The 144179-nt window shown below is 42.9% G+C and overlaps 2 protein-coding genes and 1 pseudogene across 3 annotated transcripts; 1 reads left to right on the top strand and 2 right to left on the bottom strand.

The window, feature by feature from the left end:
• Positions 1-737: 737 nt before the first annotated feature.
• On the bottom strand, positions 738-33725 carry EDEM1 (ER degradation enhancing alpha-mannosidase like protein 1). Of its 2 annotated transcripts, XM_055259448.2 has the most exons (13): positions 33040-33375; positions 28423-28483; positions 25493-25565; positions 20963-21066; positions 18736-18907; positions 17512-17695; positions 15432-15606; positions 13373-13493; positions 12383-12553; positions 10426-10499; positions 9453-9549; positions 7177-7380; positions 738-4874 (listed from the first exon to the last, which is right to left on the bottom strand). In XM_055259448.2, the coding sequence occupies exons 1-13, from the start codon at positions 33242-33244 to the stop codon at positions 4785-4787; spliced, it is 1731 nt and encodes a 576-aa protein (XP_055115423.1). In that variant the 5' UTR covers positions 33245-33375; the 3' UTR covers positions 738-4784. The 2 variants fall into 2 exon arrangements, with proteins under 2 accessions (XP_055115423.1, XP_055115422.1); XM_055259447.2 differs by lacking the exon at positions 28423-28483 and having other exon boundaries at positions 33040-33725.
• A 6697-nt stretch (positions 33726-40422) lies between these two features.
• On the bottom strand, positions 40423-100677 carry ARL8B (ADP ribosylation factor like GTPase 8B). The gene is given in 8 exon segments (XM_055259311.2): positions 40423-42685; positions 47087-47157; positions 47416-47483; positions 48769-48862; positions 49291-49364; positions 50941-51021; positions 100347-100505; positions 100507-100677. Coding segments are annotated over 8 exon segments (732 nt in total). The 5' UTR covers positions 100642-100677; the 3' UTR covers positions 40423-42635.
• Positions 100678-136339: 35662 nt separating this feature from the next.
• LOC129471218 (nucleolar transcription factor 1-like) lies at positions 136340-143398 on the top strand (annotated as a pseudogene).
• Positions 143399-144179: the final 781 nt, after the last annotated feature.

Genomic DNA, 144179 nt, shown 5'->3' on the forward strand with positions numbered 1-144179 from the left:
CTAGCCGCGCATGCTGCAATGTGCCTGTAGTCCCAGCTACTCAGGGAGGCTGAGGCAGGAGAATCAGTTGAACCCAGGAGGCAGAGGTTGCAGTGAGTCGAGATCGTGCCACTGCACTGCAGCCTGGGTGACAGAGTGAGACTCTGTCTCAAAAAAAAAAAAAAAAAAAAACCCCATCAGAATTGTCTGTGACCAAAGCTAGGACACAGATGTCACAGAGCAGGAGCAGGTCTCTTCCTCAAGATCCCACCATGGTCCCCGGTGGCAACACAGGGAGGGAGGCCAGCCCTCCAGAACCCTCCACCCACACGCTTCCCATGGGCCACTACACCCACACAGATCGTGAAGTGCCACTGCTCTCAGAGGTGAGGAGAAATGAAGCGCCTTGCTTAGATAACACAGAGAACTGGTTTTAGATCCCAGATACACTCAGCTAATTGGCAGTAAGAATAGACAATGAACTCAGTGGCCGAGAGAAAGGAGGCTGATGCAGAGGGGAAGGCCAGGGCTGGGACAAAAGTCATGAAAAGCAGTTCTGACCCGCATGTGAGGGGCATTTAATGGAAGAGTGTGACATACAAAAATGTAGTGGAATTCCATGAGGGAGGTATTACTTAGGGCTTAGCTACAAAAAGCAAGGTTTTATATTCATCTAGATGGGCACTTCCTTTAGAGATTTTTCTCCCATTTGTCTTGCATGTAATGTGTCTACATAAGAATGTAAAAGAGAAACAAGATGATAGCTCAAAAAAATATTTTAATAAAAATTACTCATAAAAATCCTAATAAATTTTAAAGAGCAAGATATTCCTTATTACATTTATAAAAGAACATTTGGTCCTTTTACAAAAAGATCCCTTTTAATTTAAATACATTTCTTATTTACAGATTAAACATAAAATATCATCTACAGTTGCAAAGCATATTGCACATTACAGAGAGAGAAGCATTTGTGTATTTCCGTAAGTTTTCCCAGTTCCCAACTCTATACTTTTTTTGTAAAAAGATTTGCCTTTCTTATGCAAAATAAATAAAAATGCAGCTTGTGTTTTGCTATTTAAAATTAAAACAAAATAACCTTTAAAAATACTATTCCTCTGCCTTGCAGAAAGAAGGAAGAGGGTATAGAATCAGGGAGTTCCACAGGTACTTGACATTTTTACCAGATTCACATCCAGATTCAAGCGGGAGCATAACCCTGAGCCCTGTGAATCCTGGGACACAGCCCAGCCCGTCCCACCTCCTCGCTTTCCCAAGGGGTCCCTGCCCTGCAGGGAAGAGGCACTAGAATAGGAGCTGGATGCTGGGAATGGACAGGAAAGCTCAGGATTTTCTTCTAAAGTTCCTGCTCAGCCACCCTGTGGCTAAGGTAATCACTCAGCCCTACCTTTTTCACCAGCACTAAATTTGAAAAAAGATTTCTGTTTTTGTCAACAGACAAAAAAAATTTATCAAAGAGAAAGGCCTCTGGTGCCCTCCAGAAAGCAGAAAGGAATGTCTCATTTTGAGTCTACACAATCCAAAGAGGAATTGCAGGCGGTAATCATTCAGTAAACTGAACTAAGAAATCATTAAGAGGGATATTTTTCTTTGGTGGGGAGAAGGGGGAAGGGGAGGAGGAAACAAGGCCCTCAGATTGCACAACTGCACTGACCAAACCAGGTACTTCCTACAGACGCTCCTCTAATAGTCATGTGCACAGACACCATCCTGGTGCATTTTTCTTTAAATACATAGAAAATTATTTAAGTGTCACGTGCACAGTCCATGATCTAAAACAAGAAAAGCCCTGAGGATTCAGTTACAATGATTAAGTTCCGGCACAAGCGCTGCAAAAAAAAATTTTTTTTAAATGAAGAGAAGATTTGGATACAGAAGCTGGTTTTTCACAATGGCCAGTGCAAATGGAGAGCTAGCAAACCCTTCCTTGCCACCTGTTCTTCTAGAAGGGATTCCCCGGTCACATCAACTAAAGTAGCTAAGCGTCCCCTGTAATGATCTGAAAGTTTGTTATGAGAGAATTACACTTCGTCAAGCCATCTATAAGGCAGCTTTCTACAACAGTTCTGCACAATGTTTCCACCACGTTGAGCAAAGCTGACACTAGACACTAGCTACACGTGGGAATAGGAAGATGGGCCAGGCTCAGAGCTGCCGCAAAGGATGAAGTCCACTCAGATTTGAGGCAATCCTGGGGCAAAGCACTGAGCAAAGCAACTTCTCTGGTAATCTCCTCCTCAGCCATTCTCTATCCAGTATTTCAGAACACAGAACAGAAGAAACTGCAAAAGCCCTGCAGGATATATCACAGTTGTTAACATTCTGACTTTCAAAGAAAAAAAAAAAAAGTAACCTTTGCAACTGGCTCAAAGAACCTTCTGGCATCCAGCCCCACAAACCACTGACTACACAGCATCAAACTTTGGACTGGGTAGTCTGGAAGCTCAACAACCGGGATTAATATGTACTAACTCACTTACCCTCAGTCTCACCCACTGGTATTAATTTCAGTACCCAGAAGTCAAGTGGGTTTGTGACTTAACATAAAACACGTTTCCTGACAGCCTTTGGCCCTGGGAAGCATCTGCAGCATTCTGTAGTCTGCAAGCATGAGATACCTATTCCCTATTCCAGGAGCATGAGGAGGAAGGAACACCCAGGCTTGCTCAAGTGACAGGCAAAGCGCCTCATTAAGAGAACACTGGAGTGCTTACCCACCACTGCCGCCACAGAAGCCAGAGCAGGAGAGGAGGGGAGCACCAAGAGAAATCACAGGCACGAAGAACTCACCTCCTTCTCTGAGATGCTCTATTTTCCCAAATGGGTCACTAACAGTCCCACCTGTTTGCCCAGAGACAAAGGTACAAGTATGGTCGTGTGTGTGCATGCATGCATGTGTGTGTGTATTTAACATTTTTAATGAATCAGTGAAAACATTTGAAATATATATATTATTCTCAAAGTTTTCTATTCAGTAGATGGGACACTGTTAATAAACAGAATAATGCTTCTGAAATGAAAAAAGGTAAAATAGAAGCATTTTATTTTTTCTATTTTAAAACAATTGGTGTAACAAATGTTTAAGAGATAGAGATGGCACGTTTATTACCGAAAATACTCTTTTCAAAAATCTCAAAAGAACTGAACTACACATTTTTAAAACCATAACACTTAAAATTTTCAAGAAGGAATAAGATTTCTCCCTTTTGACTAAAAATGCAACATAAACTTAGACAGTGTTTATTTCTAGCTTTGAAAAGATGTACATGAAATCCTTAGAGGTGGGAAAACAGTGATAGGTGAGAACCATGGTACGTGAGGCTGGAAGTTTTAGGGACTTCCTACCCTTTTTACTAGAATGCGTTTCCACCCATGACGCTTCATGGAAGCCAGACTAAGAGTCAACCCTGCTGCACTGTGTAAGAGTAGCAGGTGTGTATCCGTGTGAGTTCAAAGAGAGATGTTCTGGCTAAGAAAATAATAACAAAAAAAGAAAGAAGGCATTTTAGCACAACTTCCTCCTTCTACATGCTTACTTTTACAGGTTGAAAGGCAAAGACCGGCCAAGCAATTTCCATCCCCCTTTCACCACGGTCTCACCATGTGGCTAAACAGGCCTCCTCAAACCATAGCAGTAGCTGCGACATCCAGTGGCCCAAACCAAAACCAATATAAGGCACTAATCTAAACCCTGTATTACAGAGAAATGGCTCAAGGATGCTAAAAGTCACGTGATCATTTCTTTCTCCCTGATTTAGCTAATTGGCACTAGACACAGGAAACAAAAACAAAACAGAACTCTAACCCAGATATGGTCAGAACTGAGAATCCTTGCTTAGGAAATACGAGAAAGATGGAAGCTCAGACAATCTTAGGCATTGTTCTCTCCCTAAAAGTCACCTGATCCTGGAACTATGGGAGTTCCTCAGGTAAGTTCATATTCAAAATGCAAAATACCATCCAAAAGATCTGTCAGTTAACCTCTTAGACCATAACATAATAAGAGACTATCTGTTAAGAATTCTGGTTAAAACCATTATTCTTAAGCAAATAACTTGTAACACTGTAAAGATTACTTGAGGCAAACATGAAAAACTGGATGTTTTTTTCTCCCATGTGATCCAAAATCATGGTCGGATATCAGGGGAAGAGCCCAATTATCTAACAACAGAAAGGATGACATTTTCAATGCAATTAAGTAGGGATACCAAATGAACCACAAGCCCTTTTGCAGAAATTTCATTCTCAATCCTCTAACAAAGAAGTAGCTAGCCAGGTACAGTGGTGCCCACCTGTAATCCCAGCTACGCGGGAGGCTGAGGCAGAAGGATCACTTGAGCCCAGGTAACCCTGTCTCAAAAAAATATCAAGACCCTGTCTCAAAAAAATAAAATATAATAAAAAAATTTTTTTAAAGACATAGCAATATTCCAGTATAGCAGGTGCCAGCAAAGTGAAGAGACTTAGGTTCTAAAGTATAAAGCTGTGAACAACAATCCAAAGATGCCCCATGTATTGTGCTTATAACATCAACATGTCATAAGAGGCCAATTTCCATGTATCTTCTCTCTTCAAATTATATCCTTAACAGGGCATTTTATTGAACAGGAGAGAAACACTGAAGTGTGCAAGGATTAACCAGATGTGGTGAGGTGCTGCACAGAAATTCCTACACCATCAGGGACAGCAAGACTTCTGTCCCCTTCCATTTCAGACTGGATTTTGGCATGGTCTGGCTTCGGTTGTTAAGGTCTGGTTCAAGATGAGGCCTCACAGAGAGCAGATCAAATCAAACCAACCATCTGGTCAATCTGTCGCATGTAGATGCTCTTTAAGGGCAGGGAGTACCTCCTCTCATCAGGTACACGATTGCACTAGAAAGACAAAAACGAGGGAAAATTAAAAACTCATATGTTGCTCTCTCAGGAAATGTGACTGGATGACTTAAGCCAGGGTTTCTCAGCCTGTGAACTACTGACGTTTGGAAGTAAGTAACTGTTGTGGAAGCTGCCTGTACACTGTAGGGCGGTCAGCAGCACCCCTTGCCTCTCCTACTAGGTGCCAGTGGCAACTCCTATGCCTCAGTTGTGAAAATCAAAAACGTCTCCAGACACTGTTCCAATGTTCCCTGAGAGCAAAATCACCCTCAGGTGAAGACCACTGACATAATTTAATATCCTCACTCACTTTATAAAGAAATGGCAGATCCAGGGAGGCTAAAAGGCATCACAGCAACTGCTTAGTGGCCAGGACTGAAAGCCACATCCCTGGGGTCCTTAGTCCACCCAGAATTTCAGAAAACATTTCTGCTATTTGAAAATACTTTGTTTTTCTGAGCTATGTTTTTCTCATTCACAACTAAACGCTAAATGCTTAAGACTACTATTTTTTTTTAATTAAAACCCCCCCACCCCCACCACTTTTTTTCCTCAAAGGAGATGCACATCTTGAGAACTAACCAACTGTGACATCCCTGGAAGCAGTTGTCTAAATACATTCATTATCCACTTCATCTCCAAAGAAACATTTTCCCCATGCCCTATAGTTGAACTTACTATGCCCTGCTCCTCATCCCCGGCAAGATCAAGACTGGCAGGTCCTTCCATTGGTCCCAACTGCCCCCGCACAGCCCACATCTCTATGCTTCTGCAGGTGCTACTGCTTCTGCCTGAACATCCTTTCTGGGATACCCCTTTTCATCCTTCAAGGATCTCCAGCAAGTGACCTCCTCAGGGAATCCTGCCTTGATTTTCTCTGGAGATTACTCCCTACCCTCTGTGTTTCAACAGCACTACAGACAAATGCCTAGGATGGAAGTGGATTCCCCACTAGGCCATGCCCCTATCCAGAACTGGAAGCCCTTCTGAAGGCCTGAATCCCTGGTGCCTGGAATCATGGGATCAGATCTATTAGTGAATGTGGCAGGTCAGAGATGTCTCCTTCCTAAAAGAGATGACACTGCCTGGGTCCAAATCCTGGCTCCACCGTGGGACCTGAACCTCTCTGTGCCTCCCTTTCTTCATCTGTGAAATGGAGATGTTAAAAGTACCCACCCCTCACAGGGCTGTTGTTAGAAGTAAACGGATTAATGTATGTAAGCGTTTAGAGTGGTGCAAAGGTTAACCCTGGTATGTGTTTGCAAGTGCTGGCTGTTACTAACTCTTCCCCCTCTCACTCTCCTTCCCCTTCCTCCCGATTATGCTTTGACCACTCAATCAGTGCTCCATGACTGACGGAAATGGGGATGGGGGTGGTTATCTACACTCTGGCCTATCGATTTACTTCATAGACTGATGGTGAAGAGCTTCACTGGGGATTCATGGAAAAGCACTGAAGCACAGTCTGCGATGAAAGGGTGCCCCTAACGCCAAGGCAACCCATCTGTGGGGAGGCTGCCGAATTCCTGACCACCAAGGCCCTGGCGGATAACAAGATTTGAAATTTTGACTGATCTGCATTTCCCTATCCTCACTTCCAAATCATCCTATGTGATTCAAATCAACACAACTACCTGATACTTTCACTAGGGATGCAAGGACTTCCATTTCCAAATTTTTCCTGCCACTTCTCAGGACAATCTAGGCATGTGGAGTAAAGCCCTACTTTAAATGAATGTGGGTGTTTGCTGCACTTCGAAGAGCATCTTCATTGGGACCATCGTGACTACCACCGCTTTTTTTCCCTTCTGCTGCTGGTAAATGATTATGCTGAATGTCTTCCATTTGCCCCTCCAGGTCCACTGATGGATCATATCAACAGGCTCCCTCGGCCTCCAGCTTCTACCCAGGCAGCCAAGATGCTCCAGCAGGCAACTAGGGGAGCGGGGAGGGGTCACATGTTGACTCTGCCGGCTCCCTCCAGACAAGGCCACGCAAGTCAGATCTGAGCGGTGGCTCCTGCTGAGTGGTCGTTCCTCCCACAAGACTCCCCTCTTCTAGGATCCTGTAGCCACTCTCTCCACTGGCACCTGCAGCCAGCAGGGATGATGCCGCCGCTGATCCTGTGGTTTCCCTACACCCTGACAACATCTATGTAAATGGTGTCTTCAGGAGGTGTTTTCAAATCTCCCAATCTGTGTACACCATCAATTTTCTGTCAGGAAGTCTGAACAACTAAGGAATTCATAGTATTTTCTCTTCCTCTATATGCAAATCACCCCTGGAAAAAGCAACTCACGTTGGAGCTGGAGTTGATGACTTTTAACTCGTGAGGTCTCAGCCTGTGCACAGACTTTCCCCCTGGGTCCTGCCCTCCCTCTTCAGAGAAGAATTCCTTCCATGGCAATTCCCGAAGATGCTCATCCACAGATACAATGTGTCCCTCTGTTGTGAACATGTATCTGGTTCCAGACTTGTGTACTGGATTGTCTTCATCAAACAGCTAGAGGGAATGGAGAAAAAGATACAACCAATAATTGTAGCACACTTGGAACTGAATCATAGGGGCGTGTCCCAGCTACTCAGGGAGTAGAATTTGCTTGGGCCTCATGCTTCTCAGTGACAACTGGGTGAAAAGGAATTGACTGACAACTGTGGTGCCCAACCCAGGCTGCAAGGCAGAATCACCTGCTTCATCTAAACTCAGATACCTAGACCTGCCTCTACCCTACACATATCCTGCCCATACACAGAGACTCAGAAATTCCAAGGCTAAGGCCCAAGCACAGGTAGTCTACACAAGTTCGCTGGATGATTCCCATGTGCTACCTAAGAGTTCTCCTGCTGGAATTCTAGAACTACACTCAACTTCACACACACCTAGACCCTGAACTGTAACAGCTGACACGGAGGGACCAAGTTTTATCCACTGCCATATCCCCTGGGCCTAGCACATAGCCCAACACATCTGCCAACATTCACTTCACTTCTTGCACAACAAGGGTTGGGCTCTGAAGACGCAATGGTCACAAGGCACAATCCTTTCCCTCAATGGTGCATGTGACATGGAACGAAAAAGCATCTAGAAAGAACATCTAACCCAATATGGGATGCAACAGTGCAGGAGAAGGCAAGTGTTCTGTGAATGTTGAATGAATGAATACCTAGAAACTCTTTGAAACTTTATTGGTCACCTAAACTATTTCAAGATGAGGAAAAATGAGATTCAGTGCAGCTTGTCAATGTTTACACAGTAACAAGAGAAGAACACGGCAGACCACAGGTTTTCCTCTCCCCAGACTCTAGGTTCTTTCACCTAGCACACCCTACAGGGTCATCTTCCTTTTACTCTAAAACTCGCCCTGTTAACGTCCTTCTGACACCATTGGCTGCTGGATGGAAATATGCAGCTAGGCTCTGACCAGCCTGATTTAGCAGAACTGAGCCACCTGCACGGAGAGCAAGAACCACTGCACACACAGGAATCGACAGCAGGACAGCTGTCTTCCCCCCTGGACAGACCACATAGGCTGCTGGTGGACATACCTCTGCAGTCATCTGTGAAAAGACACCAGACACAGAAGAGTATCGTCTTAACGGATTAGACCAGCAGCTCCAAAACCTGGCTCATGTGAAACCACTGGAGGCACTTGTCAAAATGACAGATTTCTGAGCCCGCTTATTCTAAAGATTCTGACTCAACATGGCTGTCATCTTAGCAAGGGCCCCAGGGTGATTTGGACCCAACTAGCCCCAGGCGTAGGAACCACGGAACTAGATAAACACAATTTATCACAGCTGCTTCTATCTCTGACCCTCTGCCCAAGTTCTCAGTTGCCATGCTATCTTCTAACCTGGAAATCCTGCCCTCTGTTTCTATGTGGCCATACTGAGAAAAGTGGCAGGGGGCATGAGAGCGGCTGAGTGCACGAGGCAGAGCGGTGAGGTGGAAAGAGCACCAGACAGGGAGTCAGGACACCGTTCACACTTCACCTCTGCCACAGCCACTGCCATACTTCAAGCAAGTCGCCTGACCTCTGTGTAGGCTGTAGTTCTCGTGAGGGAAATAATGAACATATGAACATTAGGTAATACCAAAGGTTTCATCCAGGTCCAGAAATTCTCTCTCTACACACACACACACACACACACACACACACTCATGTGCCTGAGGATGTCTGTATGGACAGAGACAAGGCTGAGCTGCAGGTCTTGGCCAAGATCACATACATCAAGAGAAGTGAGAAGCCATTATGAACACACCTCTCTTCCTCAGAGGCGTCTCCCGCGACCACTGCACTAACGCTGGTTCTGTATCAATCGTTACCAGCATTTCCCACAGTTTGTAATCATAAGTTCAGTTCTTGGTTTACTTGACAAAAGACTTTTCAACAAAGTTGGAAACCATGAAAGAAGATAGTAATACCCTTTGGTTCTGACAGCATTTGCATCCTGGGGATGCACAATGTCCAGTATGTAGCTGTGCCCAGTAAGTATCTGTCAGATGGAAGACTATGCGAATGCTTGCTCTAAGCAATACTAAATATTCCTGGGTTCATCTTGCAACACACATACCAGATACAAGTATTTACAGGTCTCACTGAGAAAGAAGCTCTCCATCCGGTCTTCTGTGGACTTGTCAATGACGTGATGCAGCGTGGCGTACCCACACCTACAAAACAATCATCCGGTCAGTCCTGCCTCTCTTCCTTCCCACCTGCTGATTCACTTAAAAAGCAGAAACATTCTCTTATCAGAATAATCAACCAGTCATCCAGCACCATTTGAAACTATGTTTACATTGAAGAGCTCTCCTTTTTTATAGCCTGGGTTGTTTGAAAATTTACTTAGCAAGTGCTTTTGGCTGCTAAATTATCAGGTGAGTTACAGGGTGTGGGCGTGGTGGCAGGGTGCTGGCCAGAAGCGTAACATGGCACCAAGAAAATGACTGGCAACAAATTTAAAAGGACTAATTTAAATTTCTAGTCCTAATACTCGTAGAATTGACTTATTATTGAGAATTGACTTATTATTTGAGTACTGACTTATTATTTAAGATAGTACTTTAAAAAAAACATGATATAGTAGGTAAAAAAAAAAAGCATGTCACAAAATTGAAATATAGAGTATGTTTCTTATATATACATATATACACACATCATATATAAAATATATTTAAAAGATTATAAGTACATACATTTCAATACTGAGTACAGTTTTCTCTGTATGTGGAGATTACAGTGATAATATTCTACTGCTTTATATTTTCTGTACTCCCTAAACATTTTAGCGTATATGCTATTATATAACTAGAGGAAAGAAGTCAGAATGAACACCCATAATCTGCTAGAACCTCACAGAAAAAAAAGGGCAGTTCTCACTACAATGGAAAGGTTCTACTAGACCAAAAGGTAAGCAATTTCCCTGTAAATGTAACATTAATGACCTGGTTCTATAAATTAAAATGCAAACTAGGATATCTCCCCAAAACAATTTGAAATAAATTAAAAGTGGCTGACAGAAAAAGGTAGGAACTTAGAAAACTGACTTGACTTTTGTGTACTTTTCCAGACTCTGCAGAATATCCATTCCTACATGGAGGTAGAAGGGATTCTTGGTTGCCTAGAGAGAACACGAGAGAATGTGATCCAGCACGGGCTTGGAAGACATGCCATCGACAAACATCATGGTGACTGCGGGGCTTCCCCATGGAGGCGAGTCGCCAGCCAAAGGAAGAAACAGGGCCCAGGTCATTTATCTTGCAGGGTCACAACGGTTAGAGGACTAAGGTATTCCGTCAGTTCACATCAAAGCGTACCTGTGACTTGTTTAACTTTAGCCAGGGGTAAGACCATCTGTTCCAGGGTAGAACAATAATCTACTTTGGTTGCCATCATGATTAGAAATAAAACAATGCCCACCCTGACGGCACCATTATCTGAGAACAAATCCAATTTCTATCTTGCCTCAGAACTCTCCAGAAACTTAAGACACAGGCACAGGAAAGAGGACCTTGCCACCATTCCAGTTATGGCACCATGAGGAAAGGCTGATGGGAACACGACTTTCCAAAGTGTAAAAGGAGGCCGCCACCCTTTCCTCTCTAATCACCCTGAGAAATCAGTCCTCAGTTGCCTACTCTTCTCACACATGCTCTTAGACGGTTTTACTAGAGAAAAAAACTTCTCTGGGAAGATAAGCCTTTATCCAACAAACAGTTTAAAAGTTGGAGATCTTTAATTCATGCCTAGTGCCAGATTGCAGCAACAAAGAAAACAAGGTTAGCAGTCTCCAGATTAAAAGTGCACAGGGTGTGGCTTCGGAGGGTAAAGCTGTAGAGTGCAAGACATCTCTGTCAACGTGAAGGAGAAGCTGAAAACATGAAAGAAGCAGTGACAGAAACAAAGAGGAGTAAGCTCACAGGCCACAGGACTAAGCTTAAGAGGAGAAATCAGCCAGTAACCGGCACGCTATCCTCCGTGTACAGCCTTCCTACCGGGCTCAGAAAGGCCAAACAGGTGGCTATTACCTTTTCCCTCTTTCAAGAGGTTACCTAAAACTCATGAGGTCCCTTTTTAGGCATGAGGACTACTACCGGTTTCACAGGATTTCTTTCCCGTTTTTTCATCTGAAGCAAATGGCAAGGATTTGGTATAAAAAAATTGTTGAATAAATAAATTCAAATCTTAGTGTTAGCTCCACTACCAGAGTTTCTAAAACTCCCCACTATCAGAGTTTCTAAAACTCAGGCTCTGCTTGCTAGGGCTGGCCGACGGTGGGCATCTGTTACAGGCCTACTGAATTTCACCAAGGCCAGTTTCTTGGTGAATTAACCACTCGTGCTGCTGTGCATGTGAATGGAGGAGGACTCTCAGTGTGTATATGTGTATGGCATGCACAGAACTATAAATATCTGGCTTCAACCGTCAGGAAGAAGACATTTCACAGTTAAAGTCACATTCCCTCTGCCACTGAAGTAATTTCACAAAGGATGAATACTATTACGTATCTATATACACAAACATTAAAGAATAACAGGCATCCAGATGAATCCCAGATGATTTCCTTTAAAACCAAGAAAATGAATGTTCTTTTTGTCTGAATAGTTGTTACACAGACCGGGGCTCCACAGTACACTGATGCAGAATTGCATCCTAAAAACGAGTCTTCTGGTCAAATACATTTGGAAAACACCTTAGTACAAAATCTTCCTCATGAATACTTAAAGATGTGAGATATAAGTCCTATGGTAAAAACATGATTCAGCTTTGTAGAATATGAGGTTAAAAACATATTTGACTGCAGATGCCTTCTCTGTCCTGTGAAGTCACGAATGACACTGAACACTAACAAGATTACAGATAGGGGGTAACTTGATCAGAGTCACTATGAAACAACATAACCCTAAATCACTCAGCAAATGTTCATTAAGAACAAACTGCTGGGGTCAGAGGAGGCAGTGAAAGGAAAAAAAAAAAAACAAAAAAAAAACACAACTCTAGTACCTGGTAGAGGAGATATGTAGATTCCACTAACTCTGGTCTCAGTGGGTAGAAGAGAACGTCAGGGGCCTGCAGCTGCCAGTTATACCTCTCAGGGAGGGCACCATATCGTTTCCATATGGCATAATAGAAGGCATGAAGGCAGATGGCATCTTCCACATCTCCTATCAGCACCTAAGGAGAGGACACAGGTCATCAGGCTGAGATACCATTCCTAGAGTGACAAGACATGGTACAAAGGGCCTGCCTGGGCTCTCCTCTGCACCCGAGTTCTTACTTGACCTACACATACGGTTAAAGACAAAACCAACCCAAAAGTGACAACCCAGACAAATAAATGCCCTCCCTATCTGGCCACTAATGCCAAATTGATGTGAAATGCACACAGAAAAAGAGATTACGTGTACTAATGAACAAGGAATAAACAACTGAGTGATGGATTATCCAAAAATCACACACAGCCCAGCACAGTGCCTCATGCCAGTAATCCCAGCACTTTGGGAGGCTGAGGTGGGCGGATTACCTAAGGCCTGGAGTTCAAGACCAGCCTGGACAACATGGTGAAACCCCGTCTCTACTAAAAGTACAAAAAATTAGCCAGGTGTGGTGGCAGGCACCTGTAATCCCAGCTACTCTGGAGGCTGAGGCAGGAGAATCTCTTGAACCTGGGAGGCGGAGGTTGCAGTGAGCCAAGATGGCACCACTGCACTCCAGACTGCGCAACAGAGCAAGACTTCATCTCAAAACAAAAACAAACAAAAACAAAAATCACACACAGTCACTTCTCAAGCATGGTTTTGCACTTGTGTGGAATGGCTCTGTTCAATATTCTGGAGACTAATTTCACTAACAGAGAGATGAAGACATACAGTGTTAGTGACCTCCCAAATCCAAAGGAGACAGAGAACGCTCAGGGTATTAAAAAAGAAAGAAAAGGAGGGAGAAGCCCTTTTTGGTGATTGGTTATTCTTAGGAAATCTGATGGCAAAATACCTGCAGTCCAGGGAAAAAGGCCTGCAGAGAGTCAATCCAGGTGTTCATCAGCTGCCCACTGAACATGTTCACGTTGACATAGAGTGGCGGGTCTCCTTCTCCTTCGTTGCAGGCTTCCCGCCTGCAAACCCAAACAGCACATTCAATGGTGAAAAGAAAGCTCACTGACAGACCTCTACCTCTCCAGCAGCCGCTGGTAGTTTCATTTAAATGGAATTAACATTAATTTTTTCTCCTAACTCATTCCTTAAACCTTTGGAGACAGACTGCCTTTAACTATCTACATTAGACTCTAGCAGAAGATAATATTTACCACAGGATCAAAGTTCCTAATGCAGCCATTGTAATATGTCAGGATTTCACAGTATTCTGCAGAAAGCACTTTGAGCTTTGGGTTTAAGAGCCCTGCCACATAAGAGAATTCAGTATACCGTATGGGCCTATGCTGGATTTCACCTGAGCAGAAAAGCTTGGTTCTTTTGGTACAAAGAGTCTCTTCTCTATTAATGTCCTACAGCATGGGCCTGGAGAAATGCATCAGAGCAAGACCCTTGGGGAATACTGCTCAATTTAGTTTGTGGCTTTGAAAAGCAAAAATAAATAAATTCCACCCAAAAGGCCCCTTACTTAAACACAGCACATATAAGTGGTTCCTACAAAAGCAATGTAGAAATGGACCCAAGAAAATCCAAGCAGGAAGCTCAGCAGCTGTAACTTGCACTGAAACTGGACACTTAACATAGAAATACATACAAAGAAAGATATGGGGGCCAGGTGTGGTGGTTCACGCCTGTAATCCCAGCACTTTGGGAGGCCGAGGCGGGAGGATCACGAGGTCAGGAGTTTGAGACCAGCCTGACCAACATGGTGAAACCTCATCTCTACTAAAAATACAAAAATCAGCCAGGCAAGGTGGCATGCAGCTGTAATCCCAGCTACTCAGGAGGCTGAGGCAGGAGAATCACTTGAACCCAGGAGGCAGAGATGAATCGCTTGAACCCAGGAGGCAGAGGTTGCAGTGAGCCAAGATCGTACCACTGCACTCCAGCCTGGGCAACAGAGCAAGACTCTGACTCAAAAAAAAGAGAAAGATCTGGGAAAGAGAGTGACACTACATAGAAGCCACTGTAGCTTCAAATGGCTCTCTCTCTCCTGTCATCCTGGAGGCACAACAGAAAATGGTGAATAACGTTTTAAACAAACTTGGAGAGAAAAAAAAAATGTGGTAACTGTCTTTTCTATCACCAAGTATAAAGACCAATCCTAACAATTCTTTGGAAAGTAACAGAACCAAAACATTGTCCTGCATTGCAGATCTATCTGCAATTAAAGCCACAGTTAAACACTGGGATGTGTCAGCCCCTGTAGTAGCAGCAAGTCTCTAAGACGGCCCCCGAGAACCTCTATTCCTGCGAGTCACACCCTTGCATAGCCCCCTCCCACACTGAATGTATCATTTTGATCTGGGTGACTAATGGTCTGGCAGAAGTATTGGTATATCATTCCCAGATTAGCCATGAAAGCACTGTGGCTGCCATTTTGGCCTCTTTCTCTCTTTTTCTCTCAAATCACTCACTCTGGGGGAAGCCAGTGGCCATGAGCTACCTACAGAGAGGCACTCTGGCAAAGAACTGAGCCCTCCAGCCAACAGCCAATGAGGAACTGAAGCCTGCCAGCAACAGAAGTGAGCCTGGAAGGGGATCTCCCAGCACCATCGGGCCTTGGCATGGCTGTGGCCCTGGCCACCAACTTGACAAGAACCTCAGGAGAGATCCTGGGCCAGAGTGACTGGCTCAGCTGCTCCTGGATTACTGTCCCTAAGAAACTTCATGAGATGATGCTTGTTGTTTTAAGCCACTAGGTTCTGGGGTACTATGCTATGCAACGACAGAAAACTAACAGCTCTTGGTGCCCCCAGATGACTGACAAACTAGGAGAGGTGGTAAGATGAGGGCAGAGACAAACAGACCCTGTGATTATATGTTAAAAAAATACAAATACTTCAGAATGCATTCTATTTGCTTTACAAGGCAACAGAGGAGATGTTAGGGAGACATACCCTCTTCTTAAGTAGTTCTGAATACTCTGATATGCAGCATTAAACATTTCTAGGTCTTCTTTTTCTCCAAAGAGAATGTAAGACTTCAAGAGGTATTCATAGAAGGAGTCCAGCCCAGCACCCAGGCCACTCTGCTTTCCAACCCAATGGCCCGTCTGAATGTTCACGACATTGCCTGCAAAAATAAACAAGGCTCTTGAGGTCCCAACTGTCTCATCAGAGAGGACATGGATGGAGACAGGCCACCTACTCCAACCACACTGCTCCTCAGCACCTTTATCCTTGGCATACAGGAGAAGGAGTGGCTGCTTGGACCTAACATTTTTATCAGTCTTATCACTAACTTGGCCTAGACATCTTTCTAAATATATAACGTTTACTGACACAAACACGGGGATAAACATTTAATGCAAAATAAAAATAGGTTTGTCATTTTGCTTTTCCAGATTGACGATGCATTTCAAAACCCAAGGGTTTTCCACAGACTTTAAACCCAGTACTGCCATTCTTGGGAATTTATCCAAAAAAAGATGATTTTAAAAAGAAAAACTGGCCAGGCATGATGGCTCACACTTACAATCCCAGCACTTTGGGAAGCTGAGGCAGGTGGATCGCTTGAGCTCAGGAGTTCAAGACCAGCCTGGGCAACATGGTGAAACTCTGTCTCTACCAAAAATACAAAAAATTTGCTGGGTGCAATGGCAGGTGCCTGTAGTGCCAGCTACTCAGGAGGCTGAGATGGGGGGTTCACTTGATCCCAGGGATCACTTGAGCCTGGGAGGCAGAGGTTGCAGTGGGCAGAGATTGTGCCACCGCCATCCAGCCTGGGTGACAGAGACCGACCCTGTCTCAAAAGACAAAAAAAAAAGAAAAGGGAAAAGATAATTTTTTTAATAATAAAAACAACAACAAAAGTGGTTATTATGAATGCAAGGCAACAACTTGGAAACAACTGATCTGCCAACTGTCAGGCAGAATCAAAATATTTGTTTATATTATAATGAAAAATATATAAAAGTTACACAGGCCAGGCTGAAAGGGTCTATGGAAACCTAAAAAGTTGACAATCTGAAGTGACACTGGTCAACTATTTGGTGATAGGCTGACAATTTGAGTGACTTCTTTATTTCTATTGCTGTTGTTAAATACAACAAATGTATACATAAATTTCAGAACTTAAGACAGTTACATGAGTTAAAATAACACCTAGGCCGGGCACAGTGGCTTACACCTGTAATTCCAGTACTTTGTGAGGCCAAGGTGGGAGAATTGCTTGCGCTCAGGAGTTTGAGACTAGTCAGGCAACATAGTGAGACCCTGTCTCTACATAAAATAAACAAAAGTAGCTGGACATGGTGGCACATGCCGGTTGTCTCAGCTACTTGGGAGGCTGAGGCAGGAGGATCATTGAGCCCAGCAGGTGGAGGCTGCAGTGAGCCAAGATCACACCACTGAACTCCAGCCTGGGTGACACAGTGAGACCCTATCTCAAAATAAATAAATAAAATACCTTGAGTTAGCAAAATACTCATAATTAGTGAAGATAAATGATGAGTATACATGGGTCATTATTCATCATACTTTCTACTACGTTCTGAAATTTTCCATAATAATTTTTAAGTAACATCTTGACCAAACATTCTCAATGGAAAAAAACCCCACCTCATACAGGTTTAATCTGGACTTTCAATCTACTACCACAGGCCCAGATTTTTTAAAAGGAAAAAGCTGCTCCATCAGTAACTCTAAATTCCTATATTTAGAACCTTATATTGAAGCAATAAAATCTGCCTCAGAGGCAGTTCTTTTTATGGTATTTTCATTAACAATAATTTTCAAGTGGAATATGCCAGGGAATCCAAATCAGAAGGGAGCCCTCAAACACAAAAGCTTTATTCTTTTCCATCAGACCATGCAGCCTCTCTGCAAAGGGTCACATAAAGAAATTAGATACAGCTGACACAATTCTTGCTGAGTTGTCAATTGAGTTGAAGAGTGAAAAGGGTGCAGAGCCCAGAGAAGATGAAAGGAAAGGGGACCAAGCAGTGTGCAGTCCCAGTGGCAAGTAAAAGTGCCACACCTAGTAATCCTGTATCGTTGCTCCGGAGGTTCCAAAGGGCTTTCACTGCTCGTCTGGCCACCCATTCAAATGTGGAGTCCCCCAGGAGTCGACTCAGAATCCCGAATTCCACCAGGAGGGAACCAGCTCCCGCTGTGCATGTCTCATTATTGGTGTCAGGAGGAACTCCTGTCTTTAGATTCACCTGGGGATGGGAAGAGATAAAGACTGTGACAAAACTCAAGGAATCGACAAGGCTGAAAAGCCGGGTCTCAGAGACTACACTCAGCTGATAAACCAAGCTTACTACGGTGAGAGTCAGCCCTCTGCCTTCCAAGATACATCTGAGGTGAATACGGGAATTAAATTTAAAACACACAAACAAGACAGTAAGAACAGCAGAGCCTTGCTTTATTAATAAAAGCAAGTCTTCAGGGAATGGCTACACACTTCACTAAACTTTCTCTTTCCAGCAGGTTTTCTTCATGGTAACACAGGCACCAGGCTTTAGGGTTAGAGACAAAGGCAAACTATAGAATTTCTTCTAAATTTTAAATGAACCACTATGAACTCACTCCTGCTCAGCACCTAAACAAACCTCAAACTGGGAGAGAAAGGAGGCACTACCAGAATATGACAGCCAGTTTCATCATGAAGACTCTGTGCTCTGGCAGTTCTCAGCCAGTTACCTAAAAGGCTGACTCAATTCCCAGAGGAGTTCTGGGCTTGGCACATCAGATGTCACAAATATATAATCTAATTCCAGATCCTGGCATTTAAATCAGCAGCTAACTTGCTGGTCTGTGTTGCCTTTATTTGAAAGATCCACGTGAAGCATTGAAAAGAACACTCACTGAGTTCCCACAATACCCATGTGAGGATCTCTGGGAAAACAGACCCAAGTCAGAGATGAAGACAAACTCCCCACACTGCTTTGTAGCAGAGAATGTAAATCACACATGTAAATGGACTTAAGAATACTGAACTTCACAGAACATCAACTCTTTAAGGGGAAGGAACAAGTCAGATATATCACTGTTTGCCTTTCATACAGTGGATGCTCAGTAAAGGCTGAATAAATTTTAAAGTATTTACATCATATTTAAGGCCAAATTCTTCTAAGGACACTGCTTTTCTCGTCTACCTCCATCCCATTCCTTCTCCCAAATAAATTAATAAACAAAGAATTTTAATTCAGGAAGATAGTGAATTGTCAAACACAAAGGGTCAAACCAGTCTACCCACCCGAGGATATGGAATCCCTGTCTTGGTGTTTTCAAAAGCAGGGAGGAGCCGCACCGCCAGGTCATGGGCCATGTATAACAACTCATTATCATAGTCTTTAATTGTCATGTCACCAAAGGGCTGCTTGGAGTCAGTTATTATTCTGTGAGCAGAAAGGAGGCTTCCCAGGACCCTAATAACAGGAAGAACAAAAAGATAATACAATCATGTTGCTTGTAAATGCACATAATCCAATTCAGAAAGATAGAAGTATGTTCATATCCACATAGACTCAGAACTGCCTGACATCAGAGAGACCTGACTTAATGGCCTCTTGAATTCCTTTCTAACTCTAATAATACACGATTGATTTTTGTTAACCATATTACTAAAAGAGAGAAAGGGAATAATTTATCCGAGACTACCAAAAACAATACTATTTAAAATATTAACAGTTTTGGTAATCTAAATCTTAGGGCATTAAGAAAAGGGAGTTGGCTGGGTGCGGTGGCTCATGCCTGTAGTCCCAGCACTTTGCTAAGGGAGATGCATCTCTCGAGGCCAAGAGTTCAAGACTAGCCTGGGCAACAAAGCAAGACCCTGTCTCTATTAAAAATAAAAAAAAACTAGCCAGATGTAGTGGCACACACCAGTAGTCCCAGCTACTTGGGAGGCTGAGGCAGGATGATCTCTTGAACCTAGAAATTGAAGGCTGCTATGATCATGCCACTATACTTTATCCTGGGTAACAGAGCAGTACCCTATCTCTTAAAAAAAAAAAAAAAAAAAAAAGAGTGTACTAATTGCTCTCAGAATAAATATTACCTATTAGTATTATTAAATTACTCTTGATTTATTTCACTTAGGGAAAACACTCATAAAAAAAACAGAAGCTGGGCATGATGACATTTGCCTGTAGTCCCAGCTATTTGGGAGGCTGAGGTAGGAGGATTGCTTGAGCCCAGGAGTTCAAGGCTGCAGTGAGCCGTGATAGCACCACTGCACTTCAGCCTGGGCAACAGAGCAAGACCCTGCTCTAAAATGAAAAAAAATTTTTAATTTAATTCAAATTAAAAAAAAAAAAAGAGAAAGGTAAGACAACAAATACTAAGTAATTTTTGTTGTTTTGGCTGCCAAGCAACTTCCTTAACACCGTAACATCTGGTAAAGAGGCAAGGTGAAGAGGAGGAGGAAAAAATGACCTACTAAGAGGCAGCAGGCTACCAGCTTACACCTACGTCCTTGTAGACCCATAAAGTCCCATTCTAAAGATCTGAAGTAGACTGTGACATATGTCAGAACAAAGGTTTTCACCAATTTAATTTTAAATAAGTATTACATCTGTGAACTGGAATGCTATGCAGTTAATACAATTTTCAAAAGATGTAAACAGGAAAATTACCACAATATATCAAAGAAAGCAATACACAATATACTAGGTATGCAGCACGATCCCAATCCATTAAACAGAGAGAGAAAAAGAGAGAGAGAGAGAGTGAAATAGAAGTGAGAGATACACCTAACAAAGAAATATACTAAAATGGTAAGCAGTGATTTTCCGTGGGTGGTAAGATGGGAAACTCATTTCCTTCAGAAATATGTAGGGGTTGTCCTAGGACATGGTGAAAGAAGGAAATGAAATCAGACTATAAAGGGAAACCATGAAATTCTGTACTAGACAGACACCTATTTTACACCCCCGTTAAAACATAAATGTGCCCAGGCATGGTGGCTCACACCTGTTATCCCAACACTTTGGGAGGCCAAGGCAGGCGGATCACTTGAGGTCAGGAGTTCAAGACCAGCCTGGCCAACATGGTGAAATCTCATCTCTACTAAAAATACAAAACTTAGGTGTGGTGGTGAGTGCCTGTAATCCCAGCTACTCAGGGGGCTGAGACATGAGAATGCCTTGAACCTGGGAGGTGGAGATTGCAGTGAGCCAAGATTGCACCACTGCCCTCCAGCCTAGGTGGCAGAGACTCCATTTAAAAAAAAAAAAAGAGTTTAATCTATAAAAACAAAACAAAATGCAAACGTGTCTTTCCCTTCAGTCTGGAATGTGATTACTTTGAAATAATTGTTCCAGTTTAGATAGATATGAACATGAAAAATGCACACTGCACCCATAAAGCCCATATGGACTCCCTGCCTGGATCTTGTGGCAAAAAGACCCTCACAGGTATTTTTTTCTTTAAACACATAAAAAGAAGTCTCCAATTCATTATATGAATATTCAGTATTTTACCTTATCGTGGCCTCAAAGACTTGGACGGTGGAATCTTTGTCAAATGAAACTGTGTTGATCACTAACTTGACTGCTTTCTGGAACTCGGATGAATTTCCCATTATCTTTAAAAAGAGGAACACAGGTCATTACAGCAACTTGAAATGAAACTGAGGCTATATCATCACAGCAGCCCAGTCACGTCACCTAAATGTCTGTATGTGGTTTTGTTACCATAGGAGTAGAAACACAAGAGATAGAAAAGCAGTTATTTCTTAGAATATATTCCCAGCACATGGCAGGCCCATTTCCTCCAACTCAAGAGTCCTATCTCCAAAGGACAAAACTGTGAAAGTAATTCCTTGTAAAATCATTGGCACTCCTCATCTTCCCAACTCCACTCTCCAGCAAACTTCACTATGATCTTATTTAACATGCCAGGCATTGTGGGTTCTAAAACTTCTGGCAGATATACAAATAAATCAGAAAACTGAAGAAACGAAACTATGTCTTTCTCTCTGCTCCTCAAATAAAGCAGCGGCTTGGGTGCTTGGCTCCCAGGAGACCAAAACATGTGGAAAATTGAATGAACTTGTTGCTTGTTATCCAGATGTCTAAACCCTTCGAGAAATAGTGGTAATATCTTTTGGAGCACAGGATAAAACCAGTGACTGATTTAAAGGAAACAAAACATATGAATAATGAGCTCTATGTCCTTTTTAAAAAGTGATCTAGAATTATGATTCCTATTTTGGGTATGTAGGTATGATGTCACACTAAGCTACTCTCTCCTATGTGAAGCACAGTTGGGCATCAAACTTTATAGATTAACCTGAATCAAAATTATTTCACTCCACTCAAAATTTTATGACAACCCTGAGACTATAATGACATCATAAAGACACACTGTGAAAGAAAAGTAAATTTCTGGGACCCCAAAATCACTAAACCAAAGGGAAAAGTCAAGCTGGGAACTGCATCAGGCAAACCTGCCTCCCATTTTATTCCTAAATAAGATAGCTACATAGATTTAAAAAAAAAAAAAAGCTATATATGTTCCTTACAATTTACCTACAAGGAAATTCCCTGTGGGCCTCAAGATCTTCCCCTCAAAACAATTCTGCTGAATTTCACCCTGGCAATGTAAATTGACAGTTTATCTTCACAGGTATGAACAAAGGACAGAACTCAGTCATCCCTCTGCTCACCCCAGAAAGATGCATATCTGATTGCTTCCTCTGCCCTAGTGTTTATGCAAAACTGCAGATTCACTAAGCCAGACAAAGGCATAAGTGACTATTCCTCTTCCTTTGTCACAGGTAAATTGTATATTCAGTGAAAGGCTAATCAGAGAGTCAACCAGCTGGACACGGTGGCTCAGGTCTGTAAGCCCATACTTAGGGATGCCAAGGCGAGCGGATCACTTGAGGCCAAGAGTTCAAAACCAGCCTGGCCAACATGGCAAAACCTAGTCTCTACTAAAAATATAAAAAATTAGCCAGGCGTTGTGGCACACGCTTGTAATCCCAGCTACTTGGGAGGCTGAGGTACAACAACTGCTTGAACCCCTGGGAAGGTGGAGGGTGCAGTGAGCCGAGATCTCACCACTGCACTCTAGCCTGGGCAACAGAGCAAGACTCTGTCTCAAAAAAACAAGAAAAAATAAATGTAACCATTTGTCTTTTATCTGCCTATGACTTAGAAGTGCCCCCTCACCCCACCCCCACCACTTCAAGTTGTCCCACTTTTCTGGACTGAACCAATGTACATCTTACACATACTGATTGATGTCTCATGTCTCCCTAAAATGTATAAAACCAAGCTGTGCCTAACTACCTTGGGCGATTTCATCAGGACCTCCTGAGGCTGTGTGATGGGTGTGTCCTTAACCTTGGCAAAATAAACTTTCTAAATTAACTGAGACACTACTTCTTTCTTCATCAGACATTACTACTTTCAAGTATGTCTTATTTCCTAATATTTATTCGTCTGTTACATTTTTTCCACCTTGTTATTTTGCTGTAACCTACAGAGTAAGTACAGACATTTCTAGCTTTCAGTTCTTTCTTTTTAGAAGATGATGCAATAATGCTGCAAGTTGCATCCAATGGTCAGGGGACTGCTATCTTCACAATGTTTCCCTAGCACATCTGTTAAAGCCTATTTAAATGTTAGCAAAAGAAAAGGAAAACTTCAACAGAAGTTAACACCTGAAAAATAAGCCTGAAGCACTAAAGGCCGGATATTCTACAATGAAAACCACAGAGATGGGTCTGTTTCCTAACAGATGTTTACCAGCAACAATATCTGGTAAAGCTGCAGGTGCTGACATGAACTCAAATCAAGTGAGGATGGTGAAGGAAGTCAATAACTCTTACTTATTGTAGTTTATCATTATGGTCAGATAGCTACAGAACCCTGAGTAACTATGTTCTGAAATCACACACTCATGTTTGAAAATGGCTGAATGGGACAGGGGAGCTAAATGGGTTTGTTTGTTTGACTGTAGGACTTCTCAGAGTCTTTAAAATGCTGATGAGCACTGTGGCTCTCTAATAGTGGGACCAGACATACAGAATTTCTCAAGTTCATTTAGAAATAGAACTCTTCTTTCAGGGAGTAAGTATCTTTGGAATCTGTGTTGGGAAATGCTTCATTAGTCAGAATTCATTTTTTGAACACACATTTGCACTGCTACTATGCACCAGACACCATTAAGTGTGGGGGAAAGTATGATGAACAACAGAATAGCAGGCAAGGTAGAGGGATAAAAAAACAAAATGGGGCAAAAAAAAAAAAAAAAAAAGCTAGCTACTCGGGAGGCTGAGGCAGGCGAATCACTTGAACCCAGGAGGTGAAGGTTGAAGTGAGCCAAGATCACGCCACTGCACTCCAGCCTGGTGACAGAGCGAGACTCTCTCAAAAAAAAAAAGAAGAAGAAGAAGACAAAGCTCTCAGGAAGAAGGAGTAAGCTTTCATGAGCTATACATGAGTCTTAGCACGTTTCCTTTAAGCAACACTTGTAGGCTGAGTCAGCCTCTGGTATCATCAACAAATTAGCTCTAAGGTCGAACATACTTGTCTGGGCACATTTTGATCAGTGATGGTAAATGACTAAAACAGAGCAGCAATAACTTCAGAAGGAGATATGGGGAAACTAAGTTGCTTTGTAATTTAAATTATACTAAATCAGTACCCCAGATTTCCTATTAGACCAAGGGCCTAGTCCTATTTCTACCACTTATTTATAAAATGAGGATGTTGAATGATCTCTCAAGCTCTTTTCAAGTTCTAGTAATTCTACTACTAGCAAGATACTAGACAATCATAATGCAAACTTGGCTAGCACATTACCCAATTCTTTTGTGTGTGTGTGTGTCTCCAGAGATAGAGTCTCACTTGTTGCCCAGGCTGGAGTGCAGTGGCGCAATCTCAGCTCACTGCAACCTCTGCCTCCTGGGTTCAGGCATTTCTTCTGCCTCAGCCTCTTGAATAGCTGGGACTACAGGCGCCCGCCACCATGCCCAGCTGGTTTTTGTACTTTTGGTAGAGAAGGGGTTTCACCATGTTGGTCAGGCTGGTCTCAAACTCCTGACCTCAGGTGATCCTCCCACCTCAACCGCCCTAAGTGCTGGGATTACAGGCGTGAGCCACTGCGCCCGCCCCCAATTCTAACTCCTAACAGACGGCCTTAAACTCTTCTATGGCATGTTAAAAGAAACAAGAATAAATAAAAGTACAACATTTGGGCTAGACTGCAATAAGAAATTTCGCATGGTAAAGACTTGCTGGACAATGAAGGAAAGCAAAGAGGTTGTAAAATCACCTTTACTAAGATTTTAAAACAACACTATGCTGGAATACAGTCCCCTGGAAACTGCTTTAATGGCAAAAGGTGAAGCAGATGAAGCACACAGACACGGCACCATGTACCGAGTGCCATACTGCCTTCAAGGTGCTTCTGCATATCTGCTGAAAGGTCTCTAGTTCTCCAGAGTCAATGAGCAAAACCACAGGACGAGGCGGTAATGCCAGCACCCAAGTTCGCAGCTCAGACATGGAGTGTCCACAAAACAGGAAGTAGCAAATCAAAGAGAAGAGTTTCTAGGGAGCCCCACATAAGGACTGGCGCTAGGGCTCCAACTTGCTCTTGGGGGAGCCAGTGGCTAGATGATATTTCAGGGTACCTGCCAACCCTGAGATCTCTCTTTTACTCCTGGAATACCAACTACTGTAATTATCAATATTAATGAGCTTCTCTATGGGTTCTTTTAGGGAATAAGATAGAAACTGGTTAAAAAAAAATAGGTTCCCTAAAATCAATCATATATTTCTTCTCCTTTTTCTAATGGAATCACATTTCCCCTCATTTAACCTTCAACACTTTTCTTGTTCTCCCCATTAAGGTCATTAAAATAAATAACAGTTATCAAAGCTAACGATACATTTTGACTTATCAGGCTCCCTGGAATTCCCACTGCTGGAGGGAACTAGGGATAATCAAGTCCAAAACACCTTAATTAATTTTTTTTAAAAAAGGTGAACACTTACTGCAAGTGTATCCAATGCATCAACAAGAGTCAATGAGTAGTTCCCTAGTACATCATTGATGTTCAGATTTGAACTGAAAAAGAAAATTAAAATTAAACAAAAAGATTTTATTTCAAAAGAGAAGACAATAAAACTAAACACCCATCAGAAACTATAATTGCCAGCAACTCTTATTTATTCAGGAACTAATTATGGGTGAATTAATATGACAAAGGTCTTTCTACCCCCAAAGCAACACTTTCTATGGTGTCCATAAGTAGAATCGAGTCACAGAACTGTGGAGACACACTTGTACCAGAACGGAAAGAATGCTCATAGGAAGTCAGGAGGCGGTGAGTCATCTCCTCTCTGAGATTCAGGTTTATCACCATAGACAATCTCTTTGGCCCTGTCCAACTTTAAAAAGCTCTGATTTCACAATCATTAGGAACTAAAGGAGAGCCCTTGTCATATGACCCACCTGTAATACTTTAATACAGAAATTAGACACCACAGCCTATATTACACACAAAAAGAAGTAAATAATTGACAGTGTCAATATTACCATCTGCCCTATGGTTGGGGGTATAAATTAACTTCTTTACACCATTTCTTCATTAATAACTCATCCAAAGGGTCTCCATTATTTCCATTAATTCTGAGATATCATTTAACACGAACCAAGGCAGGAATTAAGGCCTTTCTCCCTTCTTAACTGGAGGTATATAAACGTTTCTGCCACACACCTCTCACCCTCATAATCTACACCAATTTTCCATTCTGAAACAACCTTAAGAAACCAACTTCAGGATGACGAGGGTGAAGTTCCTCAGGCACTGTGGTATTTCTTTGTAAAAAAAAAAAGTCAACAACAAAAACACTAATACATCTGGGAGAATAGGGATGAAGAACTAGTAAAATAAAGGACAGTTTGAGAAATTCTGGGAATTTCATTTATTTATTTGTCCCATTCCCAAAAATCCAGAAAATAAGGGCAGAAGCTTGGAAAAAATGATAGTAAGAGAAGACATAAGACAACCGTTTAAAGATTTTATTAGCAACCAAAGCAAAAAAGCTCCAGTTTTATTTCCAGCAAGATTTATTGATATTTGCAGTCTTCCATCATATCCCAAAGCACTTTATCTGCTCCTTGGATCACCCGAATGGGTCCTTATCTCACTTTCCAGTGAGAGAAGCTTCTGGTGCACAGAACCTCTCGTGTTGTGATGGCCTGCTGTGCTCTCTGAAAGGCCTGTGCCTCAACTGGGGGAAATGGGGCTTACGTGAAAGAGGCATAACAGCTCCAATGTCTGATTTTATTTGAACCCTCCAGTTGCCTTGTTTTATGCTGTTATGCCACCTAATCTAAAGCAAAGAATTTATAGTAAAATTTTAGGCTGGGCACGGTGGCTCACACCTGTAATCCCAGCACTTTGGGAGGTGGAGGTGGGTGGATCATCCAAGGTCAGGAATTCAAGACCAGCCTGGCCAACATGGCAAGACCCTGTCTCTACTAAAAATACAAAAATTAGGTGGGCATGGTGGCAGGCACCTGTAATCCCAGCTACTAGGGAGGCTGAGGCAGGACAATTACTTGAACTCAGGAGGCGGAAGGTTGCGGTGAGCCGAGATCATGCCATTGCACTCCAGCCTGGGTGACAAGAGCGAAACTCCGTCTCAAAAAAAAGAATTTTTTTAAATACTTTTTTTGAAACAAGATATACATGGGGGCTATAGTCTAGGAACTAGGGCTATCTCATTTCCTATAAGCTGGGAAGTCAGAAAACTGCTTGGCTGGAAAATTGTACCTGTTTCTTCTATTTGTTGATTTTCTGGAAATAAACTTACACGATAGCAAAAGGTCCCCTCAAAGCGAGAGCTATGGATTCAAATATGCCTCTCAAGCGCAAGTGACAGCCAAAAAGGATACAAAAAGCGCAAGGGTTGCAGGAGGGTCTCAAAGGAGACAGGGAGATCCTTACTCCCAATTCTGCCAACTCAAGAATGTTCTGCTGTGTGTAAATATTTCACTATGTTGCTCTGCTGCTTAGAAACAGAATGGGCTTTAACAGCCCACCTCATAAGAAAATAGCTCCCTCATCATGGAGCATCGAAGCTAGATGGTAACCAGGAGAACCACATGTAACTCCCCTCTCCTGAGTCACACCCAGATCTGCGGCATGTGTCACTCTCTCCACCTGCACAGGCCCATGGAAGGAAGGTACTCACTGTGAGCACTGAACTCCTTTCCATGTTTTATTGTGCTTTGCCTTCTAATCTATAACTAAAATAGACCCAGTTTTAAAATGTTCCTTTTACAATGCCCAGTCACTAAAAATTAATGAGCTGCCACAGTAAAAAAAAGAAAAAAAATTACTTGCAGTAACTGTGGGGTTCCTTCTCTCCACTCTAGTCAGACAAATCTCTCCAAGATCTGGGGTATTCATTAGAACACTTTTAATTCTTTCTTACCAAATAATTGTTACATCCTCTTTCAAAATGTGCCAAAATAAGAGGGAAGTGGGAGTGAGGATGAAGGAAAAAAAATAAACACCATAAAACTCTCCTGGCCTAATAGCACGAAATTATTATGACTCCATTTATGCCAGCCCACTATGCAGGTAAGACTCTGGATTTGTTCTTTGTAGATATTCTTGCCCATGTCCAGCCTAACCTGATACCGTTAAGTACATCAAGCCAAGAACTCAATACCTTTCCCTGTAACCAGCTGGCTGAACCGCATGACTAAATGCTCCACTTACTTCACCAGGTACAAATGTTCATGGCATTCACCCCACTGTAAATTTTTAAGGTTCACCTCAAAACAGAAAAGATGGAGAAAACCATGGCCTTTGATAGAAAATTTTTGATTATGTAGCTAACAAAATCAAACATGTGTTTTTAAAAATTCCCACATATACTTAACCTGTAACAGCTGTTCAGAAATCTACCTGGTGTGGTGTAGGCACAGAGATAACATAAGAAAGTCCCTGCGTTCAAGGGATTGGTAATCTGGAGAGACAAGACAAAGGGAAATGCAGATGAATACACAACAGTACTCCATTCTCAAATACGGTTAAAATGTGGAATCGCAGCTCAAAGGAAAGGAATCAAAAGGAGAACTGAGCAAATAAAGGAAAATCATCTTCAAACAGTTAGATGGCGTCACGGAAACAAGACGAGCCTGACTCTGAAAGAGGGCAGGACTTTCCAAAGAAAGAGGAATGCAGAGGAGGCCATCTTGAGCTAGGAGTACCTAAGCATTTGAGGGGCCGATATTTGTTTGGCTTAATTTGAGATTTGCTTTGTTATTTTAATAGTAATACAGCTGAGAAGAAACTGAGAATAGTCACATGCCCAAAAGCCAGAACTATAGTTAACCTTTCACAGGATTACAAAAATATAATATCCACATTTACTCAAAGAAACTTTAAATTTGGATCCTCCAACCCAAATTGAGGATGTGAGAAGAACTGACTTTGCAGTTATCTGTAGACAGAAAGATCTGCTCTTTTTAGAGTGTTCAGGTTTTATTCACTTCATGTTAACTCCTTACCTGACATCTCCCCAAGAACAAGTCACATGTACTTGAGGCAAGATAAGTTTGGAGCACATATGACTACAGAGAAACGGTAAGAGTGTTTTGCACCGATATTTTCTATGTGTACTTTTTATATAATACTCTAATGGCAAATTCACTCTTGTTAAATGAATCATTAGAATACATTCAGCTTTTTAAAATCTGAAAGATTTTTGGCTGGGCTTGGTGGCTCACACCTATAATCTCAGCACTTTGGGAGGCCAAGGCGGGAAGACTGCTTGAGGCCAGGGGTTTGAGACCATCCTGGGCAACAAAGTGAGACCCCACTTCTACAGAAAAATTTGTTTAAAAAAATTAGCCAAGCATGGTGGGGCACACCTCTAGTCCCAGCTATTCAGGAAGCTGAAGCAGGAGAACTGCTTGAGCCCAGGAGTTCAAGGCTGCAGTGAGCTATGATTATGCCACTACACTCCAGTCTGGGTGACAGAACAAGACCCTGTCAATTAAACAAACAAAAAATACGAAAGATTTTTATTACAGATTATTTAGTTTGGGGATGTGAAGTACCCTCCTGTTTCAAAGCCAGCATGACAATACTCTGGTTCTAAACTTTCCTCAAGGCCTAGTATTCGACAGCATAACAGGAGGACTACAGTCAATGATAATTTAATTGTACATTTTAAAATAACTAAAAGAGTATAATTGGATTGTTTGTAACACAAAAGAAAAATGCTTGAGGGGTTGGATACCCAATTTTCCATGATGTGATTATTACAAATTGCATGCCTGTGCCAAAATATCTCATGTACCCTATAAATATATACACCCACTATGTACCCACAAAAATTAAAAATAAATTTTTAAAAAAATATTTTAAAAAAAATAGCAAAGACTGGGAGGAGTTAAATTGAAGGAGAGTACAAAAAATTAACTTTTCCAGTCTTTGTAAGTGGCAAGTGTGAGGCGTCTATGCAAGGCTTCTTTGGCCTCCTCAAAGACAACAAAGGTTTACCAACCAACAGGCCTACCCAGCTCAGGGCACAACCCTTCCCTAATGCCATCCCCACCTCCTCAATGCTTCTAACACCCTCTTTCCAATAACATATCTGACTCAAAGCAACCTGACCTTAACTTATGCATAACCAAACCAATGCACAACCAAACCAAAACACTCATCAGCAGCCTTCATCCTGAAATAAAGGCCAACGGCATACCATACCACGAAGACCAGCAAGTTAAATCAACCACCACCTTACTTTGCTGGGAGAAGGGATTCTTAAGGTTCTCCAGAAGCACTTTTAAGGTTCATTAAGAAAAACATTAAAATATCATGGGGCCGGGCGCGGTGGCTCACGCTTGTAATCCCAGCACTTTGGGAGGCCAAGGCGGGCGAATCACGAGGTCTGGAGATCGAGACCACGGTGAAACCCCGTCTCTACTAAAAATATAAAAAGTTAGCCGGGCGTGGTGGCGGGCGCCTGTAGTCCCAGCTACTCGGAGAGGCTGAGGCAGGAGAATGGCGTGAACCCGGGAGGTGGAGCTTGCAGTGAGCCGAGATTGCGCCACTGAACTCCAGCCTGGGCGACAGAGCGAGACTCCGTCTCAAAAAAAAAAAAGAAAAACATTAAAATATCATCAACTCACTCTCCAAACCATCATATTCTCAAATGAAAGTGTTATCACAATTCCCCGTTAAACTGTTTTCAACTTCAGTCCACCTGATAAAAGGTAATCTGAGAAACAGTCTGTAAGCAAGAATAAAGGCATTTATTGAAAGTGCTCTCTCCCTTCTTGTACTACCAAGAGCACTAGTGGAAAAGCACAAATTAAGATCCAAAATATGTACACATACTATGATTGCAACTATGTAAAACATGCATAGACATATGAGCAGGAACTAGTGGCAAAGATAAATTTAAAATCACTGGTGAGATTTTATGATTTTTTTCAAACTTTAATGATGTTGATTTAAAAAGAGAAAACACCAAAGCATGATGTAGGCTGACAACAAAAAAAGACCACAATTTAATGGTTTATTCCCCCCGCCAAAAAAAAACTGAGATAGAAAATACATTTATAGGTATAAAGTCCCCTCTAGTTAAGTGATCCAAATAATTCATTCATTTCTTAAAATCTGGAAAGGCCATGGCCGGGAGGGGTGGCTCACGCCTGTAATGCCCGCACTTTGGGAGGCCCAGTCGGGTGGATCACGAGGTCAGAAGATGAGACCATCCTGGCTAATATGGTGAAACCCCATCTCTACTAAAAATACAAAAAATTAGCCGGGCGTGGTGGCACGAGCCTGTAGTCCCAGCTACTTGGGAGGCTGAGGTAGGAGAATCACTTTAACCCGGGAGGCAGAGGTTGCAGTGAGCGGAGATCGCTCCACTGCACTCCAGCCTGGGCAACAGAGCAAGACTCCGTCTCAAAAAAACAAAAAAATCTGGAAAGGCCAAATCCTTTTTTTTCAAAATGTAGTATTTTTTCTCAAAAAAACTGGGATAGAAAATACACATACGTATAAATGCTATGGTTAAGCAAGAAAAACTCAGTTTCCTAGAATTTTGAAAAAGCTCAGTCCTTTGAATTTAGCCTGGGATGTCCCCTTGCTTAGGTAGAAATCATGCTCTCAAACTGCAATTTAAAACATAAATGTGGGCCGGGCGCGGTGGCTCAAGCCTGTAATCCCAGCACTTTGGGAGGCCGAGGCGGGCGGATCACGAGGTCAGGAGATCGAGACCATCCTGGCTAACACAGTGAAACCCCATCTCTACTAAAAATACAAAAAATTAGCCGGACGTGTTGGCAGGCGCCTGTAGTCCCAGCTACTCGGGAGGCTGAGGCAGGAGAATGGCATGAACCCGGGAGGCAGAGCTTGCAGTGAGCCGAGATCGCGCCATTGCACTCCCGCCTGGGAGACAGAGCAAGACTCCGTCTCAAAAAAAAAAAAAAAAAAACATAAATGTGTAGATAACCACACCATTTTGAAAACTCAAGTCCGTTTACTCTATAGGCTTCCTTATCAGAACCTAAGGACTGGACTCCACTGCTTTCCTCCAGGTGAAGGAAAATGCTTGCCCCAGACGGTGCCAAGACACTGAGCAAACCAACTCCTCCACTCCCATCCAGGGGAGGGGAGTCACCCATTTGGACTAACAGGGTCTATGGCAATGCACATTCCTTCCCTGCAGGTAAGAGGTCCTTAGCTGGGTGTACTGCCCTCTTGGACTTTGATGTCAACAGTGGTGACCCTTGGAGCTCAGCCTTTGCAAACAAGGCTGGTGGACAGGGAGGACTGGCTGACCTTCCCTGACAACCACGCCACCAGAGGCGGGAGATGTATAGGACAGATTGTACAGGGCAATGACGTTGACAGTCAATTCGGCATCCAATGAATTTCACCTCAAGTATATGGACCCCAAAATTGGGCCACATAGCTTCCCTACCCACCACCTATCTTCAGCCTAAGAAGCAGCCCCTGTGAAGGAGAGGCTGTAACCCGTTCTGCCTCAAACTCAATGGACGGCTTTGGAGAAGTCAACTCTTGCCTTTTTACATAGAAAAGACGTGGGTGTGGCAATCTGATGGAGGTGGGGGTGCGGGGTAAAGGCTTGTTCTGAGGCTGCGTTTACACGGGGAGCATGGAGATTTCATTTAGAGTTTATGCCCATCCGGAGGAAGGGCTCGGATGGAAGTGGAAAGCCCTCCAAGCCAGCCCTTGGCACTGCCACTGTCCCTTCTGGTCCTGAACCTCAGTTTTCTCATGTGTAAGACACTGAGCTGGACAGCAGTTCTGAAGTTTGGAGACTCCGGGAGAATCAGGAGAGGAAGGCCACCGGCCCACCCCGCACCCTCAAGCTCGGGGGTCTTCACAGGGACTCAGGGGGGACACGGCGCGGGGGAGCTGCCCAGGACCCTAACGGCCCTGGCGCCCTCGGGTGCCCCGGAGGACAGACGGCTGCACCCCGGCGCAGAGGGCGGAAGGAGGCGCATGGGCACGCGGCCCCGGGCGGCGGGGGCTACTCACGGGTCACCGCGGTCGGGCCCACGGCCGCGGCAGTGGATGGGGTTGAGCTCGTCCTGGGGGAAGGCGTGCGCCATGTAGTTGTCGTAGCCAAAGACGAACATGCCCCGTGCCAGGTCGCGCATCTGGGCACGCAGCTGCGGAGGGAAGGCGCCGCTGTAGCGCTTCTCGTACTCGTCCCGGCCGCGGCCCCGGCCGCCCAGCACATAGCCCCAGTGGGCTGGGCCGCACACCCCCGGCCCAGGACGCCGCGGAGCCTTGCGCGGGCTGTGCGCCGCCCCGGTCACCGGCGGCTGCAGCCACGACGGCCCGGATAGCCCGCCAGCCCGGCCCACGGGCCCCGAGGCGGGCGACGCGGGGCCGTCGGGGCTCCTCAGACGCTGGAAGCCGAAGCTGAGCGGAAAGCGCTGGTAGAAGCCCATGCTGGGCCCCAGCCCGAAGACGAGCCACAATACTCCATGGAGGCCAAGCCGGAGGAGCACCAGCCCCAGGACGAGCGCTCGCCATTGCATGGTCGCGCGGGCGCCGCGGGCATTATTTTAAAGTGCGGGGGCCTCCCCGCCGACCACCGCACCCCGCGCTCGCCCCGTAGCCCGGCTCACTTCCTCTTTAAGGAACTCCCCCGTGACGCACCAGGAACTAGCCCATTGTCCCCAACCCCCAGGCTCTCCGGCGGGCCGGCCAGGGCCCTCGTTCGCCCGCCAGGTGGCCCGGGATTGGCCCGGCCTGGGCCCTGCCTCGCGGGGCGCGGCCCAGGACTCCCTCCCACGCCGTAGGCAGCCAGGGCGGCCGCGACGCCCCGAGGCCCCGCCCCTCACCCGGGCCCCGCCCCGACTCCCAAGCCCCGCCCCCCCTGGGCGGTCCGTAGCCCGACTGGCCGGCGCGGCGAGCAGGAGCCGCGCCGGCCCAGGCGAAGGAACTTCCAGCCAATGGGAGAGCTGCACGGCAGCGCCCGCCGGACGCTGGATACAGACTGGACCGCCTGGCCTTGGGTAGATCGGGTCTCTGGGCAGAGCGTGTGTCTGGCAGAGCTAGGACCGGAAAAAGCCACTCCAGGTCTAGGTTAGGAGTGATGACAGTTAAAAGATACATAAGGAAAAGAAGGAAAGGATCGTTTCTGTATAAAAGGAGCTATTTTTGCATGTCGAGCGCAGAAGTTTCATAACTTAGGTGTCTGTTTATGGAGGGGGTGGGATACTATCTTTTAGTTCAAGGAGTGCACAAAACAGTATCATGAATTCTGCTCTTTTGATTTAAACATACAAATTTTAAGAATCGCTCATGGTGCTTGTAAAACACATATCCCCAGATCTCCCTAGACCTATCGAACAACTCCAACGGTCTCGGGAATGTGCGTGTAAGTACTCTTGGGCAGTTCTTAGAAACTGGCAGTTTCAGGAGTTATGTTATATTGCTTTTGTCTCGGAAATAGGATTTTTTTTAAAAGGCGGGGGCGGGTTGGGGGTGGGAATGAAGGCTCCCACCACCACCAGATTATTTACCAGATATATCTAAACATGTCTTCTCCTGTCCCTCCCATCCTACCATCTCTCCTGTGCACCCGCATTTAATGACCTAACCTTTGAGGTGTGGGGTAGATTCCCAGTTAAATCACTTTACCCCTCTGTATCTACTTCCTATAATAATTAAGAAGGTTGCAAATGTTAGCCCTAAAGGGCTATGGCTTTCACATAAAGATTCAATGGTTTAGGCGTTTATTTTGCTTGCTGCATTTGGAGTTGGCTGTAAGGTTTGCCCTCCCTAAGTTTAGACCCTATGCCTGTTTCATCAGGGTTTCTGAAAAGCTTGGGAAGCAAGACCTGACTAGACCCCCAAATCTGATATTGGCTGAGTGGCGGACCAAGGGAGTGCATAAGAAGATAAGTTGTCATGTGGCACTCTCATCACATTTTCAGGGTAGACGACTTTTTGATATACAGAGGAGGTATAAGGGGAACTAAGAAAACACTTGATTACAGCACATGGTAGCTGGCACATAGGAAGCTCCTTACTGTTGGCTGAGCCTTGTTCTTTCCCAACATTGAGACATCGAGAGCAGCCCAAGCAGCAAAAAGATTACGAAGACAGCTTGAGCCAGGGTCTTTAGACTACACAGCTTCTGCTTTTTCCCCTCTGTGAAGGATGCCTAGGGACTGTGCTGGCAGCCCAGCTCCAGCCCTTCATCCTGAACTTCTGCCTTCCTGGAACTTGCAAACTCAATGTGAATATTCAGTTGCATGTTGTATGTTTCCTTCCGGGGCTACTTTATTGCAGATTTTAACTTAAATTTGATCTGGTTAACTGCAGGCCACATTGAGGACAGCTCCTGTCTTGATGTTAGGGAAAAACTCTTACAAAAATAAATCTTTTAATAACCAGAGAAAACCATCCAACTCCTGAAAGATGCTTTTCATAGTAAAACTGATGGTTTTCAAAACACTTTGACATATGTGCTCATTTAATCTTCATAGAAAACATTGTAAGGCTTATTCCACAAGCCATAATGGAAGAAATCAGGTTGGGGGCTCAATTCTCAGAGCCTGTTGGCTCTAGGAAGAAAGTTACTACACTTTAGGGCAATTTGCACTTCAAATAGCTGGCCCTTGAGCAGACAGGTCCCTCTGCTCTTTCCAAGCCACCCAAAAGCAACAGTTTTGACATTAGTGCCCTGCAAGGCATAGCCTAGGCATTAGGGTCTAGGTTCAGAAAGTGTTCCCTTCTGGAATGAAATTGAAATAAAAAAAAAAAAAAAATGGGTTATTTTGTGCTAGTCCTTTCGATTAGGACTCTCCTTAAGGTAAATGTAACCGATAAGATTGGGACAACACTCATACCTAATCAGAAAACTCCCAGTCTTAAAAATTAAGATAAACAGTTTGATTTGTGACAGGTTTTCCAGTAATCTCAAAAGAGCATCAGGGACTGATAAAAGAGGAGAGGACGCACTTTTTCAGTGTAAAAATGGCTTTACTCTGGGGAATGCCAAAGAGATGACAACTAAGAACTCACATTCAGAAGTCAGGTGTTCAAATCGTAGCTCTGCCCTAAGAATGACCTTGGGAAGTTACTTTTCTGGACTTGTTTCCTCATCCATAAAATGGGTGATGAGGACAATGTTTATCACAGTTGTGATTACATCATATAAAGTACTTACAACCGTGCTACATAGTAAGCCCTATTGTTAATACTTTTCAACTCTGAAACTTTTAAAACTAGCACCCGGCTGGGCGTGGTGGCTCACACCTGTAATCCCAGAACTTTGGAAGGCCAAGGCAGGCAGATCACTTAAAGTCAGGAGTTCGAGACCAACCTGGCCAAAATGATGAAACCCCATCTCTACTAAAAATACAACAATTACCCGGGCGTGGTGGTGGGCGCCTGTAATCCCAGATACTCAGGAGGCTGAGGCACGAAAATCACTTGAATCCAGGAGGCAGAGTTTGCAGTGAGCTGAGATAGCGCCACCGCACTCCATCCTGGGCAACAGAGCGAGACTGCGGCTCAAAAAAAAAAAGTATTTCAAAAGCAGGGGTTTTGCAAAGCTGAAGGCCTAAAAAAAAAAAGTATATAATTACAGTTCAAACTTATTTGATGGGCAGAAATCTAAGTTTGTCAACATGCTCTGTTAGCAAGACACAGGGTACTCAAGAGGCTGAGGCAGGAAGATCCCTTGACCCAGTAGTTTGAAGCTGCGTTTCCTATGATCATGGCTGTAAATAGCCAATGCAATTACCTGGGTAACAGTGAGACTTCATCTCTTTTTTAAAAAGGCATAGGGGACAGGGATTGGTAAAAACAAAAACTAGTACTTCCCCTGTGAAGGGTCATTTGGCAATTCCTAGTGTCAGAAAAAATTACAACAAATTTACTTACAGATCTAACTGGCGTTTATTCATAACTTATGAATGGGGCAGCCTCCATTCTACAAAACAGAATGAAAGCTCCCAATGAGAAACAGCAGAATAGTGGGTTTTGTAAGATGAGAGCAAGGAAACAAAACAATGAAAAATAACTGATTGGTTAACATCGGGTTACTTTTTTTTAAGGGTTAAAGAAGGGACTTCCTTATTATTCTGATTCAGACAGACTGGGATTTTCTGTTTCCAGGAAAAACTGGTCTGTAAGGTTTCCATTTAACTGTGTGGCATTTAATATATGTAACTACTTTGGTCTGCTAGGACCTAGTGCAGAAACTCAGTCCACAAAAAATGACCCCCCATAATTTTTGTTTAACATTACCACAAGTCACCAGGCGCGGTGGCTCAAGACTGTAATCCCAGCACTTTGGGAGGCCAAGGCAGGTGGATCACTTGAGATCAGAGTTCAAGACCAGCCTGGCCAACATGGTGAAACCCCATCTCTACTAAAAATACAAAAATCAGCTTGGCATGGTGGCACGTGACTGTAGTCCCAGCTACTTGGGAGGCTGAGGCAGGAGATTGCTTGAACCCAGGAGGCGGAAGTTGCAGCGAGTCAAGATTGTGCCACTTAACTCCAGCCTGATGACAGAGCGAGACTATCTCAAAAAGGAAAAAAAGATTCCCTTCTAGCAGTTCTAATACCAAACCACTGAAACAAATACATGAACTATACATCAAAAATATTCATCATGCACATGCCCATACCATGCTCTAGCCTTTAGGTTACTGATGCTTCCAGAGAATGTAGGAATTCTATAAATCCTTAACCCTTCTTTGAATGAGAGGGCTAGCACTTTCATAAATTAGCTAATAGTATGACAAATAACAGCAATTTGAATTTTTCTTATAGAATAAAATATACAAATGGAGCAGTTATCTAATTCATGTATTGGGTAGTAGATAGAAATGGTGAATTCTCTTAAGCCACAGAAACAAGCTAGCACATTGTGTGATACACATTGTACAACACTGAGGACAGGCCACAGTTGTAGGTAAGAATTGGTTAAGGGAGATGCTATAATTAGCAAGTGGTTAATGTTCTACTTCCCATGTCCAAAAGGGGACACAATGGTTTTGTTGGTCCTCCAGCCCCTTTACTTTGAAGAGTAGTATTTTCTAACCATTCCAGGTTTCTCCAAAGCTCTAGATAAATTCTAGCAGAACCTAGCTGGCCAGGCATGGTGGCTCACACCTGTAATCCCAACACTCTGGGAGGCTGAAGTGGGTGGATCACAAGGTCAGGAGATTGAGACCATCCTGGCTAACATGGTGAAACCCCGTCTCTACTAAAAATATAAAAAATTAGCCGGGTGTGGTTGCGGGCGCCTGTAGTCCCAGCTACTCGGGAGGCTGAGGCAGGAGAATGGCGTGAACCTGAGAGGCAGAGGTTGCAGTGAGCCGAGATCGCGCCACTGCACTCCAGCCTGGGCAACAGAGTAAGACTCCATCTCAAAAAAAAAACAAAACAAAAAAACCCAAAAACCTAGCAACACAGCAGTTATAAAGGATTAAACCTTAGCTCTAAACCACCTACCCTCAAATTGGTAGTAGGCATATACTTTTCCAGAGTGCATACCAAACATTTTCTGCAGTCTGGGGAAAATGTTCTAAAATTTGTAAATGCCTTTCAAAATATAAGCCTGTATATTTACAGAATTTCCTTCAAACAAAATAAATTTACTGTATCATTCTGTAAAATGTCTGCAACCTCCAGCTTTTGTGCTAAAATTTAAAGTTATAACATGTAAATATTTCTGTATTTTTGAATTACCTTCCATTGAAGGAACATGTAATATTAACATATTCACTAGGACAAATCGGTGTGTTTGTATCTCTTCTCCTTTTAACCACCAAGCAAATTTCTAGGCTGCTAGAATCAGCCTGTCAGTGGCAGAAGTTATGGTTAGAAATCCTCTCCTCTTCATTTTATAGATGGGAAAACTTGAGCCACGAGGGGGTTCTCAACTCACCAGTCACACAATCAGTTAATGGCCAAGGAAAGAACCCATTCTCCCAAATGCCAACCCAGTACTCTCCACAGAATTAAGCTATATTAGCATCGTAAGCTAACAACTCTTTTTCTACATCCCTATTGTAAGCCCCAGTAAAATGAAGCTAAAGTATCTTTTCCCCCTCCTGATTCCTATTGGGAAATCTGCATTACCTAAATGCCAGATGCCTTGGGATTTCAAAATAGAATTATCTTACTGAAGAGAGGGCTGGTTAATAGAATGGAATAATAAATGACTACTGCTGTGGCTTAGATTTTTAAAAAATGTCCCATTGCAGTCCGTCTAGCATGACAATGACCTGCTTTGGTTTCCCTAAGAACACCCAAGAGGAGCAATGACAAAAGTACACATTTTATTAATAGCCGAATTTTAAACAGCAAATGTGTGGAGGTTATTTACTAACCAACAGGAAACACCTGCAGCAGGCTGCATACTTACAGAGCAGCAAACTTAAGGGAAGTCTGTAAGGCTTTACTGTCTTCAAGTCTCTTCACTGCTATGCACACAGTTGAGGGCATAACCTTAAAACTTTGTAACATAACAAAAACATTTTAAACATCAAACATTGTGCTTTCCCCACTGTGGCACATTTTTAGAGTAAAGCATTTGGCCAACTGGATGTTACAGCATGATGCCCACTACATTATGTTTAAGCTTCCGTTCCAGTTCTGAACCCACCAGACCCTTGGAGCAGCTGGAATTACCAAAAGAGGATAGCAGTGTAAATCAATCCTACATGGAGCGAATAGACAAAGCAATTAGTTCCTCAAAACACCCAATTTACTCGACAGAATCAAAGACCAACTTTACAAGTTTATAAGTTTTTAAAAGCAGATACACATTTAGAATTAAGCTAAATGTGTATCCTCAATGTTCTCCCATCCTCATCCCCAACTCTCACACACTCCTCCTTTGGTAGGAGAATGGTAAGAAGTGGATGAAACTTGATGCTTGACTATAAGGCTCCACTAATGCAGTGAAAAAAAAAAAAAAATACATAAACGTGATGTTCTCGGGAAATAAATGCTAAATCATACATCCAATTGGCCACTAAGGGTTGGCTATACAGAATTATAGTATGGATATGGAGAAAATGCCAATTGAACTTTTCTAAACAAATAAAAATATACAAAATTATTTCTCCAATAGCTTTCGTAAGTATTGACTTATTTTATGGGCAGATGATACCAAACTAGCAAAAAGCTTTATGCTAAAAATGTGCCTTTGTGGGAAAACCAGCATGTTTGGTACTTAAAATATTTTCATTCTGAACTGAAGTCAGTAATAGGCATGTCTTGCAACTTCATTTGCTTAGCAGGGTCTTGGTTTGATTTTTAAAAACTGGATCATAAAATGTTTTACTAGCGCTTGCCACTTAAAGTCCTAAATTTGGTGTATTGTGACTGTTGACAAGTAGTAGCATTTCCCCCGCCCCCAAAAAATCACAGTATCAATTCTGTGGATATTTTAAAAGTTTATTTCTATTTTAACTAGCCCACAGACCCAATTCTTTGAGGGCTGAGCTGATTTCTGACAAATGGTCTATAGACCCTCCTCTTGGAAACTTTCTATCCCCTTCCAAAAAAGTCTGCACCTTCCATCATGATGCACATTTTAGGTTAAAATTGCCAATACAACCCTTAAAATGCAAGTTTATTGAATAAAGCTGAGAAGAGCAGTAAACAGACAAAAAATGCATCCACCTAAATAAAAAAATTCACATATTTACATAGTTCAGTAACTGTTAAAAGTTTTCACATGCAGAGGTTAATGCACAGGAGAAAGTTGGTAATAGCGTCTGGATGTCTTGAAATGCTGAAAGCAATGTATAGACACACAAACACATTAAGGTTTAGCTATAGGTCAATTAACAAACCTATGCAGTCCCCACAGTCACACATTCTAGTTCCAATTCCTCCTTTTAGGCACAAGCAAGTTGCCACATTCTTTGTAATGGTTCACACTGACCATTAATGGTGTCAAACAACAGTACCAAGTTTAAATATCCCTTCATTTACAGAACCATCCATCCCACCACGGAAGTATGCAACATGCTTCAAAGAATAAGAAGAGAAATTTAAAAGCCCAGATTCTACTCATAAAAACATGAATGGAGAAAAGCAAGTAGTGTCTGTGCAACACAGTGCAGTATATTGTACAGAATATTTTTAAGGCCATGGCAGTCTATAAATTAAAACTGGTATTCATTAAAAGAACTTACTGTTGACTACACGCTGGGTGCTCAACACATTTGGAAATGCAGTCTACATAAGTGCTGCTTAACAAAAGAAACAAAATCACACACAGTGTGAGGCAACACATAAGCAGGTGTACCATAGAGTTTTATCTACTACAGTGGTCTATATGAATAATAATTTACAAATGAACCAGTATTAATATGTCCCTTTATGTATACGGAAGTCGCTAAACTACAAAACATGTCCATTTTAAGTTTTTAGACATCTCTGTATCATAGAAGCAAACAAACAGCATCGGTTCCTCAGTTCTCTGTGTCAATGATTATTAAACAACCTGTAGACGTCAAGCATGATTACATTAGATAAAGCAGGCAGGTCTAGAGTTGTCACAATAATCAAGATGTCTAATGGCACCAGTCAAAAGAGTGCCAAACCTTACATCAATAAGAGAGAAAAATAAAAATTTTTATTTGTTTGTAAGTATCTTTTGTGCTGAAAGTCAACTTCATGACTGGATATAAAAAGTCAGGAGTTAGAGTGTCATGCAGCAGCACTGATTTAATGACTGGAGATAGAACAAACAGAAGTTTGAACAAAGACTGACATTCTTAACAGGTTTTATTATATTGGGTGGAATGCTCTAAATTCATGAAAGCTTTTGGAAAATCTTCAATTCTCAACCCCTTAAAAAAGTATCCTGAACCAGGAAGAAAAAAACAAGAGATAGAAATAATGATCTGGACAGATACAAAACAGGATGCTTTAGTTCCTCCCATATCCCAACTGCCATCTGGTGATAAAGAGTTCTCAGAAAGCAGAATATCTTTAATATTCATCAGGTAGAATCTCACCAGTGTAAAGAACCAACATTGATCTGGTGCCTCCACTCACTCTCTGCAGACCATTTTGGATTCCTAAGATGTAATTATACATTTCACATGCATTTGTGAGATAAAATAAACATTATGTTTACATATATCCCACGAGTCATTCACGTTTAAAGGTTTTCTAAATACTGTGTGTGGCACTAGAAACTTCATGCTGTATCAAGTCAGTGTCAGTATTAAGCTACTGGACTCTATAATGAAATATTATAGATAGACATTTACTGAAAACCAATATAAAAATCTGGCCCAGAAAGACCAGAATGGAAATATGCAATTTTCTTGATTTAAGATGGTCAAAAGTATACGGGTTTTTTTGTTTTTTTTTAAAAAGCTCTACACATGGTTTAAGACAGGTATGTGTAAGAAGCCTTTTTGTGTGTGCTGCCTTTATCATGACAACTCTAGCTGATTCTTTATGAAGGATTAGGGATACTCATCTTCAGCAGTGCACATGAGAAACAAACTCTGAAAAAGGCAATTTCTTGGGTTTAGGAAGGACCGTATTCTGGGAATTACTTCAGAGGAACGGACAATAATTCTAGGATTATAGCCAAGAAGGACTGGAAGACTTCAGGAGATGCTTCAGCTTCTTCTAGATTTTGAATGCTGAATAAGCCACTGAAGTGTGATATCTAAAGATAGAGGGGAAAAGCGAAGACATTAAAGTTAAAAAACTAAACATCAAACAGAGACAATATTTAAAATGCAGCTAATTCAAGGCACATACTATGCCTGACCTCTTCTGCTTTTCTGCATCTGTATTACCATACTCCATTACCTGAACTTAAAGAGAATATGAGGAATTATCAGAGACTGAAGGGTTTTCTGATATAAAAATTAAGTTGTGTATAGGACGGCTGGTGCCATCTTTCATGCGTTGCCCATACGATCGATCAGGTGTTGCATGCAAATAGCCAGGAAGGCAAAAAAAAAAAAAAAAAAGGAAGAACCCCTGTCTGCCCTCAAGGAGCTTTTAAGTATAATAAACAGAAAAGATGCAGTAATTATTGAGGCTTGGAAGCCACCCCACAAAACTCCAGGTTAAAAAAAAAAGAAAACAGCAAAAGAATTTTAGAAGGCATGAAACACTGTGGCGCTCTGGATGGACCGTGAGTGATACAATGTGACTAAAGCAGAGGGATGGGAGAGGAGGCTCCAACTGCCAAGGCTAGTGCAGGGTTCACACCATGCCCTTTTGACATCTGGGGCTGGGTAATTCTTGTCCTCACTTCTTCAAAAGGGTACATGAGAGTCTATTAGAAGCACCACTCTATTCTCCAAGCCTGAAAGATGAGGGTAAATTCACTACCAGTTTCCCAGCTAACATGCATTAATGAAACAACACAGGGCTGAGCTATAACAAACGTAGCCTGTTCACCATTGTGGAAACAATGATTTAACCCAACTACTGAAGAAGCACCTCTGTACCTTAAAATGGGGATAACAGTGCACAATAAGAGCAAAGCCACACTCATTTGAACTCAATGGGAGAAAGGTAAATCTGAAGTGAAATAACCAAATTTAAATATTTAAGAAATTCATGGCCGGGCACGGTGGCTCACGCCTGTAATCCCAGCACTTTGGAAGGCCGAGGTGGGTGGATCACCTGAGGTCAGCAGTTTGAGACCAGCCTGGCCAACATGGTGAAACCCCATCTCTACCAAAAACACAAAAATTAACCAAGCACGGCGGCGGGCGCCTGTAATCCCAGTTACTCAGGAGGCTGAGGCAGGAGAATTGCTTGAACCCAGGAGGCGGAGGTTGCAGTGAGACAAGATTGCGCCAATGCACTCCAGCTTGGCCACAAGAGTGAAACTCCATCTCAAAAAAAAAAAAAAAGAAAAGAAAAAGAAATTCACTAAAAAATTACACAAAGCCTCTGTGGATACTGATAGTTCATATCCTAAAGACAAACGGATCTTTATGAATAAGCAAAAAGATAATAGAAATAAGATACTCAGATGAACTGATTTACAAAATGCTTATTTTCAATCTTATTAGACTGGATCTTATTAGACTGGATCAGTTTCCTTGGGCTTGATAACATTTTAAGTGAGCCAGGAGTTCTAAAATTACTGAGCTATTTAGCAAACTATAAAGACCAGCCTCAAATAGTGAAAGAGGTCCTCACAGCTCTACTGTACTTCCATATATGAGCCCAAGAGATTTTCTTTTTTCAGGAAAGTATCCAACTAGTTTGTAACAATGGAAAAACAGAAAACATATAGGGAGTAATGGATTTACAAAATAGCACAATGGACTAAAAATTACGGTTAGTGTAGAACAGGATTTCTCAACCTTGCCATAACTGACATTTTATGCTGGATAATTCTTTGCTGTGGAGTCTATAGTATGTTTAGCTACATTTCTGGTATCTACCCACTAAATGCCAGCATCACCCTCCTAGTTATGACAACCAAAAATGTCTCCAGACATTGTCAAAAGTCTCCTGGGGGAAAAGCTCCCCATTGAGAACCACTGATGTAGAAATAAATGCTCTCATGGGGCATATCTTAAATTTTAAAACAGTTTTCCCCGCCACATAGAGAAAAAATTTTTAAATAAAGTCTAAGTAACCACAAGTGCTTGACGAGTCTGTTCTCAAATAAATGCTCCCAATGTAACAAGTGAATTATTCTATCCATTTATAAAGGAAAATTTGTGTCTATCAGCTGTTACTAAGGCTGAGACCGCCCTGGATGGTCTTTAAAGGAAGCCCAAAATTAGCCAGAACAACTATCCACACTTTGAACTGAATAAAGCATGTTTGTGACTAGGCATGGTGGCTCATGCCTGTAATCCACGCACTTTGGGAGGCCAAGGAAGGTGCATCACCCTGAGGTCAGGAGTTCAAGACCAGCATGGCCAACATGGTGAAACCCTGTCTCTACTAAAAATACAAAAATTAGCCAGGCGTGGTAGTGGGCAACTGTAATCCCAGCTACTCAGAAGGCTGAGGCACAAGAATCACTTGAACCCGGGAAGTGGAGGTTGCTATGAGCTAAGATCTTGCCACTGCACTCCAACCACGGAGACAGAGTGAGACTCCATCTTAAAAAAAAAAAACAAAGCCATGTTTGCAGGCAGGGTGGAAGGTGAGTTTGGGAAGGATAGACTGGAATACAAAAGCTAAAGAAAAAATATCAGCGTAAACTTTGTAAATATACTATTCTGGTACTATTTATTACATTTTGTTCCAAAACATTCATTTATCAAATCATCTCACACCAAGTAAGTTAAGAAACTAAAGTTAAGCCATACATACTTATTCTGTAACGATACTGTGCTAGAATGTTTAATGTCCCCCTAAAAAGTCATGCCCATCCAGAACCTCAGAACGTGACTTTTACTGGAAATAGGGTCTCTGCAAGTTATTAGTTAAGATAAGGTCATACTGGATTAAGGTGGGCCCTAATCCAGTGACTTGCGTCCTTAGGAAAAGATAATACACTGACACAGAGACAACTACAGGGGAGAAGCATGAATGTGAGGCAGAGGCTGGAGTGGTGTATTTACAAGTGAAGGAATGCCAAGGATTGCTGGCAACTCACCGCAAGCTAGAGAGAGGCAAGGAGGGATTTTCTACAGTCTTCAGAGAGAACACGACCCTGCTGACAACCTGATTTTGGACTTCTAGCCTCTAGAATTTTGAATGACAAGTTTCTGCTGTTCTAAGCCACCTTGTTTGTGGTACTTTGTTATGGCAGTTCTAAGAAATATGGGCATTGAGTAAATGAAGGGTATTTTGGGCTTATAATTCCAATAGAGTGCTAACATATTCAGTAATATACTGGCTCAATAACTGAAAAATTGTTTAGTGCCTGTAGACTAATTTTTGTAAAGTCTTATTTCAAAAATGCCATTTTGTTATAAAGCACAGCTGGATACTAGCTCTGCAAAAATTAATACAATAAATTGGTATCACATAATCTTAGCCTCATGACTTTATTGCATTTACTTCTTTAAATAGTACAAAGAAGATTCAGGATGTTATACATTAAGTCCTCACTTAACATCATTGATAGGTTCTTGGAAACTGCCACTTTAAGTGAAATGGTGTATAACAAAACTATTTTTTTTCTCATTAACATAACACTGAACAAAATGAGGGCCTACTGTATGTCATTTCACTTAAAAGTGCAATTTCCTCTTTTTAAAAAATTTTTTGCTGTTCAAGAGTTTGATAACATATAGGCCGGGCTCACACCTGTAATCCCAACACTTTGGGGGGCCGAGGCAGTTGGATTATTTGAGGTCAGGAGTTCAAGACCAGCCTGGGCAACATGGTGAAACCCTGTTGCTACTGGAAATACAAAAATTAGCCGGGTGTGGTGGTGCACGTCTGCAGTCCCAGCTACTCAAGAGGCTGAGGCACAAGAATCGCTTTAACCCAGGAGGCAAAGGTTGCAGTAAGCCGAGATTGCGCCACTGCACTCCAGCCTGGGTGAAGGAGTGAGACTGTCTCAAAAAAAAAAAAAAAAAAAAACATATAAATATATATATAAAATATATATATTTATCTTATATGTTATATATTTTGTAATACAATATATATTACATATATTATATGTAATACATGATATATATTATGTAATATGATATATATGTATTATATGTAATAATTATATATATGTGTAATATGCAATATAATATGCACTATATGTGTAGTATATATTATGTATTATATATTTATATATGTAATATATGCAATATATATTACATATATATTTTATATATTTATATGAGATAAAATGTAATATATGTAATATTACATATATTATATATTTTTTATATATATATTTATATGAGAGAGAGAGAGATAAAATTGCAATTTCCAAGAAGCCATCAATGATGTTAAGTGAAGATTCACTATATGTTGTCAAAAGGTATGTCTATTCTTTTTTCTCAGGCAAAAGCAACAGTATTCTGTAAAGGAAGTCACTTAATGAGAAATCGAGATAATAAGCTGTAAGAAGAATAGACATTCCTTTCAATGATACGCATTTCTTCCAAAATTACCAGTCATTTCTTACCTATATTATCCTTTTCTTTGCAAGAAATTGAATAGCAGCAAATTTCTCTATCCTGAATAGCAGACAGATTCCTATAAGAAGAATTAAGAGGGTAAGTTTGTGCTTAGAACAGCTGTCATACTTATCGCTTTGTTTAATTTTACTCATTAGTTTTATTACTATACTGAAGAAATCATTGTAGCAATCCTAAAATGTTAGGATTCACTTCTCTGACAGGCCAAGTTTATCTACCTAAAAAAGATGGCTATGATCATTAGGAATAACATAACAAGCGGGCAAAATATGGTAATTTAGAAGCAAATTATTAAAATAGCATATTCAAGACATACATTTTTTCAATTAGCTGTTTCTCATCCAAGGCATTAGGAAGATCTCTCTTGTTTCCAAGCACTAGCACCTTTAAAAAGAAAAGATATTAAGAGCACACTTTTATGTAAGAAAAAGTCACAGAAGTCTATCATCTTGATATGTGAAGACACAAAATTAAGATGTTAACACATTCCACAATATTAAGGCATATTTGTGTAACTGGTGGCCTATCTCATTCGTTCCACTGCTCACACTGGTATTCACTTAACTCCTACAATGTAGGTGCCCTTAATTCAGTATGTGGCTGCCAACTTCTATTTAAAATATTCTGAGTCTATGCTATGCATTCTGCTATTCTTTTTTTTCTGCTATTCTTTTTTTTTTTTTTTTTTTTTTTTTGAGACAGTCTCGCTCTGTTGCCCAGGCTGGAGTGCAGCGGCCACTGGGCTTACTGCAAGCTCCGCCTCCCGGGTTCACGCCATTCTCCTGCCGTAGCGGGAACTACAGGCCCCCGCCACCACGCCCAGCTAATTTTTTGTAGTAGAGATGGGGTTTCACCATGTTAGCCAGGACGGTCTTGATCTCCTGACCTGGTGATCCGCCTGTCTCGGCCTCCCAAAGTGCTGGGATTACAGGCGTGAGCCACTGCGCCCGGTGGCATTCTGCTATTCTTAATACAGGTTTACTATCCCTTATCCAAAATACCTGGGACCAGAAGTGTTCCGAATTTTGGAAATTTTTTGGATATGTATTATATACTTACTGGTTGAGCATTCCTAATCCAAATGCAAATTCCTAAATATATTCTAGAGACTGGCCTCTTCTCAGTTTCCCACTTCCTCCCACCCAAAGGCCTTTGCCTGGAACTCTCTTCCCCTCCAACTGTCATATACCTCACATTCGTATGTATCCCTCAGATCTCAGCTCAAGCATTACTTCCTCATGAATCCCTCCTTCTTCCCTCAAACTACATCACATCTCCTCTCTAAATTACAACTCTCATATCCCCTTGCACCTTTCTTCCTAGCACTTAAAGCTGCATTATTCAAGTGTTTTCAGAGTATCTACCTTTCCCACTAAACCATAAGGTCCATGGCGGCAAGGAGTATGTTTCTACTGATTTCTCTTCATCACTATATCCCTGGGCCTAAGCACTGCTCCTGCTGCATAATAGTTTAGTAGATATCTGGTTATGAGATTCATATTTAGCACAATGCCCAGTATATGACAAATACATGGTAAGCAAGTCTTCCAGATTTTTTAAAAATGAAGACATGTTACTGATTTCAAACATAATTAATATCACTGCATAATTACCATAATTAATATCATTATATAATTACAATGTAAAATAACAAGTATTCCATACTTACTGGAATTCCTTGTAACTGTGGTTTATCTAGAAGATTATGTAGCTCATTTCGGGAAGCTTCTATCTTTTCACGATCTGCAGCATCTATCATGTAACTTAAAAAAATGAAGTGATCTCAACATACGTTCTCCATATGCCTTGATGATGACAACTAGTATTATTGATTTTTAATTTTCGTAAGATTTACATTATTGAAACTGTTAACCAAAATAAACTATGTCCTAAGGAAAGGCTCAGCACCCTTTAATACTTTTTAACTAGACTGTTTTTAGAGACTAATACATGATAGTAAAACATGTATACCACTTAGCTCTTAGCTCCATAAACAAAAAACATAAAGATCTTATTCTATGATTAATATTTTTTTAAATCCCATGTTAATAGAATTACACTAGGATATTAGCTAAGAAAGATTTTCGTTGCCTGAGATAAAAATTGAGCCTCCGGAAATACTAAAATAAACTTTCTTCTTTGATGCCGAAATTGATTTAAAAGGAAACAAACAAACAAAAAAACCACTTACACAATAGCATTGACTCCTCTGCAATACCGCTCCCACATGCTTCGAAATCGGGGTTGTCCTCCTATGTCCCAGATCTTTAAATCAAAACAAGGCAATTCTTAAGAAAGATATTTTAAATAAATGATTGAAAGAGGAAGTAACAGAAAAAGAGAAAGATCAGGAAGATATATTTATTTCTACAATGTTAGAGGCAAAGTGCTCCTGAAAAACTTGACCTCAAGCTCTTAATATGGGAATTCTTGGGGCCACTTCTAAACTTGAAGTCCATATTTAATACATTTACAATACATCCAAAATTTTGCTTGAGCAAAGATTTAGTTTATGTGCAATAGTTTGCCTGTTAACTAATATACTTCTATTATTGAAAATATATGTCTTCATGATAACAATTTAAAAGCTACAGGACCATGCACCATCCAGATTTGAATGCCAAAACAGAAAACAACAATTCAGAATCTATTAAGGCTTAATTGTCTGATTTGTTCTATATTAACGCCTAACCTTTTAAAATTATCCTGTAAATAAGTAGCCAACATTTCCACATAGGTGTTTTTCTTGTATAAAATTATTTTGGTCGGGTGTGGTGGCTCACACCTGTAATCCCAGCACTCTGGGAGGCCAAGGGGGGTGGGTCACTTGGGGTCAGGAGTTCGAGACCAGTCTGGCCAACATGGTGAAACCTCATCTCTACTAAAAATACAAAAAATTAGCCAGGTGTGGTGGCAGGTGCCTGTAATACACCCGGGAGGCTGAGGCAGGAGAACCACTTGAACCTGGGAGTCGGAGGTTGCAGAGAGCTGAGATCACACCATTGCACTCCAGCCTGGGCAACAAGAGTGAAACTCCATCTCAAAAAAATAAAATAAAATTATTTTATCCAAATGAAAGCCACCACCCATAATCATTTTATTATTGTGTCTACTCCATAGGGCATCACACTAGACACTGGGCTACATCAAAGTCTCAAGTCATGGTATTTATCTTCAAGAGGCTTCCAATTTAACAAAAGAACTGGTAACAAGCATAAAGAAACATGAACAAGACTAAATCTGGAACTTCATTAGATGAGCCACAGAGAAAGTGAACAGCTTCTGTGAACCACAATAATTGGGCAAAATGGACATTAAGGCTCAGGTCATAGATTTGATTTTTGAAAAACGAAATAGATTAAAAATCTATTCTTGGCCAGGCGTGGTGGCTCACGCCTGTAATCCCAGCACTTCGGGGAGGCTGTAGCAGGCAGACCATTTGAGGTTAGGCGCTGAGACGAGCCTAACCGACATGGTGAAACCCTGTCTCTACTACAAGTACAAAAAATTAGCTGGGCGTGGTGGCACAAGCCTATAATCTTAGCTATTCTGGAGGCTGAGGCAGGAGAATCACTTGAACCCGGGAAGGTAGAGGTTGCAGTGAGTGGAGATTGCGCCACTGCACTCCAGCCTGGGTGAAAGAGCAAAACTGTTTCCAAAAAAAAAAAAAAACAAAAAAAACACAACACCACCAAAACAACAAAAAAACCTATTTTTGTGAAACATGCACATTCATTACTAAAAACCTGCAAATTTTCAGTAAAAACACAGAAATTAAACAGAAATATTTCTAGGGGTCTATGCTAACAATTTAAATTGCATATGGCAAGAAATAACTTACCTTTATTGTGACGTTACCTTTAGTTACCTTCCTCATGTTGAAGCCCACTGTGGGTATCATATCTTCACTGAATTGACCTGACTGAACAAAATAAAACATTTGAAGTTAGGCTAATCATTTATAATGACACTGCATAAACTTCTAATATCAACATTGCATTTGTACCCTAAAATGGGCAAAATATTTACTAAAGTGTAATTATTTTTTACCATTGGTAACAATCTACTTTAAGAATATGTTCCTTATGGCCATAATTCTTGAAGAGATGCATTATTTTGTCCCAACAAAGATATATTCTCCCATCTAAAAAATATATTTTTGAAACTAATGTAATTTTTTACATATTTCCTTATGCTAAAAAAATTACAAATACATATGAAAAGTTTTAAATGTGTTCACCTAGATGTACATTTTCACAAAGTAGATGAACTCAAAAATAAAACTTTCAGCATTTAAATTATTCTGACAGTAACTATTAAAATTCACTGCTAAATAGCATTTCCAAGTCTGTCTTTTGATAAGGCTTATAAAATATTTTGTCATATAGAAGTTTTTCCTTTTATGTAATCAATTTTGTTCTCTTTTTGGTTTCTTATCTCAATGTCATGAGTATTGTTTGCTATGGCCTTATGCTACCACATACACATGTATTCCAAAATTGTCTTAAATCTTGAGCACAATGAATTCCAACTGTACAAATAATTTCCTCTACAGAACTCGAATTCTGCCTCTTTTAACTGTTCAGTGGAGTTTTATTAATTTCAGAAAAAAATGTTAACACAACCATAATCACTACTTTCACTTATATAAGACATTATAATTCTCAGAACTTTCACATATGTGATTATATGTGAAAATCTAGTCATTATATCAAAACTAGTTATATCAAAACTAAGCCATGATAAAAGATAAATGGCCAATAAACTCATGAAAAGATGTTCAACTCACTAATCACTAAGGAAATGCAAATCAAACCCACAAGGAGATACCACCTAACATCCAGTAGGATGGCTACTATTAAGATTAAAAAAAAAAAAACAACAACAGAAAGTAAGCACTGGAAAGAATGCAGAGAAATAGGAACTCTTGTATATTGCTGGCAGGACGATAAAATGGTATAGCTGTTATGAAAAATGGTATAGCAGTTCCTCAAAACCTAAAAATAGAATTATCATATGATCCAGCAATTCAACTTCTGAATATACACTCAAAAGAAATGAAGACATTTTGCTAAGTGAAATGAGCCAGAAGTCTCTCTCTCTCACACACACACACACACACACACACACAACACTGTATTTCACTTTATGAGGCACCTAAAGTAGTCAAATTCAGAAAGACAGAATATATTAATTTGCTTAATGGGTATGGAATTTCAGTTTGAAAAGAGAAAAAATTTCTGTAAGTGGACAGTGGTGATGGTTACACAATGTGAATGTACTTAACACTACTGAATTGCACACTTAAAAATGATTAAGATGATACATTGTGTTTTGTGTATTTTACCAAAATTTTTAAAAAACTAGTCATGATATAGGGAGGGACAATTATCATTACCATTTTATAGAACAGGTAGTAGAGTCCCAAGGCCACATGGCTAAATCATGATTATATTTTTCTTAAATATTTTCATTGTAATTATATTTATTGTGATAGGCTTTAATCTCTGAGGAGAGATCTATGTGAGATAATGCTCATTTATTTCATATCATTAAGTGTTTTACATAATGAAGAGGCAGGAAATAGTAGCTAAAATTTTTAGGTACCAAACTTTATAACTAGCTTGCATAGAAAGCTTTCTAAAAGGCGGCCGGGCGCGGTGGCTCACGCTTGTAATCCCAGCACTTTGGGAGGCCGAGGAGGACGGATCACGAGGTCAGGAGATTGAGACCACAGTGAAACCCTGTCTCTACCAAAAATACAAAAAATTAGCTGGGTGTGGTGGCGGGCGCCTGTAGTCCCAGCTACTCGGGAGGCTGAGGCAGGAGAATGGCGTGAACCTGGGAGGTGGAGCTTGCAGTGAGCCGAGATTGCGCCACTGCACTCCAGCCTGGGTGACAGAGCGAGACTCTGTCTCAAAAAAAAAAAAAAAAAAAAAAAAAAAAAAAGAAGAAAGCTTTCTAAAAGGCAATACACACTTGGCTAACTTCCCATAAACAACCTATAGAACATGATTTAATGTGTTCTCAATGTTTCAGGGTCATTTTATCAATTGCAAAACAAGAAAACTAAATTAGATAACACTCAAGGGCCCTCCCTAGTGGAGGTAAAACTTTATGATTATGAACATCAACGACAGCACCACTTCATAATAAAATAATGTAGGGGGCTGCAGTATACTGCGCGGTACACTCTCTTTTCTTTACCTTGGCCAATGCTAACAACTTTCCTGTAATTCAGTTGCTACTGCTAACATGCAAAAACCAAAAATTAGCTAATCAAGTCCTTGAGTTTTTACTCCAAAATATCTTGAGTATAGCAAGATATTCAATAAATATTTGTTGAACAAAGTAAGAGTTATTAGGGCCGGGCACACTGGCTCAAGCTTGTAATTCCAACACTTTGGCAGGCTGAGACAGGCAGGTTGCTGCGGCCCAGGAGTTCAAGGCTAGCCTGAGTGACACGGCAAAACCTTCTCTCTACAAATACAAAAATTAGCCATGCATGGTTATATGCACCTGTAGACCCAGCTACTAGGGAGGCTGAGGTGGGAGGATTGCTTGAGCCTGGGAGGTGGAGGTTGAGATCTGAAGAACAATATGACTTTAAGCCAAGATTGTGCCACTGTACTCCAGCCTAGACAACAGAGTGAGAGTGTGTCTCAAAAAAAAAAAAAAACAAAAAACATAGGCCATGAAGGAGGAAAATGCTGGAACTCTTCTGCCAATAACGTGCTTAAGTTTGATGCATGAATTTTGTGCAATAATTACTTTATGGACCTGGAAGTATTTTCTACTTCTTTCCTAGTGTCCAATCTTAATCATCACTTTTCGAAGCTTGTGTTGAACAACTATAACCACTCAGTTGGCAGTTGGGCACTAGATAACCTGAGAATTTACGTCTGAGCTGTCAAGAAGCTACTTAATTAAGACTACAGGTTTGGGAAACAGATGTTTAGAAAATACTACTTAGTGGTATATCATTCTACTTATTTTAACAAATTTAACAAACACATAATACTAAGCACTTAATATTCACCAGCATAGTTTAATCCTTATAACAACCCAATGAAATGAGTAGCATTATCTCCATTCCTCAGATGAGAAAAACAAGGCAATGTCAGACTAAGTCACTTGCCTAAAGTCACATTGTTCTTAAGATCTGGACAGTTATCAGTTAATCTGACTTGGGGAGAAGAGTAGAGAAATAAAAATAAGTAGTCCCTCCTTATCCTTTGGGGATATGTTCCAAGAACCCCAGTGGATGCCTGACATCACAGATAGAACCTAACCCTATGTACACTATGTTTTTTCCAATACATACATACCTATGACAAAGCTTAATTTATAAATTAGGCACAGTACTCTTCTGCTTTAGAGTCATTATTATTTCAGAGGTTGATCATAGGTAACTGAAACTGGAAAGCAAAACCATGGATGAGAGGGACTACTGTATGCTTTCATGCCTGCCTTCTTAAATGCCATGATCACACATGGCACTTGCTGTGATTTTGTGATGGCAGATGGAGCTGTCACTGTCACAATGCTTACCCTCCTATAAGCCAAACTTGCAAGGCAGTGTACCTGGAATTTGGTTGAACCAAATAAATCTGAAGCAAAATGAGATGGTGAAAAGAAGACTATTCTCAAAGTCAGGGAATCTTATTAACAATTATGCTACTTACTAACCAGATGCAAGTCATGTGACTTTGGGATTCAGCTTCCTTATCTAGAAAAAGGAAATTGGAAGAGTATCTCCAAAGTCACTTCCAGCCCTAACATTTACGGTTTTATGTTCTATTTATAAGCCGTTCATTTAAAATATAGGTAAGCAAGGAGATGAGTGCTACAACAGCAGAAAAATGTGGCTTTTCCCAAATTCATTAGCATACCAAAGGCTGAAGCAGACCTTGTCCCAGAAAGTTCTATCAGTGCCAACTCCACTTTGCAGCACTTACCTACATTTTCTACTAGAGATCTCAGAAATGAGACAAATGGAAAATGGTGAAGAACGTACAGACAGCAACCAAAGTTAACAGCAGGAAGACTGAAGACATGAGGCAGTGAACCTCCCATAGTGAAAGGACACTTTACTAAAGATATCTTAAGACAGCCGGGCGCGGTGGCTCACGCCTGTAATCCCAGCACTTTGGGAGGCCAAGGCAGGTGGACTGCCTGAGCTCAGGAGTTCAAGACCAGTCTTGGCAACATGGTGAAACCCCACCTCTACAAAAATATAAAAAATTAGCCAGGCATGGTGGGGTGTGCCTGTAGTCCCAGCTACTCCGGAAGCTGAGGCAATCGCTTGAACCCAGGAGGCGGATGTTGCAGTGAGCTGAGATGGCACCACTGCACTCCAGCCTGGGCCACAGAGCATTACCAAAAAAAAAAAAAAAAAAAAGATACCAGCCAGGCACGGTGGCTCACGCCTGTACTCCCAGCATTTTGGGAGGCCGAGGCAGGCGGATCATGAGGTCAAGAGATCGAGACCATCTGGGCCAACATAGTGAAACCCCGTCTATACTAAAAATACAAAAATTAGCTGGGTGTGGTGGCACGTGCCTGTAGTCCCAGCTACTTGGAAGGCTGAGGCAGGAGAATTGCTTGAACCCAGGAAGCGGAGGTTGCAGTGAGCCGAGATCACGCCACTGCACTCCAGTCTGGTGAAAGAGCAACCCTCCGTCTCAAAAAAAAAAAAAAAAAAAAAAAAAAAGACATCTTATGACAATAGAAATGGGTGAGGGGGCAGGTGCAACTATTCTTTGTAAACAGGTTAATATACCAGAGATGTACTATGCACTGACTGCTTGTAAACAGTGATATCTGACACTGGAAAGAACACAGTGAAATCCTCTTCATATGTTCTAGTGCTTTCAAAGTAGAGTAGTACTAAATGGATTAGGTTAGATTTTACAATTGCTCTTTTAAATGAAGACATGAAGCAAGAAAGCTATTAACAACAACATGGGAAATGAAGTTTCTCTTTGCTTGACCTGTCCATCTATGGCAGCGGTCCAATACAATACAATAAACTTGAAAAGACAAATAGAAAAATGGACACAGGAAGGGGAACATCACACTCCGGGGACTGTCGTGGGGTGGGGGGTGGGGGGAGGGGGGAGGGACAGCATTAGGAGATACACCTAATGCTAAATGACGAGTTAATGGGTGCAGCAAAACAACATGGCACATGGATACATATGTAACAAACCTCCACATTGGGCACATGTACCCTAAAACCTAAAGTATAATAATAAAAAATAAAAAAATTTAAAAAAAGAAAAAAGAAAAAAGAAAAATACCTACTTTAACAAACTGTCATGGCTTTTTTTTTCCTCTAAGAATCATTTTTTAAGGGTGTGGTTATCAAGCCACTTTGTGAAGACAGAACGAAATATGGAGCATGACAAAGCCTCATACTAGATTTTTTCTTTTGGTACAGTACAGAACAAGCTACTTTTCACATGCTAAGCAGAGTGGTCTTTTCTTTCTTTTTAAAACAAAACACACTAGGACTCAATTGTTTAATTCCAAAATTCACACACTGGGCAAGCGAGAGGATATGACCAACTAAATACCCAAATTAGTCATTTTTCCTTCTAAGAACTTTTAATTCATATATGAAGTCATTATAATTACCAATACTCATTTTTTCAAATTAGTATTATGCTTTCTATATTTCTGTAGTAAGCATTTTTTATTTCAATGTACATTAGTAAGAAAAAGAACTACAAACAATTTTTTTTTTTTTTTTTTTTTGCTAGCAAAGCATTTAAAAGGAAGGTAATAAGATACTCATCTAGGGGGAAATTTTGATGAAGAGCAAGAAGTTTCACAGTCTGAAAATATATCCCCACAAACTGATCATTAGTTGCAAGATGGGAAAAACTAGTATTATACAATGGAGAAATCAGGCAACACTTTGTGTGATCAAAATTCTCAATGACGCTCAGATTAACATCATGTGCCTAAAGACACCACACCATTAGAAGGACACAATATCCCCTATGTAGTATTCCAGCTGAGAATATATATATAACATAATCTAATCATCAGACAAACCCAAAATGAGGAACACTCTATTTAAAAGACGGGTTATGTGTGAATTTTTCAAAAATGTCAATGCCAGGAAAAGAAAAGCTGTAGAAATGTTTCAGATTAACGGAGGCTAAAGAGACATGACAATTAAAAGCAGTATATGATCCTAGACTGCATCCAAAAGGTACCTGATCCTAGTTGGATCCTGTACTGAAGGACAAAAATGGCAACAAATGATATTATTAGGTCAATTGACAAAAACGGAATAGATAAAATCTATGATGTATCAACTTTTAAATGTACTAAAGTTGATAACTTAACTATACTCATGTAAAAGAATATCCCTAATCTTAGAAACTACATACTTAGAAAACAAGGGCCTCACCCTCCAATGTTTCAGAAAACTGAATGCTGTAAGGTGATACAAATACACATCAGAAAGCAAATGAGATAAAATGTTAACCACAGTTTGATCCTAGAAAGGGGTATGAGTGCTGTTTGCAATGCATTTATTTACTCAACTTTCTATAAATTTTAAGTGATTTCCAAATAAAACAAATTTTAAATAGAAATAATCAAACACTACCTTATTCTTTATTATATCAAGTGCATCTGGAAATAGAAGATAAATTAGTCATGCCACTACCACCTATTACCTACTACAATAATAATAATAGTAAAATTTATGAACAGAATCAACCATAAGGAATTCTGACGATTAGTTCAGGAAAAGTAGAAGAGTTATAACTATAGTTAACCCTTGAACTACATAGGTTTGAAGTGCATATGGATCCAGTTACACATGGATTTTTTCCAACCAAATGCAGATCAAAAATACAGTATTCATGGGATTCAAACACCTAATATATGGGGGGTGGGGAGCAACTTTTCATATGTGCAGGGCCAACTGCGGGACTTGAATACATACAGATTTTGATATACAGAGGGGGTCCTGGAACCAATCCCCCGCATATACTGAGGGACAAAGTATAATCATATTCTATTCTTTATTTTCCTCTTCTTCACAGTAGTTATTGCAAACACATACATCATATTCAAATATGATATTCCCTTTACAGCACTCTCTTTTTTTTTTCCTCCCAAGACGGAGTTTTGCTCCTGTCGCCCAGGCTGGAGTGCAATGGCACGATCTCGGCTCACTGCAACCTCTGCCTCCTGGGTTCAAGCTATTCTTCTGCCTCAGCCTCCCAAGTAGCTGGGATTACATGCGCGTGACACCGTGCCGAGCTAATTTTTGTATTTTTAGTAAAGACAGGGTTTCGCCATGTTGGCCAGGCTGGTCTCAAACTCCTGACCTCAGGTGATCCACCCACCTCGGCCTCCCAAAGTGCTGGGGTTACAGGCATGAGCCATGGCACCCAGCAGCACTCTTTTTTAAAGTGCTAGAAAATATGTTCATAATCATTCACTACAGTAACATTTCAAGAATCATATATACAATATTCATTTTCTCCCAATTTCAGAACACTATGGACAATCCCTAAATAATTTTGCAAAGATCAATAATTTGATCTGTTTTATATGCAAATTTGGATTTACTTCCAACCACAGACATAACTCCTTTCCAAAGGATTTTAGTTAAAAAGTACATGTTAAAAGATTCAGAGGTATTAATACAGAAGCAGAAAACCAAAAACTGCATATTCTTCCTTGTAAGTGGGAGCTGGTCAGGCGTGGCGGCGCAAACCTGTAATCACAGCACTTTTCGTGCTGTGGGAGCTAAACAATGGGTACACATAGACATAAAGATAAGCCCAACAAACATGGGAGACTCCAAAAAGTGGGGAGAGAGTAAGGGCTGAAAAACTATCTATTGGGTACTCCGCTCACTATTTGGGTGACAAGATCAGTAGAAGCCCAAACCTCAGCATCACACAATACACCCATGGAACAGACCTGCCCATGTTCCTCTGAATCCATAGTAAAAATAAAAGATTCATTTGGGCAGTTAAGTCTTATTACTAAAGAATAAAGTTTCTCAAAACTTCAATGGATTTTTGTTTCTAAAGAAAGTGCTCTTCTGTAATTATCACAGTGAATCAAGTAGCATGCAAAAATTTTAAAATACTTCAGAATTTCTTAGGGATATAATCAATTAAGGCTTCTTTTACCTGATGGCCCAAATTCTCCCCATGGGTCAACATCCCAGATAAACCAAAAACTCAAATTATTTTTCTGAAGAAAATCAAATAAAACCTTCTGCAAAGTCATAACATTCCAAGATTATCATTTCAAAACTGACACAATGTACAACAGACTCAAGCAAATCTAACTCTTCCAAAAACACTAGCCAGAAAGATAAAGGCAACCTTAGATTCTTGCTAAGAACAGGCACCCTGTGTAGACTGTGGCCTGGATGCCAACGTTTCATCTAGTTTATTAATCCAAATGGACTGACTGTGGCTCCAACCTGAGTTCAATGAGTGACATTCTCTTTCATCTGTGGCATCTGCATAGATGAAGAAGCGGCTATAGCTCTCATACTATGCATTTATGAACTCTGGCTCGAGTTGTTCTAAGGTAGACAGGCCAATTGTAAAAGACTGCTACACAAATGATCCAGTCCAGTGATTAGCAACGGATTCACACAGCTGCATTTTGTGTACCTTGAGAGCATACACAGATAACAAATCTATGCCAAACTGACTTATAAACACTTACTGCTGTTCACTTTTTCCTGTGGTCTTATAAACTCTTAAAGCTACTTTGTCTCTGCCTCTATGTATTCACTTAGCCGTCAGTAATTCAACAATAAAAAGAGAAATTAGGAAACAAACATACAAATATCAAATATGTTTTGCTATGCAAAACAGAGGAGACTGTATGAGGTGATTGAGTATCCAAGAAGGCCTTTCTTGAAGTAGTGACATTTAAGCCCCTAAGCACTAACTTAAATCAACACTAACAATAGGAATGTTCTGCAGAGTGCCTACCCACTGTGCTACCTGAAAATTAGTCAAGAAATCTAAATTTCAGTCCTAGCTATGTCACTTTTGATTATATTAGATACAGAGAACTCTAAGCCCTCTTACTCAATCAGAATGCAAAGGTGTTGTCTCCTTTCTCCTTACTGCCACTTCTCCTAAGTGCCTATACTAGCTCAAACCTCAAGTGTTTACTGCCGGCTTTGCTTCTTTTCTTCTTTCCTGCTCCCGAACAGCTGGCCTTTAGATGAGGCCTTTGCCTCATCTATGAGACAAACAGACCCGCTCAAACCCTTAAGATGAAATACTTAACTCTTAACTGCTGTACTGTTTTTTGCAAACCACTCAAACATTGCCTCTCTGATGTCAGTGGGGCTCTAGATACACTTCGGACTGAGGACCACACCTTAAGGCAAGACTCCAAGTTTCCGTGTTAATATTGCTGGGTTTTTGTTTTGTCTTTTTTTGATGTTGAGTTTATGGTAATCTGGGAAGCAACCAGATTTGCCTTAGGGGACAGGGGCTGAATCATTTATTTTTTCAAGATAACTAGTGGTAAAGGCCAGTGCAGTGCCTCATGCCTGTAATCCCAGCACTTTGGGAGGCCAAAGTGGGTGGATCTCTTGAAACCAGCCTGGGCAACAAAGCAAGACTCCGTCTCTACAAAAAATACAAAAATTTGCCAGGTGTGGTGGGGTGTGCCTGTGGTCCCAAGCTACTTGGAAGGCTGAGGTGGGAAGATGGCTTGAGCCTAGAAGGCAGAGGTTAGAGTGAGCTGAGATGGTGCCACTGCACTCTACCCTGGAGGACAGATGCCTGGGGGACAAAGCCAGACCCTGTCTCAAAAAAAAAATCACTAGTGACAAGTTTTATTTATCCTGTCAGGATATATAACACCCCAAATAGTAGCAACATGGATTTTTAAATAGTTCTTTTTGAAAGGGAACAACGAAACTCAGTGAAAAACTCATTACATTTTCTTCAGCATTATGCTATAAAAATTGAATATAGCGGATAAAAATTCTCTAGATAATTTTTTGTTTTTATTACAGGGGATCAACTGGTCATATCACATCTAGATAACTTTCTATAAACCATAATGGCATAGGAACTCTCCAACTACTAATTACATGCTGTCATTCCAATTCTAAAATTCTAACTCACTTGAAACAACTAACTCTACTGCCTGCTAATACAAAGGGAGCTACTCTACAGCAACTTCCTTTACAAAGACAATTCTGCAGCAACTTCCTTTACAAAGACAACTCTTCAGGGAGTCATTAAAATGTTCTCCAAACCACAATTGCAATTAGGAGCCTGAAAACTCATTCTTGCTCACCTCTATTCCTGAAAAATAGTCATTTTAAAAGGTCTCTAAAGATTGTTTCATATGATCACTATACCTTTCATTAACAGCATTCTAACAATGGTGCTACTAAATCCATATCCGAAAAACTGCTGAATAAAAATTCAACTTGCTTGTCTGTGATTAGTATGCTAGTGAGTATCCCTTGTCAACCACCCAGCAGTTTCACTCAAATATTCAGAAACATTGATGAGCCAACAGCAATATAAAAACGGACACTAAAAGAAATCTTAACTGCTAGAGAGCTCAAGCAAATAACACTATTTGTCAACTTGTAAAGTCACTAAAGTTATCTGGATATATTTCCTGTGAAAATCAAAAGTCCACTATAATCCTTAATAAACACCTGCATTTTTATATAAAAAGATGATTACCGTTCACATGCAGGCTGCGTGGGGTTCTAAAGTAGGGAGCATGAGTGTTGAGGTTATTTAGTATACCAGTCACATTTTCAGGACTTGATACATTGTCCTGGTTGGTCTCTAAACATTTGTACTACTTTTTGAATGTTTGTGTTTCTAACACAAAAACTTTTTAAAATTAAGAAAATAACTTTATTTAGAAGTTTATTTTCTTCTTTCATGGGAAAATTGGGTATTTTGGGAACTAAAATGAGAAAAAGACGTGTCACTGTATATGCCCTTCTATGAGTACAAATGCTGCTTGTTCAAAAAAAAATTGTAAAAAAGTTTCTAAATCTATTTCTAGGTTTCTATTACTGAACTTAAAAAGGGGGATTTCTAGAGCTACCCAAATGATCTAAGTTAGTAAGATATGTATGTAACAAAAATCCTTCAGTCTTTTTTTTTTTTTTTTTTTTTTTTTTTTTTGAGACGGAGTTTTGCTCTTGTTGCCCAGGCTAGAATGCAATGGCGCAATCTCGGCTCACCCCAAACTCTGCCTCCCAGGTTCAAGGGATTCTCCTGCCTCAGCCTCCCAAGTAGCTGGAATTACAGGCATGCGCCACCACACCTGGCCAATTTTGTATTTTTAGTAGAGACAGGGTTTCTCCATATTAGTCAGGCTGGTCTTGAACTCCCGACCTCAGGTGATCCACCCGCCTTGGCCTCCCAAAGCGCTGGGATTACAGGCATGAGCCACCGCACCCGGCATTTTTTTTTTTTTTTTTTTTTTTTTTTTTTTTTTTTTTTTTTTTTTTTTTTGAGACAGAGTCACTCTGTCACCCAGGCTGGAGTACACCAATGTGATCATGGCTCACTGCAGCCTCAACCTCCTGGGCTCAGGTGATCCTCCCTCCTCAGCCTCCCAAGTAACTGGGATTACAGGCACGCACTACCACGTTTGGCTCACTTTTGTATTTTGTACCAAAAATACGAAATTTGAGCCAGGTGTGGTGGTGCATGCCCACAGGTAGGGTTTTGCCATGTTGCCCAGGCTGGTCTCGAACTCTGCGCTCAAGTGATCCTCCAGCCTTGGCCTCCCAAAGTGCTGGGGTTACAGGCATGAGCCACCATACGTTGTTGTCCCTCAGTTTTAGAAAACCAAATAAATCCCTTACAGAGGAAGACTTCAGCATATACTACAAATTTGTAAGCCATAAACAACAGAATGAATTTCATATTCATTAAAATTTAAAAAGCCTAATCTTTATCAAGACCTATTAAAGTAAGACAGAACCAAAGGATTAATAAAATAAAATTTTAAATGTCATTTATAAAGCCTGCTAAAATAGTAGTCACATAACTGATAAACAACCATTTCAGTATAACATAAAGAGTTTCAGTGGCTCTCGAATTACCATAAGAGACCCTGTTCATTTTTTCAGGTAATAAATGTTAAAACACAATGATATACAAGCAGTGTTATTCTGGTGGTTATAATGGACCCTGGAGACAGTCACAGTAGGTAACAACTCTGACGTTACCTCTTGCCTATCAGTGTGCCCTTCTTACACATTCCTTAACTTTGTAATGCCTTACTTTGCCCAAATATGAAATGGAGATAACCACAGTCTCTACCTCACAGAGCTGTTTAAAAGTAAAATGAATTAAAACACATACAGCATTTTGAACAATGCTTGGTACAGGGAAAGCATTCAATGTTTGCTACCATCACCCAGGGTCCATGAAATGTGACATTACCTGTTCCTTCCACTGAACAAAACTAAAATCCTGGACAGAATGCATGCCCCAGGCTGGGTGCGGTGGCTCACACCTGTAATCCCAGCACTTTGGGAGGCTGAGGTGGGAAGATTACTTGAGGTTATAAGTTCGAGACCAGCCTGGCCAACATAGTGAAACCCCACCTCTACTAAAAATACAGAAATGAGCCGGGGGTGGTGGCAAAGTGGTGAGCACCTGTGATCCTAGCTACTTAGGAGGCTGAGGCAGGAGAATCATTTGAACCCAGGAGGCGGAGGTTGCAGTGAGCTAAGATCGCTCCACTGCACTCCAGCCTAGGCGACAGGGCAAGATTCCATCTCAAAATACATAAAAAAAGCTATCTGAGGACTCTGAAAAGTAAATGGTAGCAGACAGATTTGAGAATGGAACTAGAACTTGAAGCACAATCAATCTGGTGCTCTTTCCTACTTTTGTTTGTTTTCTCCCAATCTTCCAGTCTGGATACAAAGGCAGCCCAATTGCTAGAAATGGACACCAGCCATAAAGAGATAAAGCTCCAAGAGATTTCTCTTTCTGGTGTAAGGTGTGTGTGTGTGTATATGGGGGGCGAGAAAGTTGGGAGTGTGAGGAATATAGTACAGAGTGGGAGAAATCCGTTATTTCCACCCTCTCTCTTGCCATCACACCCAGACAAAACTAAGCCTGGAAGCTGTGCACACTTAGGGCAGCTATGGACCAGCTGTACGTATGGAGAAGAAAATCCTCTCTGACCAGAAAACTGTGGTCTAAATAAAGTGCTTTGGGGAGGGGAGGGAGTAGAGTGGTATGGAGAAAGAACTTGTGTTGCTTTGGGGTTTTTTTTGTTTTGTTTGTTTTTTTGCGATTCCTTCTCCTACCTTGTGGCCCCTGAGACAGATTCAACTGAGGGAAAGGCACGAGCCTCAAGCTTTCCAGGCAGAGGACCAGGAAGTGGGAGATGGGAGACTAAGACTGTATCAAGGAAACTCAGAAGGGAAGTAACTAGAGTAATACATCTGATAAAGTTGTGTATGAACTCCTGGGCTCATCCCCAAGCTGTGACATATGGATCTGATCCCAAATAGCACATCAAAGGCTTTAAGAACTAAACTATAAGGTAGACCACCACCCAAGTTCCTGGTTGACCCCTGTGTGGCACACAGACAGAAATGACCCAAATAGCACCAGCAAGGCTTTGAAAACTAACATCATTTTAGAATCAAAGCCCATAGAAGGTGGGTTGGATCTTGTGGCCTAAACTGAGTTAAGTGCCTGCTGTAACAAAACAAAATAACAAATCAATATTCTCCACAGGATTTAAACAAAACCTAGAGTGTCTCAGTACTCAAAGTATCCAAAACAACTGAAAAATGAAGAAGAATAAAAGAAGAATCCAAAAGTATCCAAAATAACTGAACATATGAAGAATGATGGCTGGGCACAGTGGCTGGCTCATGTCTGTAATCCTAGCATTTTGGGAGGCTGTGGGGGGCGGGGAGAGGGGAAAGGGATCACTTGAGGTCAGGATTTCAAGACCAGCCTGGCCAACATGGTGAAACCCCAGCTCTACTAAAAACACAAAAATTAGCTGGGCGTGGTGGCGCATGCCTGAAATCCCATTTGAGACCGGGCGTGGTGGCTTAGGCCTATAATACCAGCACTTTGGGAGGTCAAGGTGGGTGGATCACTTGAGGTCAGGAGTTGGAGACCAGCATGGCCAACATGGCAAAACCCCAACTCTACTGAAAATACAAAAATTCACTGGGCATGGTGGTGTGTGCCTGTAATCCCAGCTACTGGGAGGCTGAGGCAAGAGAATCCCTTGAACTTGGGAGGCAGAGGTTGCAGTGAGATGAGATCGTGCCACTGCACTCCAACCTGGGTGACAGAGTGAGACTCCATCTCAAAAAAAAAAAAAAAAAAAAACCAAACAAACAAACGAACAATTGAAAAAAAAAAAAAAGACAGTAAATTCTGGGGAAGGGGGAGAGTTTGATTTCCAGGGTTACCACATTATTAGATTCAAATTTCCAGTTTTCAACATATTAGATTCAAATTTCCATTTTCAACAAAAAAAAATCACAAAGCATAAAAGAGACAGGGAAGTATGGTCCATTCAAAGGAAAAAAAATTAACCAACAGAAACTGACCCTGAGGAAGACCAGTAAACAATTATCTTAGGCCAAGTACAGGGGCTGACGCCTATAATCCCAGCACTTTGGGAGGCTGAGGCAGGCAGATCACTTGAGGTCAGGAGTTTGAGACCAGCCTGGCTAACATAGTGAAACCCCATCTCTAACAAAAATACAAAAATTAGATGGACGTGGTGGTGTGCACCTGTAGTCTCAGCTGCTCGGGGTGCTAAGGCTCAAGAATCGCTTGAACCTAGGAGGCAGAGGTTACAGTGAGCTGAGATCGCGCCACTGCACTCCAGCCTAGGTGACAGAGCAAGACCCTGTCTCAAAAACAAAAACAAAAAACACACACACAAAAAATTACCTTAAAGGTACTCAAAGAACAACAACAAAAAAAAAAAAAGAGAAAAATGCAAGAAAACCATGTACGAACAAAATAGAAATACCAAAAAAGAGGCAGAAAACTGAAAAAGATGCCAAAAACTAGGTGTTTAGAGTTGAAGAGTACAATAACGCAAATGAAAAATTCACTGGAGGAACACAAAGGCTGATTAGAGCAGGCGGGGTGGGGGAGGGGGGGATGGGGCACAGGGAGAATCAACAAACCTGAGGATAGGACAAATGGAACTATTCAGTCTGAGTCAGAGAAAGAAAAAAAAAAGGAGAAAAGTGAACAGAGCCCAAGGGACCTATGGGATACCATCAAGAAAGCCAACATGCACACTGTGGAAGTCTTAAAAGAAGACAGATAATAGGAGGCAGAGACATAATTTGAAGAAATAATGACCCAAAACTCCCCAAATTTGGTGAAAGACATGAACATAAACATCCAAGAAGCTCATCAAACTCCAAGTAGGATGAACTTAAAGAGATCTATACCAAGACAAATTATAAACAAGCTATTAAAAGACAAAGATATAATCTTGAAAGCAGCAAGAGAGGCAACTCATCAAATATAAATAATCAATAGTAGCAGCATATTTCTTATCAGAAACTTCAGAATTCAGAAGGCAATGGGCTAATATATTCAAAGTGCTAAATGAAAAAACAAAAACTGTTAACCAAGAATCCTATTTTCAGCTAAAATGTCCTTCAAAAGTTGGAGAAAAATTAAGACATTCCCAGATAAACAAAAGCTGAGGAAATTACTACTAGACCTGACCTGTAAGATATGATAAAGGGAATTCTACAGGTTGAAATGAAAGGATAGTAACTTGGGCCAAGCACAGTAGCTCATGCCTGTAATCCCAGCACTTTGGGAGGCTGAAGTGGGCGGATCACTTGAGGTCAGGAGTTCGAGACCAGCCTGGCAGACATGGTGAAAACACAAGTCTACTTAGAAAACAACAACAACAACAAAAAAAAAAAAACAACCACAAAAATCCACCAGGCATGGTGGCATGCCCCTGTAATCCCAGCTACTCAGAAGGCTGAGACAGGGCTGGGCACGGCGGCTCACGCTTGTAATCCCAGCACTTTGGGAGGCCGAGGTGGGTGGATCACGAGGTCAGGAGATCGAGACCACGGTAAAACCCCGTCTCTACTAAAAATACAAAAAAATTAGCCGGGCGTAGTGGTGGGTGCCTGTAGTCCCAGCTACTTGGAGAGGCTGAGGCAGGAGAATGGCGTGAACCCGGGAGGCGGAGCTTGCAGTGAGCTGAGATTGTGCCACTGCACTCCAGCCTGGGCAACAGAGTGAGACTCCGTCTCCAAAAAAAAAAAAAAAAGGAAGGCTGAGACAGGAGAATCAGGTGAACCCAGGAGGCACAGGTAGCAGTGAGCCAAGATTGCGCCACTGCACTCCAGCCTGGGCAACACAGCAAGACTAATCAGAGACAGAATGTAGAATAGTGGTTGCTAGGGTGGCCCTGGGGTGAATGAGGACTTACTGTTTAATGGGTACAGAGTTTCAGTTCTACAGGATAAAAAGAGTTCCTGGAGATGGATAGCAGTAATGGTTGCATTCAATATGAAGGTACTTAACAACACTGAACACTTAAAAATGTTGAAGACACAACCTGGCCAACATAGTGAAACCCCATCTCTACCAAAAAACACAAAAATTAGCTGGGCATGGTAGTGGGCGCCTATAGTCCCAGCTGCTTGGGAGGCTGAGGCACGAGAATCACTTGAACCTGGAAGGCAGAGGTTGCACTGAGCCAAGATCATACAACTGCACTCCAGACTGAGCAACACAGTGAGATGCTGTCTCAAAAAAAAAAAAAAAAAAGTTATTTTACCACAATAAAAATTTTTAAAAAAAAATGAACAAAACTGTGAAATGAACAGTATCTGTGGGACAATATAAAAAGGACTAACAGTCATGTCAAAGTCCTGGAATAAGAGTCGTTCAGGAAAAAATACTTGAAAAAAATGACTCAAAATTTCCAAAATTTCCAAAGACAAAATTACAGTCAAGAAGTACAACAAACACTAAGCAGCATAAGCAGAAAGAAATCCACATCCAGATATAACACAATTAAACTGCTATAACCAAAGACAAGAAAATATCTTGAAAGCAGCCAAAGAGAAGTGATGCATGACATTAGAGAATAACAATTTAAATGACTACAAAGTTCCCATTAGAAACAATCAAAGCCTCTTCTGAAGTGCTGGAGGGGAAAAAAAAGACTATCAGTCTGAAATTCTATATTCAGCAAAATTATCTGTTAGGAATTAAGGTCATAAAGACATTCTCAGATGAAGGAAAACTAAACTAAAATCTGTAGCCAGCAGACGTGCTCTAAAAGTTAAAGGAAGTTCTCCAGGCATAAGAGAAACTACCAGAGGGAAAGCTGGGACTTCAAAAATGAAGAGAAATCAAAAGAAATGGTAAATACCTGGGTAAATATAATAAACTCTTCTCCCCTTAAATACTTTAAAATGTTTGATGGCTGAAAGGAAAAAAAATTTTTTTCAAAGAAAATGTAAAATTCAACATTGGTGTGGTTTTCAATTTATGTAGTGTAGGTATTAGTCCATTTTCACACTGCTGATAAAGACATATCCAAGACTGGGCAATTTATAAAAGAAAGAGGTTTAATGGACTTAACAGTTCCACGTGGCTGAGGAAGCCTCACAATCATGGTGGAAGGCAAGCAGGAGCAAGTCACGTCTTACATGGATGGCAGCAGGCAAAAAGAGAGCTTGTGTAGAGAAACTCCCATTTTTTTTTTTTTTTTTTTTTTTTTTTTTTTTTTTTGAGACGGAGTCTTGCTCTTTCGCCCAGGCTGGAGTGCAGTGGGGCAATCTCGGCTCACTGCAAGCTCCGCGTCCCGGGTTCACGCCATTCTCCTGCCTCAGCCTCTCCGAGTAGCTGGGACTACAGGCGCCCGCCACCACGCCCGGCTAATTTTTTGTATTTTTAGTAGAGACGGGGTTTCACCGTGGTCTCGATCTCCTGACCTTGTGATCCGCCCGCCTCGGCCTCCCAAAGTGCTGGGATTACAAGCGTGAGCCACCGCGCCTGGCCGAGAAACTCCCATTTTTAAAACCATTAGATCTCATAAGATTCATTCACTTTCAGGAGAACAGCGTGGGAAAGATCCACCCCATAATTTAATCACCTCCCACCGGGTTCCTTCCATGACACATGGGAATTGTGGGACTTCAAAGACGAGATTTGGGTGGGGACACAGCCAAGCCCTATCAGTGTAATACCGATAATGACTACAATATAAAAGGGAGAAGGTAAAGGGGCCTCTATGTTGCTAAGGTTTCTACATTCTACATTAAGTGATATACATTAATTCTTAGTGGACTGGGAAATGCATACTTGTAAACTCTAGAAGAACCACTACAAAGAACAGTCAAAACCCCAATAGAGAAATTAAAATTAATATAAAAACATTCCGCTGAAATCAAGAAAGGAAAAATAAGAACAAAACCAAAGGCATTAAACGGAAAACAAATAATTAAATGATTATTTGAACTAAATACTATGTTTAAACTAAGTCTTAAAATATCAGTAATTACATTAAACGGCAATGATCTAAACACATCAATGAAAAGACAGAAACTGTCAAAATGCATTTTTTAAAAAAGACCCAACTATATGTTGTCTTCAATAAACCCAGATTTTGTCCAGGCACAGTGGCTCATGTCTGTAATCCCAGCACTTTCAGAGGCCTAGGAAGGAGGATCGCTTGAGCCTAGGAGTTCGAGACCAGCCTGAGCAACTTAGCAAGACTCTATCTCTACAAAAAATTTAAAAATTAGCTAGGTGTGGTGGCACACGCCCTTAGTCCCAAGCTACTCAAAAGGCTGAGGTGGGAGGATTGCTTCAGTCCAGGAGTTAGAGGCGGCAGTGAGCCTTGATCACATCACTGAATTCCGGCCTGGCAACAGAGCAAGAAGAAAGAAGAAAGAAAAGAGGAAAGAAGAGAAACCCACTTTAAGTATAATATAATTTAGGGAGAGGTAAGTTAGAAGTAAAAAGATAGACAAACACCGTGCAACCACTTATCACAGAAAGCTGAAGTAATTATTTTAATATCAGAAGAAAAAGCCGACTTCAGAGCAAGAAAATATACCAAGGATAAAGAGGGACATTACGTAATAATCAAAGGATGAATTCACCAAGAACAAGGTATAACATCCTAAATGAGCATGCACCTAACAAAACTTCAAAACACATAAAGCAAAAATTGACAGAATTGAAATAAACCCACAATTACAATTAGAGATTTCAACATTCCTCTCATGTTAGATAGGGAGAAAACCAGCAAGGATATAGAACTTACCACAATAACCAACTGGATCTACTTCACAGTTATAGAACATTTCATTAAAAAAGAATACACATTATTTTCAAATGCACATGGGAACGTTCACTCAACCATATTCTGAGCCACAAATCAAAGCTTTGGCTGGGCACAATGGCTCATGCCTGTAGTCTCGATACTTTGGGAGGCCAAGGTGGGAGGATGACTTAAGCCTAGGATTCAAGACCGGCCTAAGTTACATGGCAAGACTCGGTCTCTACAAAAAAATTATAAAAATTAGCCAGACCTGATCGTGCGAGCCTGTGGTCCCAGGTACTCAGGAGGCTGAAGCTGAGGTGGGAGGACTGCTTGAGCCTGGGAGGTTGAGGGTGCAGTCAGCCGTGATCACACAGCACTGCAGTCCAGCCTGGAGGAAGAGAGCAAGACCCTATCTCCAAGAAGGGGGATGGAGGGAGAAAAGCTTCGCAAGTGTAAAAGGATTCAAGTCATACAAAAATCATACAAAGTATGTTCTTTCACCATAATGGAATTAAACTAGAAATAATTAATATAAAACTATCTGGAAATAACCAAATACTTGGCTATATAATCTATTAGTCACAGAAGGAAGCCTCAAGGGAAAATAAAAACATGTTGAACTAAATGAGAAACATGTCAAAATTTGTATAATGCAGCTAATCAGTGCTCAGAAGAAAATTTATAGACTCAAAGGCTTATATATTTTAGAGACAGGGTCTTGCTCTGTCGCCCAGGCTGGAGGGCAGTGACATAATCATAGCTCACTGTAGCCTCAGGCTCCTGAGTTCAGGCAATTCTTCTGCCTCATCCTCCCAAGTAGCTGGGACTACAGGCACACGTCACTATGACCAGCTTTAAATGCTTATATTAGAAAAGAAGAAATGTCTCAAATTAACAATCTAAGCCCCCTATTTAAGAAATTAGAAAAAGAGCAAAATAAATCCAAAACAAGCAGAGGGAAATGGTAAGAGCAGTAAATAATACTGAACACAGGAAAACTCTGAAGCAAATCAATGAAACCAAAAGCTGATTCTCTAAAAAGATAATTAAAATTGATAAACAAAGGAAAATTAACAAAAATCACCAATATCAGTAAGGACATCACTACAGACTCCACAGACATTAAAAAGATAAATAAGAAAATACTATAAACACACTATGCTCATAAATTCAACAATTTTGATGAAATGAACCTATTTCTTGAAAATCACAAACTACCAAACACACTGGAAGAAAAAATAGCCGTCTCTCTACTGAAAAAATTGAATCACTAACTTGAAAGCTTCTTAAAAAGAAATCCCGGGACTAGAATTATTTTCCTGCTGAATTCTACCAAATTTTATTTTTTCATTTCATTTCTTTCATTTCATTTCATTTCACTTCATTATTTCATTTTTTGGAGACAGAGTCTCGATCTATCACCCAGGCTGGAGTGCAGTGGCGCAATCCTGGCTCACTGCAAGCTCCGCCTCCCAGGTTCAAGTGATTCTCCTGCCTCAGCCTCCTGAGTAGCTGGGATTACAGGCATGTGCCACCATACCCAGGTAATTTTTGTATTTTTAGTAGAGACAGGGTTTCACCATGTTGGCCAGGCTGGTCTTGAACTCCTGACCTCAAGTGATCTGCCCACCTTGGCCTACCACAGTGCTGGGATTACAGACGTGAGCCGCCATGCCTGGCTCCAAACTTTATTATTTATTTATTTTGACATGGAGTCTTGCTCTGTCGCCGAGGCTGGAGTGCAGTGGCGTGATCTCGGCTCACTGCAACCTCTGCCTGCTGGGTTCAAGCAATTCTCCTGCCTCAGCCTCCCGAGTAGCTGGGATTACAGACGTGTGCCACCACGCCTGGCTAATTTTTGTATTTTTAGCAGAGATGGGGTTTCACCATGTTAGTCAGGCTGGTCTTGAACTCTCAACCTCAGGTGATCCCCCTGCCTCAGCCTCCGGAAGTGCTAGAATTACAATCGTAAGCCGCCGTGCCCAGCCCTAATTCTACCAAACATTAAAGAATAACACGAATTCTACATAATCTCCAAAAACAGAAGAGGCACGAACATTTCCGAACTCATTTTATCAGCCCTGCATTACCCTCATACCAAAAAGTAGGTCACAATATTCAAAAGGATTGACACACTGTCCTAAAACAAGTACAATGATAGAAGACACTTAATAGCAAGCAAAAGGGATATATCACTGCAGCTAGAATATTCATGCCAATCCACAGCAAAGTTCTACAAACTAAAGGATTTGTGCAATTGGGGTCAAGACCTTGACTAAGAGACATCTGTCATTTGCTGAATGGTCTAAATTGTCAAGTTTGTCCAACCAAATGTGGTAGGGATTAGGGGTGTGAGAAAACATTTTAAATGGTCCATTTTCAAGTCATAATAAACCTAAGGACTGGCAGCCAGCCCACGGATGTAACAAACTGCATGGCTCATGCACCCAGAAGGTCATGATAAGTGAACAGAATGTAGAAGAGGGGTCAGCCCATAAAAGGAAAGAAAGTTTCATTATTGGGAAATCGAAACTTAAGTGGGTAAGGGAACTAGGGTATAACCTTCTAAGGGGGATAATAAAACTTACGCAACGTCTGGGAAGATTGTAACTCCGTAGTACTCAACCAATGAGGAACTGGGGGAGGGACTTGTGTGCTAGGAGATAAATTACCCGTCGTAACTGCCCCGGGTGTGCCTGCCTACCACATACTGGATGGTGTCTCCGAGTCCATTCTTTGGGTTTGCACGGGTGAATGTGTGTTTCTCACAAACCTGGGGGCCCAGATGGGATCTCTGTGCCTGCATGGAGTGGAACTCCGGTCAAGGGGGAGACACATCCCATCGATTTAGGTGGCCTGCTCTGTCTGGGTATTCCGGCTCCCAGCAGAGGCCATAGACAAACCCAAGACAGTTATTGCAGACGCAGCAGAGACGACACAGGGAGAAAGGCAGGCACTGCAGCACGCGCCCAGGTAGGAAAATTAGACTGTAAGTACTGCCTTGGTGGTTGGGCATTTTCAGAGGTCAAGTGTGTGCAACTGAGATGTATCTTAGATATGAAGCAAGTGAGGAGTCCCAATCCGCGGTTCCGTTCTCCTGCGAGGGAAACAGCCAGAGACGGACAAAGCGATTCTCAGGGTGTGCAAGAAACCTCTAGTAGCATGGTTTGAGTACACAGGGAAAAAAGCTCAGACACAGAGGCTGATCAAAGATGGGAAACAGAAATCCTAGACCTAGGGTACAAAGCAAAGAGGGAGCCAAAGAGACTCCCTCTGACATTCCCCCAGATAGTCCTTTGGGGGAGAATGCTGAAGGTTTGAAGGGACAACCCTTGAACCAGGGACAAGGAAAAGCAAAAGATAAGGCATCGCTGTTTTATCTGGCCCAAAGACTCTATTCATAAGCCTTCAGTCTTTTTTGGCATAAGTTTGGCTCAGATGAGGATTGGGTGTGCCAAGCTTTAATTCTCTATGTGAATGATAAAACTCCATCCTCACAAGAAGAGGTAGGTTACGCTCTCCGCTGGATCAAAAAATTAGCCCCCATGTTCTCCCTCAAAGAGGAAGAAAAAGAACCTAATAAAAAGCCCTCACCCAGTGAAAGGCCCTGGAACTCCCTATCCCGGGTGCCCCCTCCATACATCTCACAAAATAGTGGACAGAAAAATCAAGGGGTAGCAGGAAGGTTAAAGGAAGACAGATCTGGAGACCACAGGAGAGCCAAACCAACTGCTCCTTTAAATCCTTATCCAAATTTAAGAAAAGAATTACAACAGTGTAAGAGGGATACTGAGAACTTCCCTATCCCTTCCACACAGCAGGCATCTAGCAATGTTCCCTCTTAGGGAAGTTCCCACAGGACAGGGAAAGATTGGCTTTGTAAATGCTCCTCTTACAAGTACTGAAGTTAGGAATTTCAAGAAGGAAATGAAATCACTCCTAGAAGATGCCCTCAGTTTAGCAGACCAACGGACCAATTCGTAGGACCCAGCTTTTACACCTGGGCTGAAATGATATCTATCATGAATAGCCTATTCACAGGAGAAGAAAGGGGAATGATTAGGAGAATGGCCATGACCATCTGGGAGAGGCAACACCCTCCTGGGCAAGAAGTCTTGCCAGCTGAATAAAAATTTCCAAATGTTGATCCCAAATGGGATAATAATAATCCCAGGGACCACGCCCAAATGCAGGACCTCAGAGAATAATTAAAGGGATCAAAGAGTCCACTCCTAGGACACAAAATGTCTCAAAGGCATTCGAGATTCAACAAGAAAAAGAGAAAACTCCCTCTGCATTCCTGCAGAGGCTCAAAAATCACATGAGAAAATTAGATCCGGAGGACCTGGTAGGGCAAGGCCTTTTGAAGGTTAACTTTGTAACACAGAGTTGGCCTGACATTATGAAAAAATTAGACAAGATTGATGGATAGAATAAAAAACTGATTAAGGAATTATTCAGGGAAGCTCAGAAGGTCTTTGTAAGGAGAAAGGAAGAGAAGCAGAAACAAAAAGCAAAAATCATGGTTTCCACTGTGGAAGAGGTAGTCAGAAAAATGTTAAATCAAAATCCCCCTCAAAGGAGAGAAGGGTATGATAGATTCTGACACAGAGAAAGAAGGGAAACGCAGGAAAAAACTCCTAAGAGTAAGTGTGGATGTTATGAGTGTGGAAAGCCAGGGCATTTTAAGAGAATGTCCTGAATAGAAAAAAGAAGAACACAATAGCAAAGACTTGGAACCAACCCAAATGTCCATCAATGATAGACTGGATTAAGAAAATGTGGCACATATACACCATGGAATACTATGCAGCCATAAAAAAGGATGAGTTCATGTCCTTTGTAGGGACATGGATGAAGCTGGAAACTATCATTCTGAGCAAACTATCGCCAAAGACAGAAAACTAAACACTGCACGTTCTAACTCATAGGTGGGAATTGAACAATGAGAACACTTGGAGATAGGGTGGGGAACATCACACATGAGGGCCTGTCGTGGGGTGGGGTGAGGGGGGAGGGATAGCATTAGGAAATATACCTAATGTAAATGAGGAGTTAGTGGGTGCAGCACACCAACATGGCACATGTATACATATGTAACAAACCTGCATGTTGTGCACATGTACCCTAGAACTTCAACTATAAATTAAAAAAAAAAAAAAGAAGAAAAGGTAATCCCCCTCATGACCATTAAGGAAGACTAGTGGGGTCAGAGGTTCCTTCTGAGTAGGTCCCACTAGGAACCCTTGACAAATTTGAAGGTGGGACCTGAGGAAAAAGAAGGGACATTTTTGGTTGATACTGGGGTGGCTTGCTCCTCCCTAATTCACCAACCAAGGGGTACCGAACTAAGGAAAAATTGACAGTATCAGGGATTAAAGAAAGAGGAGAGATTTCAGGTTCCAATATTCAAGAAAATGTTAATTAGATTGGGACCAAAACAAATTGAGCGGTCACTAACCTCCTTGGTGGAGACCTGATTGTGAGATTGGGTTTAGAATTAGGAATACAGGCAGGACAAATAAAAGTAATAATGGGCCTCCTAACAGAGGAGGAAGAAAGACAAAATAATCCCCACATGTCGGTTAGAAAAAGGCAACAGGGGAGGGTTAAAAATCACACCCTTACAGATTGAACTAAAACAACCAGGAGAAGTAGTTTGCAGAAAACAATATCCCATTTCTATTGAAGGGAGAAAAAGGCTCCAACCAGTAATAGAGGGATTAATTAAAGATGGACTATTAGAACCCTGCATGTCACCATACAATACTCCAATTCTCCCGTCAAAAAGCCTGATGGGTCATATAGATTGGACTATAAATCAAATTGTCCAGAACTGCCACCCTGTGGTGCCTAACCCCTACATTCTCCTTAGTAAGATACCCTATGAACATAAGTGGTTCAGTGTGGTGGATCTAAAAGATGCATTCTGGGCATGTCCCCTAGACCTTAGGAGTAGGGACCTCTTTGCCTTTGGGAAAATCCTATAACTGGGAGAAAACAACAATATCACTGTGCTGTGCTGCAAGAAGGCTTCACAGAAGCCCCAAACTTATTTGGTCAAGTCTTAGTAAAAGTCCTGAAGGAATTCCAACCTTCCAGGGAAAGCCAGTTGTTACAATATGTAAATGATCTTTTAATTTCTGGGGAGAGGAGAGCCAAGGTATCAGAAAACACTATAATAATTTCCTAGAAGATGGGATTGCAAGTCTCTAAAAACAAATTGCAGTCTGTAGAAAAAGAAGTTAAATATTTAGGACACCTGATTAGTGAAGGAAAGAGAATACACCCAGCAAGAATATCAGGAAGAGAGGGTCTACCTTTTCCTAAGACAAAGAAAGAACTCTGAAAATTTTTAGGTTTAACTGGCTACTGTAGGTTATAGATTAACTCATATGCTCAAAAGACAAAGATTCTGTATCTGAAACTACTAGAGGAAGAACCTGATTCCTTGCAATGGTCCCCAGAAGAAATTCAGGCAGTGAATGAGCTAAAGCAGGCCCTCATTACAGCCCCGGCCCTAGTCCTCCCATCTTTAGAGAAACCATTCCATCTGTTGGTAACAGTAGACCAGGGCATGCCCCTTGCGGTGCTCACTCAAACCTGGGGAGGGAAGAGGCAACATATTGCTTTTGTCTCCAAGCTTCTTGATCCTGTCTCTCTCGGGGGTGGCCTGAATGTGTGCAAGCAGTAGCTGCCACAGCCCTGCTGGTAGAGGAGTCGAAAGTTTTCCTTTGGTGGGGCCCCAAGTAAGCACCCCACACCAGGTCAGGAATATATTAAATCAAAAAGCCGGGAGATGGTTACTGGATTCTCAGGTTCTAAAATATGAAGCCATATTACTAGAAAAAAAAGATTTGGTCATAACAACAAATACTTGCCTGAATCCAGCCAGTTTCCTATACAAAGGAAAGAAGAACAAAGAGACATCAGACCATAACTGCTTAGATATCACTGAATACCAAATCAAAGCTAAACCTGACCTTAGCGAAGCTCCACAACATGATGGGATAAGGCTGTTTGTGGATGGGTTGTCCCGAGTGATAGATGGCAAGAGTCATAACGGTTATGCTGTCATTGATGGAAATAAACACTCCTTATGTGAGAAAGGTAGATTACCTAATGGTTGGTTGGCCCAAACCTGTGAATTATATGCTTTTAACCAGGCTCTAAAGCTCCTTGAAGGCCAAGAAGGCACTATATTTACTAATTCTAAATATGCCTATGGAGCGGTACACACTTTTGGAAAAATCTGGACAGCACAGGGCCTAATAAATAGCAGGGGAAAAGAATTGGTACATGGGGAACTAGTCAAACAGGTTTTAGAATGCCTCCAGCTTCCAGCAGAGGTTGCCATACTTCACATAAATGGTCATCAGAAAGGTAACACTATATAAGCCATAGGAAACAGGCTTGCAGATAAAGTTGCTATGCAAGCCTCCCTGGAGGAAGAAATTAGACTATTTAGCCTGATCCCAGACATCCCTAAGGTAGTATTAAGGCCCCAGTTTACCCGAAAGGAGAAGGAAGAATTAAGATAGGGGTCACACAAACTGAAAATGGGAAATGGATACTTCCTGATGGGAGAGAAATAAGTAAACCCCTGATGAGAGAACTAACATCTGTATTACACAAAGGGAGTCAATGGGGACCCCAGGCTCTGTGTAATACAATACATAGGAATGATGAGTGTATAGGGAGTTATACTTTTGCTGAACAAGTATGTGGAAGCTGTGTAACTTGTCAAAGGATAAACAAAAAGGTGATTAGAAAACAGGCCACAGGAGGAAGACCTCCCGGACTAAGACCATTTCAAAGCATTCAAGTAAATTTCACAGAAACCCCCAAGGTAGGAAAACTAAAGTATTTACTGGTGATCAGAGATCACCTTTCTGGTTAGGTGGAAGTCTTTCCACTCCCAACAGCCACTGCCGGGAAAGTGGTCAAAATAAACTTAGAACAGAATGTACCTAGATTTGCCCTGGTGGAAAATATTAATTCAGACAATGGGAGCCACTTTACCTCAAGGGTATTAAGGGGAATTATGGAAGGTTTACCAATTAGATGGGATTATCACACTCCTTGGTATCCCCCCACCTTCCTCTGGAAAGATAGAAAGAATGAATCAAACTCTCAAAAACCATATCACTGAACTAATCTTAGAAACTAAAATGCCTTGAATGAAATGTCTCCCAATAGCACTCCTCAGAATTAGGACAGCCCCAAGAAAAGACTTGGGATTGTCCACCTGCAAGTTATTATATGGGCTCCCATATTTGGGCAGAGCTACAGATCTTCCTACTTTGGAAACCAAGGATCAATTCTTAAGAAATTATATACTGGCCATATCCTCTACCCTGTCATCCCTTAGGTTAAAAGGACTTCTGACTCAAACTCTGCCTCTTGAGTTCACAGTTCACCACTTCCACCCTGGTGACTTGGTACTGATTAAGACTTGGAAAGAAGACAAGCTCTACCCAAGCTGAGAAGGTCCCTATGAAGTGCTCCTGACCACTAACATGGCCATGCAAACAGCTGAACAGGGGTGGACTCACTGTACTCAAGTCAAGGGACTGGTAAAAGAGACCTTGGAAGGGAAGGAAAAAGACCAGTGGAAAGTGCACGGGTCACCGGAGGAACCCTTAAAGTTAACTCTGAGAAAAATCTAAAAAGAAAACATGGGCTGGCCCCATTTCTGGAAGTTAATATGGCTGAGATGGCCTACTACACAAAGAGCAGAAGGTCAAAATGGAAACTGGCAGGGGATTCCTCTCTACCCAATCACGTATGTAATCTATGTAACCAAGATGGTAGCACCCCAGACTGTAAGATTTGATGCCTGCCAGGTCTCACCTTGTGGGAATTTTGAAACTCAGAGATAGCTCTCACAGGTGAATAAACATCTTTGCCCTGAATCAGATACAGATTACAGGATGGCATTACCATGCCCCACCTGGGATGATGTATGGTGAACCACCCAATTCAGGGTTGGATAGTAAACATGGGGTGGGTAACTCCAAGCTGAAGACACTTAAAGAATAAACTACATCTGTCCAAGGGCTCCTTGCCAAATAACTGCCAAAATTTAGAACACAATCCTATACTCATTGCCATTAGCAATCCAGCCATTCTAGGCCAAGAACCAAAAGTAGCATTTCAGGTATATATGTTAGGGGCAGACATCACAGGGAAAGACCTTGCAGGGTGATTTGTTCTCAAACTAATCAAAAACTCAACCTCCCACTTGCCTGGAACTGCTCCAACTTCAGATCCTAATAAACACTTTAGTCTGCCAAATAATAACCCTAAAAGGGTAAAAATAATTAAGGTAAAGGATTTAAGGCAAATCTTAGAAACTGAGACAGGGTACAGGGATATAAACGCCTGGGTCAAATGGATCAAATTTTCGGTACAAGCCTTCAACAAGAGTGACTGCTATGTGTCTGCTGTGGGAGGACCTCAGGCACAGGTGGCTCCATTTCCCCTAGGATGGGATACTGATCCTGAAGAAATAGATTGCATGTTGGCTCTATACCAGGACAAGGATGCATGGGGAAATAAGATTTGTAAGAGTGTGTCAGATCCCAAAGCAATGCCCTCATTCTCTCTAGGGAATATGAACCACTCCTCTTGCCTCTCTAGATAGGGGGCAGACTTCAGTAAGCCCGTGGGAAAACTCTTAACTTGTACCCACATCCTAAACATCACTGGTAAGTCAGGCAATGGCAATCACTCAGCTCTCCATATACCCCAGGCTAACGTCTGGTGGTATTGTGGGAAAAGAAACCTCCGCAACTTGTTACCATCCAACTGGACCAGGACTTGTGCTTTAGTCCAACTGGCCATTCCCTTCAACCTGGCATTCCATAAGATACCTGAAAACACATACGGCCACTGAAAGCAAGAGAGATTTGACAAACGCTTTTAATCCCAATATATATGTTGACTCAATAGGAGTCCCTAGGGGGGTGCCGAATAAATTTAAGGCCCAAAACCAAATAGCTGCTGGGTTTGAGTCAGCACTCTTCTGTGGTCAACTATTAATAAGAATGTGAACTGATTAACTACATCTATTATAATCAACAGAGATTCATCAGTTATACTCGGGACACCCTCAAAGGGATGGCTAGCCACTTAGACGCCACCAGCCCAATGGCCTGGAAGAAGAAGCTTGCACTAGACATAATATCAGAAAAAGGGGGTGTGAGTGTTATGCTGGGTGGGAAACGTTATACTTTCATTCCCAACAATACTGCCCCAGATGGGACCATCACAAAAGCTTTACAAGGACTGACAACTCTCGCCAACGAACAGGCAGAAAATGCTGGAATTAATAACCCATTTACAGGTTGGCTAAAAGGTTGGTTTGGAAAATGGAAAGGCATGGTGGCTTCAATCCTTACATCTCTCATAATTGTAGACGGGGTCTTAGTAGTGGGATGTAGTATTATCTTGTGTGTGAGGGGACTAGCACAGAGATTAATTACAACAGCTATTAATAAACAAATGCCAATAAATTAGCAGCAAAATAACCTGCTACTATTAGAAACCAAAATAAACTCACTCTCCTATAAGGAAGAAAGTAAACGACTTCTAAAGCAATTTGAGGACCAAAAGGGTTTAGATGAAAATGAGACCAAAGGAGTAAATGGAAAAGGAAGGAAATTTGTGAGAAAACATTTTAAGTGGTCCATTTTCAAGGCATAATAAATCTAAGTACTGGAAGCCAGCCTGTGGATGTAACAAACCACACAGCTCATGCACCTAGAAGGTCATGATAAGCGAACAGAATGTAGAGGAGGGGTCAGCCCCTAAAATAGGAGAAAGTTTCATTATTGGGAAATCGAAACTGAAGTAGGGAAAGGGACCAGGGTATAACCTTATAAGGGGGATAATAAAACTTAGCCTATGTCCAGGAAGATTGTAACCCCACAGTACTCAACCAATGAGGAGCTGGGGGAGGGACTTGCATGCTAGGAGATAAATTACCTGTTGTAACTGCCCCCAGGGTGACCACCTACCAGACACCAGATCTTGCAAGACCGCCATTAAAAGTCTCGCTTCCGCTGTTCATGTCTCCAAGTCCATTCTTTGGGTTTGGATGGGTAAATGTGTGTTTCTCACAGGCGTGAACCAATATCCCACCGGAATGTTATTGGTGGTAACCCATCATGGTTTCTTTGAGCCCCAGGAACCATTATTATAGCCTAGAATTTTCAGATTACAACAAATCACAGCTCCATACATATGGCTGCACACGTACAGCCCCTCATGGCATATTTTCGCTATGGACTGTACCCCTAGTTCAGTTTTAAGCAATCTGGACACTGCTGCAACATTCACTAGAGAGTTAAAGACTAATGTGTTGAAATTTTGCCAAAAAAAGAAAAAAAAACAAGAAGGTGTATTAGTCTGTTCTCATGCTGCTAATAAAGACATACCCGAGACTGGTAATTTATAAAGGAAAGAGGTTTAATTGACTCACAGTTCCACATGGCTGGGGAGGCCTCACAATCATGGCACAAGATGAAGAAAGAGTAAAGGGGCTTCTTACATGGTGGTGGGTCAGAGAGAAGTGAGAGCCAAGCAAAAGGGGTTTCCCCTTACCACAAAACTATTAGATCTTGTGAGACTTATTCACTATCTCAAAAACAGTATGGTGAAAATCGCCCCCATGATTCACTTATCTCCCACCGGCTCCCTCTCACAACATGTGGGAATTACGGGAGCTACAATTCAAGATGAGATTTGGGTGAGGACACAGCCAAACCATATCAGAAGGCTTTGTTCCCTATGAACCAACAGGAGAGCATTTTTTTTAAACACTGCCACACATGCTCCCCAAAGTGAGGAACAAAAACTAATCACATCTTGGAGGCGGAGCTTGCAGCGAGTGGAGATCGCGCCACTGCACTGCAGCCTGGGCGACAGAGTGAGAGTACGTCTCAAAAAAAAAAAAAAACAAAACTAATCACATCTTGTGCAGTGAGAAACTATCCTGACCACTGCTACCTCTGAAAGAGTATAAAAGAAAGACCCAGGAGCCCTGCAAGCCTTGCACTGCATACTGCCCTAATTTCTTTCAGACAGGATACCCTGCAGGAATTGAACTGACTCATTCAGAATTCCCAGGTCCAATATCATCCATTAACTACTTCTGCTTCCCGTTCAGCTCCATTTCTCTAAGGAAAATTACATAGGAATTTTTCTGGGCCATGAAGAAGTACAGCTGATGACAAGCACTCTACAATATTCTGGGTCTGCCTCATTCTACTTCCAGGGAAATAAACTTCACTGCTTACTGAAACTGCAGCATCCATCAGTGGCCATTTAGGTCTGCAACTAAACAAATGTCAAAGATGTTACTAAGAAGTTACCCAGAAACACTTGTCTGCAAGGCTCCTAATGACACTCAGATCCTTTGTATTAGAATAAAAAAACTTATAAATGTCACCAAGAATTATAGTATATAATGCCAGGTGACAACATCTCCATAACCCCTTATCAGCTCTTTTCTACCTGGAAGATAAATGAAGCCCCTAAAATTCTGTTCCACAGGTATATCATAAGATAAATAGGCAATCCTTCCTTTAAAGACTGCTAGCCTAGGCATAGCAGAGGCAAGAAAATGTTTACAAATACTGTTTTGCCTGTTAGACTCTGGAGGAAGCAAACCATGGCACCTGTCATTGGATACATTAAAGCCAAGATTTTAACTTCTTAGTCCTTTAGTGCCTACTTTTAACATTTTTCTGCCTCACAATTTTGCAGCTTCATCTCCCGAACTAATAGTATCATATGGATTGTCTTGTGTTCCCCTCCACTGTAAAAAATTCAGTAACACTTAACTTCTAAAAATATTATTAATAATTCCCTAAAATCATTTTAAACTACAGTGTATGCAATCTTTTAGCTGTTTCCTTACATATCAGTAGAGACATCTGTTTCCACCCTTCTCAGGCGATCCTAGAGTACAGTGGTGTGGGTGCAGAGAATGCCAGGGGCTGAATACATTCTTTCAGTGGCTCTTCCACACTGCAGCTCTCTCTGGGTATTACTGAAGAAACAGTAAGCACTGTAAAGCCACTCCATTAGCCCAGTCAGTGCTTTCGACATTGTTTCACAGTGAAACTCAACTCTTAAAATGATGGACAGTCATAAAATACTGAGTCACTGTACACTTCCTAGGTTCCAAACTGCAGTGCCTTCCAGATAGTAAAATCATTATTTATTCAGTAGCTGCCTAAAATTCCACTTACTATCATCAGGGTGAGGAGTGTGGCAGGTGCAGTAAGAGCAGTAAGAAGTTGGAGTGACAAGAATGTTTTTCAATCACATGTGATGACTGCATCAACAATACATCCTTATTATTAGCTAAGCTATATGTAATTGGCTTATACTATTTAAAAATAATAATGATAATAGCTCAACATTACTCATTTTACTCTGGCCTTGTATTACAGTAAAGAAAACTTGAGGTCAAGGTCACAAGGTCACATACACACAGCTAAATAGTGGCAAAACTAGAATTTGAACCTAAGTTTAAACTTAAAAGCCCTAAAAGTGATTTTCCACTTAATGTAATGCCTCAGGCATTTGGCAGTTGTTTGTTGGCAAATGAACGAGTGATTATTTGTACAAAAGCTTGAAGCCAATGTTAGACTGCTGAACAACAAAATACAAACTCCATGATAAATTGAGAGGTTGTAAATACATGTTCTGCTAGTCTTCTACTCTGGTAAAAAAAAGAAAAAAAAAAAAAGAAAAAAAAAACACACAAACTTAAAGCAATCACTATCTCTTCCACCAAGCCAAAACTATTAACTACAACCAAATTTATCAGCAGAAGAAAAACCCAAATAAACCAGTAAATTTTTCACCAAGTTGCCCTTAACATCCTGGCACATCTAGGATGGGTTATGGCAAAACAAAACAAACAAACAAGAAAACCTGTCATTTTAGTTTCTCTCTCAGAATGACAGAAAACCTTCAAGAATCAGAAACCATTAAAAAATAACAATAATAAGCAAAGAAAGAAGATTTAAAAAGAAGTCTCAGAATCAGAAACCAGGCTAGGCACAGTGGCTCATGCCTGTAATCCTAGCACTTTGGGAGGCTGAGGTGGGAGATCACTTGAGGCCAGGAGTTTGAACCAGCCTGGGCAACATAGTGAGATCCTGTCACCACAAAAAATAAAAAGTTTATAAAAATTAAAAAAAGGGCTGGGCATGGTGGCTCATGCCTGTAATCCCAGCACTTTGAAAGGCCAAAGCGGGTGGATCATTTGAGTTCAGGAGTTGGAGACCAGTCTGACCAACACGGTGAAACCCTGTCTCTACTAAAAATACAAAAATTACCCAGGCCTGGTGGTGCACGCCTGTAATCTCAGCTACTTGGGAGGCTGAGGCAGGAGAATTGCTTGAACTCAGGAAGCAGAGGTTGCAGTGAGCCAAGATCGTACCACTGTACTCCAGCCTGGGTGACAGAGTGAGACTCTATCTCAAAAAAAAAAAAAAAAAAAAAGAGAGAATTAAAAACTGGTCCCGTGTGCCCAGTACACTTCTACTCTGAAACTCAGGAACCTTTCATTACCTTCTGAAATTGAATTCCTACTCAAGTGTCCACCTGAAAGGTGAAGGGTTTCTACTTCATCTAGCATCTAGTAGAGCACATGATCCTGCCCTAATCCCCAAATATCACATCAACCTACCTAAGGAGTACTCATTCTATGCCAGTCACTGCGCCGATTGTCTTACCTCACCATGAGCTCATGGGGCAACTATTCTCATGCCGAAATCACCAGTGAGGAAACTGAAGCTTTGAGGAGATCACAGAATCCTGGCATACCCAGAATTTAAATTTAGGCCTGCCTGATCCCACATACTTAAACATTACCCTATACTGCTTTACTCTATTTAAGTCAACAATTACAGAGCAGCAGGCACACTGCTTCATTTAAAGGCCATAAATATTGAAAGGGAGGTTGTAGTCTGAAGGTAGAGACCAATGAACAGATAATTTGCACAAATAAATATAATTTTGATCAAGTGCTTTGAGGAGAAGAATTAGGGCAAAGACCTGGGACCTGAACGATGAGTAGGACAGTGCCATCTAGGGGGAAAGGAGTACTAGCAGACAAAAACAAGTATCGTAGGCAAAGAAAATCAACTGGTATCTTGGGCATCTCATTCTCCATCATTACCACAATCTAACATTTACTTCAAAGGCCTACTTCCTCTATCCTTCTGCCCACAGCCATTCTGCTGTAATTTTCACTAGCTAATTTAAATCCCCTTTCCAAATCCTGCCAGAATAAATACCAAAATTTTTAAGTGTTCCTAGGAAAGATAACATAGGGTAGTACTAAATAGCCAGTAGAGTAGACTTAAAACAATTGGCACAAAGAGCCAAAGAAAGCAAAAAATGCACATGGAACACCATAAAGTCATGCCCAGTTTCCAAACGAATTTCAGTGACAGGAGGCAGAAGAATTAGATTTATCAGAAGTCAAAGCAAGATCCTAAAGGATTTGTAAAAATGGAACCCAGATTCCTCATAACTCATCTGTTTTATGGAACAGGACACTTCAGGCTGAATTAGAATTGAATTTCAGACCCAAATGACAATTAACTGTGTCACTTAATCTTTCTTTATCTTACATAAATCAATAAATGTCTACTTAAAACAAGGGGCCAAAAGAATAATATAATGTCTTATGTGAAAACATTTTATAAAATAATCAAGTTCACTTGAATCCAGGAGGCAGAGGTTGCAGTGAGCCAAGATCACGCCCCTACACTCCAGCTTATGCAACAGAACAAGACCCCATCTCAAAAATATATATAATAATAATAATACGCCAGGCATGATGGCTCATGCCTGTAATCCCAGCACTTTGGGAGGCTGAGGCGGGTGGACTGCCTGAGCTCAAGAGTTTGACATCAGCCTGGGCAACACGGTGAAACCCCGTCTCTACTAAAACACAAAAAAATTCGCCATGTGGGGCAGCGTGAGCCTGTAATCCCAGCTACTCGAGAGGCTGAGACAGGAGAATCGCGTGAACCTGGGAGGCGGAGGTTGCAGTGAGCCAACATTGCGCCATTGCACTCCAGCCTGGGCAACAGAGCGAGACCCTGTCTCAAAATAATAATAATAATAATAATAACAGTAATAGGCCGGGCATGGTGGCTCACGCCTGTAATCCTGGCACTTTGGGAGGCTGAGGCAGGCAGATCACAATGTCAGGAGTTTCAGACCAGCCTGGACAATATGGTGAAACTCTGTCTCTAGTAAAAATGCAAAAATTAGCTGAGCGTGGTGGCATGCACTGTAATCTCAGCTACTTGGGAGGCTGAGGCAGGAGAATCGTTTGAATCTGGGAGGTGGAGGTTGCAGTGAGCCGAGACTACACCACTGCACTCCAGCCTGGGCGACAGAGCGAGAATCCGTCTCAAAAAAATAATAATAATAGTCATAATTAAGTGAGCCAGGCACAATGGCTCACACCTGCAATCTCAGAACTTAGAGAGGCTGAGGCAGAGAATTACTTGAACCCAGAAGGCAGAGGCCGCAGTTGAGCCAAGACTGCACCAGTGCACTCCAGTCTGAGCAACAGAGTGAGACTATCTCAAAAAAAAAAAAAAGATCAGATGTGTTTCATTAATTAAGTCAAATAATTTTTATTGAATGTTCTTTGTATTGGAAATGGGAGGAAAGGATGATTACACAAAATAGGATGTCTAGGAACTAACTCTATGTTAACTAGCCTAAAGAATAACATAGTAGGCCAGGCGCGGTGGCTCATGGTTGTAATCCCAACACTTTGGGAGGCTGAGGTGGGCAGATCACCTGAGGTCAAGAGTTTGAAACCAGCCTGGCCAACATGGCGAAACCCCGTCTCTACCAAAAATACAAAGATTAGCCAGGCGTGGTGGTGCGTGCCGGCAGTCCCAGCTACTCTGGGAGGTGAAGGCACGAAATCGCATGAACCTGGGAGGTGGAGGTTGCAGTGAGCTGAGATCACGCCACTGCACTCCAGCCTGAGAGACAGGGCCAGACTCCATCTCAACAAAAAGCATGACATAGTGAAGGTGCAACAGCCATTTCCTAATTTGTTTTATGGTAATGTCCACATGTTCCAAAATGAACTGCTATCTGTAAGCACTACAAATCCATTATTAGACTGCTCTACATGAGTCTCTAAGCAGATATCAAAGAACCTAACTGGGCTATGAGGACCAAGGATCACACTTTGTCTTTTCAACCACACAGTAAAATGATCAGTAATGTAATCTGAGTAGAAGAAAAATGATATTCTAACACTATCTACATGTTTACCAGGCACCAAAGAAAAATCCCAACTTAAATGTCAAGAAATCAAATATCCTTTAGGTTTAAAGCACACGAATCACACCTAGAAAATTTTCTCTTCAGTAGAAAGTCACTATACAAACCTAAGCCAGGCACTTTCCAGAAATAGAAAAATTACTCTTCGAATTAGAGAGCAAAGGCTTCCCAGCTTGCAAATGAATTTGACCCACTCTGAATATACAGCCTTCATCCCAGCTATTAAAGACCTCTTCTGGGCAGACTGCATTCTGGCCACAGATTAATGTACATAAATACCACAAATAAATCAAGATAGCCCAACAGCAATCCTAAGGAGTGGGGAACATTCTGCCTAGTCCTTGTGTCCAAAACATTGGCAAAAGGAGTAATCAGCAGGGTACGGTAAGTGACAGCAATCAGTAGAAATAAAAGATCCTACAACTCACTCTTTGGAAGAGAAACTAGGAATGGATCTCAACTACTTCCTATATCTCTTACTACTCCTGAAGACAAAATTAGGAATTGGATGAAATGTTAATTCTCAGTTTTTGTGCCACTGAACTTAAATGTAGCATTCATAGCCTGTCATTTCCATCCAGCAATCCCTTTATATCATTATGTAACACTTTTTTTTCCAGGGGGGTGGGGTGTGGTATGCAGTGCAGGGGAGACCTGGTCTCTGTCACCCAGGCTGGAATGCAGTGGCACCATCATGGCTCACTGCAGCTTCCTGGGCTCAAGCCATCCCCTTACTACCTCGGCCTCCCCAGTAGCTAGGACCACAGACACACAGCAGCACATCTAGCTAATTTTTTTTATTTTTTTATTTTTTGTAGAGACCCGTTTCACTGTGTTGCCCAAGCTGGCCTTGAACTCCTGGGCTCAAACGATCCACACCCTTATCAGCCTCCCAAAGTGCTGGGGTTACTGGCATGAGCCACCACGCCCAGCCTACAATACAATTTATACTCAAATCATCCCTTTTTCTTCTAAACCCATTCTTTCTTCCCCACCCTATAACTGCTGTTTGCTGATGGTACAACCATATTCCCCACCATTCAATGAAATCCTTAAAAGGGACTTGGCAAATTCCCCTTTGTCCTGTACCTCTGACTTAATTGCTAATTTGTACTCATCCTACTTCCATAATAATGTATACCTTTCCCCTCCTCCCCAACTGTCTCCCCCAGTGTCTCTCAACCAGACCTCTGTAATAACCTTGTAACCAATTTCCTTGTGGATGGTCTCTACACTGCTGCTAAATTAATCCTTCGGAAACACCGGTCTTATCTTATTCCTCTGAATAAAAACCTTCAGTGGCTCTCCATGCCTAATGTCACACTCACTCAAGGCTCTGTGGGAGCTGACTGAATCTACTTTTGCAGCCTTTGTTTCTTTTTCCTTCACTAAGGTTATGCCTAATCCAACAAAAAAATTTATTTCCCTCAGCTGTGCCTTTGCTTTTCCCACTGTTCCTGCTTGAATATCTTTTTTTCCCTACATGATACCAGAAGTTCCACAAGGGCAAGAACATTGTCTGCTTTGCTCCCCATTATATTTATGCTGCCCAAAACACTGCTTGACATATTTGTTGAATAAATGAAATTCCTCTACTCTTACAACTCAGCTCAAAAGCCATTCCTGCTACTGTCCAACCAAAATTCAGCAAACAGCCTTACTAAATAAAACTCCTCCAATGTCTTAATGGGGTGGGTCGGGGAAGAATTCCAATAGCATTTTGTATCAATCTTAAGGCACTTAATATTCCTCTCCTATACATGGCAGATACCCTACCACAAATGACCTTGTCTGGTACGTTTATAAGTTATCTATCACAATGCCTTGCACACAGTTTAAGCATGCATAGAGTAGATATACTTTGCTGTTATTATTCATTCATTCATTCATTTATTCAGTATTTAAAGAGCTTGTCATGTGGCAGGGACTGTTCTTAGCACTGGGGTATAGCACTGTAAAATATGATAAAGCCTTGCCTCTGTGAAAAGGGACAAAGACAATTAGAAACAAGAGAACAAGGTAAGTTCTGATGGTTAAAAATAATGACAGGGGCCTGGCGCAGTGGCTCACGCCTGTAATCCCAGCACTTTGGGAGGCCGAGGCTGATGGATCACCTAAAGCAAGGAGTTCAAGGCCAGCCTGACCAACATAGTGAAACCCTATCTCTACTAAAAATACAAAAAAATTAGCCAGGCCTGGTGAGGGGAGCCTGAGGCTGAGGCAGGAGAATCGCTTGAACCAGGGAGGCGGAGGTTGCAGTGAGCCGAGATCGCGCCACTGCACTCCAGCCTGGGAGACAGAGTGAGACTTTGACTCAAAAATAATAATAATAATAATAATGATGATAGGGAATATGATCAATCCTAACTTAGGACAATATCTACTACAGAAAGGATGGTAGGACTTAGGCACAGTGGCTCATGCCTGTACTCCCAACACTGGGAGGCCAAAGAAGGAGGACAGCTTAAGCCCAGGAGTTCAAGACCAGCCTGGGCCAACACAGCAAGATTCCACCTCTACAAAAACAAATTTTTTTAATTAGCTGGGCATGATGGCACATGCCTGTAGCCCCAGCTACTCAGGAAGCTGAGGCAGAGGACTGCTTGAACCCAAGAGGTTGAGGCAGCAGTGAGCCATGATTATGCCACTTTACTCCAGCCTGGGCGACAGGGTGAGACCCTGCCTCAAAAAAAGGAAAGGATGACAGAAAAATTCAATGGTTAAAACTAGTCAAATCATTTCATTTCTGAAATTACTGGAACTCTGAAAAAAATTACAAAAACCAAAGTTAAACATTTCAGTCATTTAAGAGTAGAAAATAGTGGCAGTAACCAAAATATTCATATAAAGATTAATGAAAACCTGTAACGCCGATTTAATATTTTTAAGAAACGGGTAGGCTGGGTGCAGTGGCTCACGCCTGTAATCCCAGCACTTTGGGAGGCCGAGGTGGGTGGATCACCTGAGGTCAGGAGTTCGAGACCAGTGTGGCCAACATCGTGAAACCCCATCTCTACTAAAAATACAAAAATTATCTGGGCATGGTGGCATGCACCTGTAATCCCAGCTACTCAAGAGGCTGAGGCAGGAGAATCGCTTGAACTCGGGAGGCGGAGACTGCAGTGAGCCGAGATCGTGCCATTGTACTCCAGCCTGGGTGACAGAGTGAGACTCTGTCTCAAAAAAAAAAAAAAAAAAAAAATTTAATTTTTTTTTTTGAGATAAGATCGAAATAAGAAAGCCAAAAGCTAGAAACAAAATAGCTACATTATGAAGGAGAGAAATGTAGGTTTCTTTTCTTTTCCTAGATTTTCCTCTGATAAGAACTATTTACAAATGATGAAGTCCATGTATTGGCATTAAAACATTCTCTGGACAAAATCAGCTTTCAAGAAAATAGTGGCCGGACACAGTGGCTCACACCTGTAATCCCAGCACTTTGGGAAGTTAAGGCGGATGGATCACAGGAAATTGAGACCAGCCTGGCCCATATGGTGAAACCTCATCTCTACTAAAAATACAAAAATTAGCTGGGCGTGGTAGCGGGTGCCTGTAGTCCTAGCTACTCGTGAGGCTGAGGCAGGAGAATCACTTGAACCCTCGTGCCACTGCACTCCCAGCGTGGATGACAGAGTGAGACTCTGTCTCAAAAAAAAAAAAGAAACAAACAAACAAAAAGAAAAGAGTGAAGAAAAGGCAGGCCTAACAATGTGTCTAACCTAGATTTTAAGCAACCTCATTCTTAACATTATGCTACATTTTGCATACTGAAGTAAAAATATAGGTTAATAGGCTGGGTGTGGTGGCTCATGCCTGGGCCGAGGCAGGCAGATCACCTGAGGTCAGAAGTTCAAGACCCGCCTGGCCAACATAGCGAAACCCCATCTCTACTAAAAATACAAAAAATTAGCCAGGTGTGGTGGCACACGCCTGTAATCCCAGCTACTGGAGAGAGGCTGAGGCAGGAGAATCACCTGAACCCAGGAGGCAGAGGTTACAGTCAGCCGAGATCACACCACTGCCCTTCAGCCTGGGCAACAGAGCAAGATTCCATCCCCCCCACCAAAAAAAAAAGAAAGAAAGAAAACACACGCAAGCAAGCAGCATCCCACTATAATAGGTCCAAGATTAGGTAAGGATTATACTGAAATATATCAGGGTTATAGAATATGCAATCTACCAATACTTCTTTTTTTTTTTTTGAGACGGAGTCTCGCTCTGTCGCCCAGGCTGGAGTGCAGTGGCGCAATCTCTGCTCGCTGCAAGCTCCGCCTCCCGGGTTCACGCCATTCTCCTGCCTCAGCCTCCTGAGTAGCTGGGACTACAGACGCCCGTCACAACGCCCGGCTAATTTTTTGTATTTTTAGTAGAGACAGGGTTTCACCGTGTTAGCCAGGATGGTCTCGATCTCCTGACCTCATGATCTGACCTCCTCAGCCTCCCAAAGTGCTGGGATTACAGGCGTGAGCCACCACGCCCGGCGCAATCTACCAATACTTCTAAAACAAAATAGCGGCATGATAAGTAAATGGGATGAGCTGTATTTATATTTACATGGCTTGCCTTGGAAGCTCAACAAAAAAGAACTATGTTCTCGGGCAGGCGTGGTGGCTCCTGCCTATAATCTCAGCACTTTGGGAGGCTGAGGCAGAAGAATCTTTTTTTTGTTTTTTTTTTTTTTTGAGACAGAGTCTCGCTCTGTCACCCAGGCTGGAGTGCAGTGGTGCAATCTCGGCTCACTGCAAGCTCTGCCTCCCGGGTTCACGCCATTCTCCTGCCTCAGGCTCCTGAGTAGCTGGGACTACACTACAGGCGCCTGTCACCACACCCAGCTTTTTTTTTTGTATTTTTAGTAGAGACAGGGTTTCATCGTGTTAGCCAGGATGGTCTTGATCTCCCGACCTCATGATTCGCCCGCCTCGGCCTCCCAAAGTGCTGGGATTACAGGCATGAGCCACCGTGCCTGGCCTAGGAGAATCTCTTGAGCCCAGGAGTTCCGGGACCAGCCTGGGCAACATAGTGAGATCCAGTCTCTACAAAAAAAAACAATCTTTTTTTAAGAGAATATGGCCTTGGTCAGGTGCAGTGGCTCACGCCTATAATCCCAGTACTTTGGGAGGCCAAGGCAGGCAGATCACCTGAGGTCAGGAGTTCGAGGCCAGCCTTGCCAACATGGTGAAACCCTGTCTCTACTAAAAATACAAAAACTAGCTGGGTGAGGTGGCACGTGCCTGTAGTCCCAGCAACTTGGGAGGCTGAGGCAGGAGAATCACTTGAACCCAGGAGGCAGACGTTGCAGTGAGCCAAGATCATGCCACTATACTACAGCCTGGGTGACAGAGCAAGACTCCGACTGAAAAAAAAAAAGAGAGAGAGAGAATGTGGAGAACGTGGCCTCACTATGTTGCCCAGGCTGGTCTTCAACTCCTGGCCTCAAGTAATCCTCCTGCCTCTGCCTCCCTAAATGCTGAAATTACAGGTGTGAACCACCACACCCAGCAGCAAAAATCTTTTTTAAAAAAATTAGCCAGGTGTAGTGACATACGCCTGTGGTCCCTACTACTTCGGAGGCTAAGGTGGGAGGATCTCTTGAGCCAGAGCCCAGGAGGTGGAGGCTGCAATAAGCCATGATCATGCCACTACACTCCAGCATGGGCAACAGGGCAAGACCTTGTCTCAGAAAGAATTATGTTCTCTATAGTGATCAGTCTTGGCAGTTGCTGAACTATAAAAAGGAACTTCTTAAAATATATTAAACACAAACAGAGCAGTATCTAATAGGATAATTTTAAAATACCGCTCTACTTCATCAACAAAACTATGTTTGTCCTAAAAAATACGAGAGGACAAAGTGCTTAACCAAAGTCCAACTTTATATATGAAATCTGTTCAGTATTAGCTGGATGAGGTGGCAAACGCCTGTAATCCCAGCTACTCGGGAAGCTGAGGCAGGAGAATTGCTTGAACCTGGGAGGTGGAGGTTGCAGTGTGCCAAGATCGTGCCACTGCACTCCAGCCTGGGCAACAAGAGCGAGACTCTATCTAAAAAAAAAAAAAAAACTGTTCAGACCTTCTCAGTGGGAGTGTACACTTTCTGGAAAGCAATTTGGCCATATGACATAAAATGCGTTTTTGACCCAGAAATACCAACTCTGGAACATATCCTCAGGAAATGCAGATCAAATTGAGTACAAAAGGAAAACATAGGAAATCGCTCAAATGTCCAATGAGGGAATTACCAAATATGTTATGGTATATCTACAAGACATACCACAATGGAATAAACTATGAAGACATGAAAAATGTTTTAGATAGAAAAATGCATACACTGTAACAATTAAACCAGAATATAAAGCATTATAAGTAATATTATCTCAGAACTTTTTAAAAGACATCTGGATATACACATTAAGAAGACAAAAACGAAATGCTTTTAATGTTGACAGTAGTTAATCTTAGATGGTAGAAGTGGCTTCTTCTAACTTATACTATTCTTTTCACATCTCTGCTAATGAGCCTGTATTGTTTTGATAACACAAAAAAAATTTCAGAAAAAAATTTTTTTAATAATATTTGAGTAACTTTTTTATAGGTTCAATGTATTTTATATCCATGTTCAATAACCATCCACTTACTATATCTTTGAAAAACTTAAAAAATCTATTAACTTGTGAAATATCTTCTAAGACAGTCATTTAGAATGCATTATTGCACTCTAACAGCTTCTTAATGAGAACATTTGGCTTTCAAGATTCTTGGTCTGCAAGGAAAAACAAATAATTGGAGAGGGGATGAAGGGTAGAAACTTTATAGAAGGTAGAGATGTTCCTTTGTAAGATGCCTCATTTTCCACAACTCGGAATCTATACTTGAAGACCACCTTATCGGAAGACTAGCTTCTCCAGTGAATTTTCATATGTGTAAAACATCTAGACTTGAACCACAGCCCATTTTCTTTAAAAATGGTTTTTGCCATTCTTATCTCCAAAGAAATTAAATAATAAGCAATGCAATCAAATACAAAATTATTTCTGCTTCTTTTTGAGACAGATTTTCACTCTGTTGCCCACACTGGAGTGCAGTAGCCCAATTTTGGCTCAACGCAACCTCCACCTCCCAGGTTCAAGCAATTCTCCTGCCTCAGTCTCCTGAGTAATGCCAGGTTAATTTTTGTATTTTTAGTACAGATGTGGTTTCACCATGTTGGTCAGGCTGGTCTCAAACTCCTGACCTCATGATCCAGCCGCCTCAGCCTCCCAAAGTGCTGGGATTACAGGCGTGAGCCATTGCGCCCGGCCCTCTGCTTTTTTTTTTTTTTTTTTTTTGAGACGAAGTCTCGCTCTGTCGCCCAGGCTGGAGTGCAGTGGTGCAATCTCTCACTGCAAGCTCCACCTCCCAGGTTCACGCCATTCTCCTACCTCAGCCTCCCGAGTAGCTGGGACTACAGGCGCCCACCACCACACCCAGCTAATTTTTTGTATTTTTAGTAGAGACGGGGTTTCACCAAGTTAGCAGGATGGTCTTGATCTCCCTCTGCTCTTTAAAGATATTAAAGGTAGTTCAACAACACAATAATGCCTGTTAGCCAGTTATTTAAATATCCAAACATAATATTCCACTCTTACTTTCTATAGATTATCATTCCTTCTCCTAATTCATGTTCATAGATAAATATATAGTCCTCAAATGTTAGTCAATATGGTTAAGATGCCTGGATTTAAAATGCTGACTCTAGAGTGACACATAGTACTCATAATTATGTCTGTATTTCTGATTCTATAAAGCAAACATTTTATATACAATACAAAAAGTGCAGCTAATTTTTTAAGTTAAGTTAAATACAAAAAAGATGTTTAATGGATTAGGATCTCCCAATCCACAGTTCTATGGTTCTAACCTCAGCTGGATCTAAAGAGGTGGGAAAAGTAGAAAGTAACTGGCCCCAGACTCTAATTCTATCTCTGCTACTAATTAGCTTTGTTGCCTTAGGAATTCCACTTAACCTCACTGGATCTGCTAGCCACATCTAAAAAATCAGGGTAAAATTAGACTACTTAATTAAGGTTTCTACAAACTCTTTAAAAAATGATTCCAGGTTCATATTTCTACAGTCTTCCCAAATATCTTCTTTTCCTAATTCTCAGCAGTAATAAACTTTTCCTTGGATTAACCTTTCAGGTAACAACAATGTGCAAAAGTGTAGACAAATTTTTATACTTCCATTTAAAAAATACATAATGTCCATAAGATTTATCCTGTATTATTTTGGTAAATCCTATTAGATATTTTTTAATAACTATAACTTATCTAAGAGCCCCAGTTAAAAATAAAGATTACTCAATATACATTACACATACATGCACATGACTTATTGTACAATAACTGCCAGAACAGTTAGCAATGGAAAATACTTCATTCGCTGACATTAGTCAGAAAAGTAAAGACTAGGGTGTTTCTTTTTTATAATGTTCAGAACAAAAGAGAACACTATGTATATCAAGTGTCTCTACATAAAATTGGATTAAATTAGGTATCATTTCAGTTTTAAATTCCTAAGGAAAGGCATTTTAAGTCTGAGCATTCTGCAACTAAGCTGCATTATCTTTTAGACTCAAACCAAACCTTACATGTAATAGTAATTCAGCTTCATGAACCTTTTAAGTTAAATGACATCTATCAAATCTTCCTTAATGTTTAAGGCACATGTAGTGACATTTTAATTTGTTTACAAAATGTTGATTTTTACAAAAAGAAAATTGGCTTCAGCTGAAGCTTTTCAAACCTGAGAAGTTGCTTCTTAAATTTGAATAAATAAATGGTCAACTTTCTAGAGTGACACATAGTACTCAATACATCTGTATTTCTGATTCTATAAAGCAAACATTTTATATACAATACAAAAAGTGCAGCTGATTTTTTAAAAGGCTAAACTTACTATTTTGGACTCGTTTCTACCTAAAAATCTATAAAATCATCTTTAATCACTACCTTGGATTGTAATCACTACATCCTTAATATATTCTATAAGAATCAGGGGTTACGTTAGAGCCTTGAGGTTAAAAAAAAAGTATGAAATTTACTGAGGTCCTCTTTCCAGCATCTTAAAAGCCACAGCCAATTACAGCCCAGATGTCTTTTTTCTTTTTTAAATTAGTATTACTTTTAATTGACAAATCATAATTGTATACATTTATGGAGTACAATGAGATGTTCTGATACATGTTTACAGTGTGGAATGACTAAACCAAGCTAATTAACACATCCATCACCTTATCTTTGTGACTTTTTTTTTAACTGAAGCTACCCACACCATTACAATTTTAAAAAGAATAGTCTAATGATAACAGTGGGCTGGGCACAGTGGCTCACGCCTGTAATCCCAGCACTTTGGGAGACCAAGGCAGGCACATTACTTGAGACCAGGAGTTCGAGAACAGCCTGCCCAACATGGTGAAACCCCATCTCTACTAAAAATACAAAAATTAGCTGGGCATGGTGGCAGTCGCCTGTAGTCCCAGCTACTCAGGAGGCTGAGGCACAAGAATAGCTTGAACCCAGGAGGCAGAGGTTGCAGTGAGCCAAGATCACAGGCCAATGCACTCCAGCCTGGGCAACAGAGCGGGACTCCATCAAAAAAAAAAAGAGAGATAATAGTGGAGCCACTGGTTCACTTTGACTTCAACAGCTTTGCAGAAGTTTTGTCGTTGTTAAACATAATAATCTAATGGTGGGGGAGGTGGGGGGAACACACGATGCGATTACTTTCCCCAATCCATAAATCCACTACTGCAGCCCACATCTGGATAGATACAATGATTCAAAGTAGAAAATGATACCAGTTGAGTCTCTTCTCAGTATTTTTCAAGCCACTGTTCCTGCATTAAACAGGTACGCCCAATTACAAATAATAACAACAGTTACCATTTACCTATCCCCTTCTGTGGGCCAGTATGAGTGCTAGCCACTTAACATCTTTCATGTCATGTAATCCCTAGAGCAACTCTGTAAGAAACATATCATTACCTCCACTTAATAGATGGGGAAGTAAGGACTCAAAGAGGATATAAGGCTGAGCCAGATTTCAAATCCAGGGTTGTCTGACTTCAAAGGTCATGCTCATTAAGCTACACTGTCTACTGAAAACAGAAGCATGAAAATCAGCAAGAAGTTTCCCAAAGATTTGCTCAGAGTTCCCATGCATAACAACTGCAACAAATACAACTGGCTGTATTAATACACCTATCTACATGATACATTAATTCAATGTTGTCAAAGGAACAAGATTTACAAGATGACTCCAATTCTCATCTCGAGGGGATATGAGAAAATTTACAGTTAACTGAGCTCAACTTTACTCAAGCTTATGCCTCATCTTTTCCATATTATATAAAAGTTCTAGCGGGCTTCTAATCCCAGTATGCTGGGAGGCCAAGGCAGGAAGACTGCTTGAGGCCAGGAGTTCAAGACCAGCCCTGGCAACACAGCAAGAGCCCAACTTTATTTAAAAAATAGTAATAATAAAATAGCGAGCCATGGTGGTGGCACATGCCTGTAGTCCCAGCTACCTGGGAGGCTGAGACAGGGAAGATCACATGAGCCCAGGAGTTGAAGGCTGCAGTGAGCTACGACTGCACCACTGCACTCCAGTCTGGGTAAAAGCGCAAGACTCTGTCTTCAAAAAAAAAAAAAAAAGAAAAGAAAAAAATTCTAATATAAATATGTAACCCGAAGTTCATCTTTCCTCATTAATTTTAGTGGTATTAGGCCTGGAATGGTGGCTCATGACTGTAATGCCAGCACTTTGGGAGGCCAAGGCAGGAGACTCGCTTGAGCCCAGGAGTTCAAGGCTGACCTGGGCAACATAGAAAGATCTTGTCTCTACCAGAAAAAAAAAAAAAACAAAATTAGTGGTATTAGATACACATTCCACTCTTCTATTCCTGTGGAAAGACAGTCAGTCCAAGCGCAAAAAATCATAATATTACAATAGGAGGCCAGGCGCGGTGGCTCATGCCTGTAATCCCAGCACTTTAAGAGGCCGAGTTGGGCGGATCGCAGGAGGTCAGGAGTTTGAGACCAGCCTGTGCAACAAAGCAAAACCCGTCTCCACTAAAAGTAATTAGCCGGGCGTGGTGGAGGACGGCTGTAATCCCAGCTACTCAGGAGGTGGAGGCAGGAAAATCGCTTGAACCTGGGAGGTGGAGGTTGCAGTGAGCTGAGATCTCGCCACTGCACTCCAGCCTGGGGGACAAAGCGAGACTCTGTCTCAAAAAAAAAAAAAAAATTAATAATAACAATATTAGAAAAGGAGCCGAACAAGCAGGTAAATATTCCTTATACACATCATTCTTCAAAGAACGTTGGGGTTTCTGCTAATCTCTTTTTCTCCAAGACTTACTCCCTCCTGTTGCTTTATTACTGCAAGGACTAAGAATCACAAGTTACCTATTTTCTCAAATATGAAAGCTGTGTTTGAATCATTCTTGTGTAACCTAACCAGTCGGACAGCTAGTCTTCAGGATTTCAACAGTCATCGAAAAGGTGGAAGAACTGCTGCCATCTCTCTTCAGAACAGTTCTACAACTCCCCTGGCGTGTACAAGCACTACCAGCTAAAACTGAGTCACAGCAACTCTTGGGCTCTAAATAAAGATCGAGGAGAAATCTTTCACTCCTATTTATTTCCCAACCAACCAAACAAGCAAAACGAAATAATCACCTTTCTACTCAATCATTGCTGAACAAACACCACATTCTATGTAAGTCCTCAGCGCAATTTTCCTTCCACCCATTCCCTGGGCCTGCTAAGCCTGGTTCCTGCCCAGTACCTTCTTTTCTCTTCAAGTGAAAAACACCATTTAAAGACCAACTCCTCTTTCGCAGGGTAGTTAACTTTACGCTGACTGCAGATCCATCTTATCCACACGCTTAAGACAATTAACTCTTAGCTTAATAAATACTACGTATTGTGGGCTAGCTGGAGCTCAGCAATCAGCTTGGTCTCCGCGCCTGGGGGACGGGTGAAAACAAGTAACTGAATTAGATGGGACGAGCTGCCCACAGAATTCAGGAAGGCGCCCACACTGGTCTCCCGTTTTCACAATGGGGCTATTGGTCCAAAGTGGCAACTTAAGAGAGGCTCTTAATGCTTGCGCTTTCTCATACGGCTGACGGATTTGTCAAATCCCACCCTTTGGGAAAGTGACAGACTGGACTTAACTCTTTGGCTGCCCCTACTGGGCAAACCCAAGGGAAACCCCAATCCCCAAGCGCTTTAAAAATGTGACGAGCTCAATTTAACTCTTTCCGACCCCCCGCGGCGTTGAGGACACAGCCCTTGGAAAATGTCTACACTGACTTAACCCTTCCGCTGCTGATCTCAGTGCTACTCCCCGCGCCGCCAACACGCGGGAAATTCCAAATCCTGGCCCTCGGGAGATGACAGGCCCAGCTTCGCACGCCCCCCGCCATCAGTCCCATCGCGCCGACGGGAGCCCCAACTCAGGCCTTCGACAGGCGCCGGGCGGGACTCCCGGCTGCGGAGCCCCGGGTGAGTGAGTGGGCGGGCGCTCACCGCGATGACATTGACGAAGGTGGTCTTGCCCGAGTACTGCAGCCCCACGAGCGTCAGCTCCATCTCCTCCTTCCAGAAGAGTGAACGGAACCAGTCCAGCAGGCGAGAGATGAGCGCCAGCATGATGGCGGCCGGGAACGAGAACGGACGGAAGGACGGAAGAGCGGCGGCGTCGACGACTTCCACACTAGCGGGCCTCCGCCCGGACCCCCCAACGGCTCCTTGGTGCCCCGGCGCGACACGGGCGGACACCGGCGGGCGGCAGCAGCCAGACCCAGGAAGCCGAGCGGATCATATGACTCGCCCTACCCCCCACGTCCGTCCCGGCGCTGCCGTCGGCACCCACGGCAAGAGCGGCGCGGCCAGTCTGGCCAGGCCCGCCCGCCGCTGGCATCGCCACCTGGTGGGCATACCCCGCAGCACAGCGTACCCGCGGGCCCCCTTGAGGCTTTCTCTACATTCATTCATTGTTGGTTCATTCGTCATTCATCCACTTATTAATTCGTTAATTCATTCATTCATTTTGTTTCTATAATTGTTCATTAGCAATCTACCCTGCAGGAAGACTTCAAGACTCTGGAAGAGTTGGCGTGGAATAAAAATTCCTGTCCTACATTTTTGGTAGTAGCAAAAGATACTGTTAACTTAAAAATCACACCGTTTATAAATTTAGAAAGGAGAGCTTTATTTCTTAAGAAGGGGATTATAACCTGTAGGCAGGACTTGCAGCCTCAGGCTAAAAAAACAAAAGTAAGCCGGGCGTGGTGGCTCACGCTTGTAATCCCAGCACTTTGGGAGGCCCAGGCGGGCGGATCACGAGGTCAGGAGATCGAGACCACGGTGAAACCCCGTCTCTACTAAAAATACAAAAAAAAATTAGCCGGGCGTGGTGGCGGGCGCCTGTAGTCCCAGCTACTCGGAGAGGCTGAGGCAGGAGAATGGCGTGAACCCAGGAGGCGGAGCTTGCAGTGAGCCGAGATCGTGCCACTGCACTCCAGCCTGGGTGACAGAGCGAGACTCCGTCCCCCCAAAAAAAAAAAAAAAAAAACAAACAAAAAAAAAAAAGTAAGCACTTTGAGAGAGGGAAGGGTGCAACAAGAATTTATACTGAAGGGTTGGCCAAGTAAACATATTTAACTTATGGAAGGAGCTATCAATATGTATGAAGGTGGTCTTACATACATAGTGAACAAATCTGTATGTTACATATAAACTGTGTTCATTTGGGGGTGGTGACTTAACATTTAAATGTATTATAATCACGCAGGGCGCGGTGGCTCATGCCTGTAATCCCAGCACTTTGGGAGGCCAAGGCGGGCAGATCACCTGAGGTCAGGAGTTTGAGACCAGCCTGACCAACATAGTGAAGCCCCATCTCTACTAAAAATACAAAATTAGCCGAACGTGGTGGCATGCACCTGTAGCCTCAGCTGCTTGGGAAGCTGAGGTGGGAGAATTGTGTGAACCCAGGAGGCCACGGTTGCAGTGAGCCGAGATCATGCCACTGCACTTCAGCCTGGGTGATAGAGTGAGATTCCCGTTTCAAAAAACAATTAATAAATAAATAAAGTAAAAGTATTATAATCAGGCCTTCCACATCAGAAAGTGAATCAGGGACGGGAAAGGTATTCAAGTGCTTGGCCTCTGTAAAACCAGCCAGAACTGGGCCAGGCGCGGTGGCTCACGGCCTGTCATCCCAACACTTTGAGAGGCTGAGGCGGGTGGATCATGAGGTCAGTATGAGACCAGCTTGGCCAACATGGTGAAACTCCGTCTCTACTAAAGATACAAAAAATTAGCCCAGGCCGGGTGCAGTGGCTCACGCCTGTAATCCCAGTACTTTGGGAGGCCAAGGCGGGCAGATCACCTCAGGTCGGGAGTTCAAGACCAGCCTGACCAACATGGTAAAACCCCATCTCTACTAAAAATACAAAAATTAGCCAGGCATGGTGGCACACGCCTGTAATCCCAGCTATGCCAGAGGCTGAGGCAGGAGAATCGCTTGACTCCAGGAGGCGGAGGTTGCAGTGACCAAGATCATGCCACTGTACACCAGCCTGGGTGACAGAGCAAGACTCCATCTCAAAAAAAAAAAAAAAAAGCCAGCCAGAACCAATGCATGGATGCATGGTTAGTTGTCTCTTAACGGGAGAAAATTACAGAAATCAGTCTCTTGTCTAATCAAAGCCATAGTTAGGCTTGTGGAACAGGTCAGTTAGCCTGCATCTGGCAGAGAGTTGTAACTGTTTTAATTGTGTTTATCTCCAGGCCAGTGCTGGTTTAGCTGGTAGAGAGAAAGAAAAATCTTGCACATAGTAATTTAACCCTTGCCTAGTATGCCCTTAGGTCCTGTTTATAATTTGGTATCTAATTGTCACAAAGAGTCTGTTCTGTCAGTCTTATGATCTCTATTTTAACATTAATGTTGGTCATTTGTTGTTTCTTTTTTTTTTTTTTGAGACGAATTCTCGCTCTGTTGCCCAGACTGGAGAGCAGTGATGAGATCTTGGCTCACTGCAAGCTCCGCCTCCTGGGTTCAGGCCATTCTCCGGCCTCAGCCTCCTGAGTAGCTGGGATTACAGGTGCCCACCACCACGCCCGGCTAATTTTTTGTATTTTTAGTAGAGACGGGGTTTTCAGCATGTTAGCCAGGATGGTCTCAATCTCCTGACCTCCTGATCCGCCCGCCTCGGCCTCCCAAAGTGCTGGGATTACAGGCATCAGCCACCTCGCTTGGCCAGGCGTTTGTTATTTCTAAACGACGTAAGGGAGGAGGTATAACCAGGTGTGACTGACTTCCCATCTTGTCGAGGGAAGGAACTCAGTTTTTAAGATATTCCTAGGATTGGCAGGGCACGGTGGCTCACTCATGTAATCCCAGCACTTTGGGAGGCCGAGGCGGGTGGATCATGAGGTCAGGAGATTGAGACCATCCTGGCTAACACGGTGAAACCCCGTCTCTACTAAAAATACAAAAAAAGTTAGCCAGGCGTGGTGGCGGGTGCCTGTTGTCCCAGCTACTTGGGAGGCTGAGGCAGGAGAACGGCGTGAACCTGGGAGGCGGAGCTTGCAGTGAGCCGAGATCGCGCAACTACACTCCAGCCTGGGCAACAGAGCGAGACTCTGTCTCAACAAAAAAAAAAAAAAAAAAAAGATTTTCCTAGGATCTCTTTGTCTAGGAAGGATCTGTTTAGTCAGTTGAGGGGGCTTAGTTTTTTTGTTTGTTTATTTGATTTTGTGACAAAGTGGAGCACAGTTGCCCAGGCTGGAGTGCAATGGTAGATCATAGCTCATTGCAGCCTTGAATTCTTGGGCTCAAGTCATCCTCCTGCTTCAGTCTCTCAAAGTGTTGGGATTACAGGCGTGAGCCACCGTGCCCACACCCAGCCCAGGAATTTTTTTTTTTTTTTGAGACGAGTCTCCCTCTGTTGCCAGGCTGGAGTGCAGTGGTGCAATCTCGGCTCACTGCAACCTCCGCCTCCCGGGTTCAAGCAATTCTCCTCCCTCAGCCTCCCGAGTAGGTGGGACTACAGGCGCACCACCAAGCCCAGCTAATTTTTGTATTTTTAGTAGAGATGGGGTTTCACCATGTTGGCCAGGATGGTCTTGATCTCTTGACCTCGTGATCTGCCCACCTTAGCCTCCCAAAGTACTGGGATTACAGGCGTGACCCACCGGGCCCAGCCCAGGATTTTATTTTTAGTTTACAATGGGAAGCAATTAGTGTCTATCAATAGAGAACTGATTAACCAGGATGTGTCCCCAAAAAGGAATACTATGCAGCTGTAAAAAAATATGTAAGAAGAAGAAAGTTATCTGTAAACTGATAAGGAATGATGATCAGGAAATATTTTCAAGAAACAAAAAAATCAAGGTTCATGGCTGGGCACAGTGGCTCACACCTGTAGTCCCAGCACTTTGGGAGGGCAGATCACTTGAGGCCAGGAGTTTGAGACCAGCCTGACCAACATGGCAAAACCTTGTCTCTACTAAAATTACAAAAATTAGCCAAGCATGATGGTGCATGCGTGTAATCCCAGCTACTCATGAGGCTGAGGCAGGAGAATCCCTTGAACTCAGGAAGCAGAAGTTGCAATAAGCTGAGATTGCACCACTGCATTCCAGCCTGGGTGACAGATTAAGACTGTCTCAAAGCCGGGCGTGGTGGCTCATGCCTGTAATCCCAGCACTTTGGGAGGCCGAGGCAGGCAGATCACAAGGTCGGGAGATCGAGACCATCTAACATGGTGAAAACCCATCTCTATTAAAAATACAAAAAATTAGCCGGGCGTGGTGGAGGACGCCTGTAGTCCCAGCTACTCGGGAGGCTGAGGCAGGACAATGGCATGAACCCGAGAGGCGGAGCTTGCAGTGAGCTGAGATGGCGCCACTGCACTCCAGCCTGGGCAACAGAGTGAGACTCCCTCTCCAAAAAAAAAAAAGACTGTCTCAAAAAAAAAAATCAGGGTTCAGACTGTGTACATAATGATATTTGGAATGTAAGATGAGAAAATAATAATGCATATGCTTATACATATATATACATATATGAACATATGTGTATGGTATCTGCATGAAGAAATACTGGGAAACTAACAAAAATTATTTCGTATGGGGGTAGGATAAACTGGATATCTGGTGGCAGAAATGGAAATGAGACTTGTCTAGATAACTTTTATACCACTTTGACTTTTCTGTTTTTCTTTTATTTATGTATCCTATTTTATTTTATTTTTTATTTTTTTTTTTGGAGACAGAGTCTCATTCTGTTGCCCAGACTGGAGTGCAGTGGCACAATCTCAGCTCACTGCAACCTCCACCTCCAGGGTTCAAGCGATTCTCTTGCTTCAGCCTCACAAGTAGCTGGGATTACAGGTATGTGCCACCACATCTGGCTAATTTTTTTGTATTTTTCGTAGAGACGGGGTTTCACCATGTTGACCAGTCTGGTCTCCAATTTCTGACCTCAAGTGATCTGCCCACCTGGGCCTCCCAAAGTGCTGGGAATACGGGCGTGAGCCACTGTGCCCAGCCTATTTTAGTTATTCTATAACATACCCCTAGAGGCAAACTTTGACTTTTCAAACATATAAATGGATTGTCTGTTCAAAATACAATTTACTTTTTGTTTTTTTGAGATAGAATCTTGCTCTGTCACCCAGGCTAGAGTGCAGTGGTGAGATTTCAGCTCACTGCAATCTCTGCCTCCTAGGTTCAAGTGATTCTCCTGCCTCAGCCCACTGAGTAGCTGAAAGTATAGGCACATGCCGGCACACCCAGCTAATTTTTGTATTTTTAGTAGAGACGGGGTTTCACCATGTTGGCCAGGCTGGTCTCAAACTCCTTCCCTCAAGTGATCTGCCCACCTCGGCCTCCCAAAGTGCTGGGATTACAGGCATGAGCCACCATGCCTGGTCACAATATAATTTACTGTAACGGTAATTAAAATATCTTTAAGGCTTTAAAATTAAAAAAAAAATTCCTTCCCTCATGGAGCCTACAATCCAGTGGGGGAGACATATACTATAATAAACAAATTAAGAAATGAGGCCTGGTAGCTCACTCCTATAATCCCAGCCCTTTGGGAGGCTGAGGCAGGGAGATCACCTGAGCCCAGGAGTTCAAGATCAGCCTGGACAAGAGGAGACCCTGTCTCTACCAAAAAATTTTAAAACTTAGCCAGGTGTGGTGGACATGCCTGTAGTCCCAGCTTCTAGGGAAGCTGAGGCAGGAGGATCACCTGAGCCGAGGGATCAGAGGCTTCAGTGAGCCATGACTGTGCTCTAGCCTGGGTAACAAAGTGAGGCCCTGTCTCAAAAAAATAAAATAAACAAATAAATCTGAGACATAATAGCATGTAGTACTGAACATTATAAAGAAAGCTGAACAAGAGAAGGAACAGGAGAGGACTCTGTTCTACTTCAGGTCAGGTGGCCCTGGGTGGGAAGGCTTAGAGGAAGTGAGAAAGAGATCCAGGCAGACATCTGGTGGAAGCACATTCCAGGCAGAAGGAACAGCAAACACCCAGTTTGGGCGAAGGAGTTCAGAATGCTCTGGGCAGAGAAAGACAGTCGGCGTGGCTGGCACAGATGAGTAAAGCGGGGAGTTGGAACAGATGTGGATGGAGAAGGAGGAAGGGAGTATATTGAAAGTTGGCATGGTGGGCCTACCTTGGATTTTACTCAGTGTGATGGGAAGCCAGGAGAGTGATCCAACTGATATTTTTAGTTCGTTTTTCTGTGTCTGTTGATTATTTAAAAAGAAAAAAGAAGCAGCAGCAGCTCACTATGGCACAACTGTGGCAAATTGACTGTAAGGAGGTTTTAGGGGTTGAATTGTGCCCCCTCCCTCCTTAAAAAAAAGACATATTGAAGGCCGGATGTGGTAGCTCATGCCCGTAATCCTTGCAGGATTTGGGAGACCGAGGTGGGAGATTGCTTGCACTCAAGAGTTCAAGACCAGCCAGGGCAACAAAGTGAGACCCTGTCTCTAATTAAAAAATAGAAAGGGAAGGGAAGAGGAAAGGGAAGAGGAAGGGGAAGGAGAGGAGGAGGGGGAGGGGGGAAGAGGAGAAAGATGGGCGTGTGGTGGCTCACGCCTATAATCCCAGCACTTTGGGAGGCCAAGGCAAGTGGATCACCAGAGGTCAGGAGAGAGAGGGAGAGGGAAAGGGAAAGAGAGAGGGAGGGAGGGAGGAAGGAAGGGAGGAAGGGAGGAAGGGAGGAAGGGAGGAAGGGAGGGAGGGAGGGAGGGAAAATAAAGAGAGAAAGGCAGGAGGGGAGGGGAGATTTTGAAGTCCTAACTCCCAGTACTTCAGCATGTGACCTTGTTTGAAACAGGGTCACTACAGATGTAATTAGTTAAGATGAGATCATACTGGAATAGGGTGGGTCCTCCATCCACTTGATTGGCATCCTTTTAAGAAGAGGAGAAGAAATACCGACACATGAGAGAGAATATCATGGATGACCGAGGCAGAGATTGAGTTGTTACAGCTGCAAGTCAGAGACACTGAGGATTGCCAGCAAACCACCAGAAGCCAGAAGAGGAGAGGGCGGATTTTCCCCAAGAGCTTCAGAAAGAGCATGGCTCTGGGGCACTGTGATTTTAGACTTCTAAGCCTCAGAACTGTAAGACAGTCAGTTTCTGCGGTTTTAAGGCACCCAATTAGTGGTACTTCATTACAGCAGCCCTAGCAAACAAATACAAAGGGGTAAAGAATTTTTGTTTCTTTGTTTTTTTTGTTTTTTTTTTTTTTTTGGTTTTTTTTGTTTTGCGACAGAATCTTGCTCTGTCACCCCATGCTGGAGTGCAGTGGCGTCATCACGGCTCACTGCAGCCTTGACCTCCTGGGCCCATGTCATCCTCCCCTCTCAGCCTCCTGAGTAGCCGGGACCACAGGTGTGCACCACCATACCCAGCTAATTTCTTAATTTTGTGGAGGGAGAGCTTCTTGCTGTGTTGCCCAGACTTCTATTTCTTTATGATTTTTTTTTTTTTTTGAGACAAAGTCTCACTCTGTCACCCAGGCTGGAGTGCAGTGGCACGATCTCAGCTCACTGCAACTCCTGCCTCCAGGGTTTAGGCAATTCTTGTGCCTCAGCCTCCTGAGTACCTGGGATTACAGGCACCTGCCACCACACCTGGCTCATTTTTGTATTTTTAGTAGAGATGAGGTTTTACCATGTTGGCCAGGCTGGTCTTGAACTCCTGACCTCGTGATCTGCCGGCATTGGCCTCCCAAAGTACTGAGATTATAGGCGTGAGCCACCGTGCCTGGCCATTATTTCTTCATGATTTTGTTTAAAGACGGGGTCTATATTAGGCTATATTGCCTAAACTGCACTAAAACTCCTGAACTTAAGAGATTCTCCTACCTAAGCCTCCCAAGTTACTGGGACCTACCACCATGCCCAGGGAGAGTTTCTCTTATTTACAAAAATGAGAACATGTAAGCATTACTCAATAGCTCCCTTTATTCACTTAACGTACAGTTAAATACATTTTATTAAAAATAAAGGCAGGTTAGGCCGGGCGCGGTGGCTCACGCTTGTAATCCCAGCACTTTGGGAGGCCGAGGCGGGTGGATCACGAGGTCAGAAGATCGAGACCACAGTGAAACCCCGTCTCTACTAAAAATACAAAAAATTAGCCGGGCGTGGTGGCGGGCACCTGTAGTCCCAGCTACTCCGAGAGGCTGAGGCAGGAGAATGGCGTGAACCCGGGAGGCGGAGTTTGCAGTGAGCCGAGACTGCGCCACTGCACTCCAGCCTGGGTGACAGAGCAAGACTCCGACTCAAAAAAATAAATAAATAAAAATAAAGGCAGGCCAGGCACCTGTATTCCCAGCACTTTGGAAGGTGGAGGTGGGCGGATCACCCGAGGTCAGGAGTTCGAGATTAGCCTGGTCAACATGGCGAAATCCCAACTCTACTAAAAGTACAAAAATTAGCTGGGCATGGGGGCCGGTGCATGTAATTCCAGCTACTCAGGAGGCTGAGGCAGGAGAATCGCTTGAACCCAGGAGGCAGAGGTTGCAGTGAGCCAAGACCGCTGCCATTGCACTCCAGCTTGGGTGACAAGAGCAAAGCTCTGTCTCAAAAAATAATAATAATAATAAATAAAAATAGGCTGGACACGGTGGCTCACGCTTGTAATCCCAGCACTTTGGGAGGCCGAGGTGAGCAGATCACCTGACGTCAGGAGTTGCAGACCAGCCTGGCCAACATGGTAAAACTCTGTCTCTACTAAAAATACAAAAATTAGCTGGGTGTGGTGGCGGGTACCTGTAAACCCAGCTACTCAGGAGGCTGAGGCAGGAGAATTGCTTGACTCTGGGAGGCGGAGGTTGCAGTGAGCTGAGATCACGCCACTGCATTCCGACCTGAGTGACAGAGCGAGACTCTGTCTCAAAAAATAAATAAATAAAAATGAAAAATAAAAATAAAGGCAGCCAGGAGCAGTGGCTCACGCCTGTAATCCCAGCACTTTGGGAGGCCAAAGTGGGAGGATTGCTTAAGCCGGGAGTTCAAGACCAGCCTGGGCAACATAGGAAGACCAGTCTCTAAAATAAATAAGTATATACAGGCAATAAATACTAAAAACTCATCATTTCCTAGTTATTTTGCTGTAGCTTGCTATTATCAATGTTCCTGTAGCTATTTATTGGTAGTGCATCTGTATAATGGAAATGTCATGTAATGGAGAGCTACTGAACATCTCAACTCTGTGTTCACTGATGTCACATTGGTAGCTTGAAATTGGCCACAGTGGAAATATTTACACCACAGAAATTGGCAAACACTACAAATCAGTATTTCCTGTCCCCTGGAGAGTGATTGTTAGATATTTACCACCCCACTACTGATAATACCTAACATACTGTTAGAACGAGGAGTAAATAAAATTATAATTCCAGCCATGCCAGCAGTTTTTAAAAAATTACATTAAAAAACAGGATGATAAAGTTATCCTGAATATGGTCTACATAGTTAAAATGACTGATTTTCATACCAGCTTTTCTTTTCTTTCTTCTTTTTTTTTTTTTTTTTTTTTTTTTTTTTTTTTTTTTTTTTTTGAGACAGAGTCTTCCTCTTCCTTCCCGGCTGGAGTTCAGTGGCATGATCTCAGCTCACTACAACCTCTGCCTCCCTGGTTCAAGCAGTTCTTGTGCCTCAGCGTCCAAAGTAGCTGAGACTACAGAGGCACATGCCACCATGTCTGGCTAATTTTTTGTATTTTTAGTAGAGACCGGGTTTTGCTATGTTGGCCAGGCTGGTCTTGAACTCCTGGCCCCAAGTAATCCACCTGCCTCAGCATCCCAAAGTGCTGGGATTACAGTCATGAGCCACCGCGCCCAGCCTTATACCAGCTTTTCTACCTAGCAGCTGTATGATATGAACTGTGCAAGTTGCTTAACCTCTCTGTGCCTCCATTTACTATAAAGGGAGAAAACATTGTTATCTGCCTCATAGGATTATTGTGAAGAGTAAATGAATGAGTTCACATCAAGCTCTTAGAACATAGCCTACCACAGGCCGGGCTCGGTGGCTCATGCCTGTAATCTCAGCACTTTCAGAGGCCCAGGTGGGTGGATCACTTGAGGTCAGTAGTTCAAGACCAGCCTGGCCAACATGGTGAAACCTCATCTCTACTAAAAATACAAAAATTAGTAGCTGGGCATGGTGGTACATACCTGTAGTCCTAGCTACCTCGCGAGACTGAGGCAGGAGAATCGCTTAAACCTGGGAGGTTGAGGTTGCAGTGAGCCAACATTGCACCACTGCACTCCAGCCTGGGCTACAGAATGAGACTCCATCTTTTTTTTTTTTTTTTTTGAGGGTGAGTCTCATTCTATTGTCCAGGCTGGAGTGCAGTGGTGCAATGTTGGCTCACTGCAACCTCAGCCTCCCTGGTTCAAGCAATTCTCCTGCTTCAGCCTCCCGAGTAGCTGGGATTACCTGTGCCCATCCCCATGTCTGGCTAATTTTTGTATTTTTAGTAGAGACAGGATTTCGTCATGTTGTCCATGCTGGTCTCAAACTCCTGACCTCAAGTAATCCACCCGCCTCAGCCTCCCGAAGTGCTGGGATTACAGGCTCGAGCCACTGTGCCTGGCCAAGACTCCATCTAAACAAACAAACAACAACAACAACAAAAAAAAAACAGCCCTAGCACAGCATTAACATTCTCTAAATCCTAGTCATTATTTCTGGAACATAGTGACTTAGGACATGTGATCAACAATTCAGGGGCTTAGCTTCTTATCTGTAAAATATGGGTAAGGTTACCACCCTTATCTGATGTTTTAGCTGAGGAAGTATTTTCTGCTGAAGTCGCTGGAATAGTGTACAAAGTCATGTGGGTGGCTATTCCCTTTGAACTTTGCCTAGATTTAAGTTACAGGAATGGGAACTGAGGATCACGTGCTGAGACACATGGACCCATTCATGCATCCTTTATAAGGTCAGGAATCCCAGAGCCCTGGGAATGTGGTTGGGGAAGGACAAGGGCGAGAGATAAGATTGACTCATGTATCTGCTTTGTGGCTGTTATGTAAGAAAGGCAAAATTTTGTGGCATCACAGCTGAATGAATCCTTCAAGACCATTCTAGTTTTACTTATTGAAAAGCTGAGGCACAGAGAAGGGACATATCACAGTTAGAGATGTGAGTTTAAGTCATAATCTTTATTTATTTATTTATTTATTTAGTGACAGAGTCTCACTCTGTCACCCAGGCTGGAGTGCAGTGGCGCAGTCTCAGCTCGCCGCAATCTCCATCTCCCAGATTCAAGCGATTCTCCTGCCTCAGCCTCCCAAGTAGCTGGGATTACAGGTGCATGCCACCACACCCGGCTAATTTTTTGTGTTTTTAGTAGAGATGGAGTTTCACCATGTTGGCCAGGATGGTCTCAGTCTCCTGACCTTGTGATCCACCCACCTTGGCCTCCCAAAGTGCTGGGATTACAGGCGTGAGCCACCGCACCGAGCTAAGTCATAATCTTCTTAAGGACAGTAACCATTTCTACTTAAATTACTAAAATCATTTTAAATGAGTGAGCCAGCATGGGGAACCTGAAATCTCATCTCTCAGGCATTTGTTTTATTACCTTTGCATTTGTCTCAGGTGATCATTGTTTTGACTCCAAAGAATGAAATGAGTGTGACACATTGCATAGGTTCCCACTGGCCTGATGACCAACCTAGTAGCATCTGAAAGTGACAGCACCTGAGCCTTATCTACAGGACATTTCTGCATTGGGCCAAGTCAATTAGAGAGCCAGAATTTTTCATTAGCCATGGATGTCACTACAGGTGCTCCCCAAAATCTGCAAGGAGCAGAATGTCAGTTCCATCTTTTAAAGGAAGAGTTTTGGCCTTCAGGAAAAGGGAAGCAAGACTCTATTAGGACATTCTCTTTAGAAGGAACATTCATCATTCTTTCTTTCTTTTTTATTTTGAGACAGTCCCACTCAATCACCCAGGCTGGAGTGCAGTGGTGCAATCTCAGCTCACTGCAACCTCCACCTCCCGGGTTCAAGTGATTCGCATGCCTCAGCCTCCCAAGTAGCTAGGATTATGAGACGTGCCCCACCAGTCCCAGATAATTTTTGTATTTTTAGTAGAGACATGTTAGGCTGGTCTTGAACTCCTGGCCTCAAGTGATCTGCCCACCTTGGCCTCCCAAAGTGCTGGGATTGCAGGCATGAGAAACTGTGCCCGGCCCATTATTTTATTTTTATTTATTTTATTTTGCTTTTTAGAGACAGAGTCTTGCTCTGTTGCCCAGGCTTGAGTGCAGTGGTGCAATCATAGCTTGTTGCAACCTCAAACCCCTAGGCTCAAGTGATCCCAGGCATGAGCCATGAGGCCCCACCTCTTCATTATTTAAAAATTGAGCTAGTCACCCCCATTTTAAGAACAACCAATCACATGAGAATTCCACAGGTGGAAAACAGATACTCAGTGCAAAGTGGAGTGGTGCGAAGAGTCCTGTGCAGGAAATAAAAAGACCACGCTGCTGGAAGAAAAGCCGTGTCTTGAATTAAAGAGTTCTTAGGTTGGGTGCAATGATTCATGCCTGTAATCCCAGCACTTTTTTTTTTTTTTTTTTTTTTTTTTTTTTTTTTTTTTTTTTGAGACGGAGTCTTTCTCTGTCGCCCAGGCTGGAGTGCAGTGGCGCGATCTCGGCTCACTGCAAGCTCCGCCTCCCGGGTTCACGCCATTCTCCTGTCTCAGCCTCTCCGAGTAGCTGGGACTACAGGCGCCCGCCACCGCGCCCGGCTAATTTTTTGTATTTTTAGTAGAGACGGGGTTTCACCATGGTCTCGATCTCCTGACCTCGTGATCCGCCCGCCTCGGCCTCCCAAAGTGCTGGGATTACAGGCTTGAGCCACCGCGCCCGGCTAATCCCAGCACTTTTGGAGGCTGAGGTGGGTGGATCACCTGAGGTCAGGGGGTCAGGAGTTTGAGACTAGCCTGGCCAACATGGTGAAACCTCATCTCTCCAAAAAATCAAAACTTAGCCAGGCATGGTGGCATGCGCCTGTAATCCCAGCTACTCAAGAGGCTGAGGCAGGAGAATCGCTTGTGCTCAGGACGCAGAGTTTGCAGTGAGCCAGGATCACACCACTGCACTCCAGCCTGGGTGACAGGGCAAGACTTTGTCTCAAAAAAAATTCTTGGCTTTGAAAACTAAATGGCTGTGTGACTTTCAGCAAGTCACTTCCTTTCTCTGAGCTTCAGTTTATTTATGAACTGAAGAGTTTGGATAAGATAAAATTTAAGAACCTTTTATCTCTAAAACCTTCCCATTTCATAGCAACCTGACTGAAATGAGATAAGATGAAGGGATTCCTGCATGGTAGAGATGAGAATTCTCTCTTTATAATAGCCTTTATAGGCTGGGCACGGTGGCTCATGCCTGTAATTCTAGCACTTTGGGGGCTGAGGCAGGTGGATTACCTGAGGTCAGGAGTTCAAGATCAGCCTGGCCAACATGTCGAAACTCCATTTCTACCAAAAATACAAAAATTAGCTTGGTGTTGTGGCATGTGCATATAATCCCAGCTATTCAAGAGGCTAAAGCAGAAGAATCGCTTGAACCCAGAAGGTGGAGGCTGCAGTGAGCCAAGATTGCACCACTGCACTTCAGCCTGGGTGACAGAGAAAGACTCTGTCTCAAAAAATAAAAATAAAAAAAAATACCCTTTATAAGTTGGGCATGGTGGTTCACGCCTGTAATACCAGCACTTTGGGAGGCTGAGGTGTGCAGATCACCTGAGGTCAGGAGTTCAAGATCAGCTTGGGCAACATGGTGAAGCCCTGTCTCTACTAAAAATATAAAAATCAGCCAGGCATGGTGGCACATGCCTATAATCCCAGCTACTCGGGAGGCTGAGGCAGGAGAATTGCTTGAACCCGGCAGGCGGAGGTTGCAGCAAGCCAAGATCGTGCCACTGCACTCCAGCCTGGGTGACAGAGTGACACTCTCTCTCAAAAAAAAAAAAAAAATTAGCTGGGCGTGGGTTGATGAATGCCTCTAATCCCAGCTACTCAGGAGGCTGAGGCAGGAGAATCGCTTGAAGCCAGGAGGCAGAGGTTACTGGGAGCCAAGATTGTGTCACTGCACTCCAGCCTGGGCAACAGAGTGAGACTCCATCTCAAAACTGAAATAAAATAAAATAAAATAGCCTTTATATTTTTTAGAGAAGTTTCGGGTTTATACAAAATTGAGCAGATAGTACTGATGATTCCATTGTACTCTTCCTCTCACCCCCATAGCTTCCCAAATTACTTTTGTTTTAACTGAGGAACCAATATTGCTACCTTATTATTAACTAAAGTCTATAGTTTACAATGGGGTTCAGCCTCAGCATTGTATATTTGATGAGTTTGGACGAATGTATAACGTTATGTATCAACAATTACAGTGTCATAAAGAATTGCTTCATCTAAAAATTCCCTGTGTTCCACCTACTCATCTCTGTTATTTTTAATTTAATTTAATTGTTTTAATGACGAGGTGGGTGGATCGCTTGAGGACAGAAGTTCAAAATCAGACAGGGTCTTGCTGTGTCACCCAGGCTGGAGTGCAGTGACACAACCACAGCTTACTGCAGCCTTGACTTCCCAGGCTCAAGCAATCCTCCCACCTCAGCTTCCTAAGTAGCTGGGACTGCAGGCGTGTGCCATGACACCCGGCTCCTTTTTTGACTTTTTTTGTAGAGATAAGGTCTCATTATGTTGCCCAGGCTGGTCTTAAACTCCTGGGCTCAAATGATCCTCCCACCTCAGTTTCTCAAAGTACTGGGATTATATAGTAACCACTGTGCCTGGCTGCAGCCACACATCTCTGAGATAACTCTCTTTCAATTTTGATAGTCTATGGTTTTGAATATCTATAGGAAACAAAGGAACATCAAGCGGCATAAACACTAAGACAAGGATCATCATTGTAACTAGAAACACCTGCGTGACCATTTAGCAGAGGAGAAAGATATCTGCTGTTATTTTGGTGGAGCACCCTGACTGATCTGGACCTGAAGCTGTTCTGAATTTTTCATTTAAATGACTCCATTGGCTGGGCGCAGTGGCTCACGCCTATAATCCCAGCACGTTGGGAGGCCGAGGTGGGTGGATCGCTTGAGAACAGAAGTTCAAAATCAGCCTGGCCAACACGGTGAAACCCCGTCTCCATGAAAAATACAAAAAACAGTCGGGCATGTTGGCGCATGCCTGTAATCCCAGCTACTCAGGAGGCGGAGGCAGGAGAATCCCTTGAAACCTGCGGGGGGCGGAGGTTGCAGTGAGCCGAGATTGCACCACTGCACTCCAGTCTGGATGACAGAGGGATACTCCATCTCAAAAAAAAAAAAAAAAAAAAAAAGATACCATCAATCTCCCTCTCTAGTTAGTTGGATCTGGGTTCCTGTCAAGTGCACTGGTAAGGATCTTATCTAAAATAGATCTAAGTAATCAAAACACAAACAAGTCTATCTATGAAAGAAACAAAGTTAGGAAAGCGAAAGAAAATGCAACAAAGTACAGAGAACAATAGAAAAAAGGAAAATAGAAGTACAGGATAGAAACTTTTTTTTCAAGCGGGCAGCTTCATCAAGGTCATGGTTGCTTCTTGCTGGATCTGATTACTGGTCAGTTGTGTAGGGTTTTTTTGTTTGTTTGTTTTGTGTTTGTTTGTTTGTTTTGAGACAGGGTCTCGCTCTGTCACCCAGGCTGGAGTGCAGTGGTGTGATCTTGGCTCACTATAGCCTCCACCTCCCAGGCTCAAGAGATGTCCCACCTCAGCCTCCCAAGTAGCCGGGACTACAGGTGAGAGCCACCATACCTACTAATACACACATACTAAAATTAGTACATACAGGCCGGGCGCGGTGGCTCAAGCCTGTAATCCCAGCACTTTGGGAGGCCGAGGTGGGCGGATCACGAGGTCAGGAGATCGAGACCATCCTGGCTAACACAGTGAAACCCCATCTCTACTAAAAATACAAAAAATTAGCCGGACGTGTTGGCAGGCGCCTGTAGTCCCAGCTACTCGGGAGGCTGAGGCAGGAGAATGGCATGAACCCGGGAGGCGGAGCTTGCAGTGAGCCGAGATCGCGCCATTGCACTCCCGCCTGGGAGACAGAGCAAGACTCCGTCTCAAAAAAAAAAAAAAATAAAAAAATAAAATAAAATTAGTACATACAAAATTAGTACATACATACTAATTTGTTTATTTTTTGTAGAGACGGGGGCGGGGGGCGGGTCTCACTATGTTGCCCAGGCTTGTCTCGAACTCCTGGGCTCGAGCAATCTTCCACCTCATCCTCCCAGACTACTGGGATTACAGGTATGAGCCGCTGCACCCAGCCATCAGTGGTGTAGTTTGATGGGTAAAAGCAAGCATGCATGCATTTTTGACATCAAGCAGGTGTGCGTTTGCATCTCAATTCTCCCACTTCTGACCTTTGATATATTGCTTCACCTCCCTGAGCCTAAAATGGGAATACCAATATCTACCTCTCAGAGAGTCAAATGCAGCAACAAAGAAAATCTCCTAGCACAGTGCTCTGCCCATAGAAGGGGCTGTGTAAATGATACTGTTCTTTCCCCTCGCATCTGAGATTCCAATGCCTAATGCATAAGCTTCCTTTCTGTGTTCCCTTGACAGGCAAGCTACCCAGAAAACGACCTACATAATCCCCTCTTTCTGAGAGTTTACAGCCTACAACAATAGGCCCTGGGAATCCACCCTGGGCCCTTCTCACCCAAAGTTAAGGGGTGCTTCGTGTGCATCCTGCGATTAAAATGTCAAGGTCAGGTTTTCTGAACCTGGCACTATTGGCATTTGGGGCCGGACAATTATGTGTTGCTGGGAGCCATCCTGTGCACTGCAGAATGCTGAGCAACATCCCTGGCTTGTATCCACTAGGTGCTGGTAGCACCCCATCCCACTCCTAGTTGGGACAAATAAAAATATATCCAGACATTGCTAGATACCCCCAGGACAGGGAGAGGGGATGGTAGGATGGAGCAAAATAACCACCAGTTGAAAACCGCTAGATTAGACAATAGTTTTTTTAATCTTTTCCTATTTTCCACTGCCATGTCCTTTAAACGATCTCTGGGGCAATGGTGTACCAAAGAGGTAGGGAGTGGTGGGAACAGCACCCCCAGCAGAGAGGAATGTGTTATCACTGACAGTGTTCAATATTGCTAGCATAGTGGTGATAAAAAGTAGACCTGGAGGCTGGGCACAGTGGCTCATGCTAGTAATCCCAGAACATTGGGAGGCTGAGGCAGGAGGATAGCTTGAGGTCAGGAGTTTAAGATCAGCCTGGCCAACATGGTGAAACCCCATCTCTACTAAAAATACAAAAATTAGGGCTGTGGGGCTCACACCTGTAATCCTAGCACTTTGGGAGGCCGAGGTGGGTGGATCATGAGGTCAGGAGTTCGAGACCAGCCCAGCCAACATAGTGAAACCCCACCTCTACTAAAAATACAAAAATTAGCTGGGCATGGTGGTGCATGCCTCAAATCCCAGCTACTCGAGAGGCTGAGGCAGGAGAATCACTTGAACCCGGGAGGTGGAGGTTGGAGTGAGCCGAGGTCACACCATTGCATTCCAGCCTGAGCGACAGGGCAAGAATCTGTCTCAAAAAAAAAAAAGAAAAAAGAAAAAAGTACAAAATTTAGCCTGGCATGGTGGCTCGTGCCTGTAATATCAGCTACTAGGGAGGTTGAAGCAGGAGAATTGTTTGAACCCAGGAGGCAGAGGTGGCAGTGAGTTGAGATTGCGCCACTGCACTCCAGCCTGGGCCATAGGGCTAGACTCTGCCTCAAAAAAAAAAAAAAGTAGACCTGGCTGGGTGCGGCAGCTTGTGCCTGTAATCCTAGCACTTTAGGAGGCTGAGGTGGGAGGATCGCTTGAGGCCAGAAGTTCAAAACCAGCCTGGTCAACATAGTGAGACCCCTGTCAAAGGAGGAAGAGGAGCAGGGGAGGAGGAGGTTGGGGGGAAGAGGAGGAGAGGAAGTAGGGGGGGAGGAAGAAGGAAGAGGACAGGGCGGAGGAAGAAGGAAGAGGACAGGGGGAGGAAGAAGGAAGAGGAGGTGGAAGAAGGGAGTAGGAGGGGGGAGGAGGGAGGAGGAGGAGGAGAAGGAGAAACATAAGAGAACTCAAGGTTGGAGGATGGAGGAAAAAATGCAGACTAACTTGTATTGGTTTGTTGCTGTATTTAGCTTCTCTACAGACAATACATTTATTTATTGCTGCACCCAGATTCCACTGCTCTCTGCGCACTGGTTCTTTCCTTCCTGCTGCCACTTTTTTTTTCTTTTTTTCTCTTTCAGTCATTTGTTTGTTTTTATTTACAATTTGTGTTTAATGCAAATCAATTCAATAATATGCAAAGTTACTTTGAATCAAAGCATAAACATACAAACTGGCTAGGTAAGGTGATTCATGCCTATAATCCCAGCATTTTGGGAGGCTGAGGCAGATGTATCATTGAGTCCAGGAATTCAAGACCAGCCTGGGCAACATGGCAAGACCCCATCTCTAAAAAATAGAAAAAGAAAAACCACGATATACAACCCAAAATAGACGGACGACATTGTGAAAGTGGTCAGAATCAAAATGGTGTCAGCCAGGTGCAGTGGCTCATGCCTGTAATTACAGCACTTTGGGAGGCCAAGGCGGGCAGATCATCCGAGGTCAGGAGTTTGAGACTAGCCTGGCCAACATGGTGAAACCCCATCCCTACTAAAAATACAAAAATTAGCCAGGTCCAGTCTCAGGTACTCAGGAGGCTGAAGCAGGAGAATCAGTTGAACCAGGGAGGTGGAGGTTGCAGTGAGCCGAGATGGCACCACTTCACTCCAGCCTGGGTGACAGAGCAATGTTAAGAAAACACTGACAGGCCGGGCACGGTGGCTCACGCCTGTAATCCCAGCACTTTGGGAGGCCGAGGCAGGTGGATCACGAGGTCAGGAGATCAAGACCATCCTGGCTAACACGGTGAAACCCCGTCTCTACTAAAAATACAAAAAATTAGCTGGCCTCAGTGGTGGGCGCCTGTACTCCCAGCTACTCAGGAGGCTGAGGCCAGAGAATGGCGTGAACCCGGGAGGCGGAGCTTGCAGTGAGCCCAGATCGTGCCGCTGCACTCCAGCCTGGGCGACAGAGCGAAACTCCGTCTCAAAAAAAAAAAAAAGAAAACACTGACAAATAGAGCCAGTAAAGACCATGAAGAGAGGGTTCTTATTCTTTTATGCCTGATAATAAAAGAGACTCTACAAAAACTACAATCTCATACAAAGGCCATGTCAACCTGACACAAAAAATACTCCTGCAAGGACATCTGCCCAGTAACTGCCTGTCCAACCTCAGACTGGCATCACCCTTGTTATTGATCTTTGTAGCCAAGGATGGTTCTTTCAAAACAATTACGTAATCCTCTTCATTTCTTTCCTTTAAAAACCTTTTTCTTCCTTTACTTCTCTAAATACACACACAGTTTACTATGGTGTGTATATCTCCATCCCAGTGCTCTATTCCCAAATATCTTTTTCCTTTAGAGAGCCTCTCTCTGTTAGTTAGGTTGGCAACATTCAGGTATGAAGCAAAAGGAGTATTCATTCACATACACAGTAGCTTCAGATCTGTTCGATCTCATCTCCATGTAGGTTCTGGAGATGGGAAAAAATGACATTGATTATCAATACTACTGTGGCCATATTTATTACTGCAACATCTAAGCTTCTGTGCATGACCATGCACTCAAGACTTCAGAAGTGTCTATTTTTTAAGAGATTTCTGTGTGTAGAGGCAATTGTAAAATATTTACTGCAGAGTCAAGCTCACTTTTAGGCTTGGGACTCGGTTCTTCGTAAAAATATTGCCTGACAGCAAAACAACATGTTTTAAATGTGGCTGTTCTGATCCATTTTTAAAAGATATTTACAGAGTGAATATTAATGTCTTTCTGAATTTAATGCAAGACAACTTCCAGTTTTCACCTCCCAAATACTTGATTTACAGTTTTGGCTCCTTCACATTTTTCATTTTTGCCCTTTCTTTCTTTCTCTTTCTTTCTCTTTTCTTTCTTTCCTTTCTTTCCTTCCTTCCTTCCTTCCTTTCTTCCTTTCTTTTCTCTTTCTTTCTCTTTCTTTTCTTTTCTTTTCTTTTCTTTTCTTTTCTTTTCTTTTCTTTTCTTTTCTTTTCTTTTCTTTCACAGAGTCTTGCTCTGTCACCCAGGCTGGAGTGCAGTGGCACCATCTCAGCTCACTGCAAACTCCACCTCCCAGGCTCAAGTGATTCTCCTCCCTCAGCCTCCTGAGTAGCTGGGATTACAGGCACGCGACACCATGCCCAGCTAATTTTTGTAGTTTTAGTAGATATGCGGTTTTGCTGTGTTGTCCAGGCTGGTCTCGAACTCTTAACCTCAAGTGATCCACCTGCCTCTGCCTCCCAAAGTGCTGAGATTACAGGCGTGAACCACTGTGCCTGGCCTTCATTTTTGTGTCTTTAATGTCAAGATTGGTTGTTTTATCTTCAAAACAGATGATTTTTTTTTTTTTGAGATTGAGTTTTGTTCTTGTCACCCAGGCTGAAGTGCGATGGTGCTATCTCAGCTCACTGAAACCTCCGCCTCCCCGGTTCAAGCGATTCTCCTGCCTCAGCCTCCCGAATAGTTGGGATTACAGGTGCACGTCACCACGCCTGGCTTTTTTTTTTTTTTTTTTTTTTTTTTGTATTTTTAGTAGAGATGAGGTTTCGCCATGTTGGCCAGGCTGGTCTCAAACTCCTGACCTCAGGTGATCCACCTGCCTCGGCCTCCGAAGTGCTGGAATTACAGGCATGAGCCACCGCACCTGGCCAAAACAGATGATTTTTTAAATTATAAAATGTATTCAACATATGCAGAAATACAAAGCAGCATTTTGAAATTATTTGAGGTCAACAAAATTCTACTCTTTGGATGCAGTTTAGCTAAATAAATTGGGTGCTCTTGCTGAATGAAAATAGATGATGGGAAATGCCTACCATTTGACTTTATGAGGATAAGCAAGAGTTACTCATGATGCTTGAACTTGGGGGTAAATTCTATTAATAATCCATGACTGCCCTGGCACATGTCAATTACTATATAGAAGGTCACATGCAATGTCAAATCCAAAGCTTTGGAGAAAAAAAAAGTGTTTAGTTCCCAAGAGAACAGTGATAGCTTAACAATGTAAAACATCTAGGTATAAAAGCATTAAGTTAGTACTGCGAAAACAATACACTGAGGACTTACAGTAATACCTGGAAGTTCCTTCTGATGTACATATAAACAGAATCACGGAAGAAGCTTTTCATTTTACCTGTTTTATGGCCTTATAGATTTCATGAACCAAATGGAAATTGAGTCTCTATTCCACATCCCATCCTTTATCTCTGGATAAGACAAAATCAATACCTGTTTTTTTTTTTTTTTGTTTTTTGTTTTTTTTGAGACAGAGTCTCATTCTGTCACCCAGGCTGGAGTGGAGTGGCATGATCCCAGCTCACTGCAACCTCCGCCTCCCAGATTCAAACAATTCTCCTTCCTCAGCCTCCTGAGTAGCTGGGATTACAGACATTCACCACCATACCCACCTAATTTTTGTATTTTTAGTAGAGAGGGGATTTCACCATGTTGGTCAGGCTGGTCTCCAACTCCTGGCCTCAAGTGATCTGCCCACCTCGGCCTCCCAAAGTGCTGGGATTACAGGCATGAGCCACCATGCCTGGTCTTAATTCTTTTTTTTTTTCATTCTTTTTTTTTTCTTTTTGAGACAGAGTTTCTCTCCTGTTGCCCAGGCTGGAGTGCAAAGGAGTGATCCCAGCTCACTGCAACCTCCACCTCCTGGGTTCAAGCGATTCTCCTACCTCAGCCTCCTGAGTAGCTGAGATTACAGGTGCATGCCACCACGCGCAGCTAATTTTGTATTTTTTTAGTAAGGATGGGGTTTCACAATGTTGGTCAGGCTGTTCTTGAACTCCTGACCTCAAGTGATCCACCTGCCTCAGCCTCCCAAGGTGCTGGGATTACAGGCATGAGCCACCATACCCGGCCTCAATTCTTATTTTTAAGGCAGAGTTTTAGTGTCCATATTTGTTAAGCCGCATACAAGGAAATCATGTCTCAACTAATTTTGGACGTTGCCTGTCTTTATCTTGTACATGAAACTCCAGCAGATATACTATTGGCATTCATCATCTTGTCAAAGCCTTCACACATTCTTCAAGCCAATCAAATTTAGGGTTTGTTGTTGTTGTTGTTACTGTTGTTTTGAGACAGAGTCTCACTCTGTTGCCCAGGCTGGAGTGCAGTGACACCATCTCGACTCACTGCAACCTCTGCCTCCTGGGTTTGAGTGATTCTTCTGCCTCAGCCTCGTGAGTAGCTGGAATAACAGGCATGTGCCACAATGCCCGGCTAATTTTTGTATTTTAAGTAGAGACAGGGTTTCATCATGTTGGCCAGGCTGGTCTTGAACTCCTGACCTCAGGTGATCTGCCTGCCTCGGCCTCCCAAAGTGTTAGGATTACAGGTGTGAGCCACCACTCCTGGCCTCTCAACAGTTTTTATGTCAATAAAAGAAGGTGTGGGATTAGTAGATTCAACAAAGATTTGTTTTTTCCTTGTCACGTTGGACTTCTAGATGCCATTTAAAATCGGTTTAGAAGATGGGGACATATAGATGTTTCTTGGCCTGAGTCTCCTAACATTAGAGGTGGGCGAGACAAAGCAAGACTAGGAGGAGACTGGCTATTGACTCCAAGGCACTGCCAACCACCTTGGTGGTGGCATCAGCTGGATTTGTGGCTGCTGAAGTATTCCTGGAGTAGTTATTTGAAAAATGTTATAAGAGTTGTATGATTTGAATGAATCTATGTGTGTAGGGGCAGTGCCAGAAGCAGTAGCCCCAGCCTGAGCCTGTCCACCATTGCTCTGCTGATGTCCCCTCCTTCAGTGTGGTGGCTTGTCTCACTGGATGCTGGGTGTGTGGAGAACTACTGGCTCCTAACAGATGTCCCCCTGGTCACTCAGGTAACAAAACATCCTGCTGTCCCTTTAAATCACTACACACATTTCAGGTTCAGTAACAAATAGTCTAGTCTTCTGAAATTAAAATGCAGGCTGGGCACAGTGGGTCACACCTGTAATCCCAGCACTTTGGGAGGCTAAGGTGGGCAGATCACCTGAGGTCAGGAGTTTGAGACCAGCCTGGCCAACATGCTGAAAACTGGTCTCTGCTAAAAATACAAAAATCCAGGCATGCCAGCAGGTGCCTGTAGTCCCAGTTACTCGGGAGGCTGAGGCAGAAGAATCGCTTGAACCCGGGAAGTGGAGGTTGCAGTGAGCCAAGATTGTGCCACTGCACTCCAGCCTGGATGACAAGAGCGAAACTTCATCTAAAAAAAAAAAAAAATTAAAATGCAGCCATAAAAAAGGACACAATCATATCCTTTGCAGCAACATGGAGGCAGCTGGAGGCCATTATCCTAACCAAATTAAAGCAAGAACAGAAAACCAAACACCACGTGTTCTCAGTTATAAGTGGGAGCTAAACTGGGTACTCATCGACATAAAGATGGGAACAATAGACACTAGGAACTACCAGATGGGGAGGGAGGAAGGCAAGAGCTGAAAAGCTATTGAGTGCTATGCTCACCACTTGGGTGATGGAATGAACTGTAACCCAAATCTCAGCATCACGCATGTACCCATGTAACAAACCTGCACATGTACCCCCTTGAATCTAAAATAAAAGTTGAAATCATTTTTAAAAAACACATTTAAAAAAACCAAAAATTGCATTTCAGGTAAAATATTTCCCTTAGCCCTCAGTTGGAGCCAGCTGCAGATTGGACATTTGGGAAGGGACAAAGGGCAAGCTCGACTGCTTCTGTTTCCTGATGTATTCATTTGCTAGGGCTGCTGTAACAATGCACCACAATCTGGGTGGCTTAAACAACAGAAATGCATTGTCTCACCATTCTAGAGGCTTGAAGTCCAAGATCAAGAGGGCAGCACACTTGTGTTCTTCTGAGGGCTGTGAGGAAGCATCTGTTCCATGCCTCTTCCTTAGCTTGTGGAGTTTGCTGGCAATCTTTGGCATTCCTTGGCTAGTACAGGCATCACCCCAATCTCTGTCTTCACCTGACATTCTCCCTGTGTGCATGTCTCTGTCCAAATTTCTCCTTTTCTTTTTTTTTTTTTGAGACGGAGTCTTTCTCTGTCCCCCAGGCTGGAGTGCAGTGGCGCGATCTCGGCCCACTGCAAGCTCCGCCTCCCGGGTTCACGCCATTCTCCTGCCTCAGCCTCCCAAGTAGCTGGGACTACAGGCGCCCGCCAACACGCCCAGCTAATTTTTTTGTATTTTTAGTAGAGACGGGGTTTCACCGTGTTAGCCAGGATGGTCTCGATCTCCTGACCTCGTGATCCGCCCGCCTCGGCCTCCCAAAGTGCTGGGATTACAGGCTTGAGCCACCGCGCCCGGCCTAAATTTCTCCTTTTCGACATCATATTGGGTTAGGGTGCACCCTAATGACTTCCTTGTCATTTGCTTAGATTCTATAAAGACCCTATAAAGACCTTATTTCAAATAAGGTTACAATCTGAGGTACTAGATATTGGATTTCAACATATCATTTTGTGGGGATATGATTCAACTCATTACACCTGCCTAATCAGCTCCTCCTAGCCTTCCACGTGGAGGATGAACATGTAATTTATCATCCAGAATGGGACTCTCTTGAGATTGAAAGAGGGTGCTATTAATAATTACCTCAGGACTGCAGATGTAAATCAGAAGTGTCCTGGGCAGGCCGGGTATGGTGGCTTATGCCTGTAATCCCAGCACTTTGGGAGGCCGAGGCAGGTGGACCAATTGAGGTCAGGAGTTCAAGACCACTCTGGCCAACATGGTGAAACCCTGTCTCTACAAAAATACAAAAAAAATTAGCCAGCTGTGGTGGTGCACGCCTGTAGTCCCAGCTACTTGGGAGGCCGAGGCAGGAGAATCCCTTGGACCCAGGAAGCGGAGGTTGTAGTGAGCCACGATCACACCACTGCACTCCAGCCTGGGTGACAGAGTGAGACTCCCTCTCAAAAAAAAAAAAAAAAAAAAGTGTCTGTGGCAAACTGGGGCCTATGGTCACCCTGCCCATGAAGCATCAGATCTAGCGGAGGTAGACAGTGGGGTGTAGGCTACAGAGTAGTTAGGGGGGCCAGGAAAGTGTTGAGTTGACCAACGTTGCCATGATAGATGCTGGTGCTTGCTGGGCTTGGCAGATGTTTAGGGCTGGCTCTTTCTTTCCTGGGGCATTGGAAAGATCTCACCTATAATTCACTGAATTCAGGCAAATGTCTCTCTATTCCAGCTGGTGGCTTAAGAATTTCCTTTAGAACCCAGAGTATCTAGTTTATCTTATTTCTGCTGACTTCTCCTCACTCCACCAGAAGGTCTCCATGGACAAGATCTAAGGCAGCTCCACCTCAGTTCTCTTTGACAGGCCATCCACATATGGTCCCCTGGGACAAGGAACACTTCCCCCACAAACCATGGGGACAGGATGACCACAATATGGCAATGTCTCTTTGTTCCTTAGTCGGAACAGTTAGCCAGCCCTGGTACCACACATTTTATTTTGTCTTTTTATTTTTTGAGAGACAGTTTAACTCTTTCAGTGGCACGATTGTAGCTCGCTGTACAGCTACAGTGACTGAGCTCTTGGGCTTAAGCAGTCCTCCTGCCTCAGCCTCTAGAGTAGCTAGGACTACAGGCACGTGCCACCATGCCTGGCTAATTTTATTTTTAAAAACTTTTTTGTAGAGACAAGGCCTCACTGTGTTGTGCAGGCTGGTCTCCAACTCCTGGCCTCAAGCAATTCTCCAGCCTCAGTCTCTCAAAGTGCTGGAATTGCAGCGACTGTGTTGGGCCTGCAACTTTTAGACTACTCAGACAGGAGTCCACTGTGTCCCCAGCCCCTGTGAGTGATTCCTTTATAGCCCCTTTTTCTAGGATTAAGATGACAGGCTGGCACTCCCTCCCCACCCCCCATCCTGCTCACTGTTGTGGGGAAGGTGGGGAAAGGATCAACTTATCATCAACTCCTTCCAAATACTGTCTTTTCCTGTAATGTTCCTCTTTCGACCCTTTTCATACTCTCAGTGGGGGCGAAGGGCTCAGCACGTCAAAGCGAACCCTTTTGCAAGCCCTGCATGAGGATCTCACATATCTCGCTGACATGTGACATCTGTCTCTGTGCTTCAGCCAAAAGCAGAACAAAATGCTTCCATTCCAACCCTCCCTTACTGTATCATTATTAACTAGAAGGAGGCCCTGTGAAGGTAGGGATTGTCTTACTCAACGTGGCATCCCCAGTATCCCAGGACTGACCCCTGGCAGGGGGCCTGTAAATGTCTCCCAATGAATGGAAGAATGGCTGGTTTCCAGTCTGAGACATTTGGACTCCTCTCCTTTGACAACGCTTCAGTTTGATTTTATGAACCCCCTAAAGTAATCTTTGATAATGGGATAAAGAGACAGTCCTAGAAAAGCGAGCTGTAAATGAACTCCAGCCCAGCTTCGGAAGGGACGCCTGTGACTCCCCGCACCACCACCCCCACCCCCGCCCCCCGCTGCCTAGGGAAGGTGGCAGGTCAGGCGGAGCTGACGCGCGCCCCAGCCTGGGCTCCCCGTGGGCTCCGCGCCTGCGCGCCGCCTTTTGGTTCCAGCTGGTGGCCGCTGGGCGCACTGCAGGGGCTTCTGCTGGCAGGAGGACGCGGGAGCAGCGCTCTGACGCGCAGCGGGGTTGTCTGGGGATGCTCGCGGAGGTTTTCATCCGTTGCCAAGTCAAGTTCAAAGCCAGGCTGGAAGCTTTCAGGATAGACACATCCGTCCAAAATACCCTTGGCGTTGACAAGGCCGAGGCAGGCGGTCTGCTCTGACGATGTGCTAGGGGAAAACGGATTCAGAGCGTCCAAATAAAACGCTGTTGATAACATCGGGTTCTTCACGCTGCTCTGGGGCCAAAAATAAGCTATGGAATACAAGCACTGGAATAGATCTTTCGGATTTTTTTTAGGAGTTCATTATTATTTTAATGGTTGCTTGTAGGAGAAAATAAAGGCATTTGGGGAAATAAATCTTGATACGAGAGGGTGTTTTGCTTTGTTTTGTTTTTTTGAGATGGAGTTTCCCTCTCGCTCTTGTTGCCCAGGCTGGAGTGCAGTGGCACCATCTTGGCTCACTGCAACCTCCGCCTCCTGGGTTCATGCGATTCTCCTGCCTCAGTCTCCCAAGTAGCTGGGATTACTGGTCATGCACCACCATGCTCAGCTAATTTTGTATTTTTAATAGAGATGGGGTTTCACTATGTTGGTCAGGCTGGTCTCGAACTCCTGACCTCAGGTGATCCACCCACCTCGGCCTCCCATGAAAGGGTTTTTATTTTTACTTTTTAAATTTTTAGTAGAGACAGGGTCAGCTATGTTGCCCAGGCTGGTCATGAACTCCTGAGCTCAAGCAATCCTCCTGCCTCAGCCTCCCAAAGTACTGGAATTACGTGCATGAGCCACCATGCCCAGCCTCAAAAGACATTTTTATTTTTATTTTTAAATACAGACAGGATCTTGCTATGTTCCCCAGGCTGGTCTTGAACTCCTGGGCTCAAGCGATCTTCCCACCTCAGCCTCCCAAAGTGCTGGAATTACAGGTGTGAATCACTGCCCCTGGCCTCAAGGGGTATTTTTAAATAAAACACCTTTTATAACATGTAATAGAAGTGGTGTCTGATTGTTGTAAATGCATGGAAGAGCCCAGATGTGTATACTGTAGACAATACAAATTGTAATCCCCTCCCTTACCCTCTAGCATCACTCCCTAGAGGTAATCACTGTTGACAATTTAATGAATTTCTCTTCATAAAAATAATGACAATAATAGCAAAAAACGGATCAAGTACTCATTTTCGTGTCAGGAACTGTGCTTTTATCTTTTCTTTGTGGTAGATACTTTCTTTTCCCCCTGAGACAGAGCTTCACTCTGTCGCCCAGGCTGGAGTGCAGTGGCACGATCTTGGCTTATTGCAACCTCCGCCTCCTGAGTTCAAGCGATTCTTCTGCCTCAGCCTCCTGAGTAGCTGGGACTATAGGTGCACACCACCACACCTAGCTAATTTTTGCATTTTTAATGTAAAGGCAGGGTTTCACCATATTGGACAGGCTGGTCTCAAACTCCTGACCTTATGATCCGCCCACCTCAACCTCCCAAAGTGCTGGGATTACAGGCGTGAGCCACCGCTCCTGGCCTGTGGTGGATACTTTTAATACTCCTGCTCTACAGATGTAAAACCCAAGGCTTAGAGCAAGTGGGTAAATTCCTCAGGTGGTATTGCCTTTCATACATTTTTCTCATATACAAAAATATATTATGTGAGTACATCTATATGTGTTTATATATACTTCAAATTAATGAGATTTTCTAAAATGAAGTTAACTATATGTACTGTTGTGAAACTTGCCATTTTGCACTGAATATAATGTAGGCAGCTTTATGTAACAATTCATGATTGTGTTTCATTCCACTGAGCAAGATCATCTCTATAAACTTCAGTCTCCCTGCAGTTTCCCTGTTATTATCAACATGAAAGTTAATCTATGTATGTGAACTATCAGGCTGGCACATAGTAGGTGCTCAAGAAATTACAACTATTAATATTACAATTAGCATTTACTAGTTAATGTGCAGGTGAATCACCACTGAAAGATATGCTTTTTGTTTGTTTTAATTTAATGTGGTTGTCCTAATGCAACTAAAATCCGCTGGTTTCAAACCACCTGCCAGCTCTCTCTGGATGTGTTACTTTGAGAGTTTGGTTACTGTGGGCTCAAAGAGAAAAGAGATAAAATAGACAGCTGGGAATGAATGTTTAAAGAACTGTCTAATTAGGCTCAGAAAAGCAAACAGAAAATGCAAAAACAAGTGAAATCCCGAGAAGAAATCTGACAATAGGAGATGAAGTCTGAAGGCCTTTGCCCCATCTATATCCCTTGAGATCATTTCCGGGCTCTAGATGAGGTGTGTTCAGAGCCCATCATCTTAGCGAGCCTTTGATGAGAAGCTCTCTCACAGAGCTCAGTTGCCAACCTGGAATAATAACGGACACACTAATTTTTTGTTAAATCTCTAGAATACTACTGCCTAATAAATTAGTAAATTGCAGTTCATTCCAATAGCAGAAGACGCAAATTGAAACCACTAATTTTTTTTTTTTTTTTTTTTTTGAGACAGAGTTTCACTCTTGTTGCCCCGGCTGGAGTGCAATAGCACGATCTCGGCTCACTGCAACCTCCACCTCCTGGGTTCAAGCAATTCTCCTACCTCAGCCTCCAGCATAGCTGGGATTACAGGCATGTGTCACCACACCCAGCTAATTGAAACCACTAATTTTTAAGTTCCAACAGAGGTTTCCATCGTTACAAGAGGCAGGGATTCTGGATGCTTCTAAGTAGAAAATAAATTTGACTTTTTTTTTTTTTTTTTTTGAGACAAGGTCTTGCTCTGTTGCCCATGCTGGAGTACAGTGGTGCCATCTCGCTTCACTGCAATTTCTGCCTCCTGGGCTCAAGCGAACCTCCTATGGCTGGGACTATAGGTGTGTGCCACCATGCTCAGCTAATTTTTTTTTTTTTTGGTAGAGAAGGGGTTTTGCCATTTTCCCCAGGCTGGTCTCGAACTCCTGAGCTCAAGCAATCCACCCACCTCAGCCTCCCAAAGTGTTGAGATTACAGGTCTGAGCCACCACACCTGGCCAAATTCAATATATCATGCTAATTTCTTCTAGCTTCTGCTAAAATTAAACAACAAACTTGGAATCCTTTGAAATTGTAGTTTTGTTTAACTAACATTTATTGAGCACCTACTATGTGCCAGGTAGTGTTCTAGAGGCTTGTGATATCAGAGAACAAAAGGGAAAAAAAATAAAAATTAAAAAAAACCCTTAGAGTTTCTACCCTAGTGGTCTGAAATTCAAATGGCCAGGAAAACAACAGTTCCTGATGACCTGTTTTCAGCAACACAACCTTTCTGTGGCATACATAGTAATTTAATAAAAATAATAATTCCTCATGCTGATTTAACCAGTATGAATTGCCTCATGATCCCTGGGCTAGTAGAAATTTTATGTCTTTGTTTTTGAAATTGAATTAGAACCAGCTCACAGCCCCACACATTAGGATTAGAAGGGAGTCTGTTATTTGTCTCTCAGGACGTTCTCCCTACCTAGGTATGTCGGGAATCCTGAGGGGACCTCAGAAACCAGGAAGGATGTCTGCTAGGCTTCCCCCAGGAAGGGTGCTGGTCCCCCACTCCAGGGTTTACTAGGGCCCTAATGTTCCAAACTTCTACTCAGTGTCATTGCCAGAAATTAGTCACCCACTCATTACAGGTGTGGTCCAAAATATTTAACCATCAGTATATCACAGGTGCCAACCTATCAGAAGACAAGCCAGCTATAGTGCTGGTGTGGGGTCCTGGTACCTCCACTGTGCCTGACATTAACCTTTCATCACTGGATCACAGGATATAGGGAGGAGGGAAACACGTGAGTAGCCAGGATAGAGGGGCCACTTAGGAAAGGAAGGATTGAGGCAATGGTTATTGACCAATCATTACAAAAGTTTTTAACCATTACAAAAGTATTTAAGTATGTTGACTAACCATATAGCCACACATTTGTGTATGGGTAAATACTAGCCCTGCCACAGCTTGCCTATGAAGTGGGGCTGCTGGCTGTGGGAGTGGGTGCTTGCTTGCCCAATTCCCTGCTCTAGACAGTAGGCCCTTCGAAGAAAGGGGGATCATGTCTGTTCCTTTCCTTTCATGGCAATCTGGACCCAAAGAGCTCTTCACTATACCCCACAATCTTTTTTTAGAGACAGGGTCTCACTCTGTCACCCAGGCTGGAGTGCAGGGGCATAATCATACCTCCCTGCAGCCTCAAATTCCTGGGCTTAACCAATACTCCCCTGTCTCAGCCTCCTGAGTAGCTAGGACTACAGACAGGCGCTACCACACTCGGTTAATTTTTTAACTTTTAATTTTTTTTTTTTTTTGAGACAGTCTCACTCTGTCACCTAGGCTGGAGTGCAATGGTGTGGTCTCAGCTCACTGCAACCTCCACCTCCTGGGTTCAAGTGATTCTCCCACCTTAGCCTCCAGAGTAGCTGGGACTACACCTAACTAATTTTTGTATTTTTACATGCCACCACACCTGACTAATTTTTGTATTTTTAGTAGAGATGGGGTTTTACTATGTTGGCCAGGCTGGTCTCAAACTCCTGACCTCATGATCTGCCCGCCTTGGCCTCCCAAAGTGCTGGGATTACAGGCGTGAGCCACTGCGCCCAGCCAATTTTTAATTTTTTTAGAGACAAAATCTTGCTATGTTGCCCAGCCTGGTCTTGAACTCCTGGCCCAAGTGAGATTCCTGCCTCAGTTTCCCAAAGTGCTGGGATTGTAGGCGTGAGCCACTGCACCCAGTTCACTCTATAATCTTTGAACCCCGCCTTCACAGACATCTCTGCAGACATCCTCCCATGAGGCCAATCCCTCCTTAAAGGGACTGCCCCTGTGTGGGCTCAGTAGGAATCTGTCCCCTGATGGAAATGACAGCACTTGCCAGCATGTCCTTTAAGTTCTTGGATATAAAAGCCTGATCCCACTCCAGCTTTCTAGGTAATGGCATAGACTCCACTCCTTCTAAGAATGGCTGTTCTAAAATCCTTCAAGCACAGGGTATGCCTATGTCCTATACACACACAGTACACCCTTTTAAGAAAGTTACCTGCTGGGCGTGGTGGTTCACGCCTGTAATCCCAGCACTTTGGGAGGCCGAGGTGGGCGGATCACCTGAGGTTGGGAGTTCGAGACCAGCCTGACTAACATGGAGAAACCTCATCTCTACTAAAAATACAAAATTAGCCGGGCGTGGTGGTGCGTGACTGTAATCCCAGCTTCTCGGGGGGCTGAGGCAGGAGAATCACTTGAACCCGGGAGGCGGAGGTTGTGGTGAGCCGAGATCGTGCCATTGCACTCCAGCCTGGGCAACAAGAGCAAAACTCCGTCTCAAAAAAAAAAGAAAAAAAAAAAAAAAGAAAGTTACCTGTATTACAGTAGCTCTCAGTCTTCAACGTGCACACAGGTCACCTGAGGGAACCATTAGAATGAAATGTTTCAGGGATTCACCGCTAGAGATTCTAGCTAGTTAGGTATCCAGTGGGACACAGGTTTTAAACAAGATCTGCCTTCAACAGGTGGATCTAATGCAGATGATCAGCGGGAAATTAACAGCAGGTGATTATTAGCAGGGATTTCAGCTCTATTTGTAAGTCACTTTGTGTTTGCAAAGTAATGACAGATGTGTTGCCCTCTGCAAAGCCCTAAGTCAATTATAAACCGTAACTTTGGTTGTTATATTTCACTCTGTTAATCTGTTTTCCTTAAGTCATCCACAGCAAACATGGCCAGAGATTCGTTTTAAGATTAGAGATACCTCAAGGTTATCTCAAGGATATAAGGGAATTAGAGGTAGCATGGTACATTTCCCCAGCTGTGCAGTCCCATTGCCTCTTAGTGATTGTTTGATCTCTAGGAGTGATGGATTCAGAGTGAAAATGGCAGTTGGAAATGTTAACTTTTTAGTCCCTCTGTATGGCTAAAATTGTGAACACATAGGGCAGATATTATCTTTATTTTTTGTTTGTCTAGAGGCAGCCTCACCCCCTGCCCTTCAAGCGTCCCCTCGACATTTTCTATGTGTGCCCTTTTCCTCTGCTTTAGCTGTTGTGAACTTTGTCAGGGTTCAAACGCCTGCAGCTCCCATGTGATAGTCCCTGAGATCACACGTAAAGGAATACCTATCCTAACCGTTAGAAGCCACTGAAACGAATCTGGTGGCTGACTGTCTTCCTTACATGCCACCCTGACCTCTCTTGTTGGGGATGCAAAGCAGGACCAGAATGAGGCCACTTTACGTGACTATTTTTTTTTTTTTTTGGGACAGACTCGGCTTTGTTACCCAAGCTAGAGTGCAACGGCACAATCTCGGCTTACAGCAACCTCCGCCTCCTGGGTTGGAGCACTTCTCACGCCTCAGCCTCCTGAGTAGCTGGGACTACAGGCGTGTGCCACTATGTCCAGCTAATTATTATTTTTTTTTATTTTTTGGAGAGATGGGGTTTCCCTATGTTGGCCAGACTGGTCTTGACCACCTGGCCTCAAGTGATCTGCCCACCTCGGCCTCCCAAAATGCAGGGATTACAGACGTTAGCCATTGTGCCCGGCTACATCACTCTTGTTCTAAGGAATTCGTTTAAAAATGTACAGCTCACAGAAAGTTAATAATAAAGACATTATTGTTAGCAAGGAACTTTCATCTCTGTCACCCCCTTCCCCCTCATTTCCCATATATGACATAGACCTCCTGTTCCTATGAGGAAACTTCCTCTAAAGCAAAGTTCTCAACCCTATTGGGGCACTGAGGTACATTTGGAAATATGTGGAGGCGATTTTGGTTGCTAAGTGACAGGCCAACCATTCAGGGATACTGAAGAGTTTACAATGCATACAACAGTCCAACCAAGACCTGTCCTGCCCACCATACTAACAGCAACCATTAAACACCCCACTCGGCTGTCATTCTTGCCTCAGATCTTCTTTCCTCCCAACCCCAGGAAAGGAGTAACTTCTCTAATTGGTGTCTTTGGGAGAAGGAATGAGCAGCGCAGCTCAGCACCTACTGGGATGTGTTCTTTGGAATCTGGCAACCCAAAGAGAGGGTGAACTAGGGCCTGCTCTTTGCTGGATGGTCAGCTGCCCAGGTAGGCTCTGCCCTATTGGGAATACCTGAAATCCATCTATACGAGACCCTGGTGGGAAAATCTATTAATGGCAGTGGAGTGTTACCAAGCCCTTCGGATCACAGTTCTGAAGTCATGTTTCCATTCCCCTTTATCAGTGACAGAGATGACATTTTCATCTCCATTTGTTTGTCTCCCATATCTTATTTACCAATTGTTTTGAACTGGGAAGGGAATCAAGGAATGCTATGTAATTGGCTCCAACATGTAAAAAAAAGTTTGAGAGTAAAGAGAAAATATCACTGTATGTAAATGTTAGTGGCTCTAGATTTTCCAGTGATTTTAAAGTTTTAAAATATGTCATAACCACTTAGATTTATGTTATTCATATGGATTTCAGGACATCAAAATGGTATTTTTATTTTTTTAATTATGCCTAGTTTAACTACAAAACAGACTTGAGGCTGCTTTTAAAGAATGCATACAATTTCATCAGATTTTCTTTCTTACTTAAAAATATAATGGAATAGGAAAAATAAGGATCCAATAATAAGATAAAGCCAATAAAGTATTAGTACACTAAAATGCATGCTCTTCAGTCTTCCACATTTATTAAAAGTAGGCGGTGAGCTAAACACTAAACTTCCTGGTGGACAAAGGAAAATGGAAAACACAATTATTTTCAAGAGTAACTGGCCGGGCGCCGTGGCTCCACGCCTGTGATCCCAGCACTTTGGGAGGCTGAGGCGGGCGGCTCACCTGAGGTCAGGAGTTTAAGGCCAGCCCGGCCAACACGGTGAAACCCCGTCTCTACTAAAAATACAAACATTAGCCAGGCATGGTGGTGGGCGCCTGTAATCCCAGCCACGCAGAAGGCTGAGGCAGGAGAATTGCTGGAACCCAGGAGGCGGAGTTTGTAGTGAGCATGATCATGCCGCTGCACTCCAACCTGGGTGACAGAACGATACTCCGTCTCAAAAAAAAAAAAAAAAAAAAAAGAGTAACTTTGCCCATTGAATATAAGATTAAAATATATTTTAACTGATTATGTAACAGTGTGCCAGTCCTCAGGAGAAAGTCAAGGGGTATTGGCTAATGTAACGAATATAGCTCCAAAAAGATCCCTAAAGAAAATGTAACAGTGAGTTAGCTTCAGCTGTTTCCTATGGGTTCCTTCAATGCAAGCCATGAGGATCATGCCAAATTATAATTTAATAAAAGGGCTCCTTCAGGGACCAAAACAATCCAAGAAAATTGCCCTCTGATGGTCTGGTTTGATGCCCATACTTACAAGATCGATTATTTTGCCTTTTACACACATTTTTGAATAGCAGCTATTATTTCCGGTATATGATAAATGTTTAGATTCTATTCTGCCAATACGCCATCATCCATACTAATAAGGTAATGCAAAGACATAAATCATTCCAAATATTGGGCTTTAAAACATTATTAACAAGCACTAGAAAATCTTAATGTTTTTGGCTTTGGATTGCACTGCTTACCTTTTTTTTTTTCAACAGAAGCAACTTACTTCTTCTATTATATTTTTCTTGGTAGTCTAAATCCCCAATGGGTATGGAAGAATTTCCACTGGAATAAGGCAATTAGTCATTATAACTTTTATTTATATTTATAAAAAGAAGTTAAAAAAAGAAAAAAATGGAAAATAACAAATAAACAAAGCTTTCCCCTTGCTCAGTACCCAAATGACCATATAGCATGTGTGGTATAGGAAGTACTCAGAGAGAGTTCCACAATGCTTAGGGAATTGAAAATGCAACCCTTTTGTTGTTGTTGCTGCTGTTGTTCATCTGCTGTGTCAAGACACTTCTTGAGCACCTCTTCAAAATTTTCTTGGCCCACTAAGTGTAGGGAGTCAGCTCCAGCCACTGCTGTGGGACCAGTATCATGCTGGCACTAACATGGGCCTCACTGTACATCTCACTCTTCTGCTCTAGGACTTGGGAATCCCCTTTGAGTAAACCAGAAGAGCTGGAGTGTTTATGCCCTTGAAGCCATTCTTGACCAATGGGACGCAGGAGCTGATGGATAAATGCTTCTTTTTTGTCCTACAGACACATATTTCCGAAATGAACTCTGTGAGGCTCCCCAAAATATCCCAGTGAGATGGAGCACTAATCCCCCCTAGCTGGGGTCATGGAGGGGCAACTTGGGAACACGTTCTTGTACGGGTTTTCCCTCCTTCTCTGTTTCACTCCCCTGACCTGCATTTTTATTCCTTGTGACCATATTCCCAAATGAACTATCTGCAAAGAAGACTTTACACTGGGCTGCACTTTGGGGGTAACCCAGCTACATATCTGCTTTGGTCATACTTTACTGTGTTCCCATGTATGTGGATTTACAGATTCTATTCTTCAATTTTAATGAAATTAACTTTCACATAAAGAAAAATGAACCTCTGAAGATTCCCACAGCAAAGCTGCTGATTGAAGATAAACCATGAACGTAAGCACAAGATGACAATAAGAAAATCACAAAGCTGATTCTTCTCTTACTCAAAGGATGAATTCCACACGAGCTACAGAGAAGAAATAACTTTTGTAGCCTTAACAATAAATTAAAATAAGTTTTAAATATTTTTATCTTTATTTTATTCTTTTAAAATTCCATTTAAAAAAATAAATTCCAGGTCAGGCATGGTGGCTCAAGCCTATAATCCCAGTGCTTTGGGAGGCTGAGGTGGGAGGATCACTTGAGCCTAAGAGTTTGAGACCAGCCTGGACAATGTGGCGAAGTCCTATCTCTGCAAAAAATACAAAAATTAGCCAGGCATGGCAGCTAGTGCCTATAGCCCCAGCTACTCGGGAGGCTGAGGTGGGAAAATCACCTGAACCCAGGAGTTCAAGGCTGCAGGGAGCTGTGATCGTGCCATTGCACTCCAGCCTGGGCAACAGGAACCCTATCTCAAAAAACAAACAAAAAGCAAAGAAAATAAATTCCATATATTCTTAAAGTTCACAATGAGTGGAGTAGTCCATATATAATTTCTAGATAAGTGAATATGCATATATGAGGAGCATGCACTCAACATTTTTTACTGATTGGAGATCACTGGTCCAAATAAATTCAAGGCTGATCCGAGTGCAATGGTGTTTACAACTAATCGATCACAACCAGTTACAGATATCTTTGTTCCTTCTCCATTCCCATTGCTCCGCTTGACTAGCCTTAAAACATATATAAAAAGTAAATAAAAATTTAAAAAAATTGTTTTAATTCAAACGATCTTACCTTTCCAGTTTCCTTATGAGCTTTGATTGGGTATAATAGGAGGTGAGCAAAACTGAGTCGTTTATAAGTTTCCCTCAATAATCCACACTGATAAACAGAGCAGATTCATTGATAGACAAATAATTTCTTCTATTTTGCATATCTTTAAAAAAATGTTTTTTGTAGAGACAGTGAGCTGTGATCACACCACAGCACTCCAGCTTGGGTAACAGAGTGAGACTCTGTCTCGAAAAAACCTCAAAAATAAATAATAAATAAATATAAAAATATTTATCAGTGTACCTCTAACATTGCCTTTAGTAAATAAAGGGTAAAATCATAAAGCTTTTGGAGGCAAATATAGAAGAATATCTTCAGGACTCAAGAGTAAGCAAGAGTTTCTAAGGTTCAGAAGGCAAAATCACAAAAGAAACATTTGATAAATTGAAATTTCTTTAAACTAAAAACTTCTGCTCATCAAAAGCCAGTTAAGAAAATGCACAGGTGGCCGGGTGCGGTGGCTTTCGCCTGTAATCCCAGCACTTTGGAAGGCCGAGGCAAGTGGATTACTTGAGGCCAGGAGTTCAAGAGCAGCCTAGCCAACATGGCGAAATCCTGCCTCTACAAAAAACACAAAAGTTAGCCAGGTGTGGTGGCACATGCCTGTGGTCCCAGCTACTGGTGAGGCTGAGGCACAAGAATCACTTGAACTCAGGAAGTGGAGGTTGCAGTGAGCCAAGATTGAGCCATTGTACTCTAGCCTGGGCAACAGAGAGAGACTCTGTTTCAAAAAAAAAAAAAAAAAAGAAAAAGAAAATAAAATTCAGAGGCAAGCTACAGACTGGGAGAAAATATTTGCAAAACATACCCGTGACTTAGGACTTATATGTAGGATATATAAGTAATTCAATAATAAAAAGACAACTAATCCAATTTTTAAAGGGCAGAAGTAACATTTCATAAAAGTTATAAAAATAGACAATAGGTCAGGCCTGGTGGCTCATGCCTATAATCCCTGCACTATGGGAGGCCAATGTGGGCGGGTCACTTGAGGTCAGGAGTTCAACACCAGCCTGGCCAAGATGGTGAAACCCCATCTCTTCTAAAAATACAAAAAAAAAAACAAAAAAACAAAAAACAGCCAGGCATGGTGGTAAGTGCCTGTAGTCCCAGCTGCTCGAGAGGCTAAGGCAGGAGAATTGCTTGAACCCGGAGGAGGAGGTTGCAGTAAGATGAGATGGTGCCACTGCACTTCAGCCTGGGTGACAGAGGGAGAATCCGTCTCAAAAAAAAAAAAAAAAAAAGGCAATAAACACATAAAAACATTGAGTGATTTATTCATTCATTCTACAAACATTCACCGAGTGTTATACACCAGGAGCTGGGAGCAGTTTTCGTGTGGGAAGGGGAGGGTGCATGCTGTTGAGCTGGACTGCAGGAGCTGGGGTAAGAGTTAGGAAAAAGAGGAGGGGCACACTCTCATACCCACAGATCCATTAAGTCTAATAGGGTCTTGGCTGGGTCTCTCTGAGAGTGTGGACCTGCGTCCCTCCCTCCCCTTTGGGAGGTGGCAAGGGATACAAAGCCCCTCATCTCTCAGCCTGCCTGAGCCGGGACTGGTATGTCTTCTAAAGGCAAAGTGACTTTGACCCTAACTTGCCGCCAGCACAACCAAGGAGGTGGCTGGGCAGCTGGAGGATGAACAGAGAAGCCCATCCCCCACTGACCTGGAAATGGCCGCCTTCAAAGGCCAAGACCACCGGTCCCAGGAAGACATGCTGACTTTGCTGGAATGCATAAAGAATAACCTTCCAACCAATAGCAGTTACAAGTTCAAAACCACCTAATCACATATGGGGACAAAGTAGCATTTAAAGATTTCTGGAGACACGACAAGTTCAATGGGTAGAGATTTCTTTTTTCTTCTTCTTCTCCTTCTCCTTCTTTTTCTTTTTGGCTTTATTTTGTTTTCTAGACAGGATCTCATTCTATCACCCAGGCTGGAGTGGACTGATGTGATCATAGCTGACTGCAGCCTCAAACTCCTGGGCTCATGCAGTTTTCCTGCCTCAGTTTCTTGAGTAGCTAGGCCCACAGGTGTGAGTCATCACACCGGGCTAATTAAAAAAAATTTTTTTTCGTAGAGTTGGGTTCAGAAATGGGTGTTGGCCAGGCTGGTCTCAAACTCCCAGCCTTAAGCAATCCTCCCACCTTGGCTTTCCAAAGTACTGGGATTACAGGCATGAGCCACTGTGCCTGGCCTAAATGGGTGAAAATTTCTGACAAGGTGAGGAAGTTGTGCACTTTGACAGAATTGATCCTCAATGCCAGAAACATGTTAAAAATCCTTAAAAAGTTAAACACAAAAAACTCAAACAACACCCAGACTTCCCAAAGAAGTCCCTGATCCCTTATTTCCACTTCTTCTTGGAGAAGCAGGCCAAGTGTGCAAAACTCCACCCTGAGATAAGTAACCTGGACTTCACAAAGATTCTGTCCAAGAAATAAAAGGAGCTTCCTGAGAAGATGAAAATGAAATATATTCAGGACCTTCCAAGGGAGAAACAGAGTTTGAGTGAAACCTGGCTCATTTCAGGAAGGATCATCCCAACTTAATCAAGAACGCCAAGAAGCCAGACATCCCCAAGAAGCTCAACTGCCCCACCCAGCAGCTGTGGTACACCAATCGGAAGAAGGACTTTAGTGTATGTGTGTTTTTGGGGTTTTGTTTTGAGTCGAGGTCTCATTCTGTCACCCAGGCTGGAGTACAGTGGTGCAGTCACGGCTCACTGTAGCCTCAACCTCCCAGGCTCAAGCAGTCCTCCCACCTCAGCCTCCCAAGTAGCTGGGACTACAGGCACACACCACCACACCGAGCTAATTTTTAAACATTTTGTGTAGAGACAGGATTTCACTATGTTGCTCGGGCTGGCCTTGAATCCTGGGCTCAAGCGATAGACCCACCTTGGCCCCCCAAAGTGCTGAGCTTACAGGCATGGGCCACTGTGCCCGGCCAAGAAGATGTATTTTAAAGTGTGGCCAGATGCCCTTACAAAGGAGGTGAAGGACTTTCTGGGGAAGTAGTGGTCTCAGTTCTCAGACAAAAAAAAAAAAAAAAAGGCCGAAGTGGATTCATGAGGCTCCAGGAGCAGTGGAAGTAGTGCGAGGAGATCATGCAGACCTATATACAGGAGCGCCCTGAGCCGAATATCATTGAGGAGGGCCCCACCAAGTCCACCCTCGCCAAGGCTGAACACCAGCTCAAGGACAAATTTGATGGGCAACCCACCAAGCCACCTTGGAACAGCTACTCACTGTACTGCGCAGAGGTCATGGCCAACATGAAGGATGTGCCCAGCACGGAGCGCATGATATGTCATGCGGCCAGCAGTGGAAGCTGCTCTCCTGGAAGGAGAAGGACGCCTATGTGCAACCAGAAAACAAAAGATTATGAGGTGGAACTGCTGCGTTTTTCTCAGGAGGCTGCCCCAGGAGGAGCAGCAGCAGGTCTTGTGGGAGGAGAGGGTGCTGAACATCAACAAGAAGCAAGCCACCTGCCCGGCCTCCAAGAAGCCTGTGGGGAAAAGAAAGAGAGATCAGATTGTTACTGTGTCTGTGTAGAGAGAATTAGACATAGGAGACTCCATTTTGTTCTGTACTAAGAAAAATTCTTCTGCCTTGAGATGCTGTTAATCTGTAACCCTACCCCCAACCCTGTGCTCCCTGAAACATGTGCTGTGTCAACTCAGGGTTAAATGGACTAAGGGCTGTGCAGGGTGTGCTTTGTTAAACAAATGCTTGAAGGCAGCATGCTTGTTAAGAGTCATCACCACTCCCTAATTTCAAGTACCCAGAGACACAAACACTGCGGAAGGCCACAGGGACCTCTGCCTAGAAAAGCCAGGTATTGTCCAAGGTTTCTCCCCATGTGATAGTCTGAAATATGGCCTCGTGGGAAGGGAAAGACCTGATCGTCCCCTAGTCCGACACCCGTAAAGGGTCTGTGCTGAGGAGGATTAGTAAAAGAGGAAGGAACGCCTCTTTGCAGTTGAGATAAGAGGAAGGCTTCTGTCTCCTGCTCATCCTGGGCAATGGAATGTCTCGGTGTAAAGCCAATTGTATATTCCATCTACTGAGATAGGGGAAAACCGCCTTAGGGCTGGAGGTGGGACATGCGGGCAGCAATACTGCTCCTTAAGGCATTGAGATGTTTATGTATATGCACATCAAAAGCACAGCACTTTTTTCTTTACCTTGTTTATGATGCAGAGACATTTGTTCACATGTTTTCCTTTTGACCTTCTCTCCACTATTATCCTGCCACACCGGATAATGATCAATAAATACTAAGGGAACTCAGATGCCGGTGCCGGCGTGGATCCTCCATGTGCTGAATGCCGGTCCCCTGGGCCCCCTTTTTCTTTCTCTGTACTTTGTCTCTCTGTCTCTTTCTTTTCCAAGTCTCTCATTCCACCTAATGAGAAACACACACAGGTGTGGAGGAGCAATCCACCCCTTCAGAAGCTAGCCCAGGAAGAGGGTAAGGAAGCTTCTGAGAAGCCCACGCGGCTTCTTGGTGGGTGGAAATTGGCAGCCATCTCCCGGACTCAGAAGGAGCACTACAAAAGCTGGCCAATGAGCAGCCAAAGCATATAAGGTGCACCTGGACCCCTGGGTTAAGGATCTCTGTCCCCCAGTGGGCCATGCTCATCTGCCCCCAGCAAAAGTGGTGGCAGCTGCAGGAGGAGCAGCCTGGGTTCTTGGAGAGCGAGCTGGCCTGCGTGCTGGCCCGAAGGTGGAGTGATTTGTCTGAGAAGGCCAAGTACAAGGCCCGAGAGCAAGCCAGGCAGGGAGTGCCAGGAACTTGGCAAGCCGCCCAAGTCACCCAAGAGAGCACAGGAGATCTGTCAACAGAACATCATCAGCAACTACCTGGCCTGCTTCAAGAACGACTGGGTGAAGGCCTCGAAAGCCATGGAGGTGACCTGGAATCACAAGGAGGAGAACCTGATGTGAATAGAGAAGGCAGCCAAAGACCGAAAGTGATGAGAGAGAGCTGAGTGAGATGTGGGCACTTCCAGCTGCTACAGATTCTTCCAAGATGATGAAATTCCAGGGAGGAGGCAAGAAGCTTTGTGAACTGGTATGAGAAATTCTTCCAGGAACTGCTGTGCAGTGGGGAGCTGAAACACCTGCCACAGATGGAGTGCACGTGGATGGAAATTGGCAGCCATCTCCTGGAGTCAGAAGGAACACTACAAAAAGCTGGCCAATGAGCAGCGAAAGTGTACAAGGTGCACCTGGACACCTGGGTTAAGGGTCTCTGTCCCCAGGACCGCAGAGCCTAGAAAGAGTAGATCTCTGATAAATAGAGCATGACCAAGCTGCGGACTCGAACTCCTCTGAGTCCAGACAAACAATCCTGCAGTCCAAGTCAGAGTCCTAGGAGGAGGATGAAGAGAACGAGGGCCTTGAGGACAAGGATGGAGAAAAAGTGTGAAACCTGGCCCATTTCAGGAAGGATCATTCCAACTTAATCAAGAATGTCAAGAAGTCAGACATCCCCAACAAGCCCACCCCTCACCCCCACCAGCAGCTGTGGTACACTCATGAGAAGGTATTTTGTGTACATGTGTTTTTGATTTTGTTTTGAGACAGGGTTTCTCTCTGTCGCCCAGGCTGGAGTGCAGTGGTGCAATCATGGCTCTCTGCAGCCTCAACTCCCAGGCTCAAGTGATCCTCCCACCTCAGCCTCCCAAGTAGCTGGGACTACAGGCACATGCCACCACGCCTCTGAGTCCAGCAGCAAGGAAGGGGATGAGAATGAGGAGTATGATGAGGATGAAGATGAGTCCATGGGCAGCAACTCCAGCTCCTCCTCTTCAGGGGACTCCTCAGACCCTGAATCCAGCTGAGGTTCAGCCCCACCCTGGGGCAGCCAGGGAGAGCCCAGGAGCTCTCCTCCCCAGCTGGCCACCTTTGTTTCTCCCCCATGTCTATTCCCTTCCCACTGGCCTCCCCGACTTTCTTTCTTTCTTTTTTAAACAAAATGGGGATGGAGGCTGGAGGAGTCCAGGCCAGCACTCTGCAACCTCAGAGACATTAGCCCTGGGGGGTCCTCCAGGGAGTGCAACCATCAGACTGAGCCAGCCCCAGACCAGCTGGGCCCACCCCACCCACTTCTGCACTTGCGGTTCCAGCATGGACAATGGATGGGGGAGTGGGGTTGGGGGTGGGGCTGTCACAAAGAGTTCAGTGAGCACTTCCACAACTGCAGCCCAATGCAAGATGGGGTGGAAGCTTGGGGAGGACCCCTTTCTTCCCCAAAGGGCCTGCCACTGAGACCCCTGAATTAGAACTGGAAGCAGGGAACATGTGGGGAGAGGAGGGAGGTGTCTCTGAGAAAATAGGCACTGTCCTGATGACCCTCTCCCCTACTCCCTCCAGAACCGCTCATGGGGGAGGGGGCAGAAGTTTTTTTTATATAGGTGTATGTATATATTTTGTAAGCTCTGAGTTGTCAATGAGACATTTTCTACCAAGTATATATATATAAATATATATACACACACATACACACACACATATATACACATATACATATATATACATACATACATACATACATATATATATATATATACACACACACATACACACACACGAGGTGAATAAGGCAACAACTGCGCTCCTAAG

This window comes from Symphalangus syndactylus, chromosome 21, assembly GCF_028878055.3.
Source record: "Symphalangus syndactylus isolate Jambi chromosome 21, NHGRI_mSymSyn1-v2.1_pri, whole genome shotgun sequence".
Lineage (NCBI taxonomy): Eukaryota > Metazoa > Chordata > Mammalia > Primates > Hylobatidae > Symphalangus > Symphalangus syndactylus.

Coding starts and splice junctions, on each gene's coding strand:
- EDEM1 (XM_055259447.2), bottom strand. CDS start 33,548: ATGCAATGGCGAGCGCTCGTCCTGGGGCTGGTGCTCCTCCGGCTTGGC. Junction 15,607..17,511: donor CAACGATACAGGATTACTAG/GTGTGGCACTTT, acceptor TTATTTTTGCAG/GCAATGTCGTGAACATTCAG. Junction 13,494..15,431: donor CAGAACTACTTAAGAAGAGG/GTATGTCTCCCT, acceptor TTGGGTTTGCAG/GCGGGAAGCCTGCAACGAAG.